Below are 144179 nucleotides of genomic sequence, written 5' to 3'. Positions count from 1 at the left end.
CCTTTGGGAATTTTTTTTTGTGGGGGGAGAGGGGGAGCAATAGGCTAAGGTTCTTTATTTTCTTTTTTAGAAAAGTTTTATCTTCAGGTAAAAAGGAGTACATCTTAGTTTTTTTGGACCATAGTTGGGGGTAAGGGGGAGGGGTCGACAGATTCACGTGCCCCCTACCCCTTCCCCCCCATTATGGACCTTCATGGTGTGAGAGTGCATAATGGAAGAGAAACATGAATACAAAAAGAAGCACACAGAGAGAGAGAGAGAGAGAGAGAGAGAGAGAGAGAGAGAGAGAGAGAGAGAGAGAGAGAGAGAGAGAGAGAGAGAGAGAGAGAGAGAGAGAGAGAGCAAAAGATGATGGAAGAATACTACACTAACTAGAGAAAAATGCTAATACAATGGTGATGGAATGATTAGCCCCTACACATAGCCCAAAGTGTTAGTGAGGACACCACATTAGGTTGATAACAATGGCAACACCAAATACAGAGAGTTTGAGTGTCAAAGTGTGCATCTGCAAAGGGAAGACTAAAGATTAAAGAGTGTGTGTGTCTACCAAGTGGGGGGGCTTACCATAAATAGCCTTTAATGCCCAAATTTAGGGATCTACACCAGTAGGTGCCAGAAAAGTTGGCTAACCCGCATTTAATGTTGGTCATTGAAGAAAAATACCAAAAAAATAGGGGTGACCCGGAAAAAAATCCCAAATGACAATGACAATGACAATGTCGAACAGGTGTAGCTAGATTGTGGAAAGTAAAAACTTGCCTAGGAATGCACCTATACTGCCAGAACTCCTATGTCTCCATAAGACTCTGACAGAGCTCACAACCAAGAGATAACATGCTGATACAACTAACATAGACAAGCTAACACCCTCTCTCATATCTTGGGAGTGTTTGAAGACCCAACAACCTCATGTGATGAAGCATAGAAGCCTGGGGCAAAGGCTTCATGAAGAGATTTATGTTGTCCTCTATGGGACAGTAAGCCACCACTAACTTGAAATCCACAATTTGCTCTTGAACATAGTGATACTGAACCTTGATGTGCTTTGTGCAAGCATGAAGCATAGAGTTTTTTGCCATAGCTAGAGCACTTTGGTTGTCCACGCGCAACTCCATAGGTCCAGGCTGAGGAAAGCCAATATTTGCCAATATGCGGCGAATCTAAACTACCTCCTAGTTGTAGAACATAATGCATGATACTTTGCCTATGTAGAAGAAAGGGCCACAATAGGTTGCTTCTTGTTGCTCCACGAGATAACTCCCAATCTAAGGGAGAAGGCATATCCTCTAGTGGACCATCACAAATCCACATCACTTGCCGAATCAAAATCACTCCAAATAGAGAGAGTAACCCACTCTCCATACATGATCCCGTAGGATCGAGTCCCCTGTAAATAACAAAGAATTGGCAAGGCCACTCTCCAATGCTCCATGAAAGAATACAATAATTCCACAACAAAAGAAATGTTTGACTAAGCGTGAATAAGCCAGATGAGGAAGCCAACAAGACATTTATAATAGGTGGTGTCTCGAAGGGAGCTCTAGCTACCAAAATCTTGGACTCAGGGTCCATTGGGCAAGAAATAAGCCAACAATTGGCCATATCAAAATTTGAGAGAAGCTTGAAAATGTACTTGTGCTGTTAAAAAAAATGCCATGTGCCATCTAATAGATCTCCAATCCAAGGAAGAAATGTAGGATCCCGCCAAGATCCATCATGTCAAACTCCTATCAAAAAATCTCCAGAGATGATCAACCTCCTGAGTAGAGCTCCTTCTTATAATGATAAGATCATCCACATACAAGATGAGTAAAACACAACTGTCACCCTCAACCTTGAGGTATAGATTGGGGTCCTAAGCTGAGCAATGGAAGCCACTCTATAGAAAGAGGAGATAACTCCTTTGGTACCAAGCATGAGGAGCTTGCTTTAGGCCCCATAGAGGGCCTTCCGCAATCTATAGGCATGGTTCTCCTTTCCCTACACAAGAAAACCTTAGAGGCTATGAAACATAATTCTCCTCCTGAAGTACACCATTCAAGAAGGCAGACTTGATGTCCATATGATAAACAAGCCAATGGTGGTGGGCTACAAGAGCCAAAATAAGTGAATAGTAGACATCCAAGCTATAGGTGCAAAAGTCTCAAAGTAGTCCAAGCATGCCCTCTAACAAAAACCCTTGGCTACAAGCCTAGCTTTATACCTATCCAAGGAGCCATCTACAAGGTACTTGGTCTTATAGACCCATTTCACACCTATCACCTTCCACTTTGGGGGACGCAAAACCAATTCCCAAGTCTGGGTAAGCTCGATAGAATTGAGCTCCTCCTACATTGCTCGATGCCAAATATCCTATGCAAGAGCCTCCTCAATTGTAGTAGGCTCACTAGCATGAAGAATTTGTGATATAAGGCATAATTCACAAAAAGTGAACTATTCAACTGGGCCTATAAGCGAGATGATCTATGTGGACCTATAAGAGAAGCAAGAAAGTGAGAAACACATGAATCCTGCATGAGCTGTTGTGGTATCAACAAGGAATCAGAATAGGCTCATCCTACTACAAGGGAGACCGAATAGCCTCTACTACCTAACTACAATGCACATATCTGTGAAATGGACTCCCCCTCACCAAGAGCTCTCCAAGGGAAGATAAATCCTCCTCATCTGAAGAAGGCTTCCCCTCTGACGTAAAATTAGCACTAGAAGACTCCAGAGGGGAGGTTCAAGGGATGGAAGTATGCAATGAAAAAGAAGTAGTAGTCGCATCTAGCAAAGGTGGTAGGGAAGCTAGAGTAGAGAGTGGAGAAGGAGGAGGGAGATAAAGAAAGGGTGCTAAGAGGCAACCTAGAAAAAAGGAGAGAAACTGAGGTGGGGAGGGTCAGTTGATGATGCAAAATCACTTGGAATAGAGCCATAATGAGCATGCTAAAGCAGCCCAAGCTCATGGAAAGACCTTGTGACTAAGGTTGTAAGCATGTAAAGCCCACCCTCCTAGGATCCTCTCCAAAGAATGGCACCTATAAAAGCATCCTCCACTATCACGACATTCTCTATAAATACCACTCAAGTACTATTAATGCTATTTTTTTGAGAACGCTGCAAAAAGCACAAGTTTTGGCTACAATTTTGGATTATGGACATCATCATACTATCATGGATGTATTATTTTAAGAGAGCCAGCCTCACTCTTGTGCAGATTGTATCTACCACCCACAATTGTATTTGTTGCACCCACAAGTGTTATGTGGGTTGCACACATGGATTTGTGATTAGGATTGGTCTATTTAGGCTAAGGTTGAAGCATGCTTCAAGGATTGACCAGCCTAGAGTCCACTAAGTGGGTAGGATACCCAAGAGAGGGTGCAAACCCTAATTCACAATTGTGCAAACCCTAAACACAAAAGGGATGCAAACCCTAAATGCAAAACACAAAAGGGACGCAAACCCTAAATGCAAAACACAAAAGGGGTGCAAACCCTAAACACAAAATGCAAACCCTAACCCTAACCCTAATTGTTGGTACATATAAGGGTGGGAGGTCTCAGTTGTATTCACCCTTTTGGCACATCCATGTTGTGGAAGCTCTATCATTAGTATTGTCAACAATCGCGTGATGGGGGGTTGTGCTTGAGCTGCTGCACCAAACACACACTATATACACAAGAGGAAGCTCACTCAAAAACACAAGAAGAGAGATGGAGGCCAAAACATTTTCTTCTTGGTTTCTTCTTCTTCTTCCACACACTATACAACGTATACAAAGTATAGATAAGATACAACATAAAGGAAAGTGGCATTCTAAGTCAAACAGCGCATAACAGACTACACTAATCGACTGGCATTAAATCTTTGCCAGTTGTAGGTAGGTGTAACAAACTAAATATAATAAGTGATAATTCAGTGGCCATGTGAGTATCATAATGACCACCAATGTGCTAAGTGTAGACATGCGGACTCATCTAGCCAGGCAGTCCATCATCAATGTCCGCACGTGTTGAGCTTACCATCTCAACACTCCCCCTTAAGTTCAATTCTATCTCTGTAACTCCAAGTAAGCTTCGAAACTTTCGAAGCTTCTCTGCACCCAATGCCTTTGTGAAAATGTCAGCTATCTGATCCTGTGTGTTGACATATACCAAGTCAATCTCTCCTGCAAGTGCCTTCTCTCTCACAAAGTGGTAGTGCACCTCAATGTGTTTTGTCCTAGCATGGAACATTGGATTCCTAGCTAGCTCTATGCTACTCATGTTGTCACAATGAATGACAACTGGACCATCTCCCTGCACGTCCAAATCACCTAATAACTTTTGCAGCCATACCACCTCACATGCTGTCATAACAGGACCTCTATACTCAGCCTCTGTGCTTGATAAAGAAATTGTAGGTTGCTTTTTGCTGCTCCATGTAACTGCTGCACTACCAAGGCATTGAATCGGACCTACAACCCCTGCTTTACCATTTGGCCAACAAACACTAGATTCTTTGTAATTGATGGCACATGTAATACATCTGTCAGAATCTTTGTCTGGCCATCATACAAGGACAAGGGAACCTTTCCAATGTGTGAGATTGGGTGGCATGAATCATCACCCATCTGCACATAACCTGGGTTTTGTAAGTCCTGCATCTCTCCAAGCCATTCAACATGACTGGTCATATGATTAGATGCACCTGAATCGACATACCATACATCATCATGTGTCCCCTTTCCTATAATTGCATTCATCATATGTTGCATAACAAATAGACGCTCATTTTTGTCTTCATTCTGTCATGAAGACGATGCATAGTTTTCTTGCTACAATTTACCACTGCGAATATTATCCTTCTTAGTATAACAATTGGCTGCAATATGTCTTGTTTTTCCACAATAATGGCAAAAAATAGCAAAATTTTCAGAGCCTATATTATGCCATCCACCTCTTCCTCTAGAGCTCCCCCTGCCTCTAAAGTTTTCTCTACCTCCAAAAACATTCATTTCACCAAACTGTTGATTGAACCTGTTTTGCTGGTTATCGCCAGCACGTCCCATACCACGGCCTCTCGAAGAGAATCTACCACGTCTCCTTCTTGAACTCGAGTAAAATGATTGGACCTATTCACCATTTCTTTCAAACGAATCACCTTGCATATTGATCTCTTCAGTAATCATGAGAGAGATCAACTCATCAAAATCTGAAAATGGCTTCCGTACATATACTGAAGTAACAAATGATTTCCATGCCTTCTCATTGTTAAGGCCACTCAAAGTGGATGGAACCAAATCATCATCATCTCGAATTGCATCAATTTTTGCTAAAGCATCTGCAATGCTCCTCACCTTCAACACATACTCATTGACAGATATTTTCCCTTTCTTCAAGGCATTCAACTCTTGCTTGAGTTGAATCTTTCGTGCCTTTGTATTTACTAAAAACATACTCTCAAAAATTGTCCAAGCTGCATGTGAAGTTTATGCATTCTTGATATGTCCTAGCATAGTATTATCAATGACTACAGATAGCCAGTACATCACCTTTTTGTCTTTCGCATTCCACTCTTTCCATGCTTTTAACTCATCTGCAGTCGGAGGGATACCCAGCTCTGGCTTCTTTTCTTCACCTGAAACAAACTCGTAAAGGCCCTTTCCAATGAGGAAGTTAGTCACATGAAACTTTCATGAAGGATAGTTGTTCTTGTCGAGCTTCTCAATAATGGGATTTCCACTATTCTCTGTCATTATCACAAACAAAGATACAACACAGCAAGCTAGTCTTCTGCAATCTTTCACAACACGTGCATAGTAATACACCAAGCAATCTTTTTCATTGATTGCTCAATAGTACATGTAATCTGTAGCTTTTTTGCAGAAAAACCTTATGTTTTCTTCTTGCAAACACCTCAAAAATTACATATTCACAATCTGTAACCTGTGCACCCACTTTCGATCAATACAACTGAAATCACAGTGTACCTTGAAACTATTGTTTGCAACCTTGCGGCTCTAAAACGGGGCCTGAAACAACCTCAGACGCCCAAAATAACTGCGGAAATGCCCTACAGAGCTTATCTGCACAATATATAGTGATCTGCTCGCACACCAAATCTCATAGCAATCTGAGATTTTTGCTCGACCCTGCTTCCGATGCCTCCACAGGCACTATCCAAGAGAGAGAGTGGAAGAATGGGAGAGCTTCTTACCCATTACTTGCTTACTCAAACCTTGCTTCTTCTCCTTCACTTCAGCCTTCAAAATCAGCCTCTCTCAATGGCGTGGCTCTGATACCATGTCAAGAATTGCGTGATGGGGAGGTGTGCTTGAGTTGTTGCGCCAAACACACACTGTATACACAAGACGAAGCTCACTCAAGAACACAAGAAGAGAGATGGAGGCCAAAACGTTTTCTTGTTGGTTTTTTCTTCTTTTTCCACACACTATACAACATACACAAAGTATAGATAAGATACAACATAAAGGAAAGTGGCCTTTTAAGTCAAACAATGCATAACCGAGTGCACTCTCTGCTTTCAATTTAGCAATATCTAGGTCCTTTGTAACTAATGCTTCCATCTGGGTGTCTAGTTGCTCCTCAACATTAACTTCATCTATTATCTCTTTAAGAAGGCAACAACTAGATAATTTAGAGGTTTCTTAATGCTTTTCATCAGGTTTTAGAGAGTATTTCACAAGGGTAAATAAAATGAATGCAGTAGACTTAAGCATAAGCCTGCATTTCTTTGGGTGTAAAGAGCATAACTCAGCTGCATAAAATCTATCAAGAGAATGATAACCACATTTCTTAGTAAACAAGGACTTCTCAGTGCTTGACCTTCCAATAGGGGTGTGAACAAACTCCTTGGAATCCAACTGAACAACATGATATGCCAACTCTACAAAATCTTCATTGCAAAAGTCCTTTGAGAAACAACTGTGGGTAGGTGTAACAAACTAAATATAATAAGTGATAAGTCAGTGGCCATGTGAGTATCATGATGACCACCAACGTGCTAAGTGTAGACGTGCGGACTCATCTAGCTAGGTGGTCCATCATCAATGTCCACAGGTGTTGAGCTTGCCATCTCAACAAGTGTGACTTCTCAAGCTTTCTATTCTATCTTTCCATTCTATCATCTTGCTTCCATTGTGTTGAGAGTGACTAAGAGGAAGAGAGTGAGAGGTGTGTTGAGCGAGGGATTGAGGGAAGGTGAAGCTCTTTGCTATCATCTTGCTTTTCTCGTCATCTCTACCAGCTCTTCGACCCATTGGTGTGCTCAGTGGTGGATTCGAAGGAGCGATGGCATTGGATCGTGTTGATCATGGTCGTGGAACCATCTTCAAGCCTTCCAAAGGTAAGTTAGGTGAGTTTGCTACAACTTGAAGCTAGTCTTGTATTCTTGCTTTCTTGGGTTGGAGAGCAAGATGCTTGGATAGTTAGAGTAGAGTGTCGAGAGACAAGGTGAGAGATTGTCGCTAAAGTGAGTTGCAGCTTCTAAAACAATAGAAGCCCAGACCATGGTGGCCATGCCTCATAGACCAACCATTGTTTTTGCCTCCCGGTGTGCAGGGTTCTCATTTTAAGCGAAGTAGTCCAGCCCCCCTGCTCCGAGTTCAATTAGAAATGACTTTCTATGAGAGGTGGGATTTGCCCTCATGGTGCCATGGTTCAAGATGGTTGATTGTGGATCCTTGTGAGCCTGGAACTCTTTTGTGGCACGATCCAGTGACTCCAAGTGCTAAGTTACCCTTATGCGAGTTAGACAAATTTGTTATGTATATTGTGAGCAAGTTAATATGGGAGGGATATCAAGGGCATAATAGCATGTGACATGATGTGATGCAACAGGTGCATGGTATGATGTGATGACGTCGTCTTGGCATATCTTGGGAGTTGGCTTCTACTACATGTTCAAGACATGCCATGCAATGCTGCATGCCCATGAACCATGTTACTTGTATGGGATCCATGCTACGGACCTGTGGAACCAGGAGAGCATCATCACACTTGGTATCAACTTTGGACGTCAACTTTGGACGGACTTTTATTGTTCAGAAGGCTGCAACTCACTTCGGTGACAATCTCTCACCTTGTCTCTTGACACTCCGCTCTAACTATCCAAGCATCCTCCTCTCCAACCTAAGAAAGCAAGAACACAAGACTAGATTCAAGTTGTAGCAGACTCACCTAACTTACCTTTCGAAGGCTTGAAGATGGTTCCACGACCATGATCAACACAATCCAATGTCGTCGCTCCTTCACATCCACCATCGAGCACACCAATGCGTTGAAGAGCTAGTAGAGATTATGAGAAAAGCAAGAAGACAAAGATCTTTACCTTTTCTCAGTCCCTTTCTCAACACACCTCTCACTCTATCCCTCTAAGTCACTCTCAATGCAATGGAAGCAAGATGATAGAATGAAAAGAGAGAATAGAAAGCTTGAGTAGTCACACTGATAGAGCTTCCACAGCATGGATATGCCAAAAGGGTGAATATAATTGAGACCTCCCACCCTTATATAGACCAAAAATTAGGGTTAGGGTTAGGGTTTGCATTTTGTTTTAAGGGTTTGCGTCCCTTTTTTGTTTTTCTTTTAGGGTTTTCGCCCCTTTTGCATTTAGGGTTTGCGCAATTGTGAATTAGGGTTTGCACCCACTCTTGGGTGTCCTACCCACTTAGTGGGCTCTAGGCCAGTCAATCCTTGATCTTCAACCTTAGCCTAAATAGACCAAGACTATGCTAATCTAATCACAAATCCATGTGTGCAACCCACGCAACACTTGCGGGTGCGACAAATACAACTATGGGTGGTAGATACAATTTACACGAGAGTGAGCCCAACTCTCACAAAATAATACATCCATGATAATATGATGATGTCCATAATCCAATATAGTAGCTGACACTTGCACTTTTTACAGCCTTCTCAAAATACCATTAACATCATTTTTCCCCTAGACGAGTGCTAGTCCCATGGCACTCTTGTCATATGTAGCATATGTTGTAGATGGCAGTGAAGATGCAGAATGCTAGGAACAACAAATGAAGGAGTAGTGGTTTTGATGGAGGAGTACAAAGATGGCTAATGACAAACTTTGTTTGCAGAACATCGTGATATTCTTTCTACTACGGTTGGGAAAAATGATGTTGCTAGTACAATGGTAGATGGTGACTAATGTTGTTGTTGGTGAAAATCTTGTAGAAGTTTGTGATTGTGAAGATACACTTGAGGGTTGATCCTGGTGATGGAGATAGCTAGAATGGTTATTGGAAATGACTGGGATATTGCAGAAGATGGGAGATTTGATGTTGATGTAGAAGTGATGGCTCATAATTCTCCATGAACTTTTGTACCTGCAAAGTAAAACCTCATGTGTAATCACTTCCTAGGGAAAAGTGCTACTTTTTTTAATGCACAGAACATATAAAGATGTCAGTAGTAGGGGAGATGGGTCATGCAAGCTTGAAGTGTTGTCCCACACTTGAGGACCCAAAATCATGAATACGTTATGGTGCAAATACTGATAATGAGTGTGCGTGCATACATAGTCTAATACATAGTTAGAAGACTACTTCAGGGGTGCTTCTGATGATGTTGGCAAATGAAGTAAGGAACCTTGAAGTTGATGATGATGGAAAGAATTGTCACTACTGAGGGAAAAGGGTTGTTGATGAAGATGCTAGGGAGACACTAATGGGAGAGGGATAGGAGCTAGAGAGTCCAATCCAATATATCTCTATATTGAAGAACCTTTTCCACCTTGTATTGGAGTTGAGTTGTGGGTACTATGATGAAATGGAGTGGAAAGGGAAAAAGTGCAAGTGACTCAGGGAGACAAGTCTAACCAAGGTGAGCCGAGACTCCCTAGGTATGTCCTGACCTTGATGTGCCCTAAGTAAATGTGTAGAAAAATGGAAAAAGGGCTAGGGGGTTAGAGACGGAGCCAACCGACTAGGGCCACTGGACGCATCCAACTTGAGGACCCCTAGTAGGTGTTTAGTGCATGTGAGTGCATTCTCTTTTTTCTCTTTTTTCTCTCTCTTTTTAATATTTTTTTATATTTTGGTAAGTCAAGTAACAAAAATGATATACAATAAGGAATGCTACCTTACAAGGAGAAATAAAAGTATGAGAGCAAAAGGCTGACTGCAAATAATAAAACTTGGTGCATAAGATGATTGGTGCGCTGAGGTGCGTACAATGAAGATTTGAACATTGAGCCTAGACACGGAAGCACACTTCCGCATTGTTGATGAAGCTATTGTTGAAGAAGAACTTAAACTTATCGATGAAGACTGGTATGTTCATTAATGAAGCAGCTTGCAACTACTCCTAAGGAAGTAGATGACCATTAATTGTTGTAGTACAGGTATGGTATCATTGAAGAAAGTGGAACCTCATTGTTGATGGTTCTTTAAGTTTTGTGTTTCTTCACAGAGGCTCCAAGATAAACTTGTTATCTTGATTGGCCTTTGATGTCTTGACATGATGCCTCTTGAGCTTGAGATCTTTAGGAAGGTTCTGATAATAGTGTCATCTTTAAGTCTTTAATGTTGTTGTAGTGTAGGATATTCATAGAAAGCTTCTATTGCCAATGATATTATCCTCAAGCCTTGAGGTTCATTGCATTGCCTTGTTACCTATTGTTTTCATGCATTCACTTAGTGAAACTTTGAGAATACCATGCAATGGATTCAAGGGAAAAAGATAGAAAGAATTACGAACAACTTTCTTCTTTGAATTTCACCATCATACAAGGAGTGAAAGGGTTTGAGCTTATACCTCTTGTTTTTATTTTTTTGCCCTCGCATAAGACGTAGTGTTGTTTCGAAAGTTGAAGGGACTTTCTCTTGTTGGTTTTCAAGGGAGTAGTGTCATCGTCTGATGCTCCACTAGAACCAGTGTCCACCTTCTGAACAGTTGACTCATTTGTCTGTTGAGATTGCTGGAAGGGTATCAGAGCTTTGTTTGCTTCTGTGTGAGTGGTGATTTCTCCTGGACTTAGGGATTCATATTCAGAGTATGCGTCTCTTGGAATGTCACATAGCACGGACCTTCTAGAAGCCGTGGCTCTAATGACTTTGGCTTCTGTTAACAAGGGGCATCATTATCATCTTTTCTCCGGAATGAATGGTCAAGGCAATAGGAGCCACTGGTGAACTTAATTTTTATGCCTTTGATCCATTGCTTATGTAGATTCTGCATACTTTGTGGTCCATTGGTCAACCCAAATGGAACCATGGTCATTCCCTCCAACACCCCGAGATCTTCGGCCTCTGAGGTCTATGTAGGGCCATCAACAAGATCATCCGCTATCAAAGGATCTTCTTTATCTGCACTTTCATATCTTGCTTCATTTTCTTCCTCATCATTTTTATCATCTTCCTCTGGAGGCTCTGTCTTTGCTTCTATAGAGGCTCTGTAGGAGAAGAACAAATCCTTCACCTCTGTGTCTGTTTTCAGCTTCTGCTTCTGTCTCCGGCTATGTCTCTGTTACTGTCTCTGTAACTGACATGTAACAAGGAGAACAATACATCCATGCTTCTATCTCGCTATCAAAGGTGATTTCAAAAGTCAATTCTAGTTGAGGCACGAGGTATTCTCCCATAGACAAAGACTTAGCTTCCTTTGGTAGTTGGCTTACAGTGCCCACTGTTAGGGACTGTGCCTCTGTTTTCTTGGGAAAGATCTGTTTAACAACCTCTTTATCTCCTGATGTACCATCTGTTACTTCGTTGGAGGAGTTAGTTATGACTTCGATGGATGTGGATCCATTGCCTTTTTGCGATCCATACAATTTCAACACCACTTTGTTGGGTCCTTTGCCTAGGATTAGGGTTCCTTTGAACCAACCCGTCCTGGCTCTTGCTTCAAAAAGCCAAGGTCTTCCCAACAGCAAAGGGTATGAGGTCCCATAAGAATTTGGTTTAACCACCAGATAGGCCAACCAGTAATCTTTTCCTGCAAGGGTTGTTTTTACGTATGGAAGGGTGCCCAACGGTTTAATTCTGCTTTGGTCTGCCAATCTGATAAGCCACTGTGTAGGTTGAATTCCTTGCAACCCTAAGTCCTTCATTGTCATTATGTTTACTGATGAGCCTCCATCAATCAATGCATCTGAAATAAAGCATCCTTCAATCCATACACTAATCTCTAGGGTTCCAGGATCTAGGAATGCATTAGCCACATCTACTTCCTTTACAGGCTCCGAGGCCTTATTGGTCTTGGTCGTTGTTGAAGGAGTAATCATTAGTCCACCTCTTCTTGTCAAGATGCTTTTGAATTTCTTTCGGTAGCTCGGAGACAGCATGAACAACTATCGGAATGTTAAGTTTGGTTTAAAAGTGTCTAGGTCTTTTACCAAGTCATATTCTTTGATAGGATCCATGGGCTTCTCCATCCTGCTGGGGAATGGGGCTACACCCATTTTCATCTTTCCTTTTTCTTGTAGTAATGGTAGCATCGGCACTTTCTCTATTTCTGGAGGTGCTTCTGTATCGTTTATCTTCTAGACCTCTAGTCCTATTTCTGGGACTGTCTCTGTGACTCTCTGTGGCAATATAGTGCTCTGTACTACACTGTTTTGTCCTGTACTTCTCTGTCCCTCTGTTGGCAAGTTGAACTTCATAGTCTTGGTAGGGAAATTGTTCTCTTTCTGGACAACTGGTTCCCTCTTCTTGGTACGTGTGATAGCCGCAACTTCCAACTCTACCAAATTGGAGGCAGGCTTTTGTGCCTTCTGTTGACTATCAATGGCATTGGCCTTAACAGGGACTGGACTTGGACAGTCCTTTGCAGTGTGGCCTTCTCCTTTGCATCGGCTACATAAGGGCTTGTAATCCACAGATCTTCTAGGGTTTGGACAATTTGGGGAGATATGACCATTTTCTCCACACCTATAACATTCCACCTCTGATCTCTTACCACCGCCAGACTGTCATCCTCTGTAACTTTGAGAGGGAAACCTCCTTGGACCGACCGAAATTAAGACCAAACTCCCTAGGCTTTGGTTCAATATCATGTGTTATCATTTTGCATTCTAGCAAGTTGAATCTTGCATTCTTTCTAGCTTCGTTCGTGCATCTCTTTCAGATACTCTTTCAGAGAGAAAATATCCTTTGTATGGTTCTTCCACAAACAATAGGAACAAAAGACTCCAGGAATGGTTGGTTTTTGGGTGGTATATTCAGTGGCTAAATGTCCCGCTTGATGACACTTTCTGCACCATGTATTAGAACACATCACATCTCTCCCAGCTCCCGTAGGAGTAGATATATTACCGGTATTCACCTTCAACATCTGTAGCTGCTCTGTAATCACATCCATAAGTTCTTTCTTAATACTTGCAACTGAATTGGATAAGTAGTCCTTCATATTTTCACCTCCTGAAGTATTTGTAGCAGGGTTTTGAGAAGCTTCTGTAATTACTACATATACTGGATGGGTTGATCCGAGGGTCCTCTATTCTGGTTCTGATTCAGAGCTCTTGTTGAGACTTGGGGTTGTTGATTCTAGTTGGTAGGGTTCTAGTGGTGTTGAGTCTCCATTGGAGGAATGTCTGAGGCCACTATTGTTGTGGTTGAACCATCATTTGAGGCACTGTCATCTGTGGCGACCACAGTGGATTAGGTGCACTATACTGCGGCATTGTTTGCATCTAGGGATAGGGGTAGGGAACTGTCCCTGGGATTGCATTTGGTGGGTATACCATTCTTTGCATGGGAGGAGGTAGGACTCCTCTTCCTAGAGTCATTGACAACCTTGCTTTAACTTCATCGTACAATCTTGCACCTTCCAGTGCAGCTTGCAAATTGACCGATCTTCTCAATTCCATAAACTTGCAAACTTCTGGCTGTAGGTCTCTAAGGAACACTCCTTTCTGGATACCTTCGTCCAAATGATGGTTAGTCCATCTCTTCAGGATGGATTCCATTCACGATACATAAGCTTCTACTCTTTCTCCAGAAGACTGACTTAGGTTCATGAACTCCTCTTGCATCCGTTCTTCAAAACCTTCATGCCCGAATTTAGTGAGGAAGGCCAACTTCAGGTTGTCCCATGTGCCAAAAGTTCCTACTGCTTGTCTCTCATACCACTGAAACGCCGCGCCCTTGAAAGTGGCAAGGAATATCGCTAACCAATGCTTAGGGGTTCTAGCATTGTTAGCCACACATGCTACCATAAATTCTGCTACATGAAGATCAGGGTCTTCATTGTACTCTCCCTTAAAAATTGGTAATGGGACTACATTTTCTGGACTATCATCAATATTTCCAGGACGAATCTAACTAGGAAGGGGACCTTGAGTCACCATGGGGACTTCTGTGAAGAGTGCTTTTAGGGTGTCAAAGGAGGCTTCTGCTCTGCAAGCTTGTTCTCAGCCCTGATTCTTGCCTTCTCTCTTCTCACGTACCTCTGGACTCGTTCTAATGCTTGCCTCTTGATTGCATCATTCATCACGGGTTTGGCTCCAACCAGTTGTTCAGTACTCAAAAGAATAGAATCAGAGAGGGACTTTAGTCTCTGGGGAATTCTCTGGTCAACATCCCTTCTACTTCCTTCTTTTCAACGTCTTTGAATTCGGCTTTCAAACCACTACAAAGGGGAAGATATTCTGTTCTGAAAGTATCAAAACTCATTCTTCTTAGGTTTGTTGTTGTGCCATCATTATAATAATGCCAGCTTCTGATGGTTTCAATAGTGTATATTGTGAAAAACACTCTGTCTACCAACTTCCAGTGGGTTGCTAATTGGGCAAACAAAAGATTGTCAATGCACCAAGCATCCTACTTATCTTGCTGTTGAGCATCCACAAACAAATTCCAACTCTTTTCCTTCTTGTTTTTGTGAACCTCCACAAACCAGACTCATGAAGCTTCTTCACGATCTCCCACTTGATGATGTCTGGAAACTTCTCAATGAATACCAAATCTTCCATGGATAGTCATTCTCTCTGCTTCTGCTCTTCAATTTGTTTCCAAACAATTTGCCACCAAGATTCAAGTTTCTGTTGCTTCAACAAGAAGAGAAAATAGTCCACCGCATAGAGCTTGCATCACGATAGTAATATATTTTCGCCATCGTGGGATGAACTTCTTGTGGAAAGTGGCTTTGATAATGAGAATCTCCAACTCTTCAATGGAAGAAGGAACTTCGCAAACATCCATTGAATTATTTTCTTCTTGACAATGCCATTTCTTTCATTTTCAGCCTCTTCTAATGCTTGTTGATGGCAAGTTTCCCCGGCTGTGCACCAAAAACATGGAGCCCCAAGAGGAACACCAAGGAAAAGGGGATTCTACTGCAAGAAAATTTATCTTGTAACATCAACAAGCTTTTGTTTCATTCTTTTGATGACCAAAACAAAGAAAATAGCAAATCTTCACGCAGAATCATAGTAGATATCTCCCACGGATTTGATAGAATCAACCATAATCTTCAACATCTTCATAAAATCCATCAATAGAACAAAGAACACAAAAGAATACACCATTTTTGAATGGAAATCAATCACATAGTATTCATCTTTAATTTCTTCATATTTTTCTCTCTCAATCTCTCATATATAGATGCACTATTTTGATAGAATTGGCTCTCTCTCTCTCTCTCTCTCTCTCTCTCTCTCTCTCTCTCTCTCTCTCTCTCTCTCTCTCTCTCTCTCTCTCTCTCTCTCTCTCTCTCTCTCTCTCTCTCTCTTAATAATACATCATCTCCTTACTACAATACTCAAGAATGGCACTCAATTCTCCTCTCTTCGTCGTGGATACACCTCCCAAGAGGTATGTCTGATGCAAAGAGGCACCAGGGCCACTACAGTGTCTCTTCATAGCTCACTTCTGTCTCTGTCACTTCAGTCTTCTCTTCAGTCTTCAACAGCTGCTTCTTCCATTTATTTTAGCTCTTTTGAACTTAGATTCATCCTTTCCAAAAGAAAACTTTTACAAAGTCACACATACATTCTACAAAACACTTACAGAAGATCTACAGAACAGAATAGAACAGGAACAGAGCAAAGACAGAACAGAGACAGAAGCTCTATAGAAGGTTTACAAAGGGTTACAGAAGGTCATCAGAGAACAGCAAATCCTCATAACTCATACTAAAACCATTCCAAACTATCAAAAACTATTCAATAATCTTTCAAAAGATTTCAACATTCATCAATCATCAATCCATGCTTCATACAGAAGAAAATCAGAACAAAACAGAAGGTATCAGAACCTCAACAACAGAACCTATCAGAACATCACATAGCCTCATGTTTCCACTAAGAATCATCATGAACTTCCAAAACATAATCAATATCATCCAAAACACTCTCAAACACTTTCATTAATAACCATACATCACTCTAAATCCACCAAAATTCGACCATTCAAACCTCAAAAAGAACAAAATTCAGTCAAAAATTCAATCTTTTTCCACTCTCAACAACAATACATGCAATCTACAATCTTTATGTTGTAGATAAAACTTGTGTTTGCTTCTTGTCAAATACCTCAACACTTACATATTCAAAATCAGTAACTTGTACATGGACTTTCAATCGACACAACGAAAATCGCAGTATACCTTGAAACTATTGTCTAAAACCTTGCAGGTCTAAAATCTGTTTTGAAACGGTCTCAAATGGCCAAAAAAATAGCAAGGTAGTCCCAAAGGACTGATTTACAAAATATAAAATACTCTACTTGCATACCAAATCTCCCAACAATCTAAGATTTCTTCTCTACGCTACTTTCGGTGCCTCCACAAGCACTATCCAAGAGAAAGAATAGGAGAATGGGGGATCTTCTTACATGTTTCTTGCTTGCTCGAATACTTTCTTTTTCTCCTTCACTTCAGCCTCCAAAACTAGTCTCTATCAATGATGTAACTCTAATACTATGCCATGAATCATATAGTGGGGAGACTTACTCAAGCTATTACATTAAACATACACAATACACACAAGGAGAAGCTCACTCGACAACACACAACAAGAGATGGAGGCCAAAACATTTTCCTGCCAATTTCTTCTTCTTCTTCAATATACACAAGGTATAGATAAGGTACAACATAAAGAAAAGTAGCCTACTATGTAAAATAGTACATAACTGACTATACTAATTGACTAGCGCTATAACTATGCCAGATAGGTGTAACAAACCAAATATAATAAGTGATGAGTCAATGGCCATGTAAGAGTCGTAATGACCGCTAATGTGCTAAGTGTAGATGTGTGGGCCCATCTAACCAAGTAGTTTGTCATCAATGTCCACATGTATTGGCCTTGATATCTCAACAATTGATGACATTCGCCCCTCCACCATGATCACTTTTTCTTTGGTATATAGTGCATGCTATCCAATGTGAATTTTTCATCCCTTGTATGGACCAAACTCCAAAGGTTCCATTTTCTGTAAAGTATGGCCCACCTTGAGAATATGCTATAAAGATGCATATTATAAATACGTAAAAATATCCAAAATAATGTGTATAACTTTTATACTTCTAAAAATATGACTTAATACATACCATGTAATATGTGACAAAACTAAATTATCCCACATATACACCATGTTTTAGTAATAACTATGCACAGCATCACTAAACTCTTTCTTGTCTTCATCATCAAACACCATCTTTTGAAGTAAAGGAACCAATTTATTAATACTAATCCAAACCTTTCCTTTTTTCAACTTTTTATTTGCTTCGTCATTTCAACCAAGAACCACAATATGAAATTTCTTCCACCCATCATAGTCTTATGGCGTGCGAACTGCAACATTCCCTTCCTTAGCTATAGGTACTAAAATATATTTTCTAACATTGGCTCCTCCAAAGCAAGGTTTATTTGATAAGTTAGCAAGTTTTCCTAATTCTTACATGCTGCAATGGCTTCTTTCTCTTGTTGCATTCTAAATTTATACATTCTCCATAATTCTAACAAAAGCACACATTAAATAAATTTGTACACAATCCAATGAAATATTGAAGATAGGATTCCATGTGGGATCTTCTTTATCACGTGTTGGTATAATATTTATCACTCTGCGCTAATTCCTCTTATCATCATTTTCTTCCTCTCTCTATCAAGCAATGTAGACATGGAAATCTTACATTTGCACCATTAGAGATTTCACACATGCACTTCAAAGTCTTCAAGTCTTCCGTAAGGTACTATTCAACCATGTATTCACCCTTTGACTAAGAACATCTTGCCATATTCTTGGCAATTGATGATGTTTGGAATGCTTGTACATATGGAGAAGAGATGTAACACCTCAAATGTTTCCTTAGGAATTTCAAATGCAACGAGCCACCATACATGGTGCTTCGATTGAACACTAAAGTTTCCTAGGTTGTTTTTGTCAAATTGCAAGACCCTATTATCAAAGTAATGCTCACTCTTTGGAGCTTTACTCCTTTAATAACCTTGCTAACAAACTGCAATTTACCACCATATTCTTCTACACAACCATATTCTTCTACGGTTAAATTGTAGTTTAGATACAAGTAGTAATTATTGAGCTCTATGAACTTGACATCGTAGGCATGTTTTGTCCCCACATTCAATATATCCATGCCTATAACATATATGAGATCTCCTATGAGCTCCAAAACCTTTCTATTGAGTGGCTTTTAGGCCTTATTAACTTTGAAGGTCTAGGAAGTCCCTTGAAAATGATTAAACCCTCCATTAACACCCTTTGATATTTTCTAGTAAGTCATTTTGCTAATTTCAACCTTATCAAAAATAGCTTATGCATCCATAGTAAGAAAAACTCATTTGAGACATCTTTTAATGTGGACTTGGTTAACTTCTCCTCCTTCATAGCCTTGAACTTTGGATTACTCAAAGCATCTTCTAATCTCCTTACCTACAACAATGTGTGAATGGATTATCCAAGCCCATCCTCACCTGAATTTTCATTCTGAAAAACCTTACAAACCTTGATATGTCACTCCCATTGGCCATTGTTCACAATCAACCCATTGATTGGCTCTCTTTCATTTGTGCTTCTATGTCAACTTAGTATTGATCTTCTTCAAGTCTCCCAATTGTGGTTGTCTCCTCATATATCATATGGATATATCATGAATAGTATCTTGCATTATGATAATCTAATTTTTTTAAGTTAATAATTCATTCAATTACATTACTTGTCATGTTAGTTATTAGATTTGAAGTTGATTAGTAGCAATGACAGTATTTTATAGCTACTTGCTAGGTTATAAACACCTTCAATACTTGATCATGCTAGGACGCCTTGTGTAACCAAGCAATCCATTAACACCGTCACACATATTTTAGAAAGTTTGTGATTCCAAAGAAAGCAAGAGATTTATTGGTCAAGGGATCAATTAGATAGATTACCCCTTCAACCCACAAGTCCATGTGTTTCAATTCCATCTCATTGTAGCTCTGTAGAACTTGAGGATTAATACTAGTACATTGTGTCCTCTTGAATAAAGGAGCATTGTCAACCTCTACCCCCATGTTCGTCTTCTCCTTGCATGTATTCATTTTGTTTATTTACTTTAAGTTCAAGTTAGAGATATATGAATGGATCACATAATTGAGCTAATTAATGTTTGAGTGTGTCAAGGCAGTCTAGATAGAAACACAAATATGTTAGTGAAAATAGGGTATCTGAGTCTTTAGAGGTAAAATGGAAAAACACATATAGACTACATAGACTAGATATAGTTGTTTGATAGTGAGCTCAAGTTGGAGACATGTCAATGAAGTTGAGTAACCTAGTTAAGTGAATGTTGGTTTATGGAGTGAATAGAGAGAATAAATGAAAGAGATGTCCAAGAAAATGGGATAGTTTGATATGTGTAAGATGAGAAGACACATGGAGATTTGAATGGAAATGGGATAGTTGTGTGTAAAGACAAACTGTATAGACATAGATAGACTACATAGAGTAGATTTGTTGATTGTCCATGAGCTCAAGCTATAGACATATCAATGGATTTAAACAATCTAGCTAAGTAAACATTGCCTTACAAAATGAATAGAGAGAAGAATGCAAGAGAGTTCAAAGGAAATGGGGTAGTTCAGTGTCCAAAGGTAGGTTGGCAAGAGACAAAGAAGAGGATACAATAGAGCATTATGAGAGATGGAATGGGGAAGAAGAGCTCAAAGAAAAGGGATATCCAAGATTTTTTCAATTTTAGAAAAATTAATTTTACTTCCAAGTATATTTCCAAAAAATGGAAATTTTGACCATGGTTTTGTTTCTTAACCAAACGCTAGAACATAAAAATCCCCCAAAATGTCTTGAAGGGAACTCCTTAAGTTCCATTTTTCTTATTTTCTACCAAAAAGTAATACATGATGTATCTATTAATCATTTTGCATTGAAAATCAAGCTCCACATTCCTACAACTAATCTCCATCTAAATATAAAATTTGGTTGAAAATTGCTATTGAATGAGGAGAGAGAAGGAATCTTAGCAAATCCTTTATGGATAATATTAAAAAAGTAAAACGAGATTGGAAAGTGGAGAGAGAGATTTATTTTACTATTTCTTCTCTCCACTTTTTCTCATTTAAAGGAGAGAAGGTTAAAATGTCTTTTTTTTCAAATTTACCTAAATTGAGATTCATTGTGTCTCATGGTTCAAACTCAAGGTCTCTTCATTAAAATCAAGCATGTACTGTGGATCATCATCATAATTATCCATTCCTAACAAATTTATGCATGTTTGGGATTCAAACACCTTTATGTGGTGGTTTTAATTACTCAAATGTTTATTGCCAATTATTATCTAATCTTGTTATCATTTATCCTAATAAGTCAAGGTTAATAGGAGTTATGTGTTATGATTCCTTTTTAGTATTGTGGTTAAGCTAGTATATAGCTTATGGGGGGGCAAAATATGGGATTTGAGATAAGAGATAAACATGTGCATTCAACACGTGGATTGAACGTGTAATGATGATGTATCATACTAGAGAACTTGCAGATTCTTAACCCACCATGACAAGCTATCCAACATGATATATCTTCATTATACACACCTGCAAGTGCAAAATAGTACTTGTACAACATAGCTATTGTAAAACTCATGTTGTATTACTTGAGGGTGATATCTATAATATATAATGATGCTTGTCAAATTGTTGTCCAAAGTTGCAAATATGCTTGCTTGCCACACATGTATATGTGCAAAACTTTACAAGTATATATTACTTGAAGAAAGATTTTTGGATATACGATGATGCTTATTTGTCCAAATTTGTAAGCGTAATGGGGTGCTATTTTACACATTTTGGTGGGATTAGAGGAGTTAGAAGCTAGCAAGGGGCATCACAAGAGTTACAAGGTGTTATGAGGGCATACAAAGTTTTTGATTGAGATGACCTTAAGGTCAAGCTCACTATTAGTGTTTACTCTTTAATCTTGCTACTACCAAACCTCCAAATCTTTATTATATGAATGTGACATGGACAAGTTTCTCTTGCTTGATTTGTTGTCAATGAGACCACCAAGTGAGATTTCTACAAGGTTTTAGGTGGTTTTAGTGGTGATTGTTCCTCCTTCTACACAAGTATTTTCTTTAGTTTTTCTTTATCTTCTCCAATCTTCAAAGTTGTGGTTGGTTGTAACACTTCCACCTTTGATATCTTCTACTTAAGTTTGATGCACCTTCAGCTTTTTGGCTTTACAAGCTTAGATATTGGGAGCATGTGCGAGGGGTTTATGAAGTCCTACCTTAAATAGCCAAATGGTGCAATTTCCCTGTTATAGCCTTGCACTTAGAAGTTGAAATTAAAGCAATCTTTGTTCTTCTCATATTTTCTATGTGTTCTCTACTCCTTGCTCAAATCCTATCCATTGTGACGTATAATTTCTACACTTGTAACTCTCCATCTGTATGGTTGAGGCTTTGTTACTTCAACCTTTTTCACATCCTTCACTTGTTTACCCTTCTCCTCATTTTGTTCAATGAATCGACTTAGCTACTAGGTATTTTGTTCCTTCACCTAGACTCACATAATGTTTCCATCAAGTTCTTATACCCTTGTTGGCCGAAAGACTAGGCTGAAGGTATCAAGAGTTTTCTTAGTGCTTTGCTCTTGTGCTTGGTTTGATGAATTCTCTAGTGCTAAAGGTTTACAATGAGCTTGGCCCCAAGTAAGTTCACATGAATCCACCTTGCCTTATAATATGTATTATAGCTTCAAATTAAGAAAACTTTGAGGTCTTTTTTCAGACCTCTTAAGGGAGTTTGACCAAAAGACTCCCTCATAAATTGGGTGCACTGTATTTTTGCAAGTGAACTCCAAACTTTTCAGAGATTGCATTTTTAGAATATATTCTTCAATGGCTTTCCAAAGAATAGGGAATTTGGTCTCATTTACTCTTGAAACCCCACCACGCTAAACACCATTGAAAAATCTTGAAAAGTAGGTTATAAAAATACGATCTCTGATAAGTTTGGATTTCATTTCCAAAAACAACTCGTGCACCTAATTCATGAGGAATATTTTTGTCAAAATCCCTTAGGACTAAAAAAGGACCTCCAAATCCCCCTAATATGGTCTAAAACTCAAATTGTTTACCAAACAACATCTCTTTCCCAACATCTTCATGATATTTCTTGGTAGATTTTTGGTTTCCAATCTCATTACAACTTTGCATTTAACTAGCAATGAGTATGGTTGCTCTTATAGGGGTGATTTTTTGAGTAGACACCACTTCAACTTGTCAGATGATCTTGGTCCATGCATCAAATTTTAACACATTATGATCTATTCCTTAAGCAATGAGAGTGTCCAAGTTGAACTCTCTCTTAGTGAGTGACCCTAAGATAAACAAGTGATATTTTTGTTGTCTTCAAGGTCAAGTTCTATCAATTGAGCAACTAGTGTGTTAATCTCCCCTTTCTCCAAGTCCATTGGACGTTTGTGCTATTGTGCGCTTCCTACAGATTAGTATTTCTTAATTCAATGTATTTAAGTGTTTGGTTCCTTTCCCTTTCAAATGTCTCCAATGCAACATTTTCCCAACTTGTTAATGAACTTTACTCAAAGGGCTCCTAATTATATCAACTTTATCTTTTGAATTTTATCCTAAAGTGAGTATAAAAGCATTAAGTCTCCGTTTTTTTAATTTTTGTTTCTTCACATGGTTCTAATACAAGGCCTTTCATCATGATTTGCCAACTATTAAAGAATGCATTGTTAACAGCCTAGTGTCTATAAACTATTCAAGCTTTGTAGCCTTCTTGTCCACGCATTTCCATGCCACCTTTCTTGCACTATTATTCTCAAAAAGGGGACTAAGAACTCCATGAGCAACATTGCATCACTCCCATAAGTTAGTTTGAATTATGTCTACCTAATCATTCTTGTAGGTGGTGATGTATACCTATAGTGTTTCCATAAGCTTGTTGTCCCAATCACTTCTCGAGACACCATCTATCTTCATAAGCACACTAATGAGTCTTGTTGGGTGACTCAGATGAACTTTTGTGGATAATAAGGAATGTGGCCAATAGGTTCTCGATCACTTCATTCAAGAAGTGCTTCCCTTAGCAACTTACTAATTCAATGGGTCTACAAGAACTTTGTTATTGTTTTGGTACCATTGTTCTGCAAGACCCTACCATCTACCCACTTGGCAAGGTGATAACTTTCTACAATGATGTATCTTTTGGAGTTATTTCCATATCATTCTTTTTATTGGTGATTTTGTAGGCAAGTACTCAATACATTCGACAAATCTATCAACATCCTCAAACAAACTAGCCATAAAACTATGACTACAATACTTTTGCTTTGTACTTGCACATTAAAGCGGCCATTTGCTATTCCCACATGAGCTTTTCACAAAGTACCATATATTTCATGCTCATAAATGCATCCCTTGAATAAGCCACCTTGTGCAATTCAAGAGAAACCATCTAAAGTACCCTATATATCCTAGGATAGGAACTAGAGACTCGATCATCCTCCTTGGACTCCACATCCAAAAAGGGTACTAATCCGATGTGTTAAGTCATGTATGCTCATGGTCTAAGGCTTTGAAATACTCTTGCAAAATCATGCTTCTCTCGATTTATAGGCCCACATTTTCAATAGGGTAATGTTCCACTAGGATCTACTTTATGATTCCTAGCTATATCATAAACCATTGTTTCATAAGTTAGTTCTGCAAGCCATCATTCTTTCTTGGTCATGACTAGTTAGGAAATGCACTTGAACCCAAACATCCACCCATATATTCTTGTCCAATTCCAAGTGGATACCTCTAAGATTTGTTATATGGTTAAAGGTTTGCAAGCACCTTGTTCTTTACCCTTTTTCATAAACCCTTGAGGTCTTGATTTGACTAAAGGAAATTTACCGAGCATTCCCTTAGTCACATCATGCATTACATTTAGTGTAAGTGCAAGTATGTTTCCTATGTTGTTCTCAATCCCATGTTGTGCTCAATGTCTACCTTCTCATTTTATGGCCCAAAATGGTCTTTTAGTCCACACTTTCTTTGGTCTCTTTGAATTCCTCTTCATACATGAATGGAAGGTCCAATTTGTCAATATATACATCTAATGCTACTCAACTTTGGAGTTTGGAATATATCTCATCACCACAAGCTTCATTTTTGGGGTTAATTCTTCATATCACACAAGAGCTTGGATACGGCATCTAGATTAACATGAGAGGTCTTCAATAAGTCTAGCATTTCTCATCTAAGGTTGTCCTAAGAGTACATAATAGTCCACAAAGTTGACTAAGAACCACACTTGTGATCTTCACTAGCTTCCTTGGGTGTACCTTGGATCTTTTAGCCATAGTTAGTCTATTGGAGTATTGTGCTTTCATTAGCTTTATCATAGTGCCTTTTGGATAGGAAACCTAGGCATAGGATTAGCATGCACCTTGTTGTTTGAAGGTGATCAAAGAGGGATTTGCATTGGAAATGAGGTATGCTCTCACATCATGGGCATGTAAGGTCTTTCAACTTATTTGAATAAATTCTCACCTTCCATTTCGTGGACCTTGCACATCAAGCTTAAGATTCTGAAGTTTTTCATATTTGTATCCATAATCGTCTACATCCCATTGTGCAAAAGGTTTAAAAAGACTTATAAGATTAGGAATGCCTTATCGCTACATTTATATGAACCTATCTCAATAATAAAAAGTTATTGGCCTCCACTACTTCCAATTCAAGCCTATTATACACCAAAAAGTGCATTCTCACCGAGATGCCATGCAATAAAATGTGGTTGAATCTACAATATTTCACTCTTAGACACATCTAGGTGGGGTTTATGTTTGCCCATTCTCCAAAAGAACATTTGTCATGTATGACAACAAGATTTGATATATTCTCCTTTATGTGAAAGTTACAACATCCAATAGGACACTTGGATGTATGCAACCCTTGCTGCCACCATGAGCAATATTCACAAAAGAACTTAAGGTTTAAAGTAAAACAAATGGCAAAATTTTCCAAAAAAACCTTCAAAATTTAAAGAATAAGGTTTAAAACCTTGAGCTTTACAAAAATTATAATTATAAAATTGACAATTCCTGTAATTTGATTCAAAAATCTCTACAAAATTTTGAGTTAAAGGTTTTAATATGTGCTACCGAGTGGTTTTTTATGAATGATAGTCATGAGCTCCTTTTCTTTCTTTTGGCGAACAAGGGTGTGCCCCATGTACATAATGTAGGAAGGAATGTAGGAAGGAGGGCTAGGTTTACATGATATGAAACTCCCAAAAAAATTTATTGAACATCTCCAAAAGTGGGAATAAAATCTCTTCACAAGCTTTCCACATTGAATGAAACTAGTTTTTCTAACCAATTTGGGTTGTACTTCTTCAACATTCACTTGGCTCATACTCTTGGCAAAGCCAAGTTCACAAATTGAATAATGTCTTGATGAACATGCACTTCTTTGCAAATTAAAAGCATGTTCCATGCTTGTGTGGCAAACAATGCAAGCCTACTGACATCGACCACTGTTCCTCTTAAACATCAAAGATAATTGGTCCCTTCCCCCATGCTACCCTCGAACACATTTTTTTAAAAAATCCTTATGTACTCTATGTAGTCTAAAAGGCGTGATAGGCTCTATATGGGAGTTGGACAAAGAGGAATCTTATCTTCATTTAGTGGTTTATCAAACCTAAGACTTCCTTTTATAAACAAGATTGTTTGGCTAACAGGCTTTGCCATACCAAGAGACAAAGTGGCAAAACTAATTTCATTGCATATGTGAGAGATAAGTTTGAAGAATGTGCTCTACTCCCACAAGATGAAAAAAAGGAAAAATAAAACACCCATGAGAAAAAGTTCTTTTACTATCATCACATGCACAAAGAAGCATCAAGAGCAAACCAAGCATAACATGTACTACTACTCACATCCTCAACTTACTTTTCCATTCTGCAAAAAGATTGATGTATATGAGATACATGGAATGTATATCAACACTCACAAAAGGAACAATGTGATCTAAACCAAAAGATTGGTAAGCTAATCTTACATTAGTTTCAATTAGCACACAAATAAATATAAAATCCATAACGAATCAATTGGGATCCAAAGAATACATGTAAGCACTTGCACTAAACATAAAGTCTATTCCAAGGTATATCTATGAAATAATACACCCCTTTGATAGCAAGATGAGAATCATGTCAATCATCTATCACGTCATGACAACTAAATTAACTCCATGGTAAGCATTTTTCATCGAATGTTGTTCATAAAGATAAGTAGTTACATTCTTTTTGAGGAAGCAAAGGCATTGTTGTTATCAACTTTGCAATAACATATACAAAGAAGCATCTGTTAAGGCTGTAAGTGTAGCTGACAACAAGAGCCCTAAAGAACAATCTTCCATTGAGGAAGTAAAAGGGCTATCACTATCAAATTTGACAACAAAAGCCGTTGTAATATATAGTCCTAATCATATCCACACGAGGGTATGGATAAGATTTTCCTAGTTACAATGCATTGTATCCATTAACAAGTAATTTTGACCATCAATGCTTGCTTTCTAATGAGCTAAGTATGTAAGCAATCATATTCTGACATTTGCAAGTTCGGGGAATTACAACCATGGGCATTCATATCAATAATAACTGATAGGTCTAGCTCCGATTAATGTGCATATTATCAATATGTATAAGTATTAATATCATCAATATAGACTAGTGTGCATCTTTGCATGTTAGCTCAACCATCCTCGCCTAAAAACAACTACTATCACTTCCATAGACTCTAACGCCAAAATTGTTGAGGCTAGATGCATTCCCAACCACCTAAAAAAGGCTCTCAAAAATGACAAGATTGACCAATAGTCATAAGAAAAAACTAAGGCACAACTTGGGCCATCTAACCAATGCTTTTGTTATTTCATGCCACCACTCGATAGTTTAGATAGCATAATTATGATACTTGGAAAAGAAATGGGAAATTTTGTGAGAAAGCCATCCCATCCCATGGCAAAAATGCTCAAGAACGAAGATCCTCCACATAGGTGTTGTATTACCTTGATGAACGAAAGATATCACATCATGTCGACGTTCTATATGGGTGGTTATGAAGCTAAGTGGCCAAGAAGAGCAACTAATATCTACAAGTACTTTAGGTAACCATAGAGCAGCACTATTTGTGACTCCCAAAAGAGAGAAGTGATGAAACCATGCAATCATAATGGAAGCAAGCAATAAGGAAAGCAACATCTAGGCACAATGAGCCGAGCATGTGCCTTGAAGCTAACGTTACTAAGAAGTTCCAAATTTGACCTCTTCAAAGGATGTTAGAGAAAAGAAGGCTTTAATTAAACTCCCCTAAACTTTCAATAGCACAAGAGCACCGCATTGAGTGTAATTTGATATAGAAAGCAGGTGAATTCAAGGGTTTCCCACTAGATTGCAAACCTACGGCTACAAATATCGCAAGAGTAGCTCTATCATACTAAATCCATGACACTTAGGCTGCAATATCCCCTCAACTTACTCATTTGGACCACATGTGATGTATTGATGCAAGGGTGAGAAAATCTCACAATCTCACAAGAATTATTGTACCAAATCATGGTAAGACATGGTAGTGACTAAAACTCCATATTGCTAAGATAGAACTGTAATGCTCCAAAAACATCTTGCAATCAACGTGTGAAATGTTAATTATACTTGTTATTTGGAGGAGATCTTCATAGACATGAGAAGCTCGATAAGTATGTAGTGGTGCTTAAGAGGCATTTATAAGCCTATCAACTAGAAACACTTGCCCTTTGCGTGACTTGAAGCCATGAATAAAATTTCTAGATCAAAATGACGCTCCAAGATTGACTAGATGTTCTTGCCAGTAAACGATCACTAACTCCTTGACATTGTAATCAAAGCCCTTGAACACTACCACTCAAATCATGTGTTTGAACCACTGTCATAAGTGGTTTACAGGATGGTTCATGTTGGCTGCACCTTAATCCTACAAGGCTCTATATACTCACAGAAGTGAAACAGAGGCTCCAAACAAGTCACATACATACTATTTCTATTTGTACTCGTAAACACCTTGGAGTACTTTCAAGGAACTCCATGTAATGACATAATCAAGGAAATAGGTTAAGGCTGACAAAAGTCAGCCTAAAAATGGCGAGAAGAGAGAAGGTGCACCCTGATCAGCAAGTATGAGCGGTTAAATCCTGTACAAGGTTAGGAAAACCATGGTAGGCTAGGGGTTGATGTGCAAAGGCATGCTCTAGGGGTCCTCATGTAAGATTTAACACTTTCGGCTAGCCAAGCTACACTTTAAGAGAGAGAAATTGCAAATTGAATTGAATTGTTCACATGTCCTAGCTTTTCTGGAAGGGCATATTATTGCAAAGTATGATCTTCCTATAACTTTCCATGCTGTCTTCTATATGTAGCATTGACAATGTAGAGGCTGGTAAGCATCCAAGGCGACCAACTGAGGAAACTTCAAAGCACTTTTCCTTTCTTCACAGTCCAAGAATACTTCCAGCACTTCATATGTGCACGGAAGCCACACATGCATGAGCTGGCACTTTCATAATGGATGACTATTCCACTGCAGGAATAGCTTGAATTTAGATTAATTTAGATTACATGAGTAATGTACAGTGTGGATCAATGTAGGGCATGTCACTACATTCATCCAAAGAATGTAGTCAGAACATATCTCAAGGCTTCCTGACCTTTAGGGTGGTAATGTAGATCAAGGCATGCAACACAGCTAGTGTCCATGTTAAGCGACATGGACATGGCAAATTCCCGACCTTTGATACAAACAAGAACACCAAGAATAGCTGACATAAGAAGATCACTGTACTTCATTTGAGCATCCAACACCTGCACTAACATGTCCACTGATAGCATGTCTCATGTAGAATCATGTTTGGCATGTGTCACTTAGAATCATGTTTGTCCTGTACATTTTGCCTGCAGGCAGTCCCATCTCCATAGAGGATGCTGTTAGAGCCTCTGCTCCAGCCGCTTTCACTGAGAATTGTCAATCGATAGCATGTCTTCCACTTAGTACTATGTTCACCCTGTGGATTTTGCCTGCAGGCAGTCCCATTTAAATCAAGAGGATGCTGTTAAAGCCTTCTGCTCCAGCCTCTCATTCCAATTGAGGCAGCGGACGAGACTTCGGAACCAGTCATCAGTTTGATCCGACTTGTTTACTGTTGGAAGAGGGTGTTCACTCATGCAGACACGTACAGAATCCCCTCTAGATAGTTGTTGTCTTCTTTTCCCATCAAAAGACACCCATGCATTGCTACGTGCATCATTTGGGACCTACCATTTTACAATGCAAAAAGCATGTTCATTTGTTATTTCCCTAAAAACAGAAGAGGCAAAGAAAAAGCTCTCAATCAGGAGTGTACCTTCAATTCCAGTAGTGCAGAGTCTGGGAGGATAACTGGGCGAAAAGAGAGAGTGTGAGGGCATATAGGCGTGAAAAGCATACATGGTACGTTTGGATGTACCTGGTAGGGAGAAGGACTTAATCAGATTGCTGCTGTGACCTGCTTAATTTTGATACTAAATCAAATAATCTCAAGCAATTGCAGCGTAGATTATCAAACTGTCAGCCTCACTTTGAGAACAAGACCTGACTAGCTCTCAGTTACATGACTGAGGGATTTGACTAACAGAATCCAGTTTAGACAAGGTGTGATCATGCCGTACATCACATACTTATTGGTCAGAACTTTGCTGCCCAATTATAGACTCTAATAACAAGTGCATTTATGAAAGAAATTAAAACCCAGCATTGATTTTCACAAGCAGCTCAAAAGGGTCATTGAACTCTGATCTAAGTTTGGTAATTCCAGAATTATGTAATATAAAATGGAGAATATGAAAGTCAGAATAAGTGCTGAAGTTGGGATCAGCCAGAGGGCAAGAAGCAGCCTTTTTCTCTAACAGAGAGCACAGACTGAGCTAAAGCACATGTCTAAACATGAACGAGACTTTATGAAATGAAATAGTCTTATAATATTTTTGCAGCCTGGACAGCATGCAAGGGAAGAACTAAAGGTTTAACTGGTTGTTGAGGAGTTGCTTACCAGCTACCGCATCATTGTTGGTTGTTGAGGAGTTGCTTACCAGCTACCGCATCATTGTTAAACAGAAAGTAGGGAAGGAGAGGATGGAAAGGCTCAAGGGATGAATCTATTACAGGCCAGCTTTTGCAACAAACTGTAAATGGATTTCCAATTGCAAGACTAGACAATATTTTGGATCATAAGTGAGGTGTGTGTTCAGTCAAGGGATGTGTGTCTTCAATCAAATGGATAATTCAGAATATCAAAAAAACAAGCTTCAGACTTAGCTTATATGAGTATTTGGATGCCCTTTGGCTTTGCAAATGCTCAATGAAATAGAACCTTTGATCACATAGGACGAACTGGCAACCTGTTAAGTCCCCCTCACTGCCTGCTGCTGCCACCATCATCACAGCCCCTTCATGCCCCCACTTCGCCCCTCCCCTGCCTGTCCTCCCTTCCCACTTCGCACCTCCCCTGCCTGTCCTGCAGCACTGCCTGCTGCAGCAGCTGCTCACACCACTGCTGCCTCTGCCCAAGTCACCACTGCCTTGTGCTTCTGCTTCTGTTCCACCTGTGCCTCCACTCCCACCTGCCTGTCACACCAGCAATATCCATGGCCTGCCCACCTCCAGCACTTCAGCCCATTTCCTACTGCCTTTCGCCACCACCAACCTGTTTGCTACCCTTGCAAACAGCTGCACCTATTGTAGCAAATCCTCCTCTTCATCCCACGTCACCACCTGAAGCCATCTTTCCTTCTTGGATAGGATGGTAAATGACCTGGTTAAGCACTAATTACAGTGGGCATAAAGTTCACATAAACTAAAATACAAATGGTACCAATCAATCTTGGACAATAGACTCTGGATTGGCCCCAAAACTAGCACCCCTTGCAGTATTTCTTTAACTTGTATTGGAATTGGAAGAAGCACATTGAGATTGCTCACATCTCGTTCAAAATCCAATGCCTCTTGCTGTCAAAAATGACCAGCAAGCCTTCTTCAAATCTAACCCTAAATCCAATTGGGATGCCTAGCTTCTTGAAATATCTGGCAATTCCTCAAATTCCAGCTGCTAATTTCAAGTACTAGACCTTCAATTCCTTGGCATGGGACCCAAGGTGGCTGCTAACCTTAATTCATACTAGCATCATAGTCAAACAACATGTGCATCTATTGCTTAACCATGCGCATGCCCTTTGCATGGTTGAAGTTCCAGACACTTAAATCAATTTTATGATCCACACACGAATCATAACTACTATCAAATCCATAAGGGATGTATCCACATGCTAAAATCCAACATTGTTTTGACCACCAAAGCAAAGTAATATATAAACTAAGCATAAATAGTGCCTCATAGCAATGATGTACCACATGATACTCATGTAAAGCATACATCAGCTGCAAACCACATGTAACTCATGCAAATGCACTTCTCTTGCATTACATGCAGATGTACATAGCATACCATCCATGTATCCCATACATACCTTGCAAATGTACCTCGCATCCAAATGTACATTCCATGTATTCCATACATGCCAGTAGCCTTGCAAATGTGTAGTTTCAAAGCCTATATGCAAATCATATACATCTACATACCAACTCACAATGACTACTACATTGAATAGTGATTCCAGTGGCAAAAATATTGTCAATATGTAGTACCCTAGATGCAACCAACTACATCCGAAATCCACTACATAACTGAGTTGTCCATGTATAGGGGAGTGGCCGTGCAACCTCCCCCTTGAACATCAAGTAATATTCTAGACCTTTGCTCTACTAAATCTAATTGAACCTGACCCAAAGTCGGGTTCAACCAAAACACACCAAGTTAAAGTGTAACAACATTGAGGATGATCTGCCACATCACCCTCCATTCATTTGCATCCATCATAGGTGGAATATTCCTAAAATTTCACCGAGTAGCACAAGGATACTGAATCTCTAACTTCACTTGCCCTGAAATCTCCAATGGTTCTAGGCCTTTGTCCCCTCAGACCACACAGATCCTTTGAAACTTTCACGTTCCTAGACTTCTAACTTAAACAGCATGAAACATCACATCCAATTGACCATCCCCTCATGTGTAGGAAACATGCTAGGAGCACTAGATGCGTACAAAACATTCATATGTTTTTACTTTGAAACTTCGCAATGTGACCGTGATTGGGAATTTGCATACTACCAACCATACCAGCATGCATTTTCCCATATATTCCAAGCATTACTAGCTGCATTTTTCTCATGACTAGCACTATATAGAGCATTCGCATGACCAGCATTGATACTATGAGCTTCAAACAGCAAATACATTACCAAACACCCCACTTTATGCCCCAGCATCATGCCAACATTGCTATACATTGGGTTCTCCATTCTACTTGTCATACCTGGATACATTGGTCCTCACATACCATGCATAGGTGGCTGCATACCAAATACATATGGTGCATCCTCATGGCTCAAGCATTACAATCCATTGCTTGGAACACTGAACCACCATCAGACTAACCCAAGTAACCAACATTAGCATGCATGCCTTGCTGTCCAAAAAGCATTGAATTGGTACTTTCAAGTTGGCCTTGTATATGAATCATGTGCTTATGCTCATTACCCACATTTGGAACATCATGCTGCTGCATTATTGGCTCTTTCTTCAATGCATCTTGTTGTCTCGAAGCTCTTGAAGATGATTTCCTCGTCTTGCCTTTGCTGCCATCATTTGGGGAGTTCAAAAAGTGCATATACCAAGGATCACTTGCCAATTGTACAAACATTACAACTATTGTCCTCAACTTATCCTTAAAATAGTCATCACATTCCTCTTCCTCTTGCTCGTCATCAACGTCAAGAGGCCTAGAAGGACACACATTTTGATCTACACCAATATTAACTACTTCTTACTCAAGAAGAGTGCCTTGTCCAAAAGCAATGTATTTTCCCTACATTTTGTGAATTTTCAGACTAAGAGGAATCATCACTGCATATCCCTATATGAAGGCATTCTTGTTGTAAAGTTTAGTTGATTTCAGCACTAAAGCAATGCTTCTACCTTTCAATCAAGTCCCATGAGCTACCAATTCAAGGGAGTTGATGGTATCCCAGCGATGGAACCATGAAACCAACCTTCTCGGATAGGGTGTAAATGACTTGAAGCAGCAAATCACAGCAAGGATAAAATTCACATAACCTGAAATACAAATGTTACCCATAAATCTTGGACAGTAGACTCCAGCCCAAAATAGGTGCCCTTGCAGTATTTCTTGTATTAGAATTGGAAGAAGCACATTGAGATTGCTCAAATCTCCTTCAAAATCCAATGCCTCTTGTTGTCAAAAATGACTAGTAAAGCTTTCTTATCGGTTTGCCCTTAATTCACCCAAGGATTGGCCTTCAATTGAGCCTTGGCTGGTCAAATCTAACCCCAAATCCAATTGGGATGGCTGGCTTCTTGAAATCTCTAGCAATTCCTCAAACTCCAACTATTGATTTCAAGTACTAAGTCTTCAATTCCCTAGCATGAGACCCAAAGTGACTAGTAAACCTGAATTTTTGTTGTACATTAGGGTTTACAACAACAAATGCTCTATTGTCCACCTTCTATGGCTGAGATCTGTTGTAACTAGCTGAGAAAAGCTGAGGGAATGACTATAGGACAAGAGAGAAAGCTGAAGAGAGAGAAATCTCTGATTTTTATCGTGAGGAAGTGCTCAAATTTGCTATTGCCCTGCTGGAAATGGCTGAATAACTATAACCCACCATCAACAAGATCCCTATATGCAGTCAACTACCCCTATGGGGCCCAAATTTGCTATCACCCGACTATAGACAGCCTATATGATCAGCTGGCAACAACTCTCTTAACAGTCTCCAATGGCTGTGCCGATCACCACTGGCTGGAAAATTGCACCAGCAACTCTCTCTCCTCCTCTCCCAACCTCCACAATATTGGAATGAGGCTCATCCAAGCCCCTACAATCTTTCCCTCACTTGCATGGGCAAGTTTTGCATTTGATTAATTCTGAAAATTAATTTATGCCTTTGTCCTTACCCAGAAAATTGAATATGCCCATCCACAATTAAAATTGCAGCAGCAACTCTCTCTCCTCCTCTCCTAAGCTCCACAATATTGGAATGAGGCTCATCCAAGCACCTACAGCCTTTCCCTCACTTCGGGGGCAAGTTTTGCATTTGATTAATTCTAAAAATTAATTTATGCCTTTGTCCTTACCCAGAAAATTGAATATGCCCATCCACAATTAAATTGGCTAGGCCATTTTGACTCTTGCATGGTCCTATGCATTAATTGGTCCATGAACTAGTATTAGTTAATTTATGCCTAGTTCCTAATGTCATCACTGACATTTATCGACCAATTACATACCTAGGCCAAAACTAATACTAGGCACCACCTAGTACCTATCCATATACCTTATTACAACTTCTGCCTTCGACACCCACCAACATCTTGGGGTCTTGGGCCCATCGTTGTAAATTAACTAACTTGCAAACATGTGTGCACCTCACATATGCGCATTTGATTAATAACTAAATCAAATGCTAAAAGCAAAGCGTCTCCAAACTACCTTCTATTCCCTCCCAAGAGTATGCACAATCTGTATCCAAATCCTGAAGAGATTCTCTACAAGACATATATCCAAAAAATCAATAGCATGGCCACATTTGGTTGTCCGTATATACCAAGGTATAATGCTAGCTATGAGCTCCTATCTATGACGTCCCTGAGTCCACATTATTTGGGAGAAATCAAACATGATAGTCCTGCTCACAAGTGAACTTGAAAGAAGATAGGCATAACACCTTGTACATCCTCATATCCACAAGTTGGGCCTCTATCTATGGCTCAAGCAACCATCTCCCACGTAGAGATTATAGATTCTTTTGTGCTATGAAACACCATTCTAAGGACTCTCCTCCAAATTTCTTGAGCCCTTGGGGACTCCCATATGCAATGCCTCTGTGCATTCTTGCGCTCCTCATATCTAGCACAAGGGAGAGGGTCTCTACCATAGCTAAGTCATGCACCAACTGTTGAACTCATGTATACTAGTAACCAAAGAAAGAGTGAAATCTTTCTTGGTCCAAAGCTATCCTCCAATCTCCTCTAGAAGTCTGCAAGGAAAGGCTGTGATATATCCTAGGTAACCAATGTTGAGCTACAGCTAGCACCACTCTAATCCTACTCATCCGTATCCTCCTCCCCACCCTAGTGGTATACCCAAAGAAGGGCACATCCTCAAGCATCCCTGCAAATGGATCTCTCCATACCTACTCCCTAAGGTCCCATTGAGATCTCAGCAATGGCCTCCTTCTATACACCCAATATCTCCATCCATCTATCACACGAGTCTAAGGGTTTGGGTATAAGTACCAATGAGCCACAACTCTAATCCTCTATCAAGAGCATCCTGTAAACTCTTACTAATCTAGATCCCCTCATCTAAGTCTTCCATCCATCAGTACTGAGAAAGTACTACACTCTCTCCACTGGTGGCTACACACTGCAAGGAGAATCTCTCCTCTAAGAAAGAGCCCAATCCAAGTCTCCAAAGTCATTGTGTCAATTCTCCATTTTGGGGGTACCATTTTCCTAATACTCTCCATTATGGATCTAGCCCCCCTAATGCCTTGAAGTCTCGATCTTTGTGTATGAGCTAGCTACTCAAAGAAAGACAAACCACTCCTCATTATAGAAGCTACCTATGAAGAGAACCTCGCCCAAGATAGAAGGGTCCTCTCTCCAATTGTGTTGTGCATTCAACTCTACCTAGATTGTTGAGCATTTGTATTTCATTGTATTTTCTTCTAAATAATAGATTTAGTCATACATTTTTTGCACCCAAGAAAAGAACCCAAAAAAAAAAAAAAACCTTTGACCTCACAAAGAATATCCATGGACATTCTTTGATGAAATTGATATACATGCAAAGACTAACAAAGATACATACCAACATTTTTGCGAGAATTGCTCCACAATGGTAAAAATTATTTGAGATCTATTTACAAGAGTTTTGAGGTCCTTGAGATTCTTGCACCCATTACAAATCCCAAGAAAAAACTAGTAAATATACCTAAGGATTTTATAACAGAATTGGTTATTGAGGACTAATGGGAGCCCATTGAGCTAAAAATGCATTAACCTAACTTCAACAAACCCAAAACATGCTTAATCAATGAAGAAGCCTTATTATTTTAAAAAGAAATGCAATCCTACAGAGTAACTATGTCCCACATGCTAAACCCTAATTTGGGTGCCCCAAACTTTCTATAAATAGGCATACAACCCACCACTTTCCCTCAATCTCATTTTTGCAGGTTTCAGAAGCTGTATCTTTTCTGTCCACACACTATTCACAGAGGACATTGCAGTTAGTAGACCTTCTCCTTGTTGTATGCTACCACTTGGTGCCTGATTTCACTCTTTGTCTTCGCCTGTCGGCCGTCGCCATCACTCTTGAGCTATCGTCTTGTCCTCAAGAGCTGTGATTACTACTATTGCCACTTATTGGAGTTGTCGATATCACTCTCTAGCTGTCCCCTAGTCATCTGGCATCTACATTTGGTGTTTTCTTCCTCTTCTGCATGTCGCCTAGCTCCTAGTGGCTATGTTTGCACTTATATGCAGTCACCTAGGGTGTTGGCTGTCACCATCACTCTGGAGTTGTCGCCTCGTCCTCTAGAGCTGTGTTTACTGTTGTCACCACCTATTGGAGCTGTCACCATCACTCTCTAGCTGTCGCCTGATCATTTGGCATTTGCATTTGGTGTTTTTTCTCTCTTCTGCTTGTGGCCTGCTAGTTTCTTGTGGCTACATTTGCACTCATCTCCTATCGCCCAGTTTTTCTCTCTCCTCAAGTACCTAAGTTTTTAGTCCTCTCTCCTCACTGCCTATTTGCATCAGATCCAGCCTTCCAGGCTACATTTGCTGGTGTTCGACACACGGAGGCTGCCTTGCTGCGTTTCGGGATCTGTTCAAAGTACGACACTCTCTCAAGCTCATAACCTGCACCTTAATCCTAGAGATATGAGGCTTTGAGGTTCAATATTCACTACATAATGTGTTTGCTACATGGGTATCGTATATTCAAACGTCATTCACTTCATTATTCATTGTGTTCACTATCTCTGAGTTACCCTAACCCTAATCGCGTTCCATGGTATTAGTTTACATATGATTGGTTTTGTGTTTTCTGTGTGTAGAGCATTTCTTCACATGGTATCTGTTACTAATTTGATTGCTTTATTACGCAATCTCTATTTAGTAAACTTATGTCAATAAATTAATGACTCACTTTTCTTTAAGTATTAATGATGATCTAGCATGGCCATGAGACCATTTAGAGACCAGTATTCCTAATGCATCACTTAATGCGGTGATCAGAGCACTGTGACGGGGATATTTGGTACAGGCAATACAAGTTATGAAGGGGGAAGGAAGTGTCTGCCAAGTGTAAGAGTGTACACAAGAACCAAAGAGTTACACATAAATGAAGATGGATTGAGTTCTAAGAAGAGGAACGCATCAGCATTATGTATATGTATTTATGTGTGCATCCGGGGATGCCTAAAAACGTCTACTTGTGTGTAATGAACATTGCATTCATTTGGGATCATCCTCTCCCTTGCAAGTCAAGGTTTAAGGTCTTTACTCTCTTAATAAATTAAGAAGAGAAGTAATTTTTTCACTAAGAAAGACGAGAGAGGTAATTTTCTCACTAAGAAAGACAAGAGACGTGATCCTCTGGAAGTGAGGAGAGAAGTGATTTTCTCTTTCTAAGGTCTAAGATGACGCAAGCTTTTGTGTGGAAATCAATCTTAAGGTTGAGGCCCAAGGCAATCTAATGAACTCTCCTTATCTATGGCTCAAGGTGGTTGCATGGACCATAAGTTAAAAATAGAGTTTAAAAAGCTACTTTTCTTAAAATAGACATGGTGAATCCATTTTTAAAATATCTCACGATGGAAAGTCGATCTCTAAAAACGGCCAACGAAGGTTATCAGAAACGGCGAGATCTATAACTTTTGTGTTGGACATTTTCCATCCAAGCAACGCACAGAGAGATATTCCAAAATTGGTGCTGCAAAGTAGATCCTAGAACAACCACATCTTCCATTAAGATCAACCTTTCCAATCTTGACACTCAACTCCCTCTCCAAGAAGAGAAGCTCTTGGAGCCTGTAAAAGGGAGGCTTTCCTTGGGTGTGATGAAACCAGCCTTCCTTCCGTGGATGGGTGGTAAATCCCTAACTACAACTTAATTACAGCAGCAAACAATTAGTACAAATCTGAAAATACAAATTTACCTATTGATCTTGGACAATGCACACCCGATTGGCCCCAAAATTGGAAACCCTTTCAGTATTTCTTTAGCTTTATTGAGAAAGAAGTTGATTTACAATGGGATTCTCCCGATCCCTTTCAGTATTCCAACTCCCCTTCCTGTTCAAAATCACCAATAAGTCCTTAATCTGATTTGCCCCTTGATTCGGACAATCAATTGGCCTTCACCCGCTTTGATGGAGATGGAAAATGCCACAACAACTTGTAGATGCAAAGAACTAAAGAAAATCAGTCATTTACTATTGCTGCCTTGTGTCAACAGCCTGTAGATATTGCCTCCTGCTGCTGCTAATTGGTCTTCTCCTGCCCTTGGCAGCCTCAAAAGGTCCTCCAATGGTTGCAAATCAGACCAGCAGCCTCCCCTCCATCTCTCTTGCAAGCTAAATATACTAAAAATGCCTCTCTCTAGACTCTAAAGACGTTTTTCAGTCTTGCATGGGATTTTCTAAAAGTAGCAGTCTTCCCAAATGGTTTTTTCAGCATTATCCATATTTAAATACTAATTTTCAGTCTTTAAATACTGAAAATTAATCTAATAATTATTTCGGTGCCCTGAAAAATAATCTGATAATTTTCAATCTTTACATACTGAAAATTAATCTAATAGTTATTTTGTTGCCCTAAAAAATAATATGACTGGCCAATAATTAAATTGGCTAGCAACTTCCATTTCCGAGTGTCTCTACGCCATCTTTGACCATCAGATTGGCATTAGGTACCATTAAACGCCACTTCTCTAATGTCACCAACTAACACTTATGGCCAAATGAATGACCTAGGCCAATTGCTAGCACCAGATACCACTAAGTACCTGTGCGGCATAACTTATAGCAACTTTTGCCTTTGACATCTTGTGATTTCTTCGGATCTCGGGCTCGTAAATTTACTTTAACCCCAGTTGCACCTCACATGTGCAACGTTTACTTAACCATGTGATTAAAAATTAATCCACATGTTAAGTGAGATTTCAAAAATACATGTCCTAATAACAGCCCTCCCCCTTGAAATCCTTGCAATCGTCCTCAATTGCATTGCCAAATGTATCAAAAACAAAGTCCTACAAACACTGGAATTTTGGAATTTTCCATAGGGCATCATAGTCAACACAACATTGTATACTGCTATTCAACCATTCCTATGCCCAACATATGCTGAAAATTACCGGCCAACATAACATAGCATAAGACTTACTGAGAATCTCAAAAACACTGCCAGATTATCATGTGACATGTCCATTTCTCATGAGCTCAACTCATCAGGCAAAACCAACCCATAGCATAGCATAACCAAGCATAAACCATGGCTAAAACATCAATGGCATCATAACATATGTTGTTGTCCATGAAACTAGATGTAAACCATTGAAAACTAAGCATAATCTGATCATAAACTGATCACCTGTTTATCTGAGAACTGATCACAAACTACTGCAAATGTGACCCTAAACTGATCACAAACTCATTGCAAAAACTGAGTAGCAATCAATGCAAAAACTGATGCACAACTGATCCAAAAAGTGACCATAAACGATTCTCAAGCTTATCAAAAATTGAGCTGAAACTAATCAAAAATTTTGTCTCAAAATTAATGCAAAATTCATACAAAATTGATCATAAGTTGATACAAAAGTATAGTTCCAATACCCGGGTGAAACTCATACTCATCGGCATACATCTCACAATGACTAGTACACTAAGTAGTGACCTCATGGCAAACATACTGTCAGCACAGTACCTTGGATGCATCCTTACCAAGCATAAACCATGGCTAAAACATCAATGGCATCATAACATATGTTGTTGTCCATGGAACTAGAGGTAATCCATTAAAAACTGAGTATAATCTGATCATAAACTGATCACCTGCTGATCTGAGAACTGATCACAAACTACTGCAAATGTGACCCCAAACTGATCACAAACTCATTGCAAAAATTGACTAGCAATCAATGCAAAAACTGATGCACAACTGATCCAAAAAGTGACCATAAACGATTCTCAAGCTTATCAAAAATTGAGCTGAAACTGATCAAAATTTTTGTCTCAAAATTGATGCAAAATTCATACAAAATTGATCATAAGTTGATACAAAAGTATAGTTCCAATACCCGGATGAAACTCATACTCATCTGCATACATGTCACAATGACTAGTACACTAAGTAGTGACCTCATGGCAAACATACTGTCAGTACAGTACCTTGGATGCATGCTGAATACATCTGAGATCCACTACATACGAGAGCTGTCCATAACTGGAAAAGGGGAAGTGCTACCTCCCCCTTGAACATCACGCAATACTCCAAACCCTTGCTTTGTTGAACCTGACAGAGCCCGGACTAAAGTCGGCTCTAACTAAAAGGCATCTAGATAAAGTTGCAACAGTTGAGGATGGTCTGCCAAGTCATCCTCTTCCATCCATTGGTGAATAATTTTGAAATTTCACCAAGTATCTCCTAGAAACTTTACCTTTGACCTTCCTTTCCTTATGTACCAAAATCTGCTCAGGTACCAAAATCTCATCTAGCTCCTCAACATCAAGCTGAATTTCAGCAGGCATATCCTCTGGCACATCACTGTGAAAAGGCCTCAACAAACTAACATGAAAGGCATTGTGTATCCACCAAGGTGGAGGTAATTTCAGCCGATATACCACATCGTTAATCTTCTCCAACACGTGGAAGGGCCCATAGTATCTCATACTCAACTTCGGATACAATCTTTCTCTTCCTTTCATCTTTTTTAGCCTTGTCTTTTCAAAACGCAGCAATTCATAATCACCCTCTGCAAACTACAAAGCACGTCAGCGGCAATCAGCTGTCCTCTTTTGCTTTTCTTGTGATCTCTGAAGTGCATATTTTATCTTTGCATAGGCTACATCCAAGTTTTCCACATAACGATCAGCCTTAAAGATCTTATCCTAGTTTGAAGAATAGGTGGTATCTTCTTGCCACCCTCAACTACCTCAAATGGATCTTTTCCCGTAGAACCATACACTGTATTGTTGTAAGCAAACTCAACAAAGTGAAATTTGAAATATAGCACCTCAAAAGATCTAACACTATGGAATTTGCTTCCTTAGACTGACCATCTGTCTACGGATGGAAGGATGATGAGAATTTCAACGTGGTACCCATATTCTCAAACAAGCCCTTCCAAGATAAACTCGGCATCCGGGGATCTCGATTACTAATGATCAACTCTGGCATATCATGATACTTAAAATGTGCTGCAAAAACAATTGTGCCATATGATCAACCTTTACTTTCTTCCTCACCAGAATGAAATGGGCTTGTTTGCTAAACTTACAAATGATAGTCTATATCCTATCATTCTCTGTAGGTGTCTTAGGAAGCTCAAAAATAAAGTCCATTGCAATGCTCTGCCAAGGCCTATCTGGAATAGGCAAGGGCTGCAATAAACCTGGCATCTTTTGCCTATCATGCTTTACCTTCTAGCATACGATGCATGTCTTAACAAACTGTTCTACATCATGCCTCAAAGCTGGCCAATAAAAGAAATGCTCCACTGCCTTGACCCTAGCATCAATACATCTATGTCCTGTATACAAAGGAACATAACTTTCAGTGATAACTCTAGGCCTTAACTGCTTTGTGACACATAGTCATCCATGCATCATCAAAAATCCATCTCTTAGCACAAAGTATTCATACCTTTAACCATTGCAAAGCTGATCATAAACATTAGCAAAGTCCGAATCAGCAACATATTGTTCTTTCATGGCATCCAACTCAGTGTGAGAAACCATGCTGACAGCTGAAATTTGTGGCTTACGTGACAGTGCATTAGCCACAACATTCTTTTTACCATCAATATGTACAATCTGAAAATGAAACATAGAGAGAAAATTTGCCCATCTCATATTATTCTCTGACAACTTTGTCTGAGTCAGAAAGTACCTCAAAGTTTGATGGTCTGTCTGCACTGTAAAATCAGCCCCCAACAAATAATGCTTCTACGTAGACAGTGCATGAATTACAGCCAAGAGCTCTTTCTCATAGACCTACAAATTCTTTTCTTCACTGTGGAGAATTCGGCTCTCATAAGCCACAACTCGACCATCCTGCATAAGAACAGTCCCAATGTTGTTACCACATGTACCACATTGAACTATGAATGACTTCCTTAGATCGGGCCACACTAGCACAGGATCTAAAGCCATCTTTTCCTTCAACTTTTCAAATGCTGAAATTTCCACTACTGTCTATCTAAATGGCACATCCTTCTTCTGCAGGGCACAATGGAGATGCAATTTCAACAAACCCACGTACATACTTCCTGTAGTAAGAACATAAACCCAAGAAGCTGTGGATCTCATGCACATTCCTCAAAGGTGGCCATGATCGTATTGCCTCAACCTTTGCAAGGTCCATGCAAATACCATCAGTTGATACAATATGCTCCAAAAAGTGGATTTTATGAAAGAATAATTCACTTTTCTTATCATTGATAACCAATCTATGCTCAAACAGTTCATTGAACACAATGTCCAAGTGTTTTCTATGCTCTACCTCGTTCTTTGAATAGACAATCATGTCATCAAAGAAAGTGCCCACAAATCCTCTGTGTGGCCTGAAGATATGATCCATCATCCGATTAAAAGTGGCAAGAGTATTTGTAAGTCCAATTTTCGAGCCTTTCTTTGTTGTTTTGGACTCTTTCCAGGCTGATTTTCAGGTCTGCCCCTTTCTTAGCCTTAAACACCCTTTTATTCGACTTCTTTCCACTCTCTAGGAAGCCCGAATCCTTCCCACACAGCAAAGCATCAGCTGTAGCAGCAGTCTCTATAAGCTGAGACATGCTAGACACGATGGATTTAATGCAAAAATCCCTAATTCCTTTGGGCAGCCCACAAACATATTATTCCACTTGCTCATGAAGGGGTACAGGGTGATAAGAAGTAATAGGCAGCAATGCATCCCAAAACTTCTTATTATATTGCTTCAAATTCTTACATTCCTTAGCATCCAGCTTATTCCAAGCTGTCATGGTGTCCACCTCAAAGGTACTTGTCAACCAATTCAATACAAACATTTGCTTGAATTGTACCTACGTTGACGGTGCTCTACCTTGTATCAAAAGAGTGGACCACCACTGCAATGTATTCCCTTTCAAGAAAGTGGCTGCCTTTCGAATCTTTGAGGACTCCGTGAAGTTCCCCCCTGAATAGGCTGCATCAAACTACTGAATGAAAGTCAAAGCTTTCAATCTATCTTGTACACCGCTGAAGGACTCAAACTTCACTCCTTTTCCACCCTCATCATAGTCTTTTGTTGCCCCTTTGGGTGTCAAGTTGTCATACAGTGGCTATTACAAAAAGGGTGCATTTGATGAATTTACATCAAAACCAACACCAAACGGAGCATTTGTATGACCAACATTCATTTCTTGAGTCCCATAAGCATTCGGAGATATAGAAGCAATATCAAACATGCTACTTTGTGCCCCAGGCATCAAGCCAATGCTGCCATACATATGGTTTTGCATATTTTCAGCCATACGCAAATACATTGGGCCTTGCACACCATGCATTGGTTGCTGCATACCATAGGGATTTGTGCCATACATTCCCGTATGCGGTCCTTGTCCAACCATAGCATGAAAAATCGTGCTTCCACCAAAATATCATGGCTGCCCCATCATAGAATGCATGCCCGGTTGTCTAAAATCCAGTGGATTGGCACTTTCATGATGGCCTTGCATTTGCATTCCTTGCCCCGTAAGTACCAACTGTTTTATTTCATTAGCATCTTTGGGAACTTCAAATGAAGGGTTTGGCATAATCTTCGGTGCATCTTGCTATCTTGAAGGTGTAGAAGACGCCATCTTCTTCTTGCCTTTGCTGTCCTTCTTTGGAGCATTCAAAAATTGGGTAAATTAAAGATCCTTTATCAATTCAGCAAAGAGATTTGTCGCTGTCCTCATCCGATTCTTGAATTGGTCATCAAATTCCTCTTCACTTTGCTGGTCATCAGCATACTATCCATGGTCTAAGCCTTGTCCAAGGTTAGGCATTGCATTTCCTTCATTCCCATGAGAACGTTCATATTGAGAGGCGTCATCACTGCTTGAGTCCATTTCACTGTATGAAGACATATTGCTGTAATTTCTTAGCTGAGAGTAAAAATCAGCACTAGCACAAAGCTTTGGCTTGCAATCGGGCCCACCAAATCAAGGGATTGAGTGGTATCCCGCCAACGAAACCATGCATAGTAACATGGGACGGGGAACGGGAACGGGAACAGGGACGGGGAACGGGAACGGGGTTGGGTAAAGGACAATCCCGGGGACCGGGAAAAAAACAGCAATTAAATTTTTTTTTTTAGTATTTTAAAATCACACTTAATCTACTCTAAGAGAGAAACATTTGAAGGACACATTTGCACCAAATAGAAAAAAAATAGAGCATCATATTAGGAAATCCAAAAGACTCGTGACCACTCGTCAGTCAAGAGCCAAGGCTCAAACTACAATGACAAATGTACATAGAAGATGGGAGGAGAGTGTAAATACTAAAGCCAAAAATAAATACAAAATGTCAAAATGCCACATGACATAATGGCAAATGCTAAGTATGAGGGTAAATTGTAAGACTCAAGAGTCTAGAGTGCTCTAGAGAGTCGAGAGTCAAGACTAAGTAGTGGGTCGGATAGTGGGATGACGCGGAATCTCCACAGACTCAGTGAAGTCCTCGACAACCTGTGGCTCCTCCTCACTTATGCCCTCAAGGTCCTCCAAAATCTCAGTTGTGTGAAGTGGGTCAACCTCTAGATCCTGTTGTGCCTACTCCCATGAATCTGCTTTCTTCACCATGCCTGTGCAAAGCATTCGCAAGTTGGAACTCACAAAGACCAAATCATTGGCACGATGCACTCCAAGGTGGTTCCTCTTCTTAGAGGCGATGTGGCTATACACTCACCAAAGTTGCTCCAAGCAACTAGAGCTACAACACTGTGAGAGAATGCGGATGGCAAATCACTGCAACTCTGGACCATTTGCACCATAATCCTCCCACCAAAGTGCTGAGTCGATCTTGAAGCGATCCATCTGTGTATCTGGCAATGCATAACTACCCCTCTTCTCACGATATAATAGCAATTGATCTCTGATTTTGCGCCTGATACCTGGGTCTAGCACTAGACGATCAAAGATAATCCTGAAGCCATTGCTGACCTCTCTGTCCTTTTCCTGCTTGCAACCTTGAAATTCGGGATCCACCATGTAGGCTGCTGCATGGAGAGGGGAGTAGTAGGCATCCCACCTTGTCACACACATGGATTTGATCTCATCGTAGTCCTCATCAGGAACATAAACCTTGAGGCGCTCTATCATCCGATCCATGGCCTCATATACCTTACAGATGCATGGCAACATGCCATCAACAACCCTCAAGAGATCCATGACTGGTTTAATCATGGTGTCAATGCACTTCACACTTTCCCACCATGCCATGTCATTTGCTCGTGCTTTGCACTCTTGTCCCCTTGCTGTGGAAGCCTCTGGCATGCTAGAAAACTCATCACTAAGGAAGAGTCCTCGTAATGCCCTGCTACATGTGGACAAGCGACCTAACATGAGAAAGTTGAGAGCAAACCGTGTCTTTGAATATTTGAGCAGAGAGAGGTTTAACCTCTTGGTGAACTCATGGCGAATCCTCCCATGATTGAGGACAAAGGTGACAATTTTGTTGGCTTCATCCATGACAAGAGCTATCCATGGTAGGGCCCCAATGTCTTTGATGAGATTGTTAAGACAATGGGCCATGCAAAAAGAGACGGTGATGTGAGGATATGTGGCTTGAAGTATGTTCCCTGCTGCTCGATTTGCCAGTTCGCCATCTGCACAAATGGTCACCACATTCTCTGCTTCCATGGATTCTAAAGTTGTTGCCTACTCTACAGCAAGCACATCAGCGGACTTCACGGAGCCGGAGGCGTCATGTGAGTCGACAAAATACATCTCTCCACCAAAGTAGGCCACCACTCCATGAATAGACCGCTTGCGGGTGTCAATCCATCCATCCACCACAAGTGTGACACCATTATTGGCCCATAGCTCCTTCATATTTGCCGCAGCAGCCTCAACACTCCTCTTCTCCTTTTCGAGAAGGGTGGTGCGAAGGGTTTCCGAAGAGGGGGAAACATAGGAAGAACCATATTCCCCAATCTTCGTAACCATGGCTCTAAAGTATGGAGACCTATTCAACGTTCATAAATCAAAGAGAGCATGTTAAGAATCAATATGATGATAAATAATAATGTTAAATGAACATAATAATTTATTATTTATCACTTGACACTAGCGACTCACCGAGCTGCACGGAAAGCAATGTGATCATGAAAGAAGAAACGAGCCACGGCCATGTCCGTCTCTTCTTTCAAGTGAGGATTCCAATTTTCCTCAAGGGTACTTTGGCGAGGACGAGAAGATGGGGTGGTCAATGCAAATGGGCCACATGCAAAAGGTGTCGATGGGAAGGTATGTGATGGCACACCTCTACCCAAGTTACCGCTAGCCTCCATAGGACGTCCTCGTGACCCCACCATGAGAATGGGATCAATGGCCACTTGTGGAGATCGCCTTGCCACTTCGGCCACCTCATAGATTGCGAGCTTATCAAGAAGCTCTTGTCTTTTCTCCGGGGTCACCTTTGTGGAATATCTCACCTCATTTCCGGGTTCGCTCAAGAGATGAGCTCGCACCTTGTTGGCACCACCACTGCGTTTGTATCCACAAAGTTTGCATATCCATGCTCTAGCACCGCCTCCCGAACCATACATAGGACAATCGACCTCATCCCACCATGACCATTGATGTATCGTGGGTCTTTTCCTTCTAGTGGGATCGGTGGTTCCTTCATGATTATCATTTTATGAAGAGGTGGATACCGCGGTAGATGTGGGTTGGTTTGTAGATGGGGAAGCCGATGAAGATGCCATAGATGATAGAAACTTTGAAAGTTTGATGAGAAGTAGCCTTTGAAGTTTGCCCTTGAGGCTTGACTCCTTGAGCCTTGAAAGTTGACGCTTGAGCAATGAATTATGAGGCCCAAGGGAGGGAGAGTAGAGTCTAGACTCTAGAGACTTGAGAGGGAGAGAAAGAGAGGGAGAGAGAGAGAGAGAGAGAGAGAGAAAGCTTGTACAATGTAGAGGGTAGCCTTGAGCCTTGAGGCTTGAGGCCCAGGAGAGGAGAGAGTGGAGACTTGAGACTTGAGAGGGAGAGGAAGAGCCTTGAGCACGCCGGCCTTCAACCTTGAGACTTGAGACTTGAGAGGGAGAGAAAGAGCCTTGAGAAGTTGAGAAGTTGAGACTCTTGGCCTTGGAGTGTGAGTGTAGCTTGAGAGTGGAGCATTATATAGGAAACATTGGCAAGAGCATGGCAGAAATGGCCGTTGGCAGCCAAACAATCAAAAAAAAAAAATTTCAAAAATCGTCGAACGGCTCCCTGGGTTGTCCCCACTCGGCGTCCCTGACAAGCAGGCGTTCCAAGAACGCATCCCCGCTTGGCTCACCGGCGTCCCCACTCGGAGACGGGACGTCCGTCCATTCCGGAACGTCCCTGCCCAGTCCTATCCCTGGGACTACGTCCCCCCCATCCCACCCTGCCGTCCCCTCCTCCCCTGTTACTATGAAACTATCTAACCAGTCTTCCTTCCGTGGATGGGTGGTAAATCCCTAACTACAACTTAATTACAGCAGCAAACAAATAGTGCAAATCTGAAAATACAAATTTACCTACTGATCTTGGACAATGCACACCCGATTGGCCCCAAAATTGGTGCCCCTTTCGGTATTTCTTTAGCTTTATTGAAGAAGAAGTTGATTTACAATGGGATTCTCCCAATCCCTTTTGGTATTCCAACTCCCCTTGCTGTTCAAAATCACCAATAAGTCCTTAATTTGATTTGCCTCTTGATTCGGACAATCAATTGGCCTTCACCCGCTTTGATGGAGATGGAAAATGCCCCAAATTCATTTATTTGCTCGTCCCTCCACTTGAATAGGCTAAAAACAACTTCAGCCCTGTTGAATCCAAGTCTTGGAGCTTTCAATTTTTGGCACGCTTCCCGAGGCTACTACTAAACCCTAATTTCTACTGTAAATTAGGGTTTACAGTAGAGAAATTTACAATTTCTCAACCTTCAAGGGTCCAAATGCTGAGATCTTCGGAGCAAGGCTATGAAATGGCAAGGAGATGAGAGGGAAAACTATAGAGAGAGAAAATTCACAGTTTTGTTGTGAAGAATGATTGAAAATCAGTCAAATGCAACTGCTCCCCGCCCCAATGGCTTGTAGATGCAAAAAACTAAAGAAAATCAGTCATTTACTGTTACTGTCCTGTCTCAACAGCTTGTAGATGATGTCTCCTGCTGTTGATTGGTCTTCTCCTCCCCTTGACAACCTCAGAAGGTCCTCCAATGGCTGCAAATCAGACCAGCAGTCTCCCCTCCCTCTCTCTTGCAAGCTAAATACACTAAAAATGCCTCTCTCCAGTCTCTAAAGACGTTTTCCAGTCTTACATGAGCATTTTTGACAAGTGGTAGCCTTTCCAAATGGTTTTTTCAACATTATCCATAATTAAATATTAATTTTCAGTCTTTAAATACTGAAAATTAATCTAATAATTATTTCAGTGCCGTGAAAAATAATCTGATTGGCCAATAATTAAATTGGCTAGGCAACTTCCATTCCCGAGTGTCTCTACGTCATCTTTGACCATCAAATTGGCATTAGGTACCATTAAACGCCACTTCTCTAGTGTCACCAACTAACACTTATGGCCAAATGAATGACTTAGGTCAACAACTGGTACCACACACTACCAAGTACCTGTGCAGCATAACTTATAGTAACTTTTGCCTTTGACATCCCGTGATTTCTTCGAGTCCCGGGCTCGTAAGGTTACTTTTAACCCCAGTTGCACCTCACATGTGCAACATTTACTTAACCATGTGATTAAAAATTAATCCACATGTTAAATGAGGTTTCAAAAATACATGTCCTCATAACATGTGGAGAAGATGAATGAAGCATCACTTTGCATGCATGCATGCAAGAGGAGAAGAGAAGGCGATTCGAGTCTCACAAAGTGTTGTGGAAGCTCTGCTAAAATCAAGCTCCAAGAGGAGATCCCTACACATATTGTGTAGGAGAGAAGAAGAGACTCAAGAAGGATCAAAAGGTGCCAACTTCCAAGTTGTGCAAGTGTTAACCGTGATCTTGTTCCCAAGATCTATAAGTTAAGAGCCGGTTTATGTGTAAAGGAGAAGCTTGCTCCTTGTCAATAATATAACTCCACAAGGGGGGGAACTAGCCCATCTTCCAGTTCCTAGTGTGTTGTCAATCTCTCTATCTCTCTCTCTTTCTCTCTACATCTTTCTTTTCTCTCATCTGTTCTCTCTCTACATCAGCATAATATTCACCATATATCTTTTAAGTATATAAGAAGGTCGAGCTGTTGGAAATAAAGGGCCATCGTGCCTTTTATATGTGCACAGGTGTGAACACACCCTTAGCACATTTGTACTTTTATATATATCTATTTAAAACCTAAAGAGGTACACACAAAAAAATTGTATCCAAGAACATCATATCTCTCTCTCTCTGACTCTCACTCTCTACTCTTGCTCACGTTTTGCTCTCTACCTAACATTTTCATCGCAGGACGTTGCATCGCCACTGCGCATCACTCACTTCAAACTGGTATCAAAGCTAGGTTAAGGTATTCGTGCTTCTCGGAGTCCGCTCAGGTCAGCTCATCATTGTTCTTTCATTGGATAGACAGGCAACAGTTCTAGGTTGCATGCAAGTCAAAATCATCATTTCTTGATCAGACGCAGTCACGCGCAGGTCACACACTTCAGGCATAGGTCAAAATGTAGTTTTTAAGGTCACCAACAAGTCACACGAGCAGGCGACGGGCTAGCGGCTGTAAATGGGACAAATTCGTCACTTTTCTTTTGCAAAATTTTTTATTTTTTCAAAGGTTCTCTACAAACAAGCCCTTTGTTCACTAACAGGCGTTGCGTAAGCACAGTTCAGAATTTTGGACAGATTTGTGCCAAAATTTTGGGGATTTGTCCAGATTTTATGCGAGCAAGACACAACAATGATATTTGTCTCAGAAATTGCAGGAATTTGTGACATTTTGCCTCCGACATTTGGGGCTTTTCATGTATATGCAAGAATTGGACTGAAATTTACCCAAATTCTCGACATTGATGCACATTGGACCCCGTGCAATTTGGGGCTTTTGCTGTTTGGGCGAAATTTGTACGCCATTTGGTCATTTTATGTGCATGCGCGTTTAATTCCATGCAGTATGGACACCTAGCACTTGAAAATTTTGGGGGTTTTGCTGAAATTGCTCTATTTGGGCAAAATTGGCCTATTCTATGCATGTCAAATACAGTGTAGATGTATGGTTGATGCTTTGAGCACAAAAATTTTGGGGCTTTTGACTGTGCGTGTTAAATTTTGTGCCCGTGGGTGCATGTACAACAGAAATTGCAGCTAAAATTTGGGACTTCTCATGTAATGTGATGTATTTGTCCTTGGAACAGCTGTAATCAATTGTGGAGCGCTGTAGCACAAGGTTTAGTGCTTCTAAAAATTTATTTGCATATCTGAAATTTCTGCTTTTACGTGGTTATTTATTGCTGGTTGGTACTTGTTTATACCTTGCTCACTCGTGTGAAATTTTGGGCCTGCATTTGCTGAATTTTTTGGTCACGTTTGGGCCGAAAATCATGGCTGGCAGCAATGACAGCAGTCATCTCATGCACATTAAGAAGCTTGAAGGAGCACATAACTTTGCAGTCTGGCAAAAACAATGTTATAATATCCTATTGCAGAAGAAGCAGGCAAGGTTGATTAAGACCAAAGGGGCAAAGCCCACAGATATGGAGCAGGAAGACTAAGATGAGTTAAATGAGCTTGCACGCTCAACCATCAAGCTATCGATTTCTAACGCCTTGCTGTTTAACATTGAAGGTTTGGATTCTGCCTATGCTATTTGGACTCGACTGGAAGAATTGTATGCCCACAAGAGTGCCCCAAGCAAAGTTTACTGGCTAAAAAAGCTTATTGATTCGAGTATGAAAGAGGGTACAACAATGTCTACTCACTTGAGTGAGTTTAACTCCATTTTCAGCCAGCCGGTTGCCTTGAAGTTCAAGATTGATGAAGAATTTAAAGCTACGTTCTTGCTTTGCACTCTGCCAGAGAGTTGAGATACATTCAGAACTGCTATGAGCAATTCTAATGCGATGCTTTTGTATGATGATGTAGAGAGTGCTCTACTCATGGAAGAAATGAATCCGCAGAACAATGCATCTAGTAAGTCTTCCAGTGCTTTGCATACTAGGGGTAAATCATAGTAGAAAGGCAAATCTAATAGCAAGGGATGCAGTAAATCACGTGGTAAGGATGTTGATGTCAGAGATCATAGCCTGTTTTCAGGCAGCAGCACAGCTGGTCCAGCAGTTGGACCAGCTGCACAGTCGGACTGTGCAGTCGGACTGCCACGTGGCAGTCTGACTGCCTGCAGCCACTTTTACCAGGCTGCGCCCCAGTTTTGAGCCCCATTCCAGGCAGTTTTTCGCCTATTTATTGCTGACGTTTTTCAGCAGTCTCCCGATCATTCTCTGTCGCAGATTACAGACCGGTGCCGTGCAGATCTCTGTCTCTGTTCGCAGATTTCAGACAGCAGACAGTGCAGACTGCAGCAGACTTCGAGGTGGACAGCAGGTCGCATCGTCGAGGTGGAGACACGCAGTCCAGCGCACTGCGCCCGTGTATATCTTTGTATTCAGCATTCTTTATACAGCAGATCTTCAGTGCACACTGTCTCTTTCTCTCCCTTCTCTCTCTGCGTTCTCTCTCTCTCAGTCCTACGCTTCCGCACCGCTGCACTCTGACATGGTATCAGAGCAGTGTTTGAGGGCTGACTGAGCGCAGAATCAACCTGAAGAGGAGTTTCCATCGCGACACAAATTTGCGTTTTTTGCGTTTAAGGGCAGACAGGAGGGCTGCGCCTTGGAACAAGGTTGAAACGAGTGTGGGCGCACAGGAAAGGAGTACAGGTGGTGGATTTGCTGCTGTTTACTGCTGTTTGACGCGGAGAAAGTTTGAGTTTTCAACCTAAAAGTGCAGGTTTTGCTTTTTCATCGCCTCCGGCGGGTGAAGAAGCTTCGGGACGCAGAAGAGCCTTAGCAGGCTGAGTTTACCCAGTCAGAGGGGGCTGCTTTTGCGTTTGAGAAGGCATTGCAGGTGAAGATGTCTACAGAGATGGACTTGGAGTTCCAGGCGATTATGGACCGGAAGGTGCCTGTCCTACCGGCTCTTCCTACAGATCAGAAGCTCGACGGCGACAACTACCGCATTTGGCACGTTATGATGTTGGCCATACTGGAGTCCTATGATTTGGCGGAGTTGGTACAGGAAGATATTGACCGGCTTTCAGTTAGAGATGAGTCCAAACTCTCTTCCGATGCTCGTGCGGAGTTGGCCAGGGCCCAGTCTCATTGGGACAAACTGAATGCCAGGATTCGATCCTTTCTCTTTCTATCATGCACTACAGCCGTGATCGCTCACATCGAGCACTTGACGGTGGCTCGTGAGATATGGCTGGAGCTTGATCAAATGTACAATCGGATGACCCTGATGAAGAGGGTTTCTTTGGAGGTACAGATGCGGACCTTGTCCGTCAATAAGTCTTCTTCGCTAAGGGAACACATTAACAAGCTAAGGCAGCTACAGATGCAGGTTCAGAATGCGGGGAAGCCGATCTCCTCCGAAGACATGGCGATTACACTCTTGTCCCAGTTGCCGCCACGATTCGGTACATTTTACTCTGCCCTTATTGCTTCGGGGCGAGAGTCTACTCTTCAGTGGGAGGAGTTGGTTCCTATGGTCTTGAACCAAGAGGAACAGTTAAAGGGACAGAATGCTTCCAAGACGGAGGCGTTGATAGGTCAAGCCTCTCAGAAGAAGGGGAAGGACCAAAAGAAGAAGAAGGGGGATAACAAGTCCAAGAAGGACAAGAAGAAGGACAAGGACAAAGACTCCACGTGCCATATTTGTGGAAAGACTGGCCATTGGAAGAAGGATTGCCCTGACAAAGACTCGAAGGACACCAAGAAGAAGGAAACCAAGGATTCTGGAGCGGTGGCTGCACCCTCATCAGCTGCATTTCTACATCTAGTTGTCATTGAGGACGCTTCACCGAATGCTTCTGATGCTGCGATGGCGGCTTCCCAATCTCGAGAGTGGATTATTGATAGTGGTGCCTCACGGCACATGACTCCTTCATCAGATGGTGTTGCCCAGCTGCGACCTTCGCGTGGGCAGGTTCTCATTGGAGACAGCTCTTCAGTTTCTATTGCAGGTCGAGGTAAGATGCAGCTTATTCCGGATGGACGAGGTGGCACCCATACTTCAGAGGTTTTGCATGTACCAGGATTGGGGTACCATCTCCTTTCAGTCCATAAGATTTGCTCTCTTGGTCTTCTGGTGGAGTTTGACAGTTCTACAATGCGAGTCCTTGATCGTGAATCGAGGAAGGTTCTATCATCTGGATATGAGGAGAACGGCATTTACAAACTGAAGTCTTCCACTGCCCTCTCCACTCTTCTTCTTACCTCACAGTCACAGTCTGAATTATGGTATGCTAGGTTTGGTCACCTGAACTATGACTATCTTCGGAAGGCGTCACGGGGACAGCTTGTTCGAGGGTTGCCGGATATAGTGGTGAGCCAGCAGCCATGTGTCTCCTGCATAAGGGGGAAGCAGCATAGGGATGCCATTCCCCACACCGCTTCGCGGCGGTCTACTTCACCGATGGAGTTAGTATCTACGGATCTATGTGGCCCTATGAGGAATGAGTCCCTGCGTGGGCGCTCGTACTTCATGCTGATCGTGGATGACTATAGCAGGATGACATGGGCCTACTTTTTGGCACTAAAATCAGAAGCTTTCTCGCACTTCAAGGATTGGCTTCTCTTTGAGGAGAACCGATCAGGCCGGAAGTTGAAGACCTTGCGATCCAACAAGGGAGGTGAATTTGTCTCTAATGAATTTGCTCGGTTTTGTGCAGATAGAGGAATTCACCAGGAGTTTGCCAATACGAATACTCCACAAGAAAATGGTATTCTCGAACGGAAGAACCGCAGTGTGATCGAGATGGCGCGCACCATGATGGAGCACCGACAGACCCCCCAGGTTCTGTGGGCCGAGGCTGTGGCTACTGCAATCCACATTCTTAACCGATCTCCTACTTCGACCGTGGAAGGGATGACTCCATTTGAGGCGTATTTTGGGTCGAAGCCAGATGTTTCTTACTTTCGGGTCTTTGGGTGTGATGCCTATGTTCACATTCCCAAAGCTCACCGTGACAAATTCGAAGCGGCTTCCCGCAAACAGGTATTTGTTGGCTACAGCTCCCAGTCCCAAGGCTACCGACTCTATGATCCCGTCAAGCGGGATGTATATACTAGCCGTGATGTGCGGTTTGTGGAGGTTCCGGCTTCTTCAACGGGTGAGGAGCATCCCGTTCTTGGAGATCCAGGGGAGAGTTTGGCTCCTTCTACAGTTCCACTGAAGCCTGTGCCGTTTGATTATGATTCTGTTTCTGACACAGAGTCTACTGTTCCACCGGATCCTTCTGAGGAGTTACCACTGGTGGACATTCCAGAGTCTTCTACTGATGGAGAACGTCGAGGGGAGGTTCGGCCTCCTCCTCGCTGGGCCCGTGACACACTCCGTGATTCAGGGATCGAGGGGGTTCCTGAGGAGTGGGGACCGCAAGATGGTCCGCGGCGGTCACGGAGGCACCAGGCGCATTCTTCGGAGCTTGTGTGCTCCAATTATTGTTTGATGTCCCGAGTTATGCAGGATCGAGAGCCCACCTCCATGAAGGAGGCTTTACAGTCCGCCCCATGGAAGAAAGCTATGGAAGTTGAGTTGGAGGCTATTGAGAGGAATGGCACTTGGTCACTTGTGCCACGCCCCCCGAAGAAGAAGGTGATTGGAGTCAAGTGGGTCTTCAAGACCAAATATCTCAGTGATGGTACTTTGGATAAGCACAAGGCTCGCCTTGTTGCTAAGGGTTTTGCCCAGCGCCCAGGGATTGACTGTCATGACACCTTTGCCCCTACAGCTCGTATGGCAACCATTAGAGCTGTTCTTGCTTTGGCTGGCCATAGGAGATGGCCTGTTTATCAGCTGGATGTGAAGTCGGCCTTCCTGAATGGTGATTTGAAGGAGGAGATCTACATTGAGCAGCCTCTTGGCTTTGGTTCTTCGGACGGGAAAGTCTACAGGTTGAAGAAGGCCCTGTATGGTCTCAAGCAGGCCCCGCGAGCGTGGAACGAGAAGATTGATTCGTTCCTCCAATCTCAGTTGGGATATCGGCGGTCCAAGGCCGATCCGCAGCTGTATGTTCACACTTCCGAGGATGGTTGTGTGCTGTTTGTATTATATGTTGATGATTTGATTGTCACAGGTGATGATGCACAGCAGGTCCAGGAGACAAAGTCAGCTTTACATCGGACGTTCGAGATGACGGATTTGGGGCTACTCCATTTCTTTTTAGGACATGAGATTTTTCAGTCTCAGAGGGGGATCTTTCTCTCCCAACAGAGATATGTACAGGAGCTCTTGGTGTCTTTTGAGATGGAAGATTGTCGGGCCCTCTCTACTCCTATGGATCCGAACTGGAAGGCCACTTCCCACTCAGCTTCTCCTTTGGCGGATGCTTCCCGCTATCGACAGTTGATAGGGTCTTTGATTTGGCTTCTCAACACCAGGGTTGATCTATGTTTTGCTGTTGGGCTCTTGGCAGGGTTCATGAGTGAACCTAAGACAGTGCATTGGCAGGCTGCTCAGAGGATACTTCGGTATCTGAGGGGGACGTCTAATTTGGGGATTCATTACCCCGCAGGGACAGATGGGTCAGATCTTGTACTTGCAGGTTGGAGCGACTCGGATTGGGCCGGTGACGTGGACCACAGGCGGTCTACAACAGGTTACTGCTTTACTTTGGGTGCAGGTGTTATTTCATGGAGTAGCAAGAAGCAGCCCACGGTAGCCCTTTCGTCTACTGAGGCGGAGTATCGGGCCGCATCTTCCACCACATGCGAGGTTGTGTGGCTTCGGAGATTGTTGGAGGAGCTTGGGTGCCCCCAGACTCGTCCTACATTGCTGCGATATGACAATGAGAGTTGCATTGCCTTGGCAAGGAACCCTGTTTTTCATGCCCGGACGAAGCACATTGAGATCCAGTACCACTTCATCCGAGAAAAGCTTCTGGATGAGACCATCACTGTGGAGTATTGCAAGACGGAGGATAATCTTGCGGATTTGTTTACGAAGGCGCTTTCTCAGGCTCTACTTCGGCAACATTCCAGATCCCTCAGGCTTCTGCTCTGTCCAGGCTCTGAGAGAGGGTGTCAGAGATCATAGCCTGTTTTCAGGCAGCAGCACAGCTGGTCCAGCAGTCAGACCAGCTGCACAGTCCAGCTGCACAGTCGGACTGCCACGTGGCAGTCCGACTGCCTGCAGCCACTTTTACCAGGCTGCGCCCCAGTTTTGAGCCCCATTCCAGGCAGTTTTTCGCCTATTTATTGCTGACGTTTTTCAGCAGTCTCCCGATCATTCTCTGTCGCAGATTACAGACCGGTGCCGTGCAGATCTCTGTCTCCGTTCGCAGATTTCAGACAGCAGACAGTGCAGACTGCAGCAGACTTCGAGGTGGACAGCAGGTCGCATCATCGAGGTGGAGACACGCAGTCCAGCGCACTGCGCCCGTGTATATCTTTGTATTCAGCATTCTTTATACAGCAGATCTTCAGTGCACACTGTCTCTTTCTCTCCCTTCTCTCTCTGCGTTCTCTCTCTCTCAGTCCTACGCTTCCGCACCGCTGCACTCTGACAGTTGAATGCCATCATTGTGGCAAGGAGGGTCACTTTAAACGTGACTATTACAAATGGAAAAAAGAGAAGTGGGGGCTGGGAAAGAAAGCAGTCGGCCTGGCAAGCTGGTCGGCCCTACCACGTGGCAGGCAAGCCGACTGGGCAATCCCTGCCCTGCCCATGATTGGCCCTTGCCCGGAGTCTTGCCCTGCCCGCAAAGAGCTGCCTGCCGCCCTTGCTGCCCCCAAACTACTACCCATTCTCTGCTGCCCACTGCCCAACCTAAGTGGGCTGGCTGAATGATGGATGAATGGACTGAGGGCAAGCTGCCTATGAATACGCAAACTAAGGCCACAACTAGTATACAATTGGCCAAACCCAAAATGTAGGTGTCCAAGTCAGTCCCCCCAAACTAACGAAAATGTCCACCATGCCAAAAATAAACTTTCACTGGTGTAATCTAAAGTGACTAAAACACGTAAAATCATAGGCAAACACTATGTTAGAGTGATGAGTATGAGTGGAGGCAAAGAGAGCACGGACATTAATCGAGGTGCTAAACAGTACTGAACAATGATAGAGTGTGAGAGTGAGTCGACGAATAGGTGTGTACCAATGTGGTACACACGCCAATGATTCATAGTTCCATCACCTCCGAGCCTTGGCCACCATACAGGAGCCCACCAACTCTAAGCGTCTTCGGCATTTGCGCTTAGACCATCTTGGCTACAACTCTCTTTATGAGTTGCCGCGTGAATGGATCGTCAAGGGCCTTCCGCGCCTAAAACTATCTCAAGAGGTCTCTAAAGCATGTCAACTAGATAAGCAGTATCGTACACCCTTTCCTTAGTAGTCTACCACACGTGCTTAGAAACCCCTTAGGCTCATTCATGTAGATCTTTGTGGTCCCATATCCACTGCCACCTTGAATGGTGTGTTGTACTTCTTTTTTTTAGTGGATGATTTCTCTAGGTACATGTGGGTATACTTCCTTAAGCACAAGTCAGATGCCTTCATTTATTTCATTGCTTGGATGTTGCTCATTCATAACTAGACTAAACGTCGTGTGGGTGTTATGAGGAGTGATTCTGGTGGTGAAGTTTCTACAAGAGCGGGGCATTGCACACCAGCTCACCTCCACCAACTCCCCTACCTAGAATGGAGTTGTAGAGCGTAGAAAAACAGGCATGAATATGGCTCATTCATAACCAGATTGGATGTCATGTGGATATTATGAGAAGTAATTCTACTGGTGAGTTTACCTTTCATAACTTCTCTAAGTTTCTACAAGAGTGGGGCATTGCATGCCAACTCACCTCTAACAACTTCCCTGTCCAAAATGGAGTCGTAAAGCATAGGAAAACAAGCATGAATATGGCACGCTCTATGATGTTCACAACAGAGCTCCCTGAGCGCCTTTAGGTTATTGCTATTAACACTGCATTGTACATCCTTAACCAATGTCTGACTGTAGCAGTCCCTAAAAAGACTCTGTACGAGGCATTTTTTGACTCCTGACCTGTTGTTTCTCACTTCAGAGTCTTCGGTAGTCATGCTTATATATACATCCCCAATGACAAGATAAGAAAGCTCACCTCTCAAGCTGATCTCTTGATCTTTGTGGGCTATTCTTCTAACACAAAAGCCTATTGTTTATTCAATCCTTGGACAAACAAGGTGATCGTTAGGAGGAATGTCATCTTTGATGAGAAAGACATCGTGTAGTCTTCTACACTGGACTCTGCATCCTCACCTCCACTCATATTGCATGAGATCGTGCCTTCTGAGCCGGGTCTACTGTCCGCTCCTGACCTTCGTGCTGACACTTTAGCTCCTCGATCCCCTCCGCGAGACTCATTACCTCACTGGTACCAGCAGACCATGTGGGATTTGGGGATCCTTCCACCAAATTCCACTCCAGAAGGCCCTAGAAGGTGTGCTCGGCTCGCCCCTCAAGCTTCATATGCATCACAATTTACAACTGATTACATTGCACATTCTGAGGTGAACTAAGGCTCTTCGGGACCCTCTGTGGCATGAGGCCATGAAAAGGAACCAAATAGTATCAATCGAAATGATACTTGGACCTTAGTGGATCTTCCTCATCACAAGCCGATCATCGAGACGAAGTGGATTTCTAGGACTAAGCTAAAGGTTTATGATACTTTGGACAAATACAAGGCTCATCTTGTAGTGCAAGGTTTCAAGCAAAAGCACAGCATTGACTATGAAGAAACCTTCGCACCTACCGTTTAGTTAACATCATTTGGTCTGTTGGTTGCACTTGCTACTCACCATAGTTGGCCAATCTATTAGATGATGTCAAAAGTGTCTTTCTAAATGGTTATTTCGAGAAGAAAGTCTATGCGGAGCAGCCACTCGGAATTTCTTCTACTAACCATAACGATAAGGTATTTCACTTTGAAGAAAGCTCTTTATGGGCTGATCCAAATCTGTATGTGTGCACCACAAGCATCGTGGTCAACTATATCTTGTTGTACGTGGCCAACTATATCTTGTTGTACGTTGATGGCATACTTCTCACCGGCTCATATTCTACGGCCATAGTAGTAATCAAGGCAAAGCTTTGCACTACTTTTGAGATGACCAACTTAGGTTTGTTGTCTTATTTATTGGGGATGGAGATTGTTCGATCTGAGGGAAGTATCTTTCTATCATAGCAGAAGTACGTTCTACAATGATGGAAAAATATTGCGCCAATCAAACACAACCAATGATCACACCTCTTGATTCCATTGTCCATCTTCATAAGAATACCTCGGGTCAGCCTTGTGATGCTCACACCTATCGCTCTACTGTAGGAAAACTGCTTTGGTTGATACATACTAGGCGAGCCTTGCTTAGTCCGTATTTTAATGCACCTAGAATGTCTCATTGAATTGCTTGTCTTCCTGTGTTAAGATATTTAAGATGTACTTATAATTATGGACTAACTTATGGTTACGGTTTATGCTAGCAGGGATACATTGATTCTGACCAGGCAAGAGATCCAAATACTCAGCATTCCCATGGCGGCTATCTCTATACCTTAGGTACAGCACCCATCTCTTGGGCTAGCCGTAAGCAGGAGATGGTGGTGGCTTCTACAACCGAGGTAGGGTATCGGTCTCTCCTCCATGGTACCACTGAGGCCATCTATCTGAGGAACTTGTTGGCTACGCTTCGGTTTCCTTGTGAGACATCTACCTTTGTCTACTGCGATAACCAAAGTGTCACTGCCCTTGCGTGCAATCCGATCATCACACCTCGGACAGGGTACGTGGCAGTTCACTTTCACTCCACCAAAGAGCAGATTGAGCTAGGCACTATTTGCCTGGAATTTGTGCCTTCCAATGATAATTTTGCAAATATTTTGAATAAGGCAATCAACAGGCCGATTCTACAATGGCAAACTAAAATAAATCCCTACAAAAAAAGGACATTGTTGATTCCATCTACCTTAGCAGAACTTGGTAGGCCCTTGGAAAGCTAATGAGCACCCTTGGTTAGATGCCCTGGCCTCTCTAGGGTAATCACTTGAGATCCCTTGGTAAGATAACCATCGCCTCTGTAGTCTTGGTAAATCATTGGGCAACCGATGCCCGTTGCATTGGGGTGGAACACCTTGGGATAAAGAAAATAAACACAAGGGTTTATTTCTCATGGCTTAATTTTGGGCTTGAGAGGGGGTGTTGAGCTAAAAATGCATTAGGCTGACTTAAACAGCTCCAAAATATGCTTAATTAATGAAGAAACCATATTATTTTAAAAAGAAATGCAATCCTAGAGAGTAGTTGTGTCTCACATACCAAACCCTAATTTGGGTGTCCCAAACTTTCTATAAATAGGCATGCAATCCACCACTCTTCCTCAATCTCGTTTTTGCAAGTTTCAAGAGCTTTCTCTCTCCTGCCCACACTCCGTTCGCCGAGGACATCACGGTCAAACCTTCCTCCTTGTTGTGTGCTACCATCTAGCGCCTGATTCTAGTCTCCATCTTTGCTCGTTAGCTATCGCCATCACTCTAGAGCTATCGCCTAGTCCTCTGAAGCTGCATTTATTGCTATTGCCACCTGTTGAAGCTGTCGCCATCACTCTACAACTATCGCCTCGTCATCTAGCATTTGCGTTTGGTGTTTTCTCTCTCTTCTGCCTGTCATTTGACTCCTGGTGGCTGCATTTGCACTCATCTGGTGCCACCCAAGTTTCCTCTCTCCTTACGTACCTGCGTTTTTAGTATTTCTCTCCCCTCACTACTTGTCAACATTGGATCCAACATCCTAGGCTGCATTTGCTGGTGTTAGACACACGAAGGCTGCCTTGCTACGTTTCGAGATCCATTTCGGAGCACGACAATCTCTCTAGCTCATAATCTCTCCCTTGATCTTAAAGATACAAGAGTTCGAGATTCAGTATTCACTGCGTAGTGTGTTTGCTGCATGAGTATCGTATATTCAGTGGTCATTCACTTCATTATTCACTCTGTTCACTATCTCTAAGTTACGCTAATCCTAACTGTGTTTTGTGTTATCAATTTATGCTTTGTCGTACAATTGGTTTTGTGTTTTCTGTGTGTGGAGCATTTCTTCACATGGCTATCATCCAATATAAGTCATGGTCCAGCATTTGATAAAGATGGCCACGTAAAGAGTCAGGAATTGGCTAGGCTCCATTTAAAGTACTCTTACAAGTTTTAGAGATGGCCAAAAAGAATTGTGAGTGACAAAGCTATTAACAACAAACAAATATGACAAACAATTTTCTAGCATTTGGAATCCACCTAGGTATTATCCTCCTCTAATCATCCGAGGAGGATGTACAAACATAAAGAAACAAATCACGCAATGGAAGGTATGCCTAGGGTTATGCACGCAATAGACTATTTCATCAGCTACCCATTTTTCATAAACTGAGGCCTATACCAATGCTAAGTATGCAGCAATGTTGTGCCAATTCATGCTTAGATAGTGCTATAGACCAAAAGAAGCAATTCCCTCGCAATAAACTTGCAATTAGGTGCAGATTTCTTGCAAGATATGCAAGACATGCTGCTTACCTTTCATTTTATAAAAGGGTGGTGGAACCATGAATAACACTGGTTTACAGCAATTTACAACAAGCAATGAATTCATAAAATAAAAGATAACTCAAATTTCAACACTTTACCACTTTGCATTAGATTGTTGAGTCAACAACAAATCAGCCCCAAAAAACGTTGGCACCCTGTATGGTATTTCTTTTCACATTAATTCCAAAATCTTGTTGTCTAACCAAGAGAAAAGGATCAAGTCCCCAAGAAGACAGAAGGCCTATCCAACTTGCCCCTTGATTCCACAACTAGGGAAGCCCACATTGAGTCTTCTCCAATTGCATGCAAATCAACCCTGCTATAGACCTCCAGAATTTCACTAAATCTACTTTCCACTGACCAAATTTGCATCCCCAACCTTCACCAAACACTTAGGCATGCATGAATGCATGCATCCCAACACAGCCATGTAAACCCTAAACCTTGCTGGTTTCAGACTTGGGATCAAGAACTCCTAAATCAACAACACATTAGGTTCAAATTGGAGGCTCAAATCTTCAATTTCTAATGCCAAATTCAACATCATCTAACATAGATGAGGGAGGATGTGCAAGAGAGAGGAAATTCTGCATTTCCAGCTCTAAAGTAGTAACTAGCATCAATTTCTACCATAAAATAGTGACCAATATCATTAATCCTCAATTTTCCCCTTGTTTTTGAATGCTCATGGGACCAAATTGAGCTTTCAACACTTGCATGCACACTACCCTTGTTGTAAATGACCAACTCTTCAAATTCACAGCAAAAATCCTTCGTGCATGGCTGAGATTTGCTGGCATGTATTCCATGACAGGTAAATTTTTGCTGAAATCAGGTCTGTAATCAGCAGATTCACTGCTGAAATGTTTCAAATTTGAGGCTTCAATCGGCATGAAGGAAAGAGAACAAAGCTGTACAAGAGAGAGAATTCTGATTTTCTCGCATAGGAAATGCCCAAACAGCAGTCGCCAATTGCTGAGAGGCTCCCATATGCTGTCGCCTAGTCAAGATTCACGTTCTACTGCTGTCCAAGCTCCAGATTCACCTTCAGCTGCTGTGAGTTCCCCCAAAACTGATCTCTCCAGGCCCCAATCTGCCCAAAATGGCTTCACACAGCCTTGCATGGCTCCCAAACCAGCTAAATGCCAAGTGTCAAACCTGCCCATGCAAACTCAGCCTCTAGACTTAATTTTCAGCAACAATGACTCAATTAAGTTTAAAATACATGGCCCCTACCCAAAATTTGGCCATGCCCGACCCCAATTTTAAATTCCTAATCTCTTTGAACCTGAAAGTGTTGAAACTTTGCACACTCCTTAGTTTAGGACATTAAATCATTTAAATCCCTAACACTCATGACACCTATCCCCAACCAAGATCTATCCTAAGAACTCCATTGGCACCTATCACCACAACTACTACCAATGTCCCCCACTGCCCAAGCTAGGATTATCTATCACTGTCACACACATTCAGCTTTAAATCTCACGTGCACCTTACATGTGCACAACTTAGAGTACTGCAACTGTGTCCAAAGAGCATTAAGTTACAACTTACCTCCTCGTGACACATGCTCAATGTTTTTACAAGGAAAGTGTAAAGACTGCAACCTACTCATAGTCACATGGAACTTTGTTCAGTGTCTTAAGGAACTTAGGAACATGTTCCATAAGCACCACCATTCTCATTCCCATTCCACAAACATGCTAACTGTGATGAAGCTATCTTAGCCTTTAGGGTCTATTTGGATGAAATCCTAAACTCGTATCATTAGTAAATCATGCGTGTGTCGTGCAATGCTACTTGAAATGCTTTGGGCCTTGTATCCTCTTATGCTACAAATCTTGTCAATATATCATAGTGACATAGAATCCCCAAACATATTTAGGATTCCTGTTCCAAAAAGGAGTCTTGTTCCTTCTATACATTTCCGTTCCATGTGACTATGAGCCTGTTGCCTAAGGTCAGGCAATGCATTGCACCAACCAGAAGACAACCCCTTCAGAGCTCGAAGAAAGTCCGTGCACACACGCGCACGCATGTGTGTGTGTGTGTGTGCACGTGCGCGCCTCTGAAAGTACATAAGGAATTAGAAACTCTGACAACTAGGAAATGGTACAGAATAATATCAAGCCCTTCAGATCACTAGGAACATTAGCAATGTAGACTACAGGTTGGAATAAACTCCTAAATCCAAGATTCACCCAACTCTTTTACATTAGTTGTTTCAAGGAACAGTTCCATGAAATGATGAGATTGTCCAAGTGGAAAGATACCAAAAGTTGAAGACCCCAGCATGTATATTCTGCAAGAATCCAAATGGTTTCTTGATCAGTAAACTAATACCTATCCATGGTATTCATCCACAAGTGCAAGGCAATCAAGAATCAGTTTACAATCTCAACGAGTTGACTTCCTATCATTATAGCCAGGGATTGTGACAGTACAAAAGGAAGAACGCTTGTAATGTCATGCTCTAGTCAGCCTTACTAGAGTTATGCATCTATTAATCTTCATGTGGATCACCATTGGGGTGGCAAGTATCAATGAACTTGCCCAAAAGCTGAGGAGGTTGCACGAGCCTATAGATCTATTAGTATATGAGAACGTCTAAGAATCTAATGTAATGTACTAATCTATACCTTATCACTCTGGCTATGTATGTGTGATTTGGTAAATTTATTTTTAAAGTATCACATTAAAAAAGTGGTTACAATTTGACTTGCTAGGCCAGCAACCCATAAAAATGAGGGCTTGACAGACCCTCCCTATTAAAACTGGCTATAAAAACCAAAAACTGTAAAGGCCTGGTTATGCAGCTAGCCCTCAGAGGTAACCTAGAGAGGCTCTACAGTTGGGAGGTCATTTAGATGCTAGTCGTATGTTCTAAGCTTTTTTTTGTTGTCATGTTAGAGTTGAAGGCTGATGTAGGAGAGGGCCTAGTACTTCCATGATCGGATATCCAATCTCTCCCCTATCCTTCAGGATGAGATGGATCTAGTGAAGAGCTCTCACATATGCTGCCTAAATGCATGATCTCTTGAAAAGCAAGAAGGGCCCCTTGCTGCAAAAGTCTTCCAAAGTCTCAACAGGAGGTAATCCTCTTTCCTTGCTGGACTTTACAGTCTGTTCTCAGTAGCTCTTCATCTATGTAAAGAGCCATTAGGGAAGCATTCAACTGCAGATGACCACTCACCCACACAGTTGCTCTGGCCTACACCACTCTGTGGGAACATGCTCTCTTGTAAGAGGTCCTTGGAAAAATTTGGAGCCACCTCCCTGAACTCATGGGGCTTCTCTACAATGTACTACAGTCTACTAGGTCATCTTAACCTCTTAATCCCCTTCACTTTGTCCCTCGGATCAATGAAAACTCTATCCCCCTGTCTGCATCCAGAAAAAAACTATTTCCATTAACAGTACTTTTTGACAAAGCTTCTTGACAAAACACAAGGAACACATTGGTCATATGCTTCAGACACTGATGTCACAGCTATTCAACTGCAGTACATTGACGATTATGGAAAGCCAGCAACTAATAATGTTTCATCTTTTCATCTGATACCATGGATCCTCCTGCTGCTGTGGAGTACGCAGTACTCCCAGTTGGAGTGGCCACAATTACACCATCCGCTTGAACCTGCAAAAAGATATAAAAGTTAAATGTATGCTTCTCCTAAAGCTTAGTTGCCGCTAAATACATCTTTAATTAAGAAACTGTTTTGACCTTGTAAAAGGAAAGAGCACCCCCACCTTTGTGATAAGGCGATTCCGCTCAAAGCATTCAATCTTGCAAAGATAAGGGTTTGAACCTCGATCCACAACAACCTCATTGAGAACATCAAATACTTTTCCAGGGACTGATTTTCCATTGCGGAAAAGCTCGCACCGCAACCGCATCCTAAGTGTAATGTACACACCTTCTACTCTATTGTTACCATGAATTATTGCCCTCAAGTCTTGCATGAAATCTTCAAACTGCAAAGTCATGATCACCATCATTTCTTATCTAGATTGCTCAAAGAAACCAATACACAACATGTTCTCAAAATTTACAACACAAGCTCACAACAAAAGAACCAGCTTTTAGTGCAGATTGCAGATTTGAACTTACAGGATGTGCTGTTAAAAATCCAAGAGACCCCAAATTAAAAGAAACCACCGGGGGTACAGCATTACGGAAAAGATTTGAAGCATGAAGTATGACACCATCACCACCAAGGCAGACAACAAAATCGACCCTTTCATGTAAAGCACTGTTCAGGGGTCAAAAGAAATAGTTAATCGCACAATTAGCACTCCTGTCTAAATTATAATGGGACAAAATAAATCTCCAAATCTACATAATATCTTAAAGCAGTTGTCAACCAACAGAAAGTCAACCTTGTATCCTGATTGTAGAACGTTTGGACAAATCCAAACCCTGGAACCTGTGCAAATTTGTCATGCACCTCTGGCTCAACAATAACATTCATCCCTTCTTGACAGTGCAAAAAGGATGCTACCTGCAGTTTTGTGATCAGACATAGTTGATAAGTGTTCAGTTCTATAAAGGTCCACTGCTGAGAGTAACTATTGATAGGAAACAAGACAGAGAGCTTCATGTGATAACTATGGACAGAACATGAGACAGCTGTACATGCGAAGTGAAACCTGGTCCTCATATGGTAAATGCCATAAGACATTGTCACAAAGTATTGACTTTTGATTGCACTCATGAAAATAAAACCTCACTCACAACATGGGACTCAACATGAAAATATCAATAATTCTCATTAGCTGTTGTAAAATAGTTCGGTCTCAACCAAGCTGTACTTCTTGGGGATTTCAAAGCAATGTTTCTCAATTAGAATTTGGATACTTTTCTACTATGCTACATCATGTGGAACACCAAGGAAAAAATGGCATAGCTCCAAAGGAACAGACATGTTCAACCACCAGGAAGAAAAATGGGAACCTCAATGTCCTCACCGATTTAAAGATAATGATCAGATATTACGGTCATATGATAGCCTATAGGGACTATCTTGGATTGAGGTGGAAATTGAAGTTCCAAGTCCTGTTAAGGACTGAGCTCAATTAACGTACAAGCATAGTCTTTAGGGAATTCAAGTTTGGAATTAAAGCAGGCAAAACAGCAGACCCAACTATAAACTCCATGTGTCATAATGGCAGGCTGCCAATGGGAGGCCACTAAATACATTTTGAGTTTCTCAATAAACTCACTGATTCCTGGGAATAGCAGGGATTATGTGACAAAACTTTTGTTCATCCTTGGCCATCAACGGCACTAAGGTGGTAAGAGCCCATTCCCTCATTCACAAAATAGCAACTATCAGTGCTTTGGAGTTTCCAAAAACTGTTGTGTGAAGTGTTTACACCCTCCATCCTGTTGCATCTGGGCTAGCTAACTCCCCACCGCTAGGCCTCCATGTGCCAAAAGCCATAAGAAATACGATACCCTCCTCAACCTCCAGCTGTCCCATAGGCGGCGCTAGAAAGTCCAACGGAACGCACCGTGATGCTATGCTCCACCCAATATCTGCTGTGTGAAGGCAACCAACCCATGTCCTCCTACATCAGTACATGTCTGCCTATCCTGGCTATATACTCCAAGAACCTCGGTGGCTTCTTGGCAACCAAGTGGCTGGCCATAGCCACTCTCCAGGGTTCCACTCCAGCTCATCAAGTGACTTGCTCCCCCATATCCAAAGGCGCCACTCCCGTAACTCCTCCCAGAACACAAAGGGTCTAGACACTAGGTCTTCCCTTGAAGACCAACCACACAAATCCTCCTCCACGGAAGGACAAAGGTCTCCTCATACTGCTACCCTCTATCAAGGACCAAACACCCCCACTCTTGCACGGTGAAGAAAGTCTCGTAGGGGGAGCCACCTACTCTACCTATCACCTGTAGGGGGATACATGTTTGTGAAAACCTAGTGGCCCATACCTCGCCAGGCTCTACCGGCTCTCGTATCGAGGGGTCAAGCCACTCCTGAGGTATCGCTACATCAATCTCCCTTCGCCTCAGGTCAACTCCTCTCTAACAACCTGATGCCTGTTGCAACACCTCCTAGTCCACCGTCTTGTACACCTCCCGCCATGTCTTGATGGTACGAGCAAGGTCCGCCTCCCAACCAGAGGATGTGGGGATGCTCGCCAATCTGTATCGCGTCCCGATCTCTAACCTGGGGATTCTAGATCACCGGCTGGCAGTCTATCTCATCTTGGCAACCTAGGAGGCTCTGAATTAGGGCCTTGCGGAGGCCCTGCCACACACAAAGTAGGCTACAGAGGAAGGAAGATCTAGAGGGTGTGATCTGGGCCATCATGAAGATCTATCTCAAGGACGGCCTCCAATCACCACCGAGCCTCGATGTGCACTCCTGAAGACCCTCCTACACTAGAACCTTCCAGGTCTGCCCTCCTGGTGTGATCTCGCGGACTAGTAGCTTGCCCAAAAGAGCCAGGCTCTGGAACTCTAGGTCTATGATCCCAAGTTCTACCTCGGACCGATGCCGGATAATGATCGCCCACCTTGGCCCAAGAACCCCTAGAACTGTTTGACCCGGCCCAAAGAAAATTTCGCACTAGGCGTCGAAGCTAAACTACACAAGACGAGGAAAAGCACCAACATGAGGCGATGTACCAAGCCGTCGCTAGAAGGACCTGGTTGATCACTAGGGCTCGGTCCACTAAGAAAAGGTGGGCATTACTCCAATAGGTCAGCTTCCGCCTGATAGAGTCAAGGACTAGAAGAAACTGCTCGACATGCGTGATGTCAAGTCCCACCTGGAAACCTAGGTATGAGAGGGTCTGCCCTCTGCACACCCATCTGAATCCCAAGTGGACGCCCCACTCCATGCTAGAGTCCGGGTTTATAAGGAAACCAACCAACTTTCGCCAGTTGATTTTCACTATTGCTACAATGCAAAACACCTCCAAAGCTAGTCTCACTCTCTCCAGCATCAGCTCATCGTCCTCTATATAAAGTGTGGTATCATCTACATACTTTGAATCTAACAGCTATGTCTCCTCTCTCACCGAAAGTCGAAGGCCAAGTAGCCTGCTCACCGATGACCTGAGAAAGTAAGACATCGCCTCTACAAAGAGTAGGAACAAATACCGGGCTAGAGAAAACCTTGTTGGACCGATCTCTCTAGCCGAAACTCCTCCCCCCTCCTGCCATCAATGAGAACCCTATTGATAGCCGATCAATAAAGTGCAGAGACCCTACGGATCCATGCCTGGGGGAAGCCCAACCTCACCATGTTATGGACATTTATAACTTCATCCGCACTGTCAAGATGATATGATTGTAAAAAGGTGCTTGGACAAGTGAACAATTCCCCTATGAGGGCACTATCTAAGTGGCACCGTTGCATTGCATTTTGCGTGAGCATGACATCTTGCATCTCCCATTTCATTACCCCATGCATTGGCATTCTATTCATGTAAACATACATCTGTGCGCATTGATTCCTTTTTAGTCTTTTGGAGTGCTCGACTCTGGATCCACCATATTCGTGGCATTGCACATGGCAGTCTCCAAGGCAATTTTTCCCTAGCTTCCTTGTCTTGCTTGCTTCACATATTTACTATACCACACCTTAGTCATTTTCCTTCTTCACCGACACCCAATAATAGTAGGGATAATATACTTGTTTTGTGAAGGTCTTGGGTCTAACCATCCCTTATCACTCTCCCGTATTGGGGCACGAATACTCAATAGGAGAAAACTGATTTACAACCCTCATTTAATGCTAAATCTATCAAATCTAAAAAGCCCTCAAAAAAAAAAAAACAAAAAAAAACAAAAAAATACACAGCTAATTCCATCCGCCTTTGTAGAGCTTGGTAGGCCATCGAACAACCGACGAGCACCCATTGTCCGATACCTTGTTCTATCTCGGGTGATCACTTAGGCTCCCTTGGTAAGATAACCATCACCTCTATGTCTTAATAGGCCACTGGGCAGCCGACATACACCCTTTGTCCAATGCTCTAGCTGCTTTGGGGTGGGACGCCTTGGGGTAAAATATAACGAAGAGGGGCTTGACTAGTCTTCCTTCTCATGGCACCATTGTTGGGCGTAAGAGGAGGTGTTGCACTAAAAATACATTAGCTTTACTAAAACAGCCCCAAAACATGCTTGATTAATGAAGAAACCTTATTTATTTAAAAGAAATGCGTTCCTAGAGAGTGTTTATGTCCCATAAGCACAAATCCACTTGGGAGAGCCCAAACTTACCATAAATAAATATGCTGCCCTCCATTCAGCTCTTAATCTCGTTTTTTCAAGTTTCACGTGTTTTCAGCTTGCTGTACACACCCCTTTCGCGGAGGACATCACAGTCTCAGCTATCTCTTACTGTCATCTACAGTTTGGCGCCTGTTTCCAACCTTCCACCCGCAGTTTGCAGCTATTTACAGCAGAGTGACTGTTACTGATCACTCTCCATTCAGAAAACAATCTCATCTTTGCAAATTTCAGGTATTTCAGCTTGTTGCCCACACCCCGGACGCAGAGGACATCGCAGTCCAAGCTGGCCATTGCTGCCTACAACAGTCTGGCACCTATTTCCAGCCTACCACACACTATTCGGAGCATACTGACCACTGCTACTGGTTTTCCTGCGTTTTTAGTCTTTTTCTCTCCTACAACCTACGTTTTTAGTCTCTCTCTCTCCTCACTTGCGTTTTTAGTCTTTCTCTCTCCTGAAATGTTATCTACATCAGATTCGGCCTTCCTTGGCTGCGTTTGTTGGTATTCGACATCCAGAGGCTACTTTGCTACAATTCGGGATACGTTTAGAGTACAATACACTGCCTTGATCCTTGAGATTTATTCACTACATAGTGTGTTTGCTGCATGAGCATTGTATATTCAACAGTCATATCATTTCATTCATTCTCTATTCTCTAAGTTACCCTAACCCTATCTGTGTTCTTTTATCAGTCCGTGCTTTGTCATACAGTGTTATTTGTGTTTCTGTGTTAGGGTATTTCTTTACATCTTGGCGCATGTATATGGACTACAGGGCCCTCAACAAAATTACAATTCGGAATAGGCTTTCCATTCCAAGAATTGATGATATCTTGGATAGATTCAATGGATCCAAAGTGTTTAGCCAGATTGACTTGAAGAGTGGCTATCATCAGACAAGGATTGCTCTTCAAGATATTTATAAAGCAGCATTCAAGACAACATTTGGTTTGTATGAGTTTCTTCTACTACAATTTCGTCTCACCACTCCTGCAACCTTTAATAGAATGAAAAGAATCTTTAGTGCACATCGGAAGTTTATAGGTACTTTCTTTGATGATATATTGGTTCATTCAAAAGATGAGAAGAGCATAAGCAACACTTGAAAATAGTGTTTCAAGAACTCCGTAAACACAAACTTTATGTCAATGGTGAAAAAAGTGAGTTTTTCCTAGAAGAGATTCACTACTTGGGCCATATTGTATCCAAATATGGCATTCGGATGGATCGAGAAAAAGTCAAGGCTATTGTAGAATGGCCAGAATTAACTAGTGTTCATGAAGTTCGAAGTTTCTTGGGATTAAGCTCTTATTACAAGAGATACATTAAATGGTTTACAGTGGTTGCTGGACCATTGCATGATTTAACCAAGAAAGCAGTGGCATTCCGATAGACCAAACTAGAGAAGGGAAACTTTTCATGCTCTAAAATTGTATATCAGCAAAGGACCTGTTTTGATTATACCTAATTTCTCAAGATCTTTCTTTGTGCAATGTGATGCTTCAAGAGACTGCATTGGTGCAATCTTAAACCAAAAAGAGCATGCAATTGCTTATGCAAGTAGAAGGTTGTAAAATGCAAAAAGAAATGTTGCGATCTATAAAAAGGAGTTAATGGCCATCATTCAAGCTTTAAAAGATTGGAGACACTATCTTTTAGGTGGATAATTTCTCATCAAGACAGACCATGACAGTTTGAGACATTTTCTCAACCAACCAAAGATTTTTTTAAAGCATATTTGATGGGCCAATTATTTAGCTAAATTTAACTTTCAAATACTGCATATTCTTAAAAAACAAAACAAGGTAGCTAATGCCCTGTTAAGAAAACCTCAGATTCATGCAATGTCCATAATTCATCATACAGATTTCACTAGTATGAGGGACATGTATGCTTCTGATGAAGATTTTAAAATCATCTGGGAGAATTTATAACTTCGTAAAAGGGTAAACTCTTATATTATTAAAGATGGGTTTCTTATTACGGAGAATAAGTTACGTATTACTAAAGATTTCAGACCTAAAGTAATGAAAGAATGTCATGAGGCACCTTACATGGCTCAGCGTGGTATTCTAGCCACAACCAAGTAACTTGAAATATATTTCTTTTGGCCAAGACTTTGACGACACATTGAGCAAATTATCAAAGAATGTCTTGTGTGCCAAAAGATTAAGTTTGATTACCAAAAGCCTATAGGGATTTTGCAACCATTATCAATTTTGAGCTAACCTTCGAAAAGCATTGCTATGGACTTTATTTTTTGTTTACCAAAATCAACAAACAGCAATGATGACATATGAACTATTATTGACAGATTTAGCAAACATTCTCATTTTATTCCAATCAAGAGACTATCAAGTCTCAACATATGGCTAGAATATTTATTCAACAAATTTTTAAGTATCATGGGTTGCGACAATCCATTGTGGGTAATAGAGATCCACGAACCACTAGCCTCTCTTTTGGCGAGCTCTTTTTGAAAATTTGGATACAAAGCTTACATTTTCTTCTTATTATCATCCTAAAACAAATAGTCAAAGTAAGATAGTCAATCTTGCAATATTGGATACGCTAAAGTGCTATTGCCATAAAGCCAACCAACAATGGGAAAAGTACTTATCTTTGGTAGAATATGACTCTAACAACGCAATTCATACATCTACAGGTAAAGTGTCATTTGAGATCATATATAGAAAATCACTCTTATTACCTATTCTCAAAACCAAGAAGGAGATATGTCATGCCGATGAGTTCAGGCATGATATGGATACCACATTCACCCAAGTTAGATGAGTTATCAAAAGACCTCAATAAAAATAAAAGAAAACAACAGATAAGTATCGAAGGCAATTAATTTTACAAAAAGGAGATTGGGTGTGGCTGAAATTTGACAAATCTCATCTAAAAAGCTCTAACAAGCCTTCATCCCAAGTCACTAAATTCACAACAAGAAATTATGGGTCATTTCAAGTCACTGAAAAAAATTAATAATGTTTGTTACAAACTGGAAAATTCACAATGCTTTTCATATCTATCTTTTGAAGCCTTATGAAGGGCCTCCACCATTGGAACCTGTAATAGAGAATCCACCTGAAATAGATGAACAAGAGGAGATACTTCAACCAGAGCAAATAGTCTTTCATATAATCAAAAAACTAGTAAAAAATATTTCTAAAAAATTCATTTTAAATTTTTAAAATTACTCTAATTTAGATTCTAAATGCATGTCAAAAGAATATTTTAAAGACTATCCAAAAATACTTGCAACTTATAAAGAAGCTGTAGAATCAGAAATACTTCAAGCAACGTCTTGAGGACAAGACGGATTTCAAGAGAGAGGGATGTAACAAACCTTTTGTATATATCAATTATTACCAAGATATATTGGCTCAATGATTCCAAATCAGTTTTAAGCTCATGTGCTTTAAAAGGCGATTTGTATTACATTTCAAGATATTATTAAATTTTCATCTTTTTAGTTAAGGGTATCCCATGGCCAAAACACCCTATAATTATACTTGGATCGTCATTGACAAGATGCCCAAGAGAAATTAAAAGTTTTAGTCCCGCGGTCAGATTGACCAAAAAGCTTAAATAACTAAGACTTTTACACTCCGATAGTCACATTGACTAAATCCTATTTAATGAGTGGTTTCAGAAAGTGAAATTAGATGCTCATGATCAAAGAAACAAACCATGAACCAATGAACCTATATAATAAAGCTCTCCAAAAGCTAAATTTCGTAACTCCTAAAATTTAGAAGGTTACTATTTTTAAAAGTTGCTCAAATGGAAATTTTGTTCACGTTAAAAGTTCCAAAATTTTGCAAGGAACAATTTTGTCTTCAGCAGCTATCTCAAATTCTTAACCATTTGAGAGATTTTTAGAGTAGAAGGATTGGAAGTTTCTTTCTCTAGAAAAGTAAAATGTGGCATCTAGAAGAGAACATGTGTCATTTTGAAGAGACAAGTGTCTCTACACTTGTAATTTTAACAAACACTTGTCATTTGTAGCCTCTACTTTCCACTTTGAGCACCCAAGCTCCACATTTATATATTGAAGCTCTCTTTCTTCATTTGGAACAAGCTCTCATGCTGAAATTTCAGCCGCATGCTCTGTACTCTCCTATCTATCTCTCATTTGAGAAACACTTTCTACTTAGCTTGATCTAATTTAAGCACTAAAGAAGAGAATCAACTTGCTACCCGGAGTTTGCAAAAATTAGGGTTTCAAAACCCTAGTTTTCAGAATTTCAACAAATCAGCCCTTTTATATATGATTCAAGCACTTGGTGCCCGTGGTTTTATTTCGATAAATTTCCAAAAAGGGAGGGAAGCCAATTCCCCTCTCAACGTGGTGTCGACTCTCTCTCTCTCTCTCTCTCCTAATTTTTCATGGTGATACTTAATTAAGTTGGTTAAGTTTAAAGTATTGTCATTCTCATGTTTTTTTCCACAATTACATCGCCTTTGTGATGATACAAATGAGGAAATAGACTCTACAGCGGACTGCTTCAATGATGAAGGCTGAGACATCTCTTCTTATGTTCTCAGTGCTCTTGAAAGCCAAACTTTCTTAACAAATCTCAAGTGTCAATTAAGAGCACCTGGCTCTCATAAAATGTAAAGAAATGTTAGGGCAAACAAAGAGAAATATAAAATGTATGACAACACAAGGAATACAACATATAGAGTGCCCAATGAGAATAAATATGATGATGTAACAATACAATATGGGGCCTCAAACCTCCATGTCTCAAGGACCAAGTGTTGAGAAACCCTTCACCCGTAGTTTTGCATTCTACATTTTGTGTTTAAGGTTTCGCGTTTCGCGTTTTGCGTTTAGGGTTTCACAGTGCACAGCCCCAAAAAGGGGTTGGGCATCCACAATGGGGCGCCACCCTAGACAGTTGACACCCTCCCTCCGAACGCCACCCTAGACAATCTCTTGCCTATTTATAGGCTACTTCTATCACCCATTCTTCATGGCTGATTCATTCAGTCTGTCACCTCTTCTCTCCAGCCTCTCCACTACCCTCACACCTCTTCAAGAGGACATTGTGGTTCGTGGTTCGTGGTTCGTGGCTGTCTTCATCATCTTTCTTGTGCTACGGCACCCTTGTTCCCTTGTATCACATTCACTCCATGAGTCAGATCATCATTCCATTCATTAGAGTTTCTTCTCTCTTCTCTTCTCTTCTCAATGTTTACCGAGTTCACTCCGTGTTCCTCCCCACAAACCCTACTGTCTTGCTAGTATGTTGTCTTTTGACATGGTATCAGAGCTGGATCTACTCAAAATGTGACAAAGATCCTCCACTCCAATGAAGGTAAAGACCGGTGGCACATTCAATATCCACTTCTCTTCTTCTTCACAACATCAACACCCTAATTGGCGGCTGCTCCCTCTTGCGTTTGCTGTTTTTCAGCCTACGTTCAAGTTGTTATTGCCGTCTCCACCTTCTCTTTGCAACGTTTACTGCTGGCAGCTCTTTTGTTGCACTTGGCGGTATTCCAACACCTACCCCCTGCTGCGTTTCAGCCTGCTTGCGGCTTCTCCCTAATTGCTGCCTGCATTTGATAGCTAGCAACTCCTCCTTGCTCCTGGTGGCTCAACCAGACTGTTGGTGGCTCCTCTCTGCTGTTGGCGGCTTAACTAGACTGCTAGCAGCTCCTCCCTGCTACTGGCGGCTCAGTCAGACTGCTAGCAGCTCCTCCCTGCTTCTGCTGGCGGCTCAGCCAAACTACTAGCGGCTATTCTTTGTTGCTGGCGGCTCCTCCCTGCTGTGCTGGCGGCTCAGCCAGACTGCTAGTGGCTCCTCCCTACTATTGGCGGCTCAGCCAGACTACTGTCGGCTCCTCCCTACTACTGGCGGCTCAGCCAGACTGCTGGCAGCTCTATTCTCTACTGCTGCTGGCGACTCAGTCAAACTGTCGGTGGCTTTACCCCTGCTGGCGGCTCAACCAAACTGCTGGCAATGATATTCTACAGTCGGTGGCTCCTCCCTCATTGCTGCAGGCTGCGTTTGCAGAGCTGCCGGCTCCTCCTTGGCAGCTGGCAGCTCCTCCCCGTGACTGGCAACTCACTTCTAGCCCTTCCATTGCCCTCCCAACCCTTGAGGCGAACATTGCAGTTCACGGTTCATGGCTGACCTCGTCCTTCTTCAGCAAGGCACACTAGTATCCATGGCTTCTTTACCAACAAATGATCAAACTACTAGGTGCTCCTACTATGGCATCACCGAGCACACCACCAATGCTTGCCGACTTTGATCTTTGCTCCCCACCCCCTTGGAGTATATGCATCTCCCACCCGGCACTACCTTTGCCACCTCTCCTTTCTGGGCCACAAAGATTATTCTGCATCAGCTATCAGAGTACCATGCTCAAGGCAATAAGACGTATCCGATGCGCAGTAAGACCTTTCGAGCACATGGAGAATCGATTAGCGCTACAACCTCTTGGAGATCGTTGCAATGCCAAAGGCAATCTTCTCCCACCTATTTTCAGGTACAGTGGCTACTACGGCCCGTAGTTCTACAGTCCGCTCCATCGAGAGACAGTGATTGTTTGATATCGTCTCCTCATCAATCCGCTCTTCGAGAGACAATGGCTACTCAACTCCTTCCTCTTATTTGGCTTCTCGGTCCGCTCCATTGAGAATAAGCGACTGTTACCCACTCATTGCTCAATCTGAGCTCCAACCTTCACCCTCGCCTACTCAAGTTCGAGAGGCCACCTCTGGGAGTTCTTCACTACCCCATATACCTTCTTCGGCACGACCAGCGGCACTTCCTTCATCCTTAGACATTTCAGAGTCCGTGATCCATGAGTTTTTGGATTCCCTATCTACCTCAGTGGGAGATTTAGAGGGGGATGATCTTTCTTTGCCCTCCAAGGGGACATCTACATCTACTGCGACTTCAGAGGGGGCTCCAATTCCTCGAGTTTCAAAGGGGGTCCCCACCCACCGCTCCATCCTTTGCACACCCTGGCGGAGGCCTTTTACCTTCTTCTTTTACCCTTGGATGGGGTGGCTTCCTTCCAGCGGTCATCTCACCTATTGATACCCAAGATCTCAAGGATCTACCTAGATCAGGGCCTTGGAGGTTCAACCACGACTTGGTGACAAGCTTTCGTATTCCTTCTTGCATGGATGCACTCCAGTTCACTCTGTCTACTGTTCTTTACTGCAGGTTACCTTTCAGGTGGAAATCTTGGATCTTAGGGATTCTCTACATCTTCTTCCTCCTCTTCTTCTTGCCTTGATCACTTTCTCAACATGAAGCCAACTCCCGAGATCGAGTACGGGCATACCCTTATGGTTCTCAAGACTACACAAAGCCCGACATTCCTCCTATGCATTGCATGTTTTTATCATCTTTGTACTAGGGCGCTTAGGCAAGTGAACAATTTTCCCACAAGGGACACTATCCAAGTGGCACCTGCTGCATGAGCATTCTTCAGCATGTAGCATTCCATCTCCACCTCACTCTTCTCTTGTTCCCCTTTTTAGGCCTAAGAGGGGGTATTGAGAAACCCTTCACCTGCAATTTTGCGTTCTGCATTTTGCGTTTAGGGTTTCACAATGGACAGCCCCAAAAAGGGATTGGTCGCCCACAGTGGGGTGCCACCCTAGACAGCTAACACCCTCCCTCCGCGCACCACCCTAGACAGTCTCTTGCCTGTTTATAGACTGCCTCTGTCACTCATTCTTCACAGCTGATTCATTCAGTCCGTCACATCTTCTCTCCAGCCTCTCCACTGCCCTCACACCCCTTCAAGAGGACATTGCCGTTCATGGTTCGTGGTTGTCTTCATCATCTTCCTTGTGCTACGGCACCCTTGTTCCCTTGCATCACATTCACTCCATGATTCAGATCTTCATCATTCCATTCATCAAAATTTCTTCTCTCTTCTCTTCTCTTCTCAGTGTTTACCGAGTTCACTCCGTGTTCCTCCCCACAAACCCTACTGTCTCACTAGTACGTTGTCTTTTGACACCAAGGATAAGAAAAGCTAAGAGTGGTGACGGAGAAGCCTTGAACAACTCCAAGAGTATGTGTGATTATTTCCTCGAACAAACCATAAAGTCTATATAAATTCTCGACAAAGAGACTAGCCAATTCATGGCTTTTACGGTTGTCTTTGTCGGAATGAATCAAGCCATTTTTGTCAATTGGTCGACCATGAGAAAGAGATAAGGAGTATGTTCCTTACTATCAGACTATCCCTACTACTTTGATGCAAGGTACACAAGTTTCTACTTTTATCCCTTCTTCTTCTTTACTTCACCACCTTTGCAACCTTGTGGTAAAGATCAAGATGAAGCTAGCGTGCCATATGTTGATCATGGTAAGAGTCCCATTGAAGTTCCACTCATGTATGTTAATACAAGAAGGGGTGACTATAAGAAAAAGATCGGTAACTCTTCTTCTTCCCTTTTTTCTTGAATTTTGCTTCTTAAAGTCAGAATGAGCAAGGTGTTGTTAGTAGTCATATTTGTCATGCATTGTCATCTCCTGCATGTGAGCCTCAATCTAAGTCGTCAAACGAGGTCATTAGGAGCTCTGACATGTCTCTCATGTGCTTTGATGGAGGAGGAGTGATTTGCCCTGTCTACCCTTGTCCACGTTTATTGCTTGCCACATCAACATTTTCGTAAACAGATGATGCTGGTTTGCCATTTTTTTGCTGGCCAACTACCACACTTAGGCCTTATTTCAGAAATTGGCTAGTTTTGGCTATTTATAGCCAATGTGACCACTTTGGGACGGATCGTTCTTCTGCCTCTTTTGTAGTTGCACACTTGGAGTTTGGTGCTCTGCTCCATCATTCGCAGGGGTTGCTAGATGCACACTCCATCTCCATCACTGTCACTGTCTCCATCATCATCTCTAGTGTTGTGATGATATTCCAACCTGATCTAGTGCCCTCACTGACGCTTTGGGCTACATGCACAGATTGATTAGTCCATTATTGTATTCAGCATTCTTTCCAAATTCAGTGTAGATTTCTATTTCATCCCTACTATCTTCTCTCTTCTCCTTTCCTCTTCATGTTCATGTTTCTCTTCTATTGCGGATTCACATCATATCATCACCTAAATGAGAACATAGAGGTTTCCTTCAAAGAAGACCACCCTACTGCTGAAAACACAAATTTTCACCCTATTGTTTGCTGCAAAAACACAGATTTTTTGTGTTTTACGAGTGCTTTCGACAAAGGCGGGATGTCTACAATTGTTTCCTTGTAAGTGTAGCTGACTATTCTCTCCATTTGGGCTTTTCTACAATCAAACACATCAGATTTAGTATGTTTGCAGGTGTAGCGATATTGGATTATTACCGGTTCCAAGGCTTTGATGATTCAAATGAGAAGTCTATTCATACTCCCTCTAAGAGGCAGCATGATCATCACGAAGATCAAAGATCCCAACACGATTCTAAATGGAAACCCTCTCTTGCTATCGCAAGGATGTGAAATTTTATTGCATTGCTTAGCATTTAATCAAAAGTTAATCAAATGTGCTAATGTGACTTAAACATGTGAGGTGCAAGATAATTATTTCACACTGTGGGACCTAAGAACCTAAAATATAAGTTGATACCAAAGGCAAAAGTTATAATAAGTTGTGCTTAACAAGTACTAGGTGATATCTGGTGTCAGATTTTGGCCTAGCTCAATTTATTGCCCACTAATGTTAGTGGTGACATTAGAGACTAGGCATTAATTTAACAATTAATGCCAGCGTAAGATTCAATAACTGATCATGGATATTTGGGAGGCGAATTGGCCTAGCCAATTTAATTATTGACTGGTGGAATTATTCTTCTAAGCACTAGAATATTTATTTAATTAATTTTCAGAATTAATATTCTGAAAATTAACTTAATAAGCTGGATAATGTTGAAAAATGAAATTAAAAGGCTACCACTTGGCAAGACTTGCCCATGCAAGTGGAAAAAACGTTTTCGAGGCTGATGTAGGTCTATTCCAGACATTGTGAGAGAGAAAGAAGCTATTATAGAGCAAGAGGATGCTAATTATGTGATTTGCAGCTATAAGGGACTAATCCTATGCAAGTGACAGCAATTTGGAGCCCTCCAAGTACAAGTGACAGCAGCCCAAGGTCCTTCTACTGTAGGTGACAGCATGGGGGTAACAACCTTTCCCATGGTTCTAAGCTCTATAGGTGACAACATCCATGGTTGTTTGGAGTAGGGCAACGAAAGTTTTTCAATCTTTCTCACAATGAAACTCTGAAATTTCTCTCTCCACACCATTCTCTCTCATCCTACAGCCATCTTTCAAGTTATCTCAGCAAAATCAATCATTTTGAGTCATTAGAGATAGAGATATTGGAAAATCTCTGCTGCAAAACCTAATTTACAGTAGAGATTAGGGTTTGGCAGCCACCGCGCAATGCGTACTCAAAATTGAGGACCTAAAAGACTTGAATTCTAGCAACTGAAATTAAAGAATTTCAAGGAGATTTAATAGGCCATACAGCCAATATCAGTTTTCGGGCTTAATTTATCTTTCCAGAAGACGAGTGAAGATCAATCCCTAAGCAAACCAAGGGGCAAATTGGTTTGAAGGCTTGCTAGTCAGTTTTAATAGCAAAAGGAGATAAGAGAATCTCAATTGTACTCCATCCATTTACAATAAAAGCTAAATACGACAAGAAACATCAATTTTGGGGGCAACAAGCTATCCATTATCCAAGATTAAAGTGTTAAAGTGTGAATTTTCAATTTATGTGAACTTTGTACTTATTGTAATTAGTCTTAAATCAAATTATTTACCACCCTATCCAAGAAGGAAGGTTGGTGTCACTTGCAAACTCACACAGATCGGAGCATCCATCTCCTTCTCCCTCTCTTCACGATTTCCCAGAGGACCTATTCTTCTAACCCTAGGATACCTATGATGGTACCATCAATGCAGGTGCTCGTTTTCCCTTCTTTGCTCAAAGAAGACCTATTGGATGGATCAAATTATTCGCTTTGGTCTAGCAAGGTGGAGTGTATTCTTGACACCTTCAATCGTTGGAAGTATGTTACCCAACCTATTCCCGGTTCGGTGGAGGATCCTCATGTGGGATCAACAATGGATTGTATCGCCCTATGGGATCGGCTCAACTCTAGAGCGTGATCCTTCCTCTTCCTGAGTCTATAGGATTCTGTCCTAGTGTATCTATGCAAGTTGCAGACAACGGCGGAAGTGTGCATAAAACTTGCTTCTTTGTATCATTAGAAGACATTTGCCTATCCGATCACCTTTGAGAAGAAACTTCGGATGCTCAATCTTGATGACTCTCCTTCAACAGGTTGAAGGATACGAGGGATGATCTATGCATCCCTTGGTAGGATGATGTTGTCAAAGTGGAGTGAATGCGAAAGACTGAAAGACAATCAACACAAGAGAAATGGAGAGAGAAAAGAGATAGAAAACGCAGAAATCTATTAAAACCAAACTTGATTAAGCACTTAATTACAACAATTAACAAATTCACAAAACTGAAATACACACTTTACCATACAATCTTGGACATTGGACACCCTGTTGGACCCAAAACTAGCGCCCCTTTCAGTATTTCTTTAACTTATATTGCAATTGGATAAAGTACAACTGAGATTCCTTAATCTCCTCCGCTAATAAAAATGTCTCTTGCTATCAAAATTGACTAGCAAGTCTCCAAACCAATTTGCCCCTTGGTTTACTTAGCGATTGGCCCTTACCTTGCTCCTTGAAAGACAAATTCAGCCCCAAATCTAATATTGGCTGGCTGGCCTCTTGAATCTACCTAAAATTCCTCAATTTCAACTACTAGAATTCGAGTCCTAAGCCCTCAATTCTTAGCGCATTCAAAGGTGACTGTCAAACTCCAACTTTGCTGTAAATTAGGGTTTACAGCAGAGATTGACTGAAATCTCTTCCTCTGATGGCTCAAACTACTAGAAAATGCTAAGATAACTTGAGAGATAGCTGAAATCAAACGTAGCAAAGAATTAAGAACCTCCACTGAAGGGATAAGGATGGGCAACCTGTCTATTTATAGATGTTGAAGGGTGCTCCAAAATATTAGACTTTTGGGGAACCATTGTAACTCTCTCGAACCGCATAGCAAATTTGTGTTTTTCATTAATTACGCGTGTTTTGGGACTGTTTGAAAATGCTAATCAGCTGTAAAGCATGTTTTAGCTCAGTATCCCCTCTATGTCCCAAAATTTGATGAGTACGAGCGGAAGCAAAGAGAGCACACACATCAATCGACGTACAGCAAGAGTTTCGTGAATAGTGAGTGAGAGTGAGAGTGAGAGTCAACAAATAGGTGTGTACCAGTGTGGTACACACAAAGAATAAAAGAATGTATTTATACTTGGGATACGGTACACTTATACCCGCAAGGGTAAATTCACATGTGTAAAGTAATATACACACGGGAGAGCGTAAGGGGCCATTACACCCAAGAACCTCCCACTTAAAGGTCTTGAGCGAACCTTTAACCAACTCCCACAAGTCTAATGCAATGCTCATGTTAAGCCTTTGCAAGACTTTTAGTGAGAACATCTGCAGAGTTATCCTGTGATTTGATCTTAGTCAATGTGATTAGACCATCATCTAGAACATGTCTGATAAAATGATACCGAACATCAATATGTTTGGTACGTGCATGAAACATGGTATTTTTAGCCAGACATAAAGCACTCTCGCTATCACATCCAAGTACAGGTGTTTTGGTGGGCAGCCCAAAATCCTTGACCAAACGACGAAGCCAAACAGCTTCTTTTGAAGCTTCAGTGGCTGAAATATATTCAGCCTCAATGGTAGAGAGTGGTACTATCTTTTACAATCTAGAGCACCAAGAAACTGCCCCACCAATCAAGGTAAATATGTACCCGCTAGTAGACTTGCGAGTATCCAAGTCAGCTGCCATTTCTGCATCACAATACCCTTGCAGATCCAACGTACCCTCCTTTCTATAGCAAATACATTTTCTTTATGTGCCCTTAAGGTACCGTAAGATGCATTTTACTACTTCCCAATGTGCTTTGCCAAGATTTAACATAAACCTACTCACACAACTCCCAATGCACGAGCAATGTCAGGTCTAGTGGCAACCATAGCATACATGAGTGAACCACAAGCTGAAGCATAAGGAACACCCTTCATAGAGTTGGTTGCCTTATCATCTTTTGGGCAATCTGCTTTGCTAAGCTTAAGATATGGTGGTAAAAGAACACCAAGGGGCTTAGCATTTGCCATAGAAAAACGATCAAGTACTTTGCTGATGTACTTTTCTTGTGAGAGAAATAAGAGCTACTGCTCTCTATCTCTTGTCACACGCATGCCCAAAAACTGCTTCAACCGAATCCTTCATGGAAAAGGCTGAATTCAGCTATCTTTTCAATGCATTAATATGCTTTTATGCTTACCAACAATAAGCATATCATCCACATAAAGCACAAGTATAATAAGGCTTCTATCATCAACCTTCTTAATATATAAGCAGTGATTTGCATTACTTCTTTTAAACCCACGTGAGAGCATAAAGGCATAAAACTTTTTATACCATTGTCTAGGAGCCTATTTCAAACCATACAAGCTTCTCTTAAGCTTACATACCAAATGATCCTTTCCTTATATAACAAAACCTTTCAGTTGTTTCATATACAGCTCTTCTTCCAAATCACCATGCAACAATGCAGTTCTAATATCCATCTAATCAAGTTCAAGATCCACAGATGCTACAATGACAAATAATACTCGAAGAGTCGTCATTTTGACAACAGGAGAAAACACTTCTTGAAACTCAATGCCCTCTTTTTGTGTATAGCCCTTAGCCACACAAGTCTGGCTTTGTATTTGGGTTTGCCATCCACACATTTGATTTTATAGACCCATTTGTTAGGAATGGCTTTTCTATCCTTGGGTAATGAAACCAAATCCCAAGTATCATTATGATACAATGACTTCATTTCTTCCTACATAGGTAGCTCCCACTTTTTCTTTAATTCACATGATAAAGCCTCTTTATGCGTAAGAAGCTCACCTTTGTCTGTGAGCAAAATGCAGTCCAAAGAGGGATCAAACCTTTGCATATGTCTTCTGACATGTATAGACCTTCTTACCCAATGATTTGTGTTATCAAGTAATGGATCCACATCCAAAGGAATGTCAATGACCTCATTATTTGGCTACTGAACTGCATGTTTAGGTTGTTGTAATACAATTTCAAGCTGCTGTAATTCATTTTAGCATGTTGATTTTGTTGTCCTAGCTGATTTTCAGCATCCCCTTGGTATCCATTTTCATCTGGCTCAATGATGATACGTTGATTATCATAATCAGCATCAAAAGGAGCTGAATTTTCAGTGGCTGATCATGCTGAAATTTCACTTTCTTTTTGTCTAAGTCATTAGATGTGACATTTTTCAGCAGCTTTGACTCAATAAATACCACATTCCGGCTGCGTAGCACCCTTTTTATGCTTGAAACCCAAACTCTATAGCCCATTTCACCTTCATCTCCATAACCCATAAAGATGCCTCTATGAGATTTCATGTCAAGTTTGGTTCTACTATCAACAGATATATGTACATAGCATTCGCAGTGGTCATATGAAGCAGGTTTGCCTGACCAAACCTCTTCAGAGATGCCACTTTCAAGTGCACGGTGTGGAGATCGGTTGCAAATATGCACCGCGGTTTTAAGTGCCTCTCCCCAAAACAATTGTGAGAGATTACCTATGGACAGCATGCACCAAATCTTCTCACATAGAATGTGATTCATTCACATAGCCACACCATTAGATGACGGATTATAAGGAGTTGTAAGATCTTATTTAATCCCATTGACATCACAATACTTTTTTAATTCTTTTGATACACACTCTCCCCCGTTGTCTGTTCTTATGCATTTTAATTTTGAACCCTTTTGAGTACTAACAAATGCATAGAATTTTTTAAAGGCATCCAATGCCTCGTTTTTTTTTGCTTAAGCAAGTAAACCCATAGCTTTCTAGAATGATCATCAATAAAAGACAAAATAACGAAAACCACTATGAGTTTTTATTGATATGGTGCATACATCAAAATGGACTAAATCCAAGATACATGCCTTCCTAGAGACTCCATGAGAGCATAAACCCTTTACATATTTTCCCAAAACATAGTCATCACAAAAGTCAAGCTTTGAGTTTTTAACATCAACTCTTTCAAGTGAAGAAAGTGCCTATAAACCCTTTTGGCTCATGTGTCCAAGACGCTTGTGCCATAACTCCATGTGTGATTGCACTTCAGCAACTGCAATAAACTTTCCAAGATATACCTTGCAAATAGAGATAATATAGAGTTCCCTTTTTACCACCTCTAGTGACTAGCATAGACCCTTTCTGTATCTTCCACATTCCACCACCAAAAGTAGTGAAGTAACCTTTGCTGTGTCTAGCTACCCAATAGAAAGCAAGCTCTTCTTGATGCCAAGTACATACCTAACGTCATGAAGGATCAATTCCTGACCATTTTCAAGAGCCAGGTTTATGATGCCCATTCCTTCAATATGATATGCATGGTTGTTGCCTAGATAGACTTTCCCAAGATTACCTTCTGCATAAGAAGAGAAACTCCAAAGATAGAGTTACATTAAATGAAGCACCACTGTCAACAATCCACGATTGTGATAAACCATCAAGCTGACAACAAAGCATCTATCACATCCCTTTTAGTGATATGCATGTCCTCCACTATCATAGCATGTGGATCTGAAGATGCAACCAGCAAATCAATGTCTTTATCTTCTTCTATCTCCTCAATAACAACATTATATGCCACATTTGCTTTTTATGTTTATGTAGGGATAGACTTGCCATCCTTTTCATTCTTTTTCCCTTTTGCATTAGCTTGCTTCTTGCGTTCTTATTTCTTTTTAAAGTACCGCATTTTATGTCCTTTGCGACCACACTGATAACAAGTGACATCTTGCTGTTTTTCCTTGCTTTTGCTGCAGTTTTTGTTATTATTTGCAGCATTTGATCTTTTTTTAGTTCTTCCTCTTACGTTGTATGCTGATCCGCTGTTTTCCCCACTTGCCTTGCATCTAATCTCTTCATTGAGAATAGAACCACGCACACCATCAAATGTCAAGTTGGAATTATTGCTCAATGACACAACCAATGCTTCCCATAAATCAGGTGAAGTCATAACAAGAAGATAGCCCTTAATTTAGGATCAAAAGCTCGCAAGCCTGCATCCTGTGACTGACTCAAAATACCAGTGAAAGCATTTAAATGCTCTGAGGTAGGTTTAGACTCATCAAGCTTCAAGTTGGCCAACTTTCACATGAGATGTACCTGATTGACAAGAGTTGCATTCTCATAAGTAGCCTTGAGTTTGTCCTAAACTGCATAGGTAGTAGCAAGCCCGTTTATATCAACCAAGCATAGTACAAGGGAGTTTCGGAAACGAGGGAAACGGAAACGGGAAAAAACCGGAGTTTTGGAGTTTCGGAGTTTCGGCCAAATTTTGGAAACGGAAAAACAGTGTTTCAAATTGTACACTAAAATAAATACAATATTATGTGGGTATGTAAATATATCAATGCCTACAACATGTATCCAAATTTCATACAAAACTTTGAGTCTTCATGTCATATGATTGAAATCATGATTCATTACACATGTCACGACTCAGGAGTGAAGATTGAAGAGTCAAGACTCAATGGTTGAAACTTAAGACAGCTTAACACAATTAAGACTCAATTTTCAAAACTTGAGGCAACAAAATGAATTATAATTTATGACTCATGAATCATCTATGATCTAAAGAGCATTGAAGACTGACATTAAGAACAATGGAGACTAATATCAAGAACAATGGAACAAGAATCAAGATGCATAATAAGTGAAATCAAGATACAATGATACATGTAACTATATCATGTGAATAATCTGTCAAAACTCCAAAGTCCAGTGAGCACTAAGCATTGTGTGCTAGTCTCTAGACTCTAGTAACTACTGAGTAATAAGTATCAACATCAATGAACAACTGGCAACTGTAGTCTGGACAACAAGGCCCAATGTCTTTGTTGAAAACGCATGCCAAGTGGTCTTTCACACGCGTTACGCTCCCGATTTCTCCAATCCACAATAGTTGCACTGCCACTTCTTTGATCCGCCGAAGCCCTCACATCCCTTGATTGGAGTGACCTGCCTCCAATATGGATCTAGCGCCATGATTAGTCTTTAGGTAATGGTGGGAAGAAGAAGAAGAAGAAGAAGAAGGAGGAGGAGGAGGAGGAGGTGCAGCAGCAGCAGCAGCGCCCTAAAACGGACCGCAGGATGCCGAAACGCCGGTTTGCCGTTTCCATTTCAGTCCGAAACGGCTGGTCCATTTCGGCAGCCCCGAAACATCGTTGCAGGGTATTATGCAACCAAAATATCATCTATGACTGCCATTTTAATGTAAGTAATGGCCTTTTCATTCATTTTGGCCCAATCCTCATCTGGTAAAGCAACAGGCTTATGTTCTACCAAAGCATCATCGCAATCCTTTAGAAAGAGTATACCATGCATATGATCTTTCCAAAGATCAAAGCCATTGCTATCAAATTTACGAATCTCAAAGAGATTCTTTGTGTCAAATGTAGATGCACTCCCAACCATCTTCAGTAATAAAAAACTGCAATAAAGTGCTGAATGCTTTCAGCCAATAGCAAGGTTGTTGAATGTAACAACAAGTACACACACTTGTACTTCCAAGGTGTCCAAGAAGCAGATGTTTTGCTGCAATTTCAGTCTCAAGTACTGATTACAATATATATACGAATCAACTCTGATACATTTGTATTAATGACAGTTTCCACTTCAATAATACATCACCATAATGCCCAAATGCAATAACCCGAATGTTGTATATACCATTGTTTTACTGCATAATGAGCATTCACCAATACATATACTAAGAGAAGCTGCCTTTTTACAACATTTGAAACATCCAAAGTTTAAATTTCTCCCACTCAACAGTGAATCTAGTGCAAATTTCACCGTCAAGCTTCAAATCAACTCAAAATGCATCACCAATGTGGAAAGCCCCAAAATTTTAAAATAAATCTGTCCCAATTGCATCAATACATCTTCCCGAGCATCAAATGCACGCAAATGTTGCAGAGATTTCATTGATTCTGCAAAAGCCCCAAATTTCGGGGTCCAAGAGTGTACAAATTTCAAAGAAAAGGGCTCATCCAAGTAAAATTTCTCTTACACGTGAAAAGCCCCAAAATTTTTTAGGCATGTGCACCCAATGTCTGCAATTTATGGGTCAACGGTCACTAAAATATGTGTCCGGCATCAAATCTAGGAAAAGCCCCAAATTTTCAAGAGCAAATTTGCATAGATTTGTATTCTGTGCTTGGGCATGCAAACGCCCGGTAGAGAAGGGAGAGACAAAAATTCCTAATTAAAAAATATTGACCTGCCCCCGCCTAGCGGCCATTTGATGCCGTGTGCTAGCCCCATCGACCTGGACACATGCATCACGCGCAGGCCCATCTACCGCCTGGTGCGTGTTCGTCAACCCCAGCCTCGTAGCCTGTCTACCACCTAGCACTGGTCCCATTGACTGCATGTTGCCTAGGCCTATGCACCGCCAGCACCTCTCGCCTGGGTCTACACTACATGCGTGTCGCCTAGGCCTGTGTTGTCGCCTGCAACTAGCGCCTGTGGCCGTCGCCCGTTGGCAACTACTGCATGTGGCTGTCGGCGTTGTTGTAGCTGCCTACCAGCCGCCTGCTTGGACCGTCGTGCTCTGATACCAATTTGATGAGTACGAGCGGAAGCAAAGAGAGCACACACGTCAATCAAGGTGTAGCAAGAGTTTAGTAAATAGTGAGTGAGTGTGAGAGTAAGAGTCAACAAATACGTGTGTTTCAATGCAGTACACACAAAGAATAAAAGAATGTATTTATTTTTAGGGTATGGTACACTTACACCAGACGACTTTACACCCAACAAAATTGAGCCTAAAAGGGAAGGTCTACAATGTTTACCCCAAGGCGTCCCACCCCAAAGCAACGCGGGCATCGGACAAAGGATGCACATCGACTTCCCAGTGGCCTACCAAGACTACAGAGACAATGGATATCTTACTAAGGGAGTCCAAGTAGTCACCCTAGAGAGAACACAGCCTCGGACAAAGGATGCTCGTCGGCTGCCTAGTGGCCTACCAAGCCCTACAAAGGCGGATGGAACCACATTGATTTTATTTTTTTAATGGAAAGTTAATTTTAGGGACCAACACATCACAAAACAGTACAAGCTCACCCAACCACTCAAGAATGTCGATGACGAGGGATTGTATGATGAAGTAATGAAAAGAAGGATGGTGGTGTTATTCGTCGATGGAAATAACTTAGGATCTATCCAATGGTGCTCTGCACGATGGGATGCATAGTATGCTACATGCTAAAGAATGCTCATACAGCAGGAATCCCCTCTCAACCTAGATGTCAATGTTGAAGAAGGAAAATGAGCCTAAAGATATCGGCCTTCATATGGTGCCAAGAACCACATGGATAAAGAGGATAGAGCATCCCTACCAGAAGAGCAAGGATAGAAGACACCACCATGATAGCAACAAGAGAGATGCTGCACGAGCCGCCATAGGAGGGGAAACCTCTATGCTGGTAGAAGAGCAAAACTTCAAGTAGATGGAACCATGAAAGAAACAGTGCACATCTCCTCTCTCCAACTCAAGAAGAACTAGTGCAAGCCTATATGTTAGCTCTACATGAAATACAAAATCCTGCAAAAGAAATCAAAATCTCCAAACACAAAGATGAGTAGTGAGAGAAAACTAAAAATAAAATAAAGCAAAGCTAAGTGCAATGTAATATGCAGTGAAGTCTAAAAAAGAAAAAGGCCAAGTGTGTGGTCATCATCGTGTACGGTGAGGTAGGGAAGGGGTCCTAGAAGATGCAATGGATGCGTAAAGTACAATAGGCGAGCCACTAGCAAACCAATCAACTAATCCTAGAAGGTGCACTGGATGCCCTAGGAATGGATGTGTAAAGTACAATAGGCGAGCCACTAGCAGACAAATCAGCTAATCCTTCAAGAGTAGTGAAGGAGATAGGCTACCGAGACTGTCCGCGTGTCACATATCCAATACCCGCTAGGGTACATGGAGTAGATGGGGCAGCAGTGGGAGATGTAGCCCCATTGAACGAGGCCAGCCGGAGTGGAGCCGAGTGGAGCCAGTCGCGGCAATCTGCTGTGGTTTTCTAGGAGGAAGACTCTGGACCTTGGGCCTTGGTAGGACACTCCTCATCCACATAGCCTCACCTCTAGCAGTGTGCAAAACCTATTTTTCTTAGGAATTTGATGCCAAAGCGGTTGTGTTTCTTTGGTTCCCTGGAAGGAAGTGTTGAAACCCTTGTTTTGGTGTGCCTTCGCATCTTGCGAGTTCTTGCCACTGGTGGTTTTCCCTCCCAAGAAGAGGTGACCCACACTCGCCCCTCTGAATGGATGTATGTGGAGAACTTCTTCTGGACTTGATCATGCAGCCTCACATAACGCAAGAACTGACACTCAACTCATAGAAGGTCAACAATCTAGATAGTGAGATAATATACTAGATAAAATGGATGTATTTGTCGGGCAACTTGTTCAAGAAGAATATGACTTGATCATTGCTTGGCTCTAGGAAGCCAGTAATTACAAACTCGGCGAGTAACCGCCAATATTCAGTCAACTTCACTTTCAGATCATCCCCTTCCTTAATGGAAAACTCTTGAAGCTCAAAATCGAGACTAATATGTTGAGTGCGATCTCGTGCGCATAACGGTCAATGATATGACTCCAACGCTCAGATGCGAGAGGAAAATGCAGTAACTAAGAGTGGAATTCAAGAAGCAACCCTTGCATTAACTCAACATTGACTGCTGCATTGCGGGCTCTCCATTGACGGATGTGATCAGGGTGAGCTAATCAAGGGTCCGGTCGGTTACCAACAATGAGGTTCCAAAGTCCATGAGATTCAAGCACTTGTTACCTGAAGCTCAACTAAGTGGTGAAATTCGACCCCTTAAAACGTGTCTTATCCATGAAGGCATTCTTGGCCATTGCAACAGGAGTGGTAGTGCTAGGAGATGTGTTGAGAAACCCTTCACCCGCAGTTTGCATTTTTGCGTTTCCGCGTATTGCGTTTAGGGTTTGCAGCCCCAAAAAGGAACGCCATCCTAGACTAACTATGCCTATTTATAGGCCACTCTCTCATTCATTCCTCACGGCTGAGGAATTCAGTCCGTCACCTCTTCTCTCCAGCCTCTCCACTATCCTCACACCCCTTCAGGAGGACATTGCGGTTCGTGGTTCGTGGTTGTCTTCATCATCTTCCTTATGCTACGGCACCCTTGTTCCCTTGTATCACATTCACTCCATGATTCAAAACTTTATCATTCCATTCATCAGAGTTTCTTCTCTCTTCTCTTCTCTTCTCCATGTTTGCCGAGTTCACTCCGTGTTCCTCCTCACAAACCCTACTGTCTCACTAGTATGTCATCTTTTGATATGGTATCAGAACTAGATCTGCTCAAACAACAGCAAAGATCCTCCACTCCAGTGACGGCAAAGACTGGTGGTGGGTTCGGCATCCACTTCTCTTCTTCTTCCGCTGCATCAAAATCTCGTTTTTGTAAGTTACAAGTATTTTCAGCTTGCTGCCCACACCCCTTTTGTGGAGGACATCGTAGTCTCAGCTGTCCCTTGCTGTCATCTACAGTCTGGCGCCTCTTTCCAGCCTTCCACCTGCAGTTTGCAGCTGTTTACAGCAGAGCGACCATTGCTAATCACTCTCCATTTAGAAAACAATCTCGTTTTTGCAGATTTCAGGTATTTCAGCTTGCTGCCCACACCCCGGACCCAGAGGACATCGTGGTCCAAGCTAGCCATTGCTGTCTATAACAGTCTGGTGCTTGTTTCCAGCCTATCACACATTGTTCGGAGCTAATTTCAGCATGTTGACTGCTACTGCTGGTTTTTCTTGGGTTTTTAGTCTTTCTCTCTCCTCACTTGCATTTTTAGCCTTTCTCTCTTCTCCTCATCAGAGAAGACAAGACCGTTGACAAGTTCGGCATCAACATTTGATTTCTCTATCTTTTTCATTGCGCATTGGGAGATATTCTTTTTTCTCCCTTCTACCCTCCCTTCTCTAGTTTGCCACACCAGTACCATGGTGTCTCCATTGACAAATTACACTTCTACTAGGTGCTACTATTGCGGCACAAATGGTCATTCCACCGAAGACTGTCGACATCAACCTTTGCTCCCCACCCCTCCAGAGTATATGCATCTTCCACTAGGCACTCCTTGTGCCACCTCGTCTTTCTGAGCCACAGAGATCGTTTTGCATCGGCTATCAGAGTATTATACTCAAGGCAATAAGCCACACCCAACGCGCGCTAAGTCCTTTCGAGCACATGGAGGCTCTAAGACCTTATGAGGCAATAAGCCCTCCTGGAGACCACCCACTGCGCAGAGGTTTCCCCCACCCACTTTCAAGTACAGTGGCTTCCACGGCCCACATCTCCTCCACAATCCACTCTCCTGAGAGCCCGTGACTGTTCCCCACCCTTGGCTCATCCTGAGCCTCCTCCTTCCCTACCCTCTTCCACTCAAGTTCGAGAGGTCACTTCTGGGTGCTTTTCAGCTTCTTCTTCCAAGCCCCACATACCTTATTCGGCACAACCGGCAGCACTTCCTTCGTCATCAGACTAGGATTCAGAGGGGGATTTTCTTGCTTCGCCCTCAGAGGGGGCTTCCAGTTCTTCTTCGGCTTCACAGGGAGCTCCTACTTCTACTCCTTCCGATTCAGAGAGGGACCCTATGTGCCATGAAGTTCTTCACATACCACCACCCTTCACTTTAGAGAAGCGGCTCTCCATTAAGCAATCATTTCCTCTACTCATACCCAAGATCTAGAGGATCTACCTAGATCGGAGCCCTTGGGTCTTCAGCAACAACTTGGTGGCTAGGCCTTCATATTCCTTCCAGCATGGAGTCACAGAGCTAGTGGCTTCTCTCTCGAGGTTGAGTTTCGGGTTCTACAGCTCATCCAATCTCCTGATTATCTTCAAAGGTCTCCTTTCAAGTGGTATTCTCAAATTACAGGGTGGATCTTCTTTGTCTCTTGGTTAGCATGGAGCCAACTCCCAAGATCAAGTACGGGTGTATCCTTATGGTCCTCGGCACCACACAAAGTCTGACATTCCTCCCATGCATTGCATGTTTTCATCATCTTTGTACTAGGGCGCTTGGGCAAGTGAACAATTTCCCCACGAGGGACACTGTCCAAGTGGCACCTGCTGCATGAGCATTCTACAGCATGTAGCATTTCATCTCCACCTCACTCTTCTCTTGTTCTCCTTTTTGGGCCTGAGAGGGGTGTTGAGAAACCCTTCATCTGTAGTTTGCATTTCTGCGTTTTGCGTTTAGGGTTTGCAGCCCCAAAAAGGGGCGCGGTCCTAGACTGGCTATGCCTATTTATAGGCCACACTCTCATTCATTCCTCACGGCTAATTCATTCAGTCCGTCGCCTCTTCTCCCCAACCTCTCCACTGCCCTCACACCCCTTCAGAAGGACATTGCAGTTCGTGGTTCGTGGCTGTCTTCATCATCTTCCTTGTACTACGGTACCCTTGTTCCCTTGTATCACATCCACTCCATGATTCAGAACTTCATCATTCCATTCATCAGAGTTTCTTCTCTCTTCTCTTCTCCTCCATGTTTGCCGAGTTCACTCCGTGTTCCTCCTCGCAAACCCTATTGTCTCGTTGGTACATCATCTTTTGATAAGATGGAGGTGTCTAATGGGGATAGAGTGAAGAGGGGGGATAAGGAGGTTGACTAGATTACACTTGGGAAGTAATCCCAAAGTGCCCAACATACATACAAGAAGTGAGCATAGCGGATCCAAATGTAGGCAAGTGCGGGCTGGGTATAGGCATGGTAACTGCCTGTGGAACCCAAGGTGGAGAGATAGGGACACGAGAAGTAGAGAATGAAAATCCTTGTGTAGGAGTGACCCAAGGCATGTGTGACAATAGTCCATGAGCAAAGGATGGATAGAATTGTGTCTAAAAGGTCGTGCGGGGAGGAAGTGAGTGTCGGGGGGTAATGAGGGGAATGCCCATCATCACAACCCTCCCAAAGTAAAAGGATATGGTAAAGTGGGGATATGTGGAAGGTATAGGCTTAAAGGGTTGCATTCCCCCTAACAATGTATCAATTGGTGAAGGGATTGGAGGATAGGTAGATTGTGGGATGGAGAAAGACAAAAGTGTTAGGAGCGAAGATGGAAGATCCAACCCTTAGTGCGCATTGAGCGGAAGTCCGAAGTGAAATATAATCCTAGATTTTGGAATGACAATGTGAGTAGATCATAATGTGGAGAAGATAGTGGTGGAATGGGAGGGTATCTACTTCAAGAGCCACCTCTATTAAAGTTAACATACTGAAAATCATCTGGATTCTACACAACAAAAGAAGAAACATGAGAGGGTTTTGGCTCATATGACTCAAAAGGGTTATACGAACCCAACATAAGGCCTGGCTGAGATGAAGGAGACGGATCACCAAACACATCGAATGTCATGGTCTCTCCAAGATCAGAGAGATGGTCAATCTCACCAATCAATCCAAACGGAGTAGTAGCACTCGTTGGAGGAGTATAAACAGAACTATACGTGATGCGCAAGTACTCCTCAAACTCTTCATCTGTAAGGTGACAAAAACGAGAAGAAGACGATGGTAAAGGTAAAGGTATGTCTACCTCCTCCTTGAGACCATAATATCTTCTCAAAGCCTCCAATGAAGGAGAATCTTGATAGGGCATCATAGGATCCCTAGAAGAAGGTGCCTAAGACATTATGAGTCAGAATCGACTCACATGTGAGCCTCACACAAAAACTAGCCTCCACAATCACTACAAGACACTCTTTAAAAGAGCACCAAATCTGATATCATGTGAAGATATGCTAGGGTTTGCACTAAGGAAACATAGTATGTATGACCAAGACTGAAACACAAAGAACCAAACAGAGAGAAGAAAAACTCAAACCCTAAATGCAAAATGCAAAACACAAAAACTCAAAACTCAAACACAAAGAGAAGAAACTCTAAAGTGAATGAATGTTGTAAATGAATATAAGAGTGTGCAAAATGCCCAAGGACAGAGTAATGCAATGTCAGAGAGTGAAGTCCACCGGAGATGGATCCCACGTACAATGACCACCGGTCAGGGTGTGGAAGTCCAAGAAAACACCAAACGCTGAACACAGAAGGATCAAATAACTAATGCGACAATAGGGAAGATGCCTAGAACAAAGAATGGCAGCAGGAAGCTACAAGCCCAGCTATAGGATGGCCACCAACAAGGAGAAGATGGTTGCCAACTGCCACTTGGGGATGAAAAGGGTGAACGCAAACTACAGGGCTGACACTTGATGAAGAAGGAGAGCTATCTCTTGTCGCCTAGCTGATGAAGAGTCGAACACACGGAGGCAGTCTGTGGGCTAGCGATGGTAGATGGACCAAACACAACAAAGGAGTGAGAACCTGCATTGAATGAATAAGGGTGAATGGTGGGTAGCCTGTCTATTTATAGATGTTAAAGGGTGCCTTTAAAAATTAGGGCTTTGGGGGACCACTAAAACTCTCTCGAACTACACACTAAATTTGTGTTTTTCATTGATCAAGAGTGTTTTAGGGCTGTTGAAAATGCTAATCAATTGTAAAGTGTGTTTTAGCTCAACATCTTTGAGCGGTTATTGACCCTTAGACTGGCATTAATTAATTAATTAATGCCTAGTCTCTAATCTCACCACTGTTATTAATGGCCAATAAACTAGTCTAGGCCGAAATCTGACACTGTGTACCACCTAGTGCCTATTAGACATAACTTATTACAACTTTTGTCTTTGGCACCAACTGATATCTTGTGGTCTTGGGACCCACACTGTGAAATAATTAACTTGCACATCACATGTGCAAGTGGCATTAGCACATTTGATTAACTTTTAATCAAATGCTAAGCAAAGCAATAAAATTTCACGTCCTAATGACATCTGGAGTTAATGAATGCTGAAATGAACAGAATAGATGTACAAGGGTTATCAATGCAACTTGTCAAGCCAAATCTCTCTCACTAAGGCCTGAAAGCAAAAGTGAGGAAGACAAGCTGAAGTGGTGCTATAAATAGCACAAAAAGAATGCATAAATTAATGCAGGTCAGCCAGCCAAATCTGGCAAACTGCTACCAGATCTGGCCGACCTACCACATCTGGCTGAAACACCACTAAAATGGTGGAAACACTGCAATAAATGCGATCTGCCCAGCCTGCCCATGTGGCACTAGACTGCATGCCGAACCTGCCCAAACAGTGGCGACTCCTAAAAAGAATGCCCAAATCACTAACAAGAAATGGGTAAGCCAATTGGAATCCATCCCCAGCTTGTAAGAACCAAAGATGAATCTCAAGTACCTGCTGGATAATGAATACCAAGATTGAGGGTCCCCCTCAGGAACTGCAAAATCCTCATAGCAACCTGCCAATGTACCATCTTGGGTTCACTCATGAACCCGGCCAACAAACCTACAAGAAAGCACAAATCAACCCAAGAGTTAAGAAGCCAAATCAAGGACCCAATCAACTGCCTATGGCAGCAAGCATCCGGCACCAATGAATCTACATGGGTTGAAGCCTTCCACTTCGGATACGTAGGAGTAGAAATGGCCTTACATCCTTCCATCTCAAACATGGCCAAATGCTCCTGCGCATTTGCTAGGAGATGAAACTCCTCCTCGGAGTCTAGTAAATTTCAGGGCCTAAAAAGAAATGGAGAAGGCCCATATTTGTCATCTCAAACACCTCGTGTAGGGCCTCCTTCATCTCCTTGACCTTGTAGGCACAGTCACTTGTCAAAATAAGATCATCCACATAAAGCACGAACAACCCTGCCCTCCAACAAGGGTGTAAACATACAACTGGGGATCGGAAGAGAAACATCAATACCCCAATTTCCTTTGGAGGAACGAGTCTATCTTCTTGTTCCAAGCATGTGGAGCCTATTTGAGACCATAAAGTGACTTCTTCAACCTGTACACCTGTCCATCTGATGAGGAAAATCTAGGAGGCTGCTCAACATAGATCTTCTCCTTCAAATCACCATTTAGGAAGGTAGATTTCACATCAAGCTAATAAACCAACCATCTCCTATGGCTAGGTAAGGCAAGAACGTCCCTAATGGTAGCCATCCAAGCTATAGGTGCAAAGGTATCATGGAAATCCACCCCTAGTCGTTGTGCGAAGCCCTTTGCAATGAGCCGCGCCTTGTGCTTATCTAGAGTACGATCATTGTGATATTTGATCTTGAAAACCCATTTTACACCAATCACCTTCCTGCAAATGGACCTAGGCACAAAATCCCAAGTGCCATGCCACTCAATAGCATCCAACTCCTGCTCCATAGCCTTCTTTCAATGCTATGATTGCAAAGCCTCCTTCATGGAGGTGGGCTCCCTATCCTGTATGGCACAGGTCATCAAACAATAATTAGTACAAACAAGCTCGGTTGTATATGCCTAGAACCATTCTGCAACTACCACTCCTCAAGGACTCCCCCAATCCCTGAATCACGAAGTGTCTCTTGCACCCAACAAGGAGAAGGCCAATACTCCCCTTGCCACTCTCCATCTACCAAAGTCTCTAGATATCCACCAGGACCGACTCAATGGGTGAATCCGAGGGTGAAGCAATCTCTTCCTCCACCAAGAGTGGAGCCTCAATAGGCAAAGCCTCCGAAGGCACTCGAGAGCAAGTGCCGAACTGTCACCTAGATCTCCAAGAATGGGATGCTCAACACCCCCCTCTGCAAAAGCTGAAAACTCCACGAACCAAACATCTCGACTCATGTACACCTCCCAGAAAGCTAGATCATAAAGCATGTATCCTTGGGATTGCGAGCTATATCCTACAAACACTTGTGTCTTGGAAGCTGGCTCAATATTGTATCTCTTCTTCTTCGAGATGTGAACATAAGCATCACACCGAAACACCCTAAAATAATAGATATTCGGCTTCTGTGCAATATAAACGTCAAAAGGGGTCATACCAACCACAGCCGAAGTAGGGGATTGATTAAGAATGTGGACAGTGGTGGCCACAATAGAGGTTGGGGACCATTCTAGGTTGCAAATGGACTAGCCAATTTAATTATGGATGGGTACATTTAATTTTGGGTAGGGTCAAAAGGATTGAAATTAATTTCAGAATTATTTCATTCTAAAAGTTAATTTAATGGCTGAATAATGCTGAAATTTGGGTTTAGAAGATTGCCACTTGGTATAAATACCCATGCAAACTTTTTTTGGGCTGCTGGAGGGCATTCAAATCAATTTTCCAACCTGGAGAGAGAGAGAGAGAGAGAGGGTGCTGCAAATCAGAATTCAGACTAGTTTTTAGCCATTTGTTAGAGGCGACAGCATCCAGAGGCCCTAGGGGATCAACCGCTAACAGAAGGACCATCAAGATCAAGTGATAGCATCATTAAGCTAGCGACAGCAGTTCTAGGCCTCCCTACCTGTGGGCAACAGTTACAAGGGCAGATTAAACAAGCTGCTTGCAAAATTTAACCATTTCCTACGAGGAATCTCTAAATTTTCTCTCTTTGGCATTCTCTCTCTATTCCATCCCATTCTCAGGAGATCTCAACTTATCTCAGCCATTTGGAGTAGATCTCTGTTGAAAAACATGGATCTAGAGCAAGGTTTAGCTATGGTGGGTGGAATACGTAGACATGAAACATAATGGACAGACAAGTCACTGACTATTACTCAAGTGAATTAGGTTCCAAGTAAAATTAGCTTGGACTCATAAACATAATCTTGAGTAGAGAGACGAGACTGAAAGTACATGGTACAATAGCATTCATCATCTAACTCAATGTCAAGTATATGCTTTTATAGTTTTAGGATGGTTCCCCTTTTCTCATTGTGCCTATGGGATTCAAGCAACTTCTCCCAGGCTTGTTGCATGTCCATTGCCCTACTGCTCCATACAAAGAGGCTGTCTTAGGAGTGTGATTGTATGAATCTCAACACCCCTCCTCAATCGCAACCATAAAAAGCACCAAGTATACAGGGGCTGTCATGAGTAGAACCTTGCTAAGTGTAGACATGGAAAAAACCAACCATATAAAGCTAGAGGCTATCACAAGGCCTCACTAAGTGTGCAGAGGCTGTAGTGCACAGGTTACATAAGGGTTACAAAGCTCTCCACTTTGCTTGCTTCTTCTTTGTCTTTTATCTTCTGGTCTTCTTCTTTATGGTCTTCTTCTTTATAGTCTTCTTCTTCTTTGACTGCTTTGATCTTCTTTCCATTGTTCTTCTTCTCCACTTTGCTTGCTTTGATCTATCTGATCCCCCTCAAGCAAAGAGGTCACACACTTAAGGATTGGCATGTTGAGCAGAGTGGCTAAAACATGTTCAAGGTCTTCAAATAAGATCATTGATTACACTTGGATATAGGCAACTTCATTTTCTCCTACACGTAGAGCAAACAATATTTCCATGTAGTACAGATAAGTGACAAGAAATCATATTACTTCCCATGAACAGCATCCACATAAAAATCTTCATGTTTATCATTACAATAACTGAGAATCAGCTTCAACAACTAAGGTAAATCCAGCAAGAGTTGGAAAAAAAAATTGTGCCAAAAGACACAATAGCTATTAGTATTTAAATACCATTATTTAGTATCAAGAGATACTATCTTGAAGCTTAATGTTAAATGTTGATGCTTGATATCTTGAACCTTCTTCTTGCTGAGTTTGAGGGTTGCACTTGCTGGAACTTCAATGGTACACTGGATCAGAGTTGCAAAGGGTTGTTTGAGCCAAGGGAGTGAGAAAATGAAATAATTGTTGAGCTTGAGATCAAAATGGCTATAGTTGTCTTGTCAAAACAGGGACCAGCGTGACTAGTAAATCAACTCCCATAAGCTCCATAGGTCGAATCTGCTCAAACCCTTTGAGATGGAGGACCCTCACTAATGGGTCTAAGTCCCCCTAAGAGAGTTTGTGCTTGTTTTACCCAAGTTGAGAGATCTAAGCCTTCAAAGTGATCACTGTCAAAACTACGCCCAGATTTGGGAAAATGTAAATGCCGAGCATGATGCACATCAATCTCCTCGACTTTTGTGTCAGAAAGTTGCATCTTAACCGGAAAACAACTCCGAAGAAGAAAGCTCAAAGAGATATGGCCTAGTTCAAGAGAAATGGCTACTCCAAACGAGGTAGGTGATGTTGGCTATAGAGATCAAGAATGATAGAGTGAAAATAAAGTGAGAGATGAAAGATTCTTGTGGAGCTGAGCTAACCAAAGGTTGTGGGGAGCTGGAGGAGCAATGAGCTGAGCTAAACCAAGTTCACCATGGCTCTGATACCATGTTGAAAAATATGGATCTAGAGCAAGGTTTAGCTATGATGGGTGGAATACATAGATATGAAACATAATGGATAGACAAGACACTAATTGTTACTCAAGTGAATTAGATTCCAAGATAGATTAGCTTGGACTTATAAACACAATCTTAAGTAGAGATACAAAACTGAAAGTACAAAGTACAACAAAGTCCTAGATAAAATTTAAGGGGCAGTTGGCCCAATTTGTGTACCGATTGCATCTACAGCAAGGGGCTTTTGGATCAGCCAAAGAGATTATGGAATCTCAGCTTGTACCCAATCCATTAGTCAATAAAGTTAAAGAAATACCAAAAGGGGCACCAGTTTTGGGACCAATAGGGTGTCTACTATCCATAGTTACGCTCGTACGTAGTACGAACTGGTTCGTACTATACGGTTCATACCGTACCATACCGTACGAATTCGTACAGAAAACAAGCACTTTTTTTCTCTTTTTTTTCCTTTTTTTTTACGTGGTTGTTGTTGTTGGTGGTGGTTTGGGTTGTTGACCATTGTTGTTGTGGTGGTGGTGGTGATTTTGTAGCCTTGATCGATCAACCAAGAAAGGGGGGAAAGCTTGATTAGACTTCTCATACATGTTTTGTTATGATTTATCCTAGAGCCAAAGGCCATACATAAGGTATTCAAGCAGTTCCAAACGTTTCTAATTGATGTTCCATCATTTTTCACAATATGTTAGTGTCATCAATAAATAAATTCAGCACCATTTGAGAATCGTCAAGTAGCTTAATCCTATTGATTTTACCTTTGTTCACAGCTCATTTTGCACCACCCAACCCAAAGCATTAGTACACATTGCTAATAAAACTAGACCAGAGGATAGCTTGGCCTAATGTACCTTCTGAGAGTACACGAATTAGTGAATGTACCATCGGTAGTTGCTTTAGCCTTAGCAATGCCAAACAAAACCATAACAAAATTCATAAATCTTTTACCAAAACCTTTGGTGGTTTGTTTGGTAACTGTTGGTCTCACAGGTCATTTTGGCCTCTTGTAGACGTTAATAAAGCATCTCATGTCATTTCATCTCTCTTTTTTTTTTCGTAAAAGGTAATTGTATTAATTACGAAAAAAAATACAAGATTACTGGATTACAAGATTACAAGATACATGATGACACAAAGCCATCATGTGAAGAGGTTTTCTCTTTCTTTCTCTTTCTCTTTTTTCTGATTACAAGATACACGAGGGCCCTAGGCCAACGTGTGGGGAAGCCCCGTAGTAATGCACTGAAAAGGTTACACCAATCATGGCAACGACCCAGAGGCAATTGCCATATGCCACGGATGCAAATCCTCCCGAGGGAGCAAGTCGGAGTGTCGGATGAGATCTAGCTGCCAATGCAAGAGCCCTTTAAGCCTGGCAATATGTCGCGGTACATTAGAGGCCGAATCAAAGAGAAAAGCATTGCGCGTGGTCCAAATGTGCCAGCATCCCCAATATCTGAAAAAGTGAAATAAGATCTTCTCATGCAACTGTGGCGGTGCGGGATACTTCGGGCGCACAAAAACCCAGTCGAAAGGAGTTAGCGAGGACTCCACCACCGCGCGCCAAATGTGCGACAAGAGTGACCAGATATTCTTGGCGAGCGGACAAGAGAGAAAACGATGTCGAGCCGATTCCGCCGGTGTAGTACAGAAGAAACAATTGCCATTCGAGATGCGACGCTTGGCAAGGGCCGAGGCCAGAGGAAGACCACCAATCATGACCCGCCAAAGAAAAACCTTGCATTTGAAAGGTGTCTTATTTAGCCAGCCCTCCATCAGCGTTTTCTGCCACCATGACAGCGATTTCCGCAGTCCCCAAACAGTATTAGCTTTCTCTCCCAGCCATTGGTGATCTTGAACAAGAAGATGATACACCTGGTTAGTAGAGGCCTTTTCCAGACTCAGGCGGCCTGCAAGGTCCCAATCCTGCCAAGGGCGATCCACAGCCAAGGCAGGAAAGGGTTGCCTACCCTGAAGCTCCGACGATAGCTGCTCCCATAAATCACGGTATCCACGCGGGATCTTGAAGAGTCGCCGAGCAGTCCGAAACGATACGAGGACATTGCGAGTGGCAAGGGTAGCATCCGCAACCGACGTCACACCTAAACGGGCCATGCGATTAAATCTTGGTCTGAGCTGATGTTTATCTTCCCACGAAAGGAGTCTCGATACTGCCAACAATTCCAGCTGAAAGGAATTAGTCTGCAGGCGGTCCCCTATTGGGTGCCAACGGGCCTTTTGGAGCACCACTTTCCACGAGCCGACCAAGTGCAGTAACAAAGAGGAAGAGGGACTGGAAACACGAGAGTCGGCATTAAGGACATGCCACCAGGAGGTTCGAAGCCGTGTGTTGCCATGGCGGAGCCCGCTGTCTTCAAGAAAATAACGGGCTATGATGGTCCATGGGTGATGATCCACACACATGGCACGGAAAAGGGACCAACGGAGAGCTAACATATGAGTGTGTGCATCCAAAATAGCTCCACCACCCATGCGCTTAGGGGTACATGCATGTGACCATGAAATCCACGAAATGCCTGCCTGCAGTGAATCCTTCTTCCACAGCATGAAACGAATGGGATGAGTGAGGGCCTTCAAAGTAGTAGGCGTCCATGGCAACAAAGGCAGGAAATACGTTAGCATTGGTAGCATGATTGTTTGGGCCACTTTGAGGCGGACATGGAATGGCCACGCTTGCGACTTCCAGTACATAAACTTCGCCGCCAGTTTTTGTGAAATCCACTCCAGCAGGTCTTTTGGCCGTACATCCACCCCCAATGGGTATCCAAGATGCCTGACAATGGAGCCACGGGAAACCACCTGTCCTTGCCAGCCTAGGGACTGTAAATCAGTCTCCGTACAACTGAGAATGGCTGACTTAAGGGCATTGATGCGAAGCCCAGAGGCCTGACCAAAGAGTGTCCAAACATCTAATGCCCTTCGAATGTTGTCCCTGTCCGCCTGCAAAATCATAAAGGTGTCATCAGCCAAAGATTGGCTGACGAAGTGTTGACCCAACGGAAGAGACAGCCCGGCCAACTGAGCAGAGGCTGCCATGGAGGATAACATTGAAAGGACCGGGTGAGTTGCCAGGGCAAAGAAGAGAGGGCTCAAAGGACAACCCTGTCTGACCGAGCGTGCAAGGACAAATGGCTCTGTAACCCCACCATTAAGCATAACTCTGGAGGAAGCCTCAGCACTAATGGTGTAGATCAATCGGGACATTCGGGTACCAAAGCCCATAGCCGACATGAGGTCTGCAATGAAAGACCAGTCCACATAATCAAACGCCTTTTCCAAGTCCAATTGAATCAATACCACTTCCTGACCGGAGTGCCGCGCATAGTCAATAGCCATTTGCACATTTAAGATATTATGCAGAATGTTGCGGCCCTTAATGAAGCCATATTGGAGAGGATGCACAATAGCTGGAAGGTGCTTGTGAAGCCGATTCGCCAGCACTTTGGAGTAGATTTTATACATGGAGCCCATCAAAGAGATTGGTCTCCAATGTTGCAACTTTGACGGCGAAGGGACCTTTGGAATTAGTTTGATAAGGCCTTCTTTCCATGAGGAGGGCATGACCCCCGTTTCCCACACCTGCTGAAACATGGCCACCAATGGCTTCACTAACTGCGTGGCCGAGGTCTGAAAGAATTCATTAGTGAGACCATCCCAGCCAGGACTTTTATCCTTCGGCAAGTGCAGCAAGACGTCCATAACCTCTTCCTCGCAAATATCCGTCTCCAACGTGGCTTGCATATCAACTGGAACCTGCTGGCGGACCAGATGATAGAAGACCGAGCGGGCATGCGTAACCTGGCTAGAAGGCGAGGAAGAAGAACCAAGAAGTTCCATAAAATAGTTTCTGTACATAGTGACAATGGTCTGCGGATCCGTGACCATGCGACCTTCCGAATCCTGGAGTCTGGTCATATTTTCGCGAGCCGGAGACGCATGCAAGGCGCGAAAGAACTTACGAGACTGGCAGGCGCTATCTTGCAATGTGTCCGTCAAGTTGTGCAGCTTGGCCTGTTGATAAGATTTCAACTGAAATACTTGAATAAGATGGGCCAACCGCCTCTCCAGAGACAGCAGAAAATCATCATCAGGGGAATCCAGAAGCAAGGAACGGACCAAAGCCAGTAAGTCTTCTGCTGCATGTCGACGTTGGCGGCAAAGCGAGGCATGATGGATCCCATACTGGCGAGCAACCCGCTGCACATTAGAGAGCAGCCGTGCAAATGAAGGCAAGCCCTCAGAGGCGAAGTCCAATGAGAACCTCTCAATCAGCTGTTGCATATAGCCCTGGAAAATTGAATGCTTCAAATAAGAGGAGTTGAAACGTAAAGGGAGCCTATCCAGCAATTGCACAAAAGGTGCAATAGAGTGTGCCCGCATCTCAAGCTGGAGGGGGAAATGATCCGACAACGCATATTGCTGCAAGACCTTCATTTCCAGCATCTCAGGAAGAAAATCATCGCCCTGCATGATATACATTCTGTCCAGTCACGACCAGGTAGTTGCATATTGTGCGGAATGAAAAGTAAACCCTGAAAAAGAAGGGTGAAGCCACGACCAAAGATCTTGCTTGAGTACGTGCAAAGCAAAGGAACTCCACACCCGGCTTTCCGGCGTATCCATTACCGAATGCCCTGAAGTGGACTGAGAAGAGTCAACACACATATTGAAATCTCCCATCAAAAACCCCCTTCGGCCGAGTGACATGGAGCCCTGCAAAGTGGACCAAAGATCCCGTCGGGATGTGGGATCATTCGGAGCATAGAGGCCCAACAGCCATAAAATCTCTCCTTCAAATAAGACTTCGATCACCAGAAAGCGGCCCTGCACATCATTTTTGACAAGGACAGGCTGATATTTCTCATGGACAATCATTAGCACGCCCGAATAGTACGTAGCAGGGGTTCTTGCATAAAATAGACGGAATCCATGACAATCCATTACTTTTCCTGCTTCACCGTGACTTTTGTGCTCAACTGCACACAACACATCCCACTGGTTCTCATGCAAGACGGTCCACATGGCATGTTGCTTATGGCGAGAGCAAATGCCTCGCACATTCCACGTAGCTATCTTCATGTATCCTCAAAGAAGGAAGTCAGGAACGAGGCACCTGCTGCCTCGATTTCACCTTTTCCGCGAGAGCATCCAGGACACCCTCATCCAGAAAATCAGCCAATACTGCAAAAGAATTCTGGCGACCTGCTTTGGAGGTAGAAGGGAAATCCACTACCTTGGGAGAGGGGCGGGGATAATGCCGATCCCAGGGTGTAATAACATTTCCTTTGGCATCGAACGCCAGCTTGGCAGGTGGGCCTTTGGGGCCGTCGGTATAGGCTCTCCTTGGAGACTGATTACGGGGGGCAGACGGGGCCGCAGGACGCGCAGCCTGCTGTGAAGTGGCCGTTTCTTTCCGGCGCGTATACGTGCGCACGGAATCCTGGGAAGCGGGAGGCCCAGGATCCGCCAGGCCTGCATCCAACTTTGTACCTTTTTTGGGACGTGCCTCAATCCAGTCAGTGCGACGGGAATCCACACTCAGGACCTGTTGTTTGCCTTTATCCATGACATGAGGAGACTGAAGGGCTTCCTGGGGCGTGGCATCAAGCACCATGTCGTCCTTGGGCAGCACAACCTGCGCATCCTCCGAAGACGATTGCTTTTCAGGGCATTCGGCCATGAAATGCCCCAATTTACCACATGAAAAGCAGTGGCCCGCAAAGTTGCCCCATTTTAAGCGAAAATACAAAGGATGCATGCCCGAACAATTGAGGCGAAGCCACGCGGGCCTTTTCCTGGCCGTGTCCCATAGCATGCATAAACGGTTGCGGTTCATCGCCCTGAGGCTTGGGGAAACCAGCACTGTTCCCACAACTGCCATCGCATCCTTCAACATGGGCCAATAGATCGCCGGACAGTTTTCCACCTCCACCCACACCGGGCATTCGCGTTGAAGCAGACGCTGGAAGTCGGCCATGGGGCGCCATGGCACAACATGGACCAAGCGGCGATCAAAGAATAGCGGCAACTTGGACAGGAGCTCAGCGCGATGCGTTTCCGATTTCAGCAAGACCTCATAAAAGCCACGAGGTCCAAGGAAGATCTCCTCAACAGACTCCCCTTGCAATAGATGGTGCAACCATTGGCGAATATACAAAATCACTGGGATCCTGCCAGTGAAGAAAAGTATAACTGCACGGTCATAGAACACCGAGAAGGATCGCAAGACTGATTTGGGGTCCACCGTGGCTTCCAGCACATCATCCGTTCCCGCAACAGAAAAAGATTCGGTATTATGCTGGACATAATCGCCGAGCAGAGTATTGGTGAAGTACAGCAAATGCTCCCAGTTAATTTCCTGCGAATCCACAGGATCAGAGGCCACTTGCGCATAGGAGCGTTCCGGAGGACTCATTGGCTCATCAGGCGTATGCTTGGAGCGTTTGCCGACAGGCGGTAGTTCAGAACTCGGCGGCAACTCCTCCGTGCATGGCACCATATCTTCCGGCTCCTCTGCATCAGAATCAGGGCCAAGGGCTGCCACCGTCCGGTCAAGAAAATCCAAGTCCAGGCCAGCCATACTGCTGTCTTCACACGCGGTGTCAAGGGGTCAGGCACAGGCGGTGCAGAGTTGCAGGTCGCTGCAGGTACCGGTGACGGGCAGCGTTGGACCGGCGGGGCAGACATCAGGCGTGAGGCGGGCAGACGTCAAGCATCAGATGTCAGACGTCAGGTGCAGCAGGTAGAGGCGACGGGGAGCGTTCGACAGGCGTGGCGGACGTCAGCTTCTGACGCAGGCGGGCAGACGCTAGGTGTGGACGAAAGTGAGCGCAGGTACAGACGACGTGGCAAGTGTGACAGGCGCAGGTACAGGCAGGCGACGGCTGCTGCGACAGGCGTACGAAGGACAGGTGCAGACGGGCGCAGCGACGAGCGATGGGTTCAGCGGCTGGCAACTGGCGTGGGGGAAGACGATCCATAGACGACACGATCGACGCCGCTCTTTTCCGCGTCTTCAGCCATGGAAAGAGGTTGGCGACGGAGCAGGACGAGAAATGTTAGGGTTCAGAGATGGCGGACTGTCAAGACCTGCGGGGCGTCGGCCATCTCCAACGAATTCTCTCTCTCTCTCTCTCTCTCTCTCTCTCTCTCTCTCTCTCTCTCAACCTTCTCTCTCTCAAGCATGCATGCCTCTTATTTGTATGATCATTCATGTATGATGTATCCACTCCTATGTATGTACTTGTAAGTTGTAGCGCATGTTGCGCATGTGGCATATGCCATAGAGGTTTTGGCGTGTTACCATCAAGTATTCATCTTATATACTCCAATAGCATTGCTATTTAGACTCTTAACATCTGTTCTATCATCTATAGTTCAAAATAATGAAGTTTTTTTTTTTGTATTAATATCGTACCGTACCTTATAAAATCTTAAGGTACCATTTAGTACCGTATTTTTCATACCTGACAACTATGCTACCATCCAAGATTATTAAGGTAAAGTGTGCATTTCAGATTATGTTTATTTTCTGATTGCTATAATTAAGTACTTGGTCAGGGAATTACCACCCTCTCCCAAAAGGAAGGCTGGTTTTCAGAAAGCCTCAGGACTGATAGGCTTGGTAACTGCTGGATTTCAATGAACTTCAACCACCACTAACACAATATATTGCATACATTGTGTACCCCTAAAAGTCGACAATCAATACCTACGACATGCACAAAATCAGCAACTTTACACCTCACTAAAGCATCCAAGACCCTGCCAAAACCCTAATGGTTACATCCTACTGTTACATAACACCCACCAAGTCTATCTTATTATCTTGTAATGCTCTAGCATTTACTTCAGCAATTAGGTGTTCAATAAATCCTCTACCTAACCTTTATAATCTTTAATCGTTAGAAGATTTGACTCGGAAGTCATGTTGTAAACTAGAAAACAGACACATTGTGCTTCTTCTACTTCACCTGTTAGGTGTTGACTGAAATTTCTGACAAATCTTTAAGACTATTGATTAGTATTCAACTTAGTCCACCACATCAAGTCTATTACCTAGACAGGCATTACCTGTTGTGCCTCTTGCATGAGTTCATCCCCAAGTTTTTTCAAGAGAAGTACAGTTTTTGGAGCAGTTTTCCACATAAGCATCTGTTGCTGAGTGCTTGGGTGTGTAAAGGCAAGTGTTGACTCCTTGACCCGCTCTCGAGTACACGAGAATCCATCCGTTCGGACTAAGTACATCTCAGCTTTCCTTCTTGACTGAAGTCTAACCACACCAGTGGTAGAGGCACACATATCACCAACAACAATTGGCTCCTCAGAATCATCAGCAGGAGTTTCAACCCCAGGCACCCTGAAAAGTGCCCCCTTTGTGTAGCCATTATCTGAAGTAGCAGAAGTACTTGCTACATTAGCTGATGATGCCACCTCTTCGTCACAAATCTCGCGCCTCTGTGCACTCTCTTGAACGTTAGACGTCCTGTGCAAGGTCCCATTTTCCTCATTATCTTCCAAATCAAAGCCACTAGACTTCTTTTCTTTTATTCCAGCTCTTGGTATCCCTGGTCCGTCTAGAGCCCACCTTCCAGCAGGATCTGTGATACTGGTGAGAGAAAGGGTAGCATCTTCTCCTTGGAATGCATCTGATTTCACAACTTTCACAATTCTCTTTTTTGACATGAAAGTTGTGGGAGAAACTTGTCTTCCCTTCAAAAATTTTGACATTGCTTGCTTGGAGAAAAAGTTCAGGACTGGCCTTTGTGCTTCGAAGGGGGTAATTGTGATAGGAGTATCTTGCAAAGAAGACATTTGTTGATCTCTTGGCTCACTATAGTTTGCATCATCCAGCTCTTGCTTCATACTTCCAACCTGTCCCTGGTCTCCAGTATCTAAAATCTTTTCATCCTCTGGTTGGGAACTTGTGTCTGCAAGTCCTTCGCCAACTTTGTTGCTTAAAAAATCCTGGACAGGACTATCCAAGCAAGAAGCATTTCGAAGAACAACTTCACGCCAACGTGCAACCATCATTGAAGTCCTACCTACCCCCTCCTGGCTATGAAGATAAAGAGGATGGTTCTGAGGATCAGCGACCAGCTTCGCAAACTCAATCACCTGGTCCTTGGTCGGAGTTTCTCCTTTTTCCACAGGTAATCTGACATGCCTAAGCTTTCCTGATGAGACCGCACCGTTTAAAGCCAATTTTGTAAGCTGGTCAGCACTATCTTCAGCCCTGATATTAACTATGACCTTGAAGCCATTATCCAACAACCAACGCACACCCTCCTCTGTTACTTGTCCACCCTTCCAGAACATCACCGCAGCTGATGATCTGTCTACCCTTGGAGTCCATAGCCTGACAGGTCCCCAGTTGGGAATATCTGCATGATTGGGTGATCCTTCTGCTCGAGGAAGACCAGTATCATAGCAAACATTTTTTAGCTTCTGGAATTTACTGTGCATTAGTGCAAACTGCATCTCAGATGCTGGGAAAAAACAGGATAAGGCTGATTCTAACTGTTCACAGCACCTCTTCATTGCTGCTCGGAATTGAGCAAGGGGTGGTACAGAGTCTGATTGTGCAATTGGTGCAGATCCAAGATTTAGCCTTCCACCAAGTACCTCTTGCTTTTGTTGATGGAGGAGTGCTCCAATACAACCAAGACCAGCCACCACTTTTTCTTCCAACAAAGAGAGATCATTGTTTTCAAGATTGTTTGGGTTTTGGAAGCCGGTAAGAGCATATCCACCAGATTGCTGCCCAAACTGTTCACGGGCATCATTTACAACACGCAAGGCATCCATCACAGCATTATGGACCTGTTCTGCTATTCTAAAAATCCGACAAAATGCCTCAACCTCAGCAAGATCCCCTGGAAATGGTCCAATCAAAGGGGACCAAGATTCATCGTGGACCTGCTTTTTCAACATCTGCCTTCAGTATATCAATTTACAGTTATTATTCTCACTGCCTCATTATGCATCATAATGTTAAGGAAAGGAAAATCTAGAAAGGAAGAAGGGATTCAAACAAAACCTGATCTATTGCCAATGAATCAGGTAACTCAACTGTAGAATTGTTGTAATTGAGGTTATCTGATTGATCGTTGAAATCAGCTGAGGCTGAAGCCGCCCTTTCCAAAGGTCCTGTCAACTCATTGATTGAAGTTTCTATAGGTACTGTTGAGGAAGATGCATTTTCAGGTACTACTGAAACAGCTGGCTTCAAACCACATGTCTGGTCGCTCTTATGGATTTTAAGTGCTCGCTTAACCTTGCAGTGTCCTTTTGGGCATCTGATTCCCCACCTGCCATTGGAGACAGAGACCAACGGAGAGGAATCACGACCACAACACCAAGCACAAGTCCACAGAGGCGGATGCTGGCAAGCGCTGGCCTCAGCCAGCATCATCTTCACCCCTGCAGTCAATCAAGGCATGAACGGGATGAACCAAAACTGGTCCATCAACAGCTCTTGTCCTGTTGTCAGCAAGGAATACACACCGCATGCAAGGGAATGCCAGACAGCGTATATCGATGGGGGGGACCAATATTGATGGCGCAGTAAAACGGAAACAGTCGGCAACACTATTCCGTGAGCGCCAACGGGAGGGCAAAATTTGTAATGGCCTGCAAGAGGAGCTATTGAAGGCAATGATTAATCGGAGAACTATGGTTACCAAGACGCATGATTGCGTCAGAAAAACGTGACAGCCGAGCCATGGAAGGTGTATGAAGTACAATGCATCAATCCTTGATGAAAGCGATGCAAAGCTGCAAAGAGAGCCTCGAGTCGAGCTGTATGCTCTGAGATGTGAAGGGTCGATTGCATGAGGGGATGATCAAGCCCTGCCAAGTGAGGACGATGATCAATCTCCTTCTTCCTTATGCGCAGTCGGTTGGGGTGGGGTGCCGGGGCGCAAACGGATGGGGCTTCAGTGATGAGTGAAGCCCTTTCTTGCACAGGTGGACAAAAAAGTTCGAGGTCAGGAAATTTTCGGATTTTAGACGTATTAAAACATACGCTTGAGGCTACCTGCTGGCCTTTGATTGTACAAACTCTCAAAAGGTTTTCCCAAGCCTTTAGAGTGGGGACACGTGCAGACTCCTAAAACTTGAGGAAGCTTTGCAACTCATTGGAGCCAACATGTGAAACGGCTTAGTAATTTGTCTTGACTTCAGGAATTGCCGAACAACATTCACAAAAAATCGGCATTTAATTACAAGGAATTGAAATATTTTCGAGGAAAACTTTCAAGATTCACAAAATCACGTTTCATACCTTGAACTTCATAAAATCTTTAGCTATAAAAATAGCAAATACATGTAATTTGGTCCAAAAATCGCTCCAAATGTTTTTTTATTTGCTACAAATATGTTTTTTGTGAATGCTAATTCGAAAGCTTGTTGATATGGACCAAAGGAGGCCCAAAAAGCTATGCATTAGTGAGATTTTCCACAACTCCACCACCACATGGCAATGATGTGTTGTACCAATGCAAATAATTGATAGTAAGTCCCACCTTTTTTTGTCCAAGTAAGCACTACATAAGAAATCACTAACTAGCATCTACAATAATTTACATGCAGTCCATGTTATCATGCCTTGGGCCCCCAGTCAACAAATGATAGGCACATGGATTGCAAACAACATAAGTTTTCAACTATTAACCCTAGTTATGTTGGTCGCCACGCTTGATTCAACTCTATATATTAAAGCAAATATAAATTATGTTAGTGATTTACCTCAAACTTTATTTTTTACTTATGTTACAAATAGCTCATGTTTTAGCTAGCCTGCAATTTATTATTGTTATCATCATCGCATATATTTTAAATCATGCCATTAAAACTACCCTACTTTTTGTTTTGACTTTGTTTAATACTCATGTATTTTTATCAAATATTGCTCAAGCAAAAGGATAATGAGTATGGGTGATGGATAACTCACAACTTATGTCCTCATTATTGTCAAGAAGAGGTGGGACTTGGTAAGCCCTATCATTGATTTTAAGATGCTTCTATCATATACACAACTTAACAAAAAGTGTAAGGTTAGTAAGCATTGTAATTTATAGAGCCCCTACAATTAGGTACTCAAATTTGCCCTATTTTTCCACATAATGCATTCAATAGTGGTGGTCGATGCATTGTTCTTGCAATAATTTTTGAGACACATGGGATTTATATCAAGCCTACTTGGGTCACGCCTCATCTTTGACAAATTGCCTTGCAAACCAAATTTCACTACATTCATAAAGCTAGCTAATTATCTAACAAGCCTATCGATCTTATGGGCACATATGAATGATAACCAACAAACGAGTGTGATGCGTATCTAAGATGAGGCTTGGCTTTCAATTTGTAATAAGTGTCCAAAGTGAGGAAGCATTTCCATGGTTTTATGTGATCCACCTTCAAACGACAATAAAGCTCCTTCTTACTATTAATTGGTCGTTGTTTTTTACCAAATTTATGTACAAAATCAAACTTAGGCTTTGAATCGCTACCAAAAACTAGCTTTTTTTGCCATCAAAATGGCCTGCAACGAATGTTTGGAGTGTTCTTTCTACAATAGCTCTAAAATCAACTCATAAAATGTGAGGGCATTAGGGTTTTCCTTCATTGTGACCTAAAGCCCAAACACAAAACCTTAATGAGAGTCCCCAAGGCATTCAAATATTGGTAACTTGAGGCGCTATTTGGTACAATTCCATCAACTATAGAGCAAGATACTCCATGAGATCCTTTGCTATTCTAGGAAATGCATCCCTTGAGTCCTCCTTAAATCACACTCATTCAGCCCTCGTTCATATTCTCAAAGTCCAACCTTTTGCACAAGTAGACAACACATGCCTCATTACATACCTAGTAGAGCTTGGCAAGTGCATCCCAAGCTTGTTTGATAGCTTTACATGAGGGAACGGGAGATATGATTGTTCTTTTGATAGGTGGAGCCATAGCATGAACTTATGCATCATTTTCATCCCGTCTAGATTATTGCTTTTTTGTTATTTTCATTTGTTGTTTATTACTTACTATTTTTCACAACTAATATTATTTTTTACATCTTCTAAAAATGGTGCTTTTGGTAATTTATGGTTTCTTTAGCACCTTCCTTGACATATTGGACTTCAATAGCTACTTTTTTTTCCATGTATTATTTTTTTATTTTTGGTTCATGCTATTTATAGTAATTATTATAAGTAGTAATTATTGAAATTCGTAGCATTTGCTCCCTCATAGGTAAGCATGAACCCTTTGGCTCTCTCCATCAAAGACAACATTCAAAAGCATGCATCATAGGCATGGAATGATGACACTTGAGTGTTAGGGCTCAATGGAGGAGCAATGGTTATTGTTGATAGGCATCTAACTCATTTTATGGAGTGTAAGGAATGTAATTTTCCTTCCTTACTGGATGGAAGTTGGTGAGGTGTGAAGAGGATGCCACTATTGGTGTTCACACTCTTAATTTGGTGCATCTTTCCATGATGAATGTAAATTAAAGTGTTGGAAGGGGAACTGTAAGATATAAAAGTATAGCTTATTGATGATACTAAAGATAAAGAGCTTGGATTCCTTGTGGGCTTTAATACCTACAAATTAAAACATCATGTACAGTTGCTTCTTATGGGGAGCACTAGTTTGCTCATGTGCAAGGTACATACCATTGGGTTGAGAGATGGGTCTACACTAGGCAAGTTGAGACTCTCTAGGTATGTCCCACACTTGAGGGCCCAATCCATGTATAAGTTGCAATGTAGATAATATGTAAGTGTAGGTACTTACATAGGCTAATATGTAAGTATACAACATAACTCTTTGGGTTACTTCTTGACATGGATTGTCATTGCAACCAACATAATCTCCTTTATCAAGGGAAAATGAATATCGATGATGTGGAAAAGAGGAATTTAAATAAGGTTGTAAGGAAATGAGAGTTTGAATAGATAAACATATAAGTTCTATTAGCATGGTAATTAATGCACATGTCTCAATTGTGATTGAACCATCAAAAGATGGTAATTAGGGATCTTCTCATTGTAAGGTGCCTTTTTCGCCTTGTTGTTTGCAAGTTTGTGCCTTTTGTACTAGAATGGGTAGATGGAACTATTGGAGATAGCAAGGAGAGGCCAAGGTGAGAGCTTAAAAATAACTAACTAATTTTTGGAGATATTTAAAGCTTATTGTCCCTTTAAATTATATATGTATTCCATTTTGAATTTCATGATTGGTCCACAACATTTTGTACTTTCTAAAATATATGTAGTGCGTGAAGAATGTGCACTAAAATATCTCACATGCTAAATAGATGAATCTCATGCATGCACAACAAAAAATCCCACATGTAAGTCACAAAGATCTAGTCTAAATAATGAGCATTCTACATGAGCAAGAGAGGGACAAAAGGTTGAAGGTGCCACTCATAAAGCAACCTTAAGTATATAATGCATTATATTAAATAGAGAGCTCTTGCTTCTTTCTTACTTCCAATGTAGCCAAAGCGAGAGAGAGAGAGAGAGAGAGAGAGAGAGAGAGAGAGAGAGAGAGAGAGAGAGAGAGAGAGAGAGAGAGAGAGAGAGAGAGAGAGAGAGAGAGAGAGAGAGAGAGAGAGAGAGAGAGAGAGAGAGAGAGAGAGAGAGAGATTGTGTGTGTGTGTGAGGGACCATACATGAAACTTCTCTTCTCCATTCACTTGTTTCCTTCCTTCTCCTTCTTTCTCTCATGACCATCCCCATGTGGAGAGCTTAGGTAGCCATAGCCTTATTTGTGTGTGTGTGTGTGTGTGTGTGTGCACGCGCGCGCGAGTCGTAAGAGAAGCTTTCCCTCTCCATTCTTGCCTACATTCTTCTTCTTCTCCCTTCTCATATCACTATGGTGTTCTTGGAGCACATGAAGGGTGGATTGGAATGAAGAGTTAGCTTGAAAAATATATGGAGCATTGCTTCAATCATGAGGCCATCAAAGCTCCTCTCTGTGGATTGGACTACAACAAGAGAGGTGGAATACATTGAGCCTCCTACTATTTTCAAATCTTTATTTGCTTTCCTACATTCATAGGTTTGAGTGGAGAGAGCATCATCGATTTAGAGCTCGAGTACAAGCCAACCATCAAAGAGAGAACTCATGCCACAAAGAGTGGAAGCTATTGATAAAATAAGAGTTTCTCCATAAGATTGTGGTTTCACTACCTAGATTGAGATGGAATCTACTCTCTTGGTTTGTTCATAGTCATACCATTGTGTTAGAATAGGGTATCCTATCGAGCCACATATACAACTAGTTTAGGAAGGCCAATTTGGAAGGAGAAAACTATATGTGATAGGAAGACTAAAGATGAAAGAAAAGGTTGAAGGGGAGTAGATTCCATTCACTTTCTTGAAGAGCATTCTTATAGCATGCTACCTATCTCAAAAAAAAGTGCAAATTATTTAAAATAAGAAAGGTTGAAGGAGAGTAGGTTCCATTCACTTGCTTAAAGAGCATTCTTATAGCACACTACCCATCTCAAAAAAGAGTGCAAATTATTTGATTTTCATGTTAAATGAGCATATGTATTCATCTTTTTTTGCTTGTAGAGAGTATTGTTGATGCATATTCCAACTCTTTCTTCCTTCTATAGTATGTTGGGAGCTATATTCATTCATTTTCTTACTGTAACGTAGTTCCCTTCGTATGAACTGCTCTTAATCTCCTTCCTAGTAGTATGTTAAGAGTTGTATTCATTCATTTTCATAGCATAAGATCACTCCCTTTATATGAGATTCTCATGAATGGATTTTGATGTCCTTAGCATCATCTATGATCAATCTTTCAACTTTTGTTTGAACTCTCTTAGTTCATATACATTCTATTGCATATAAAACATTATAGCCTAACCATCATTGAGATGTATGAAACGTAAGGAGCCTCCAAACTTGCCAAAAATAAGTAACAACATGCAAAAATTTGGGTGTTTCTACTAAATACCTTGAGTCTATCCATTTGCAACAAATCAACATGCTTGGACATGTCCTTCATACTCCTTTTGCACCACATTGCATCATAGGCCAAATAGACATTATGTGAAGGAAATTCAGCTTTATGTTTGATTTTCTTGACATCCTTGACATTCCCCATCTTCCAAGAGGTATTTCTTACCATGCACTTTAGTGGTATTAAGGGGGAATGTCCATTCAACGCTTACAGCTTAAGGCATTCTAGTGAAAATTGCATATAGACAGTGTACACACTACAAACAATGATGAAAGTGCTTAATTTTTGTTGATCTCACTAAAATCCAACAAAACCTTCAATCTCAAGGTACTTCTTTGAATACCTTGATGATCATTATAACACAATTTTAGACCTCTTGCTTGATACCTCTTGGACTATGTTGCTCTACATATCCACAAACAATGTTTTCTAGGGAATTACATGCTTATTGCTAGTCTTTTGCATCATCTAGAACCACCATTTTATTGTTCAAAAGAAAATATGCTCATTTTTAAATCGTTTTTAGGACAATAAAAAGCCTCAAACCTAGGAAGACATATAGACCTAATGTTCAATCCATCTGTCATGTTAGTAACCACCTACAATTAGAATGCCCAAAGCCTGGGAATAGAATTTATAGCACAAGTATGGATGGAATGGCCATGATGTCAACCATATTTCAAGCAACTAGGGATATTTCAAACCCTATGCAAATAATATATATCGAATAAATAGACAAGTAGTTTGACTCCCACTCCTCTCAGTTAGAGGCCTATAGCACCCAAAGCTACCCATTAAGAATACCAAGGCCACTCCTCTCGATTAGAGGCCTATAGCATCCAAAGCTGCATATTAAGAATACCAAAGCCACTCGAAACAAGAAGTCCTACTCCCATTCCTCTCAATTAGAGGCCTATGGCATCCAAAGATACCCATTAAGAATACTAAGGCCACCCAAAAGAAGCATAACTTATCCTCCTAACAAAATTCTTATACATTACATTGAGGAACCTCTCAATGAAGAAGTAAGAAAGAGTATTACATGAACTCTTAGGTCACTTTTATTGTGAAGAAAGTAATTTGGTCATAATGGACTATATACTATGCCATTAATGGTCTTAGATAAGGGCATAGTGGAGAAACGATGGGATTTAGAGAGAAAATATCTTACTTACATTGTCAAAAGCTTGGGCATGTGGTTCTAGAATATCCAAAAAAGCATGACTCAAATGGAGATAGTGAGGCATAGCAAACATGCCCAAAGTGTGGCATTACACACCTTTATGTAGATTACCCTAAGTAGAAGCATGCACAAGCAAGGTAATTGTGCCATCAATAATCTTGAGTCTATTAAGAGTCAAAAGTTTTAATGGGGATCCAAGTCCAATCCCGTTGAATGTCACAACAAGAGCACAAAGCAATGAGGCTAGAATAAGCCTTCCTCTACCTTCCATGCATCTCAAATTATTTTGACAATCGTTCAAGTTTTGCCAAGATATTTTCCAAGCTTCTCTAATATCCCATCATTCTTGCACAACTACTCTCAAGATAGAAATAAAAAATTCAATTGACATTATGATGTCAATCCCATACATCAATTTAAACAAGGTTTGGCTAGTTGTTGTCTTGTAGGCCATTTGATATGCCCAAAAGGTTACTATGAGCTTGTTGTTAGTTGGAGGACTTATACGTCTAATGAAATTAATCCTCCATTTCTCAAAAGGTTGTAGCTTGGAGTGAATTCCATCTTATCTTTTTGCATAGGTACTTTTATATGTTGACATTCACCACAATGTTTTACCAACTTTGATATATCTCGAAAGAGGAAAGGCCACCATAATTGAGATTGCAAGACCCTCCATGTAATTAAGTCTTTGTCAAAGTGTTCTACTCTCTATGACTTGTGCATGTGCTCTTACTAGGACTTTGTGCATCTCATACACATCTTCTCAGCAGAGCAAGACATCTTGGCCCAGTTGATGCACTTTGAGAATAAGACAACAAAGCTAAGCCTTTTCAATTGGGTGATTGAATATTCTTGTTAAATGCACGATTGGAAAAAAACAAGAAGGAAAGAAGAAGACCCTAAAGGCCCATAAATTTTTGCAAACAAATTATCATGCTATAACAAAGTTGGGGCTTCCTCCCATGCAAGTTGTACTCATTATTAAAAGACACCAAAGCACTATGCATCTACAACATTGTTTGAAATTAACTAGTCCAAGTGCATACAAGAGAAATGACCAATCATGAGGCCCAAAAAAGGGGGCGGATGCCCAAGGGGAATGGGAAAACCCTAACCCAAAAAGAATGTACTTAAATGATGAGTTTGAATAGAACACGTTATTCATGTGTGTGCAAACTTCTCATTCTTGTTTTTTGCCATTGAGAGAGATCTAGAGAGATTTAGAGAGAGGGTGAGATTGAGAGCAAGAGAGTGAGAGTGGTGAGGGACCAAGTGGTCAAGTCTCCTTCCTTCCCTCTAGTGCTCTCTCATGCCTATGCCCATGCTCATCTCTTGCATGCGAAGGGCGTGGAGGGTCTGAGAATCAAGGGAGTGCACCATGGATCATGGAGCTTGCAACATGCATCTTTTATGCTCAAAGAAAGGCTATGCATGCTCTCTATGAATGGATCATAGCATTTGTGAGGTGTGAGAGGCTAGCTAAGAGATAGCCGTTGTGCTTTGTGATTGAAGCTCCTAAAATAATAGGAGTATATCCAACTCCTATTGTTGAGTGCACAGTGCCCAACATTTTGGTTCCATGTTTGTCATGAAGTCGCTTCTACATTGTACATTGCAGAAGAATAGGAGGGTGGCCTTTGAATCAGTCTTTTTCTTCCTTCTCCTTTGGCTCTTCTTTCCTATTGAGATTGTGACTAAGTTGCTAGGTGCCCAAGCAATGATATGCATGCTTGCTTTGTCTGTGCTCTGGTCATGACATGTAGTAGGATGGGTGTGTCTTCGGTGTCGAATGTCTCAACTCCAAATAGCCCCAAAGCCACTGATGGCATGATTAGCTTCCTTCTAGACCAATCAGCAAAGAGATGAATGATGCCACACTCAACACATCTGAGGTCGGCTTTTTCCCTATTCGCTTGTTCTCTCCGTGGACAGCATGATGAGATATGGAGTGGGTGACTACAAGTCCAACACAAGATTGGATCTTGGGTGGCCCTGCAAATCCTCTGCCCTACCTCTACCTAACGCCATCACGGGTACTGGTCGATAGTCCATCAGGACTGGATTTTCCTCTTCGTCATACGAGACATATGGGTTCACATAGGATTTATCTTCGTTAGGCTCCTCCAGATAGTCGACTAGAGCATCGCTGGGTGGTGGATGGGTTATGTAGGGTCCTGGTGGCTTGAGTATACCTGTGGGGTTGATATCCATCCTAAGGATGGCTAGTTTTGCATCGTTTGTGTTGAGAACGCCTGCTGGGCTTCTCTTCCAAAGAAATTTGGCAGCCTATTCCCTGGGTACTGTGAATTGTACTGCTGGACATAAGGGAATCTCCTCGGCAACCTACAATGCATGGCATCATGGCCGTTCGCGGAAGGCCTAGATCTAGAATCCTGGCACTCGACTGGGAGGTGGTTGCCACCACAATGCACACATTGGACATGTGATTGTGTTGGTTTCCTCACCCATTCCTACAGTCATGCCAGCTCCATCCTCACCTTGGCTAGCTCCTAGCCTTGATCTATATTCTTTCCCTTGTCCTACGTGATAAGGGCTGATCTCTCGCTAGAGGTTGTGGTCCTCTCCAAGGTCCTTTGACTAGAGTTATCGTGGTTTGAGCTTCAAGAGCTCCTCTCTCTCTGCTGGTCATCCACTCTAATTGCTTTGTCAAAGACCCTAGCTAGCACGTCTCATTGCAAGTTGGAGTTGCTTGCTAAGGCTTTATACAATTCCTCACTATGGATTCCATTTATGAATATGGTGGAGACATCTCTTTCATTAGGTCACTCATTCGCAGGGATTCTCTTGAAGAGGCTATGCACATGAGTGATGTAGTCTCTTATGTCCTCCTTGTCCCTTTGACTGGTGTTCATGAGTCGGACTATGAGGTTATCGAAGTATCCTGCTTCCGAGAATCTCTTAATGAAGAGATCTTTTAGTCGCGAAAAGTTAGCTCGCTCTGATGCATCTAATTTGGTGTACCACGTTCTACCTTTATTGCCTAAGCAGAGCCCAAAAGCCTGGGAGCATTGTGCAAGGTCCGTGAGTCCATTGGCCTCACAAACTTGCTCGAACTGCTCCATAAAGTTGTATTGTCTAGCTGCTTAGCTACTACATGGATTTTTTATTGCCTCTTTGCCCCCTAAGTAATTCCTAGACCTGAGAGTAGCGAGGTTGCTAGTGCTGCTACACTCTATTCGACAATCGTGTTGTCCATGAGGCGCCTAGTCACAAGCTTGCTCAGCGTGAGGTTTGCCTCAAGCGCCCTCTTCCTCTTGGCGTTTGGTCCTCCCTTGCTTCTATCGGCTAATGCTAGCACGTGTCGAGCTTCGTGCACACCTATGTCCTTCTGCAACTTCCTAGCTCTCTGCTCGCAACTGTAGGCGGCTATGCCTTGCAACTCTTTCCTAACTACTTTCCTCTCTTCCTCTAGGCTTGCCACTACCTCCTCTATTGGCCTACCATGGATTACTATTCTAGTTAGCAGGTTGTACTCCTAGACCATGTCCTGAACCAGGACTGGGAATTCACCCAAGTCCAACGATCGTTTCCTTGGTCTGTGTTTGCTCTTGACACCATTCCTAATTCCCAGTCCATGAGGTTGTCGATCAATCCGAGCAGCTCTAGTTTTTGGCTTCGGTGAGCCGGGTCGGGTTTCTAGGGGTGCACTAGGATGTACCTTGACTGGGGTAAGTGATCCTGGTTTGGTGTTTTTGTGTTCTACCCTTGTGGTCTGATTCCTAGAATTGGACAATCCGGTCCGATCCTGGGAGTCGGACGGTCTGAGTCTAGTGTCCGATCAGATGATCCGATCGGATTGGGCTAGTCTAACTCAAAGTTTGCTCTAATTTTTCGTGTGGTCGGATTGTTCACTAGTCTGATCGGTTGGGCGATCCGATCGAGGCTAGTCCGATTTGACAAGTTGTCCGACTGGTTGTTGGTGGGGAGTCTGATTGGACGAGGTTGGTCCGACTGGACCAGTCGGACTGTCCAACTAGCATAGTCAAACAACCCAACTGTCCCACTCTGAGAGTCAAACAGCTGCAACATGATCCGATTGGATAGCGTGTAGGCGTGACGACATGATTTTGCTCGATTTTTCCTAGCACTCGTCACGGCCCCCTGTCATACCTTCCAAATCACATCAATGGCATATAAAGAAGATTCTTACGTACTTGGATCAGTTGAAAACACCAAAATCAAAGCGTGTGATCTCCTTTGTGATCAACAGCTCTCTCTCTCTCTCTCTCTCAAGGTCTCTCACAATCACAAATGGTCAAATGAGGTCCTTTCCCCACCCTTGGGGTTTTTAGGGTCATGCCCCACTCAGTCCTTGCCTCTAAGTTCACTCCCCTTGATCCTTAGGCTTCCAAATCCCCTTTTTCTTTAGATTTTCTTGGTTGTACCCTCTTTACAGTAGCCAAACCCTAGTATTCGCTCACCATACTTTGGTTCTATCCTACCTAAATGCAAACAAAAATCACAAGGAAATGCTTGGGCTAATTCAACCTACTCATTTACACATCAAAAAATCCAAAATACTTACTTGTTTTAACGAATAACACTCTTAAATCTCCTGTCTACCTCAAGCACCAATTCGGGGATGAAACCCTACTTCCATGCTCGATTTGAAGCACGCGATGCTCAAGACTCAAATCCATCAGTCCCGGCAACAGAACCAAAATGAAGGGAGCTCTCTCACTCAATCCCCAGGACCTACGGACTGCTTATTGGTCAAGCATTTCAAGTCTAGCAGCCATGGCTACCTCTCACATAGCCGACGCGCTCTCCCTACCTATGGGGTGTGGTAAGCTTACCTTAATGCCCGATCAAGTACCCTCCTCTCCCGTGCACATTGGTAGCTCCACGATCCTCGATGCAAGCTCGAGCAACCTCAATCCCTCTCCGTCAAGCTCCATCCTCCATAGCCACGCAAGACAAGAGAAGAGAAGAGAAGAGAAGAAGATGTAGAGAGGAGATGGGGAGCTTCTTCTTCTCGATCCCTCACTCTCACACACTCACTCCCTCACTCTCTCACACTCCCTCACTCAAGCACACATAAGAAGGCGAGAAGAAGAGAAGAAGAAGAAGAAGAAGAAGCTTTTTGCCACACACCAAGAATTAGAGTTTCCATTAACTTTTTGGCTTATATACAATGCCCTCTTTCCCTTGGGTGGTCATCCCCTTTTAACATGGCCAGCCATAGCCTAGGCCCTTTTTCCCTTTGCCCTAACTTCCTAGCTTAGTCCTACCGCCCGTCCATAGTTACAAATTGCACTGGAGGGAGCCGAGCACTCTTTTACAATGATTTTGGCTGTGCCTTTATATTTAAAGGTGCATCTTCTCACTTTTGACTCTTTTGTAGCTTCCATGGTTGTGCCTTGGACTCTTGCTAGTTGTTCCCATGCTTTTGGATTTTTTTGGGGTCCGTTCCCTTGTGAGGCGCTATTTTCTTTTTTTCGCCTTGCGTTTTTTCTCTTGATGCCTCTTTTTTCACTTTCTCTGCTCTATAGTAAACAGTAAACTAAATACAATACAAAATGAGAATTGGAGATAGGACTTATATCATAAGAGCCTCACCACTGGTATGGAAAATACTAAAGGGCATGTAGCCCAAGCCCCCTTTGTATACTAAAGTTAAGGAGGTTTCTAACCTCTTTTTTAAAAAGAACTGATAGAAATTCAAAATTTCAAGAGGTCAAGAAAACAAAGGTGGAAGCCCTCGAAGCACATGCATATTAATTGTTGAGCTACGCCAAAATTATTTTTCAAATCAATAATTGCAAGATGCTTGTTTTTGGATACTCGTAGTTTTCTAAAGGACACTATGTTGTAATTATATATCTAAAGAACATTGGGCTCACTCACATGAAAATTATAAAATGTTTTTTAAATCAAGACAATTGGTCATAATGGGCATGAGATGTTGCAGCCATGGAGCATTGCTTTACAAAGTTTAAAAGAAGGCCAATTAAAGTCAAGAATACATACATAAATCAAGTTGGTCCGCCGATCTTGGGCCAAAAAGAAGGATAGGGTATTGAATCCAAGCCCATGTATAAAGAAGAAAAATGAATGGATAAGATCATTATTGTGGTGTGCAAACTTGAGAGAGCTCTCTTCTTGCTTCTTGCTTTTACCTTCTTATTTGTACATGGGAGGGGCCATGAATTGGGGGGGAAAAAGGGAAAAGGAGGGGGGGGGGGGGGGGGAGGGGCCAAAGGGAAGGAAGGGGGGGAAGAGTGTTAGAGAGAGTGAGGTGTGAAGCATTGAGCCTCTCTTTTTTCTTCTTCTTCTTCTTCTTCTTCTTCTTCTTCACAAAGTAAGCTTGGAACGATCAAAGTTATGGAGATGAAGCATGCTTGAGGAGCATTCCTTGAATCATGGAGCCATCAAGGAGCCTTTATGGATAGACTACAATGAAGAGGTAAATCAGTGAGTTTGTTGAGAGTGTGCAATGCTTATGTGAGACATAGCCAGATCTGTGTCACTCAAAGTGCTTGAGACAATAAACATTTTCTTAGACCTAACATTGAGCTTGGGAGAGCTCCAACATCTTGGTTCCATTGTCGAGAAGAAATAGAACCAAATGAGTAGATGTATACTTTCTACGCCAAGTGGCAGAATAGGAGCTTGTACTCTCAAAATGCCTCATGGACTAATCCAGGGAGGATGAGCAGATTGATCCCTAGCTGATTTTGAATTATTTTGTTTTGCTTTTGTAGTTAGCATCAACTTTGTAGGGATAGTAGAAATGCTAGTAATTAAGGTCTAAGATTAGAAAAGCATAAAGATAGAAAAACTTTTGTGTTTCTATTATTTGTGGGGTTTGTTTTCTTGGTTGCATGGGGTCCTCTCTCTCTCTCTCTCTCTCTCTCTCTCTCTCTCTCTCTCTCTCTCTCTCTCTCTCTCTCTCTCTCTCTCTCTCTCTCTCTCTCTCTCTCTCTCTCTCTCTCTCTCTCTCTCTCTCTCTCTCTCTCTCCCCACATTACCCATCACCGTCTCATGCACACAAGGCCTTTGGAGTCACCCTCTATTGTCATTGCCTCTCTTTCCAGCCCACAATGGGCACCCTACCCATGGCTATACTTAGCTTGAAACAATCATGGCCTATATAGCCACTCACTTCGGATGGATGAGTCCATGCCTCCACAATCCCTTGGCCCATAACTTATACTTACCCACCCAACAACCCCCTCGGCCCTCGGCCCAACCTGTCACCCCTACTTCTCTTTATTTCCTCAAATGCTAGTGACCTTGACCCATGACCTTTTGGCCCTTGGCCACCCCAACAACCTCCTCTTCCCTCAGCCATACATGCCATACACTTAGCCCTCGATAGTTGCTCTTTGATAGCTGCACACTTGTCTTGGATGGAGGACTCGACCTTCCAACTTTGTGTGTTATCTAGATAGACACACAACTCACGTCTGACATGCCACATTCACACTTAGGCCAGACTCAAATCTCCATATTAAAAAACCAACTCATGACTAGGTGGCTAATGTAAGATTGCACGCACATGTGAGTTGGACATTTCATGATTAAAAGCTTGGTGAAAGAAACTCCCTACACCTTAGCATGTCACAAGGGCCATTGCACTTGAGAAGGAGTAATGGGAAGCTCAGCTCAACTCACTTGTTTGGACACCTTTAGGAGTGTTTTGAAAGTGCTAGATAGAGGCAACAGAGATTATGCCAACACTTCAGATACACTCACTTCCAAAGGAAGTGCTAAAGGATCACTTCATACCTCGAGAAGTGAACTTGAGTAGTCAACCTAAAACTATTATTATGCTCACCTAGAACCATTTAATGAGAACAACTTGAGTGGAGGTAGCACTAATAGTGATAATCAATCCCTTGGACCTCATGCAGCTAGGTCATCAAAAGTAACTATATCTAAGAGATGATAACCCTAAGAAGATTAGAATCTCACTTTAATTAGCCTAAAAAATCACTCACAAGTGGTTGGATCATCAAAAAGAGAGTTCATACATTGTGTATGAAAGTGAGAAGGATCGAAGCTTGCTTGGAAGTGAGCTATGGCAGAGAGCAAGAGCAAGAAGAGAGAGACACACAAATGGGAACTCCAACCGTCACAATGTGTGACTGGGCCTTCCTTCATTCAGACTGTCACTAAAAGAATAAACAATAAAATGATGGTGATGGGCACCCGTCACCTACAATATGCAGTGGTGAGTGCTGTCAGTGTAGTAATACACGAGCGGCTAGGCAGAGGCACCTTTACCCCCAACAACCTCCCACTTAAAGGTGAATCTGCCCCAATGAGGAGTGAACAGAAAAAGAGAAGACAGTACAATGTACACATGTACAATAGGATGAGGAAAAACGTCATCTCATCCAATGCCCATCAATCTCCTGACGAAGGCAATGCACTCAGTAGTGAGGCTTTTCATGAGCAGATCTGCAAGATTTTTGTCAGTGGAGATCTTGACAAAGTCAACAGACTTGTCCTCCACGACCCCACGTATGAAGTGATACCTCACTCAATGTCTTTTGTCTTCGCATGGAAGATCGGATTCTTGGCTAGCTGAATAGCACTCATAGAATCCGAATGCAGCATAGGTATAGTATCAATCCCAAGGTCATGAACCAAACGGCCCAACCATATGGCCTCCTTGCAAGATTCAATGGCCGCAATATACTTGGCCTCTGTGGTAGAGAGAGCCGTACACTTCTGAACCCTAGACATCCAAGAAACAGCACCTCCAACATAGGTAAAGACATAACCGAAAGTGGACCTCCTACTATCTGCATGTCTTGCATAATTGGAGTTTGTGTAGCCCACAACTCCTGTGTCTTGGCTGCCATAGCAAATACACATATCTGTTGTGCCCTTCAGGTATCTCATGATACCCTTTACGGCATCCCAATGTTTTTTACCAGGTGTAGCCATATAGCGTGCCACAATACCAACTGCAAAGGCAATATCTGGACAAGTGGCTATCATGGCATACATCAAATTGCCCACAGCTAATGCATAAGGGATCTTGACCATCTTGGCCCTCTGCTCATCCGTTTGTGGACAATCGGCATGTAAAACCTTTACATAAGAAGGTAATGGACAGCCAATAGACTTTACGTCCTGCATGCGGAAACGCTCAAGGACTTTATGAATGTACTCCCTCTATGAGAGGTAGAGTAGTCCCTAATGCCTATCACGCTTAATGTGTATACCAAGAATGTGAGAGGCATGTCCCAAATCCTTCATCTCAAAGCTCTTCTTCAACTGAGATTTAAGAGCATCCAGCTCATCATGAGCTTTCCCTGCTATCAGCATATCCACATAAAGTACCAAAATAAGCAATGAGCAATCACGGGCTTTCTTCATGTAAAGATATAGATCCATAGCACTTCTCTTATAGCCCTGTGACTGTATAAAGGCATCAAACTTATGATACCACTCCCTAGGTGCCTACTTCAAGCCATAAAGACTTTTCTTCAACTTGCACACTAGGTGCTCCTTGCTAGGTTCTGCAAAGCCCTTAGGCTGCTCCATGTATATCTGATCATGCAAATCTCCATGCAAGAATGCAGTCTTGACATCCATCTGGTACAAGTCCAAGTCAAGCTACGCAACTAAGGCCAAAACCAAGCGTAGGGTGGTCATCTTGACCACAGGAGAAAATACTTCATCAAAATCAACTCCATGCTCCTTTTTAAAACCCTTAGCGACAAGTCTTGCCTTATAAACCGGCTTGGGTTTTCCAGGGGTGCTTTTCAGCTTATACACCCATTTGCATGGCAAAGCCTTCTTGCCCTGAGGCAGTGCAACCAAATCCCAAGTCATATTCTTGTGCAGGGAGTCTATCTCAGACTGCATAGCCCTCTCCTAGGAGTAACTGTCACCCCTACGCATAGCCTCATCATAGGCGAGAGGCTCTCCTGCATCTATAACCAAGACATAATGCATCGAGGGCTCAAATCTATTAAGTGGACGTCTATCTCTAGTAGACCATTTCATGGTAGGCTCTCCAGCCGGTCCAACACCCTGGCCATGTGTACCAACTACTGCTACAGGCTGTCCAACTAGATTCATGTTTACCCATCTAGGATCCCAGAGGCAGTAACCCATCTCGCCTACATCCCCATAGCCAAGGAAAATGCATTTGATACTCTTAGGATCCAACTTAGTACGCTTGTCTTTGGGCACATGGTAGAATGCCTCACATCCAAAGACACGTAGATAATATGGAGGTTTTCTAGTCCATATCTCCTCTGTAACCTGAAAATCCAAACCACTAGAAGGTGATCTATTTATGACATGCACAGCTGTACTAACTGCGTCAGCCCAAAAACTCTGTAGTAAGCCTGCATAGTTAAGCATACTGCGTACATGCTCCTAGATGGTTATATTCATCCGCTCAGCCAAACCATTCTAGGGTGGAGTATAGGGGGCAGTCAATTGATGCTTAATACCCCTCTCGTCACATAGTTGCTCAAAAGAACATGACACATATTCTCCCCCATTGTCATACCTAAGGCATTTCAACCTATGCCTAGTCTAGTTTACAACAAATGCAAGCCATCTCTAAAATATAGCCAAGACATCGGACTTAAGCTTAATGGGGTAAGCCCAGACTTTACACAAAAAATCGTCAATGAATTACACAAAATACTTTGCACCACCCATAGACTGACAGGGCATGGGCCCACAGACATCGGAATGTACCAATGCTAGGGGCTAACTCATGCGTGTCCTACCAAACTTCTTATGTATATTCCTAGTCTGTCTGCCATAAAGACAATGCTCACATGAATCAAAATATGCGTAGTCAAGAGGCGGTAAGTATTGCAAACCAGAAAGCATTTTCATTCCCTTCAAGGGTATATGGCCCAAATGGACATACCAAAGAGATACTTGTGGAATGGAACCCACTAACAAAACATGGTCAACAGAGGACCCATCAACTACAAGAGGATAGAGACTGCCAGCTTTGGCACCTCTAGCAAGCACAAGTCTACCACGGGTAATCTTCCAGGCAGAATCCCCAAATGAAACCTGAAACCCATCATCATCAAGCTGCCCTGCAGACATAAGACTGCGTGTAAGCGCAGGTACATGATGTACATCCTATAACAGAAAAGTACTGCTAGTAGAGAATTGCAATCGTACATCACCAATGCCAACAATAGTAAGTGACATGTCATCACCCAAGTGAACTGAAACACAGACAGTGCGATAGGAGTGGAACCACTCATGACATGGTGTAACATGAAATGAAGCACCAGAATCCAAAAGCTAGCACTGCGCATACATAGAGTGAACATCGGTCAACGACATAGCATCACAAGAACTAGCTGCAAGTATGTACTTCTCATCGGAGTCATCAGTCTGCATGGCATTTATCTCCTCGATTTTCACACTGGATTTCGCAGGCATAATGCTGTGATCAGAGGACTTTTCCTTTACTTTGTCTTTCCCCTTCTCTTTGTGCTTCTCATTATGCAACTCATGACACCGTGGGCGTATATCATCATTTTTGCCACAATGATGACATATCACATTAGCATTTCTCCCACGAGACTTGCTGCATGACTTACCACACGACTTAGACCTTGACTTCTGCGAGTCTCTGCCAAGGCCATTCCCATGGTCATGCTTTCCATTACCATCTCTACCTCTAACAGTCAAAGCATATGACACAAGAGAGGCATCCAAGTTCTTACGGTTGATCTCTTCCTACAGAAGAGCCCTCTCTACATCAGGCAAGTTCAAAATAGTAGCAGGAGCACATAAGGCAGTGCGGAATACATCCCATGACTCACTTAGAGTCCCAAGCAAAAACAATTGAGTAATCTCATCATTAAAGGTAATACCCTACGAAGTCAAGTTCTTGAGAATAGCATGGAACTAGCTCAAATGAGCAAACATTGTCATATTCTCCTTCATGCATAGGTCCATAAGCGGCTTCAACCAATACATCTGACTTGCTGGACTTTTCTTGTCATAGAGGTTCTTAATTTTATCCCAAATCTGCCAAGCACTCTATGCTTCCTCAACCACATTGTAATACACCTGTTTAGTGAGAGACAAGATGAGGGTGGACTTGCATTACTCATCAAGCTTATCCCATTCATCATCAGTCATATTTTCAAGCTGCTCGCCATGCATCCTTAGTGGCTTTATCTGTGATTTCTATACCAATACCTGCCAAAATTGGCTCTTCCAATAGGCATAATTCGTACCATCAAGCTTAATGATGTTGAAGATAGCATTGTCAGTGGAAGAAGAACCCATAATGCAGTCCAAAACAGTGCAGACAGCTCAAAACTGCTTACTGTTTCCTACTATAAACAGCCAAAAACACCACCAAAACCAAGGCAAAATGACCACGAACTGATAGCTAATGATATTTCCCACCAAGTACCATCAAAAGTACATAAAATCAGGATGATTCAGCATGAAAATTCCACATCAAACCATACATAACTACTTGCTGTAACAAATTACAGCCAGGTACAGTGAGAGAAAAATATAAGTAAAATCAATGCACCAAGTCAACCACTGACTGTCACAGCATAACCAGCATCAATCAGGCATAAATCAGCATATGACAGTCATACGAACATCGAGCAAACACCCAAGCATGTCAAACGGATCCATTAGTAAGCCGGCACACCGCATGTGTAATCGGACAAAGTGTACACAACATTGGCAAGACGTGACACAAAGAGGTGTATGCTTAGGGAGTGCGAAGCCCAAATTAGCCCAAGTACATGTATACGGACCACGGCATATCAACCATGCAACATCCAAGTGAAGAAGATCCCAGTCTCAGAAGACTCAAAGCTTAATAGCATAAACCACCTGATCAATGTTTGTCAAACATCCAACGATGCTCCCACTAGCACAAAAGCTGTATGGATCAAGCCAAGAAGCTCAAGAAGGGCATATGAAAGCACCAATGATGAAAGATCCAAGACCAAACATCAATAAGACATCATGAGCATATAGGCTCTCTAGCCTCCAATTAGAGCATCCATAGACGTCAACTGTATCCCGAATACAACTCTGGCAAGCCAAGAAATATCCCAAGTAAGTTCTTGAAAGCTAGATGCAAGCCAAGACAAGGCACTAGTAGCAATCGGCTCCAAGCAATGTAAGTAGCATGTAGTAGTGGCATAGGCCAAGCATGTCAAAACCGATCAAACATAGGTAACATACATGCCATATGTACATCCAAGACAAAGCATCAAATGCATTCCAAAGCCGAGCTCAAGCTCAAATGAAGATCCAAAACCAAAGACAAGCTTGATGTCATACCCCAAAGATCAATACTTCATTCCATATCCCAAAGACATAGCCCGAAACCAATAGGCATAACCAAACTAGAAGTAAAATAACCTGTCAACCAAGATAGCATAAATCCCAACCAACAACGAAGTGTCCACATCCAAATCAAGGCTCAATAGCTCTCAAATAGCATATCCGGGCATAAACCATGATGATCAAGCATCAATACATCCAATAGGACACCCGAATGTCAACAAAGAGCATTATGCATAAGCCGTCCTTGATAAAACCTTGCTGCCCAAACAATGTAAGTAGTAAATCCCTACATAAATCGAGCTATAGAAGCTCAAACCAAGTCCCAAAGCATCTCAAAACATTGGGCAAACATCCCCAAAGTATCTAGGCATCAAATACGAAGCCTCGAGAGCATCACATAAGCTAAGAGCATGACATTTTCTTGTTGTAAATCAACTCAGTTCTATTGCAAAAAATGTCGTGATCAGAATTTGGCAAATCTGACATCACGATCGCATCCGGAGCATGCCAAAACCCCAACTTAGACTCTTACCTTGCCTAAATCGAGTTCCGGATGCCCGAGATATGAGAAAGAATGGGATTTTTAAGCCAGATTTTGAAACATGTGCAAAAAAAAAAACGTGAGCTGACAGTGGGGCTTGCTGGTTATGCTAAGGATAAGGGGGCAAATGGGGACATACAAGGTGCCCAATGAAGCTAAGGAACACCTGCAAAGAGCCTATGACGGCCGAGAAGAGGCAGGAGATGAAATCTTACCTCAGAGGGAAGAGGCCATGGCTGGCATTGAAGCTCCAAGTTCTAGGTCTTCAATCCAGGCTGAAGTAATGCCGGGCCAAGCTCCATGATCAAGCTCTAATCCAAAGCTTTGATACCAATTGAAATGTGAGAAAGATCGAAGCTTGCTTGGAAGTGAGCTATGGCGGAGAGCAAGAGCAAGAAGAGAGAGACACACAAATTGGAACTCCAATCATCACAATGTGTGACCGGGCCTTCCTTTATTCTAACTATCACTAAAAGAATAAAGAATAAAGTGACGGTGATGGGCCCCCGCCACCTGCAATGTGCAGTGGCAGGTACTATCAGTGGAGTAATACACGGGCGGTTAGGCAAAGGCGCATTTACCCCCAACAGTGTAGTGTTGTAAAAATTGTGATTGAATGCTTGTTTGCATATGTCATAATTGAATTGGAAGTTTGAGCACCATCATCATGAAGATACTTGCATTTGTATTGAACCAAAGCGGAAAACAAAAGCCTAGTTGTGCATGGTGCACCTACATACACTTGCAAGTTAGTAAAATGGCAAATTTCTAACAAAGGAACACAATATACATAAAGAAATATATCAAAAAAAGAAATCACAAGACACATAAAGAAATTTGAGAAATAGAGAGACCAAATATTGATTGACTAGAAACCCCTACAATCATAGCTTAGACAAAGAAAATACATTATGAAAAATGGACCTTATCATAAAAAATATTCTTACACACCATGCAACAGAGACCACATAACTAAATGAGCCTTACTAGCCAACAATGACAAATTAGGCAACAATCTTTTTAGCACCTAGCATACGACACATCAAACATATGTCAAATTTGGAGAGCGAGAGGCGTCTTCCTTAGAAGCCACCACTTCCTTGCCTAAGCTCACTTATTAAGATCGTAGTCGTGCAAAAGGAGTGAAGAACCATGTTTGTCTCGAGCTTCAATGCAAATGGCTTCAATTTTGACCTAATTGAATTTCCAATGGATATTCGATAACTACTAGCACAATATGACCAACAAAAAAGGATAATGCACATAGGTAGTTTAGCACAAGAGATGCTAGTAAACTTGGAAGAGGAAAGGAATCTAGGGAAATATTTGCTACAACAAGTTACTAGGTACCACAAGTATAAGCATGAGATGATTCCTAAAGCTTCATGGAGCAATTTGATCAAGTCTAGGAGGCCAACAACCTCCAAGACTCCAACAAAAAAGCACAAGCTTTTGGCCTATCCCTAGGAGAAAAGGGTAAAAATTGGTTTGCAAGCCTAAATGGTGTTGAATGCAATGATCTTAATGTGCTTAAGAACATCTTTATCAAGAGAATATTTGGAATTTGGGTATGCAAACAATTTGATAGTCAGAGGATCCTGACAACTCAATGACCCACACAAAAGGCTATCTCCATGGTGTTTATTAATGGGATTAGAAATCAGAAGCTTTACAAAGTGCTAGCTAGCAATTCAAGTCGACAAAAGGGCATGTTGGCCAAGATTTTCAAAGAATCAATATGTGTCAATGAATTGCTAAAGGAAAGCAATGCTAAGGCTATTCAGCAACATGAATTATCATCATACATAGTGAGAGATACACCATCTACAATGGGTAGCCAATGTCTAATGTGCAAGACCAAGGAAAAGACATGGACCTCACACAAGAAATGTTTGGCCTTAATCTGATGCTCATAAGGCTTCACAATGCATTGAAACAACCCATGAGACCACATATGTAGTACATTCATAGTGACGATAACCACCTTTCAACAAATGCCTCGATCCCTAACCATGTATTTGCACAAATTAGAAAACATTCCAACATGAGGCCATGCACTATTGGGCTATCTAGGAGGCTATCATACCCTTAGCACTATCCACAACCATTCTATCATATAAGTAGGTATCTTAACCTTACATCACCTACTACAATGAGAAAGGATATCAAGTTCTCATGGGTGTTAGGACACTTCTAGAGATGGCTTTGGGTAGAGAAAGAGGTCAAGGTATGCGAGGAGCTCAATCTCAAGAACCTCTCACCTATTGGACCAGTAGCTCAGCCTTAAGAACCTCTCACATGTTGGACTACTAGCCCCTCACGACATATTCCAATGAGATGTCCCAAGAAACAACAAACTAATAAAGTTAAGGCTATTTTAAGGTTTCCACAATGTGGCATTATACATTTATATGCCAAATTCCCTAAATGAAAATCCTTCACTAGCTCAACAATCATGTTATTAGTACCACTTGAACTCTTTAGTGTGTGGAAGCACCAAACGATGATGTCACTCCAATATCCCTAAGCATAATATCTAGGGCCCAAGTGAAGTAGGCTGGCATCTCACTCGCGAGGCCCAATAATCTAGATGCATCATCAATAGGGAAAAAGAACTAGAAGAAGAGAAAAAAGAGATTTGAAGTGATTTTCACCATAAAAATGGATAGCACCACAATGTTAACTAAAGTGAAACAAGTTCTTGATGCAAAAGTAGGAAGATATGTGCCAAACATAAAGAGGGAATGCAAAGATCGGGAAGTACCCTAACCCAAAGTGGTAGTTGGAAATACTAGGAAAAGTCAAAAGTTGGGTTACAGAAGTTCAATCACATCTACAATGTGCAAAATTGATCATGAAAAACAACCTACACAATTTTAGGGCATGAGCACATCTTTATTCCCCACATACATTGAATCAGAGGGAAATCAAATGCCTAAACTACTTGACCAAGAGCCAAGTGGAAACATGGCTCAAAACTAGCCAAGCTTTGAGCAATGGAGACAAAGCATTAGAAGGGATAAGCATGAAGGGCTAGATGCTAATTTGCTTGCCACATGAACCTCAACAATGGTTTCCCTACCTCTTGAAAATTGTTGCAACAAAGCATTACACTTTGGGAAGTATTGAAGGAATGGATAGAAGGACTGGTGCAACCAGAAATAGGAGTCACATAAGGATACAAAGCTGAAGCTCATATACCAAGCCTAACCCTAAACCATGTGTTGGGAACTCTACAAGTTAATGCCTTCTAGGAAGAAACAAAGATTCATACACTCCTTCCAATAGTAGCATTGGGTGACACAACCAAGGATAGGATAGTTGACTCTAGGGTATGAGTTAGCATTCTCAACCATGCAAATTTGCAAGCTTGGGATAGCCCATATGTGGAAACTACTCACTTTAATATAGAACAAGACAAGAGTTAGAACTCTTGGGATATTGAAGGACTAGCCATTGAAGATTGTGGGTATCCCATTCTCAATTAACTTTATTGTCATTAAGGGAGTTGATTATGATATCTTGCTAAGTATACCATGGACAAGGGCATACATGCAATCAAGGAGTGGGGCAATGGCATGATGTCCTTTGGCAATCACAAGGAGGCGATTTAAATTGAGATGGGCACATGCAAGACTTGCCCATCAACCTAGATGCCATCTTTAGCCTTGCTAAAAGGTGATACTAAAACCTTGCCCACACATGACTTCCTCATGAAGTACATTTTATATTTTGATGACCAAGCTACATATTGGTAAGAGTGCAAGCATAACTACTCAATTGACCTTCTAGGTGCCTTCCAATAAAGTGATCTAATGAATATCCTGGATTTTTTGAAGACAGAATTGTGGAACAATCCTGGCATAAACTTGAAACCTCTGGAATAACTCTTGGATACTCGAAAATGGAAGTGGATCATGATGCATGACCTAAACCTTCTATATAATTGGACCCTTCTAGATGAGAGTGACACTTTAAACCACAATACACAATCTGATGATAAATCTTCTAATGAAGAAAATACAAAAAGTAGTCAATCCAATTGCAAATTCAAGGGAGAAGCCTCAGACAATGAACTCGAAATAATTGACTATGACATCAATGGACATACAGTAGAGCAAATCATTGTCCCAAGAGAAACACCTACATTTCTCTTTATGAAATAGTCAAGATGGAATCCAATCAAACTTGGCTTGAGTAACTCAAGGTGCTACACTACATACAAGTAGGACGTAACCAAGCAAAACCAATTACACTATATGAAGCTAAAATTGAATCCAAGCTACAACCACCAAGTAAAATGCCCTCATCTAGCAAAGGATGCGACTACAACTCCAAATCAGAAACTAACTTTGATCATTAGGGGTAAAGACACATGTTCCTAACAACTCATGTATTCATTAGACTAACAGTACCCATGCATGTACACTACAAGTGGCGGGCACCCATCACTGTCATTTCATTCTTTATTCTTTTAGTGGCTATTGACAAGGGAAGGCTGGTCACACATTGTGATTGTTAGAATTCCCACATGCAGTGTCTCTGTCTCTTGCTCTCTTGTTCCATTTGCCATAACTCTTGCTTTGCTCTTGCTTCCACTCACGCTCTACCTTTCAACTGGTATCAAAGCCAACCATTCGAGGAGCTTATTTGTCCTTTGCTTCAACCCAGATTCAAAGCTTAAACTCAAGGTATGCATTGAGTCATTCCTTCTTTTAGCTTGTCCCAGCTTACTCTATGCTTATTGAGGAGCTTCCCAAGGCTTAGCTGAGCCATGTTTAGTGCTTATTGAACTAAGGAGGAGCCATTTTATCCATTTTGAGTGGATACAGAGCATGTTATAGAAGTCATGGATAGCTACGGTAGCTTGACAACACTATCATATTTTGGCTATAACTTTTGTATACGATATTAGATTTAGGCATCCTATAGCTAAAAACAAAGAGCATGACAAGAGCTACAGATCTAGGTACTCACATAGTTGATTCTATGTATTTTAAATATTTGTTTCACATAGAATAATATTCTCTATTTCATTTTGAGTGGAATGGTGAATTTAGTTGATGCAAGAGGTGATATGTGGGACAAGCTTGGAAAGCTCAAGGTCCCATCACGATTGGCCCCACCTAGAACTCATCTTGAGTTGCCATTACCCATTCTTTGGCTTTGTTAATCGAAGCTAACTACTATTGAATTGGGTCAGAATATTCCTTACCCTTGGCAATGGTTTGTTTAGCAGTTTGTGGTGCGGGGTGCGGTTGTAGCATTCTTTACAAAGCTTTTTTGGGTGATGATGGTGAGCCCTTCACTTTAAGCTTGAGTTTATCTCTCTGTCTTCTTTTCTTGCTACATTTTTTGCTAATAATCAATCCATCCATTGTCATAGGTCTTGTAATGCTAATCCCCCAATTTTGATTTGTACATGAGTGATGGCATCTTCTAGAATGGGAATACTATCTTTGTCATTGATCATTTCCATTGCAAATAGGCTCAAAGGATAGATGGCACTATCGCCTTGTTGTTGCTTGCCTTATGTTTGTAGACAATCCGGGTATATGTGGGTGATTTTGCATTCAGAGCAACATTGATCGATATCATTGACCTTAGACTACTCTTGTTTTTTTGGGCATCTCAAGGAAATATGACTTGGCTACCCATAGTTCCAACTTAGGCATGCCTCGCCCACGAGCTCATCTTAACACCACAATGCATACATGATGGTAGTCCATGAGGATCAAATGTTTTTCATCGTCGTACAAACAAAAGGATTTGTGTATTCCTGTTCTTTCATTGGTTCTTTGATGAAATAGATTGGGGCATTGCTAGGTAGGTGTATGTGACAATCTAGGTCTAGGAATTCATGAGGGATTAGTTTCAGCATGTTGCATAGCTACTAGCAAGGCCAACATTGCCAGTTGTTGTGGAGCAAGTGCAGGCTATCTAGCATGCTTGCTTTCTTAATTAAATTGTTGGTAGGAAAAGTTAGGAGCAAGGAGTCTACAGGGGGCTTTCCAATATGTTGATCCATGGCCAAATCGGCCACAGTTTGTGCAAGTTCTAGGTGGCTAGGGACATTTCAAAGGTAGGTGGTCCCCACCATAGTGAATACATTGCACATTTTCGCAGTAAAATCTTGAGGTTTTTTTGATTTAGCTATCCTAGATAGTTTTTGTTACTACTTTCTAGAATTTGCTAACAAGTATTGGGTCTCCTTGGACTTTGTAAGGCTCTATCTTATAGGTCCTCTAGGTGTATCCTGATAGGATTTGAATGACCTTTTATCTCTTCTACATTTGTGGTGGAGATTTTCCACATAGATAGCTGCATCCAAAACACTGCTGATGTTGAATCAGTCAAGTCTAGAGTTCCCAACTAAGGTTTTGTAGATTCTTTCATCGAGGATGCCCTTGATGAAAGCTTTTGTGATCGCCTTGGCAGTGGGTCTCTCTATAGTAGGGACTCCAAACTTTAGAGACATAATCTCTCATGCTTTGTTCTTCGACTTCTCAATGTTCATGAGCCAAACAATGAGGTTATCCCTGTATCCAACTTCCCGAAGCATTTAATGAGTAAGCCCTTAAGCAACATGAAGGAAGTCTTCTCAATAGGATCAAGACTAATGAACCAAGTTGGACCCTTCTCTCCTAAGGAAAGTTTGAAGGATTGTGCTTGCTTGGCATTGCCAAGAAGATTATTAGCCTCACTCACTTGCTTGAATTTCTCGATAAAGCTACAAGGGTCATCCCCAATGCAATACTTATCTACCTATTTTTCCACTATGAGAAGTTTTGCTTGGTCTCTAGTGACATCGTGTATTTTCCATTCTAGTTAGAATGGTTTGTGCGATGTGGGTCCCTACTTGCATCATATCTAAGTGGTTGAATAGTTGTCATTGCATGGGGTCCAAGAGATAATCCTATGACAAGCCTATTGCTCCTACATTTATTAGCATTCCATGGATCCTTCCATCTCAAGTTACATGGTTATGAGCTAGTGTTTAGTGTCATTATTAAGGTCCAACAATTGAGAATGTTTGTCCCTTGGCCTTGCAACTTTTAAAGTTTCCTTTCCATAGGCTCAGGGGCCAAAGAGGAGACATTGAAATCAACAATTTGTTGGAAGATGTCAAATTGAAGCTTGGAATTCATTCGAAGCATCTCCCAAGCCTTCAACTCTCTCCATTGCAAATGAAGTTGTCTCGTTGTTTCTTTCTCTTTTGTATGTACTAACTAGATGACTTGATAAATTAGATCATGAATAGGGGTGTTTTGGAGGCGAATGCATTGGAATGGACTAGGCATGCACGGGTTTATGATTGGATGTGGGTAAACTAATGCACCATAAGCATCATATTATGCAAGTGTATGGGTGCAACTCGATCAAGACTCATGTGCCCGTGTGTGGGTTTGTGTATGCTATGAAGGCACAAGTATGGTTGCCCAATGATTGCATACACTTACATATGTGTACTTGTGTGCATGCAATAAAATCACTACTTGGCTTTCAGGGAGGACCAAAGAGGATGCACTAGAATGCTAATAAGTGCAGTAGTGAGTTATTTCTATGAATTCTAAGACAGAGGGGATGAGAGATGGCCTTAATACCCATGCACACTAAGGTGGGTTGGCTATAAGCATGTGCATAGCGCATGTGGGTGCACTAGGGTGGTGTTAAGTGTGCTTGTTGGCAAGTCCCACTTCATCATTAGTACTCAATACACTCCTTCCTTCCACTAGGATAAGAGTTCATGGACTTGAGCGAAGAAGAACTTTTGTGGTCATGCACAACTAAAGGTGAACTATGTCTATGTGCTCTAGTTAGTACATGAGAGGTACATGCACAAAGGGTCTTAGTGCAAACTCTAGTACATAAACACACTCAAGTGTTGCACCAGTTGCTACAGGGACTAGATTTTGTGGTACCAAGTGCACAAGTGCATGTATGCACAAATGAGTCACCAGCATGCTAGTGTGCACCAAAGTTGAGTGGGTATAAATGGGTGCCTTGTGTAGGCAGTGCACTACATCTATGCCTAGGTACAATGAGATGGATACTATGGTGTGCTAGATGCACCTCTAATGGGTGTGTGCTAAGCTTATGTGTGTAGCAGTGATGCACTAATGCGCTAGGGTCACTAGTGCACCAGGGTGCCATGATGTGGATATTGTGTTGTGGTTGAGTGCACGGTGGTTTACGAATGCAAGAGTGGAGGCTAGGTGTAAGGTTATGCTTAACAGTGGTGATGCTAGGCTAGATGCAGCGTGTGTGCACTATGGAGTGCATAGGGAACACAAGGTGTAGTGGTGCATATGTGCACTTATGCACTATGGTGCAAGGTGTGTGCACTAGTGTGCTCGTGCCACCAATCTATGGTGAAAAAAGAGCCTCTAATGCTTGTGTGCAATAGTGGATCTATGGTGGAAAAAAAGCCTCCAAGATGTGTACATGTGTGTACGTGTGTGGGGCTTATCACAATGAGTGTACTAATGTCTCAAGTGGGCACTGAGTTACAATGTAATGTTGCAATTTGTTTAGTGCACTATTGTGGTTAAGTGCACGTGCTACTTGTGTGAAGGGTCCTATGGATTGGTGCAAAGATGGGGCTTGTGTGTGGTGATTGGACTAGTGCACATGTGTGCACTAGTGGAGGATGTGGCTAGTGCGATGTCCAAATGTGAAGGGGTCCCTAGTCCTTGAGTGCATGTGTGTGCACTTGGTGCACTAGTGCACATGTGTCATTGGGTTGGTGCAAGAGTCCTATAGGGAGGGTTATACCCTGTGATTGGACTATATTGGTGGAGGGAATGAAGCAATAGGTTAGTGCAATATGGGTGTGTAGGGTGTGTGCATGCTAGTGTGCACAATGCTCTATGTAGAGTGCTTGTGGGCATGTGCTTTAGTGCACCAATGATGCATGTGCACTCGTGTGGCACTAGAGTGGAAAAGTAATTGCTCTAGGGTGAAGTACACTTGGGCAACCCAACTCTGAACTATGACAATGTGCTAGAGGGTGGTGTCCTGGTGTATTTTATGACTACCCTAGATGATGTGGATAGGGGCTGCATACTATAGTGCTTAAGTGTAGAGCACTAACATATGATGCAATGCACATGTGCGCAATGCCTCTTCCACCTCAACCCTCTACAAACTCCCTCCTTGCCAACAAGAAAAGAGTCTAGGAGCTTGAGATAAAGAGACTTTTGTAAGAAGTTGTGGTGTGGCTATGTGCGTTATGATGCTGCATACTTGATGTGTTAGGGCACTAGTGCATGCATGCACTTTATGTCTCCTAGTACATGTGTGCTCCATGGTTCTTATGGTGTAAAGTGAGTCTCTCTGAAAAGCATATCTTAGGTCAATGTACAAGAATAAGAGTGCACAAGGGTGTAGGGATGCAATGCGTTCTAGTGCACTAGAGTAGTGTAGAATGACTTATGTAGTTTCATGGTATCAAGTGCACTAAGAAGAAAGGTTTTTTAGCGTGAATGCTCATAGGTGTGTGTGAGTTAAAGTGTGTTTGACACACAAGAGTGCATGTGTGTGCACAAGCTCGACCAACATATGCACTACCAGGCGCTGCCTTCCTCACAACTTTCCTTCGATCCCACCTTCCCAGTAGGGTGGATGTAAGATAGCAGAGGCAAAGGAGAGCTCTTGGTGTGCACTACCGAGCTTAGGTGTTGTGCACTATGTGATGTTGATGTGGTGTGAATGCAATTGTGTGTGTCCATGGTGCAACGGTATGTGCAAGGTAGGTGTACACAAAGCTAGCAACCAAGGGTGTGGTGTGTGCACGATGCATAGTGTGCAAGTGCACTATGGGGTGCACTAGATGGAGGACAGAGTGCACTAATGCACATGTGCACCACCGTGTGGCAAGGCTATGACAAACACCTTGTTCCTTCCTTGCTACTTGTTCCAATCCTCCCTTCCCAATAGGGTGTAGTGCATGAAGGGGTAATGATCACATACACACATTGGCATGCAAAGGTGCAAGCAAATGGGGTTTAATTATCAATTGGTGCACTAGTGCACTATGGTGATGCTACAATACATATGAATCTTGTCAAAAAAGAAAACTTATTCTTCTCATTAATAACAATTCCCACAAGGCTCTTAAATGCGTTGATTAGCATACAACACATTTCTATCTCTTTTGAGCATTAATTTTGAGAGGATCCAAACATGTGCATTAAAAATTTTTAAGTGCTGTGAATTCAACAACCCCATAAGTGCACTAATTAGTGCACATACTGATAGCTTTGCTCTCTCTTTCTCTCACTCATGAGTATGCACTCTCCCTTTCTATAGGGTGAGTGTGACTTATGGGGACTTGAGGGAGTCTTTGCTCCTTTGTCTGTCCATTAGCCATCCAACATGTAATGCAATCAATTTATACCTTCTCCCTTTGATGGTGCTATTTGGCCATGGTTTTTTGGTTCTTCCTCCCCTTCTACAGTAGCTCTTCCTTCTACCCAATAATGGTTCTCAGCTTCTCCTTCACCAACGGCAATTCCCCCTATCCGATGGTGGTGTGTGACTACAACACACAAACACAAAAGAGGGGGTAGGGAGAGAATGTGAAAAGATGACAATGTCTGTGCCAATGCTTGTGGGGAAGTCTTGATGATGATCGTGGTCACATTGGTGATGATAATTACAAAAGTAGGACGTGAAGATGATTCAAATCTTGATGATGATGGTAATGGTGATGAAAGAACCACTCCAACAATCATGATGTTGTTGATGAAGATAATGATGTTGATGATGTAGGGTGCAATTTTGATAATCATGATGATGTTGATCGTATAGGGGTAGGTCAACAACAATTTCTTATTGATGATGATGATTGTGATGTTAGAAATGGAAATGTTGCTACCATGATGCCAAATGCCAATTGTGTTAATGGCATTGTTGTTGATGCCATGATGCCAAATGCCAATCGTGTTAATGACGTTGATGCTCAAGATGCCCACATTGTTGCTCATGTTGCAGGTCATGATGATGGAGCTAGTGACAATAGATATGCTTTCCATGATAATGATGTTGATGGCACAAGGCACACTAGCATTGATTGTGTAGGCCCTAGATAATGTAGATGATAGCAAGTGGCTTGCTTTAGATTGTGAAGAAGATGATGATGTTGTGTGCAACAGGTGCTTACAATCTACTAAAGATGATGATGATGATGAAGAGAAGCAACACAGCATATGGCTGAGAGGCTAATACTTGATTGAAGAGAAAGGTGATTTAAAAAAAGAAGATGGAGATGGCAGCACACATGTAGCGCCTTCTATTTTTACTTTTTTCTTCTTCCTTTTTCTGTTTTTTTTTTTCATTTGCCTTTTAAACCTACAGCTTAAAGAATCAAGCCTTCTCTCTCTCTCTCTCTCTCTCTCTCTCTCTCTCTCTCTCTCTCTCTCTCTCTCTCTCTCTCTCTCCCCCCCCTATGGTCAC

At 42.1% G+C, this 144179-nt stretch overlaps 1 protein-coding gene and 1 pseudogene across 4 annotated transcripts; both read right to left on the bottom strand.

Moving 5' to 3' along the window:
* Positions 1–28430: 28430 nt before the first annotated feature.
* On the bottom strand, positions 28431–112701 carry NADK2 (NAD kinase 2). Of its 4 annotated transcripts, none has more exons than XM_087672885.1 (9): positions 111758–112701; positions 109792–111651; positions 74239–74256; positions 67281–67402; positions 67012–67153; positions 66651–66875; positions 66463–66537; positions 29864–29965; positions 28431–29774 (listed from the first exon to the last, which is right to left on the bottom strand). In XM_087672885.1, exons 1-9 carry the CDS (start codon positions 112130–112132, stop codon positions 29559–29561), a joined length of 3135 nt encoding a protein of 1044 aa, XP_087529011.1. In that variant the 5' UTR covers positions 112133–112701; the 3' UTR covers positions 28431–29558. The 4 variants fall into 4 exon arrangements, with proteins under 4 accessions (XP_087529011.1, XP_087529014.1, XP_087529020.1 ...); XM_087672888.1 differs by having other exon boundaries at positions 28432–29774; positions 109792–111636; XM_087672894.1 differs by having other exon boundaries at positions 28432–29774; positions 109792–111636; positions 111791–112701.
* LOC148038513 (uncharacterized) lies at positions 45702–56119 on the bottom strand (annotated as a pseudogene).
* Positions 112702–144179: the final 31478 nt, after the last annotated feature.

Source organism: Lygodium microphyllum, chromosome 3, assembly GCF_053477565.2.
Source record: "Lygodium microphyllum isolate KBCC chromosome 3, Lygodium_microphyllum_v1.1.10, whole genome shotgun sequence".
NCBI classification, from domain to species: Eukaryota; Viridiplantae; Streptophyta; class Polypodiopsida; order Schizaeales; family Lygodiaceae; genus Lygodium; species Lygodium microphyllum.
Note: the sequence above shows the minus strand (reverse complement) of the source record. Positions and strands in the feature narration are given on the sequence as shown.

What these genes read in the sequence shown, in the direction of transcription:
- NADK2 (XM_087672885.1), bottom strand. Translation starts at nt 112,132, where the DNA reads ATGATGCTGGCTGAGGCCAGCGCTTGCCAGCATCCGCCTCTGTGGACT. An exon ending in ATTCATTGGCAATAGATCAG is followed by an intron (nt 111,652 to 111,757) that starts GTTTTGTTTGAA and finishes TACTGAAGGCAG; the next exon opens with ATGTTGAAAAAGCAGGTCCA. An exon ending in CAGCAGCAGGAGGATCCATG is followed by an intron (nt 29,966 to 66,462) that starts GTATCAGATGAA and finishes TCTCCCTACCAG; the next exon opens with GTACATCCAAACGTACCATG.